At 36.7% G+C, this 144179-nt stretch overlaps 1 protein-coding gene across 4 annotated transcripts; it reads left to right on the top strand.

Annotated features, from left to right (window-relative positions):
• Positions 1–58994: 58994 nt before the first annotated feature.
• CEP120 (centrosomal protein 120) lies at positions 58995–136614 on the top strand. Of its 4 annotated transcripts, XM_036847803.1 has the most exons (21): positions 58995–59122; positions 59372–59449; positions 63140–63296; positions 64958–65072; positions 67986–68127; positions 78083–78231; positions 85873–86070; positions 87729–87956; positions 88929–89145; positions 90609–90786; positions 93894–94043; positions 94803–94985; positions 96804–96900; positions 97005–97157; positions 97712–97801; positions 101328–101420; positions 102499–102660; positions 106122–106244; positions 113477–113575; positions 130769–130914; positions 134745–136614. In XM_036847803.1, exons 2-21 carry the CDS (start codon positions 59401–59403, stop codon positions 134977–134979), a joined length of 2964 nt encoding a protein of 987 aa, XP_036703698.1. In that variant the 5' UTR covers positions 58995–59122; positions 59372–59400; the 3' UTR covers positions 134980–136614. The 4 variants fall into 4 exon arrangements, with proteins under 4 accessions (XP_036703698.1, XP_036703699.1, XP_036703701.1 ...); XM_036847804.1 differs by having other exon boundaries at positions 59016–59449; XM_036847806.1 differs by lacking the exons at positions 58995–59122; positions 59372–59449; positions 64958–65072; positions 67986–68127 and having other exon boundaries at positions 63218–63296.
• Positions 136615–144179: the final 7565 nt, after the last annotated feature.

Genomic DNA, 144179 nt, shown 5'->3' with positions numbered 1-144179 from the left:
GTGCAAATTCGATTTATTGGTTCTTTTTAAGTATCAAAGCAGCAATCTTAGATCTAGTTTCTTTGCAGGTGTAAATCTTAAATGCTATTTTTACATCAAAGTTATGTTAAGAAAGGTTGGCAAGGCTGAACTCTGCCTTTACACCTTTCATGAAACAAACATTTATTGAGCACCTACTAAGAGTCAGTCATGGTACTGAGTACAGGGAGACAAAACATAAGAAAAGTAAGGAAGATTGCTACATTTAAGGAGCTCTGTCTAGTGCGAAGGGAGACATTTAAACACATAATAACCATCTAACATAAAAAATTCTATAGCTGAGACATGTATTTCAGGAAAGGCTGACCCACAAAGAAGATGACTTAGTAGGCTGGAATAAACACTGGTGTTAAGACAGGAGGGATATTTAAATGGGCTGGATGTTTAAGTGGTCAGGTTAGGGATGAATAATTTCCTGTTTTGATACCTTTAGTTCCTTATGTAACCTTGTAACTTAGGGGTGTTGGTAATGAATCCTCAAAAAGTGTGGACCTCTGTGTAGCCTTGTTTCCCATGGTCATAGAGCCCTAGGTCTCTGTTGGGCTCTGCTCTAAGGCCCATCTTGTATTCAATTGAAAAGGATTTAAGAATCTCTGATTCAACTGTCGGTGAGCATCCTACCTCAGGACAAAGTGGACTTAAGCAGGTTGGTTACAGCTATGGGGAGCAGGCATAACAGGGGGGCCAGAGTGCTAGATAATCACTGAGAGCATTTGGATAAAGGACGTACATTTCTATCTATGGAGTGCTAACTATGTTTTCATCTAATTTAAACCTATAAGGTTTAAATTAAGGCTCAGAACCTAAGATCACACAGGCAATATTAGAGCTGAAGTTCTAACACAGTTTCCCTGACTTCAGAGTGAAATGGACCCATTCTAACCAGTTGAGCAGAGTTCCCTTAAGAGAGAACGACATTGCATCCTGTTTCTTAAACTGGGTGGTGGGTACATTGGCAACTATTTGGTATTTCTTTAAACCTTACATATATTATCATTAGGATTTGGGATCTATTCAATATTTACTAAAATAAACTTAAAAGGTAGAATTAAAAGGGAACACTGGATGAGCCAGAACTGCATAAAGAGGTGTTTCTAAATTGAAGAGAAGAGAGAAATTTTGGCAGACAGTCAGCTGGCATCATTAGGATCCCACCAGGAATATCAGAAGTGTTCTGATGGAAGAAGCATGGTGCTGGGAAATCCAGAAGCAATCAGACAGAGAGCCTCAAGGGAGTTTGATAGTAGGGGACCGGCACCCAATGGAAGTGAAGGAAAGCACCCCACCCTATGGTGGGAATGAGGAACTAGCAAGAAGCAAAGCACGGTCCTAGACCAACTCAGATCCGGGAAATAAGACAAGGTCCTAGTCCCTAGAACTGGAATCTCAGAAACAAGGAGACTGGACCTCAAGAACAAGGCAGAGCCTATTCTAGAGCCAAACTAAGAGCTCCACAATGCACAGACCTCTCAAAGCTGAACTGGAGTTTTACAATTCTTTCTCAGAGATAAGCCCATAATGGAAAGGGTGAAGATAGTGTCAAGAGTGTAGGGCTATGAAGAAGAGGGTATTGGGACAATGATTATGACAAGTCCTAAAATGTTAGGGTGAGAAAAATACTGCCTGTAAGGTTTATCTGTTGGTTTTTCCTGCCTTTCTTCTGGTAATAGCTTCCTAGTTTGCTTTTGAGATCCCTCCTCATCCTCCAAGAATAAAGGCATAGCAGTATGTCCATCAAAGAGTCTTGCCCACCCTAGGCTCAGGACCCTAGCTAGGTAAATTGTCCTCTCTCTATCCCAGAATTTGAATCTCAAAACAAGAAATGAAGAGATTGAAAATAACTGATGCTATTTCATTTGTCAGCCTGGACTTCAATGGACACTTAGATCACCAAAGCTGTTCTGGTTCTGGTCCTTTCTGAAGTCTGTGTCTTCAGTATTTCCTGCATCTTGGAAATACCAGTATCCCTCTAGTGAATTACTTTTTTCATTTCAATAACTAAGGTCATTTCTGTTGCCTACAACCAAAGTATCATTAAGTGATTCAGTGTGGAATGTGACAGCAAGATTCCGGGCTCTTTTCTGAATCAACCTTCCCGAAGGTAAAGTCAGGATCAATGTCCCTGAGTCTGCAGTTTGGAGAGCCCCAAAGAGCTGTCCTCTATCTGCAGAGTCAGGTTTCTCCAGGAGCCTACCAAGCCACGCAGACTCCTCCATCTTAACTTCCTCCCACCCCATTTTCTGTCAGCTAGTGAATACATTTTCCTAAGCCCCCAAATGCTTAAACCTTGACCTAGTTCTCTGTGATTTCCCTAAAATGTAAAACATTTCTAAGTTATTAGGTTTGCTAAATGTTTTCTGTCATGCTCAAAGTTTGAAAGAAATGTTTGATCTAAAATAAATACATCATCATACAAATGATAATATTTTTCAGTGTACTGAAACTGAGTCAAAATTATTTTGGACAGGTCAATGTCTTTCCCTTAAACTATATCAGGCTAAACATGACCATTTTATTATAAATGTGACCAAGAAAATGACACTTTTCTAATTAAAAACCCTAAGAAGAAAAAAAATCATCTTTTTTATGTCCATGATGAAAGATTAAAAAAGAAAACACACCATTTAAGAATTTACAAACTTGTATAGATATGATACTTTCTTTTCTAAGTCTTTGTTTCAATCCCAACATTTTCATTATAAAAACTCATAAAGCCGTAAATGGGGAAGATAGAACAATGAGGCTTAAATAAGAAGAGGTAACTGAAGTTATTCATAATCATTTTCACTGGCAATCAATATCGTATTGATTTTCTATTCTTGCAACTCTTGCAGTAATGTCCTTGGCTTGAAACTCAACCTAAGCTAGGGAGTAGTAACAAATAAAGCAGTTCCAACCTAAGGAAATGGAAAGAGAAAACAAGACAGCAAAAGCCTAGATACACTTCAGAGATGAAAGTAACTGTTGGCTGACGGTTAATTCTGCTGGTTAGAAGATGGTGCCAAGGTGCCCCAGGCTGAGAGCGGGCCTGGTGTGGACTTCCAGGTTTCACTCTGTTCCACAGCTAGAGGCTACACCAGTATCATAACCAGTCAGAATCTTCAGTCAGAGGAGAAGTGGCTGAGAGTCTCCAAGTCTGGATGGATTCACATCCCCACAGCTACAAAATCTATTCAAAGTGTATGCCCTACTGACTGCCAGTCAATAGCATTATCTGAGTACACGAGGAGAAGCAGAATCTCATTTAAATTTAAAAGGAATTGATCAAATTGGAGAAAATTTTAAATTATCGTGCATTAAAGCACAAACCATTAACGAAGCCCTGGGGAAATTCATTCCAGAAGTGGAGCACAATAATTTCTTACAAAATTGAACATGTTGAGGCCGATGTTGAGTAATCTGCAGATAAAGATCAAAGCCCAAAGTTTTAACTGGGAAAACTGGATTCAAAATAAAGGAACATCAAATCACAGAGTTTTACTTGATAAGTATAATTCCAGTAGTCTTGAGGATTCGATAAAAATGACTTTCAAAGAACAAATCTATGCTTTCCTGATCTTACAGTATTGTTTTTTCATCATCATTAATCAAATCTAAGAGTCACACACACACAAAACAAACAAACCTGGTACAAGATGAACTGTGCCTGCCTCTAAATCACAAGAGTAGTTGTAAGACACCTTCTTCTAAATATTTTTTTTCTTCAGCTTCTTTTCTAAATTATATTTTTGGGGAATATTTACTATCTAACAAAACTTACATCCAAAAGAAGGTAACAATTATTCGGCATCAAAGGTAGAAAGACAGGTCATATGAATAACTGTCAAAAGACTTTTCAAAATAGTAATATGAAGGATCATTTAATTTTCAGGATTGCAATATTTGGGACATGAGTCACGTTTATTTTCACAAAGCAAAACTTCTTGTAGCCACATAGGAAATGTATACCTCGTTGCAAATTGTAGAGAGTCCCACAGTGGGAAAGGCGTGAAATCCAACTTGGCATGTAAGGGGTGTAATCTGTGTCTAAAAGGAGAGAGTCAACAGCACCACAGCCAAACTGAAATCTGCAGTGTCCGTGTGGGTGGTTCTCTTTATCCCAGCATGCTCACACTCTTGTCAAGCGCCTCTTCTCAGGATCTTCCAGACTGGTGGCCGAGTGATTTCCTGAACTACGCCTACACTGATTTCCTTCTGCTGAAGCTTGGAATAAGCATGGAGCAGCTCTTCTCCCTTCAGCTCACCACTCTTGCGAGCAGGAAGAAAAAAAACAGAAAAAAAAATCCTAAACTTTGTAAGCATACACATTTTCATGAATTCCTATACCTATCCTTTTCTATCACTGAGTGATATATAATTATTCAGGTGTTTTTCCAAGCTGGCGTTCTATAAACTTATAGAATGGAACTGGGAACTCCTATATGGTTCACCCAATCCAACTCTTGATTTATTGATGAGACAAAATTCTGTCCTAGTGCCAGAGGATTCATCCTAATTCCCCTCTCCAAATCATGAAAATGATCACTTTTTGCCACAGTTGCCATTCCATTGGGATTGTTCTTTATTCTCTTGTTCCACACACTGGAATCACTCATTTATTCTGGGTGATGAAAGACGTGTATTAGCTCTGCAAAATACACAAATACGCTGCCTTGACTAAAACACCCATTTAAAGGACTGAGTAGTATGTGCTCATTAATGTAGAAAGCAAATGCTTAGTGTAAATTTTTTTGAATAGGCTATATAGCCCATTAGAACACATGATTAATTAGATGTCCAAAATATAACTGGAGGAGAGCTGTTATGCTGTCTTTGTGGTGATCTGATGTTGGTATCAGATTCTACTGAGCATACATCAGATCTTCCAGATGCTCCAGAACATGCCATCCTAGGAAGCAAACAGTTACCTAGTGGGAATCCAGATGGCCCAACACTCTCTGTTAGGTATCGATTGATACTAAGAACGCTGACTGATAAGAAATTGGTAAGATGAGTGAGTATAGGGAAACTTTGAGAACAGCCCCTGATGGAAATGCAAAGAATCTGGGATTGGTTATCTGGTATGCTTGGACTTAAAGACAATAAAATTAAGTTAATATTAAGGCATGCTACTCTGTCAGCCTATTCATTCAGATTTAATCAAATTATCATCTAGAATGAAATATCTATTGAAGAAAGGACTTTGAGCAACCTCACGGCTAATGCCATAAGACAATCTAAAGAGCATGACTAGAGTGATTATATGTCCAGTTTCTCCTGGATATTTGATGTCTATTGTCCCAGCACAGTTTTCTTTTCTTTTTTTAAAATTTATTTTGTTGAAGTACAGTTAATTTACAACATTGTATTAATTTCTGCTGTACAGCAAAGTGATTCAGTTGTACATACATACACATTCTTTTCCATTATGATTTATCTCAGGATATTAAATATAGTTCCCTGCGCTATACAGTAGGACCTTGCTGTTTATACACTCTATATATAATTGTTTGCATCTGCTAATCCCAAACGCCCTATCCATCCCTCCTTCACCACCCATCCCCCTTGGCAACCACAAGTCTGTTCTCTATGTCTGTGAGTCTGTTTTGTAGATAAGTTCATTTGTGTCATATTTTAGATTCCACATATAAGTGATGTCACATGGTATTTGTCTTTCTCTTTCTGACTTATTTCACTTAGTATGATAATCTCTCGGTCCATCCATGTTGCTGCAATGGCATTATTTTGTTCTTTTTTATGGCTGAGTTATATTCCATTGTATATATGTACCACATCTTCTTTATCCATTCATCCATTCATCATGGACATTTAGGTTGTTTCCATGTCTTGGCTATTAGTCCTAGAATAATTTTCATTAGCATACCATCCCCTTTCACTCTCCAAACTGTCCTGGTGTGGATGATAAACCCTATGTTCACCCTAAGATGAAAAGATCAAGGAAAGCTGGATGGAGTAGTTGCTTTGGTTGGTTCCAGACAGTTGAAGTTTATAAATGATAACAGACTTCTATAGCAGTGCTTTAAAAAAAACAAGCAAATAAACATACAAAACCTGTTATCCTTGAAGTTACTGAGCTAAAATGGCAAAAAAAAAAAAAAAAAAGAAACCTCACAATTTGACCCAAATTGTTGTTGAATACTGTCAATAAAATCCACAACATTTCCCAGTCTCGTGTATGAAAATTAGAGCAGTTATTGAAAAAGAGTTGATCTGTAAGAATAGGAATAGGGATATTTGGAAGGAATAGAATGTCTCAAAGGGTAGTCTCTTCTCCCTTTGGGGATAGGGCTATAACTGCCTTGCTTGAAGACCCTGTAATAATCTTACCTGAGGAAGTTATCAAACAAAGGAAATCCGAGTCCATGTGTCTGACCTCCACTGACCCCAACTGCCTCCAGGCCTATAATTAGAGTCCCTAGAGAAGAGCCACCAGAGGTCCTGTTTGATTTTTAGAACAACAACAAGACCTCTCTAGACTTGGAGAGGCCTGCCCTCAGCTATCACAACAGAGTCACAGCTTTTCACCTAATTCTCAGACCTGAGTCCCTACACAGACATCCCTAGATCTTTGAGATGATGCAGGATGCATTTAAGAAAGGACCTTGTAATACTTCGTAAATATATTCTGTGATTTTCCTTCCTAGCTTTCCACAAAGGAAATTATTCACTTACCAGTGTAACTCTGCCCTGGGAAAAGGGAACTACCCAGACCTTTCAGGGATATTTGGACATTGGCCCTGAGCTAACACTAATTCCAAGAAATGGCGTTGACTCTCAATGTGGTTCACTATTTGGAATGAAGACCAAGAGAGTTCAGGTAATGAATATAGTTGTGAAAAAATCCATATCGTGGAGGCCCAGTGCGTTCCTGAATCTATGTGTTGGTCATTTTTCTGGTTTTTAAATGCAGTATCAGTATAGATAACCTCAGCAAATGGCCAAATCCCCACACTGGATTCCTGGTCCCTGAAGTATCAGTTTGTATCTGTTTTTCTGGAATAATTATTAGTAATACTCCTTTTCGCTATCAAAAGATGATCAATTATATGGTCACTCTAGCTATCATAGTAGGGAGGATCAGAGAAAACTCTTAGAACTCCCCATCCCTGTCAGAATGTAAATCAAAAGCCATACCATATCCTTGGGGGGAGGCTGGGAGAGGTGGGAGCGGAGATAAAAAGTTAAATGCTACCTTCAAAGACTTAAAAGATTCAGAAGTAGCTTGTTTGGCCTATGCAGAAATCACCTAGGACACCAAAATATTTCATAAACATTCTCATCCAGTTGATTATCATAAAGCTAATCTGTTTTTCAAATCATAGTGGCCAGTCCAGACTTAGTTTCTTTACTGGAGCAAATAAAAGCAGGTTTTGGTTTGCATCTATTGATGTGGCAAATGTTTTTTCAATAAACAGAGAATCTCAGAAATTTATTTTCACTTGGCAGGAGCAGTAGTATACTTATCTTGTCTCAGGATTGCAACAGCTCTTGAACTCTGTGTCACAGTTTGGACCATAGCGTACCTGATTGTCTCACCATTTTGTAGGGCCTCATGCTAGTCTAATACAGTATTGCTTCATGCTGAAAATACCCAGAATAGATGGTAGTGGTGACTTTAGATGGGCCTCCCACTTGTTTGAAGCACATAGGAATATCCTTGTCAATATGAAGGACAAGTTAATACGCTTTGCATCTGATACCTCTACAGAGAGAGGCATAACACTTGATAGGCCTCACTGGATTTTGGAAGCAACTTAGAGAAGAGGTGTGCTTCTTTGATTCAAAGCTCCAAGCTTTGAGAGGGACTTGGGACCTGTGAATGCTAGAGAGTCCAAGCTTCACTGCAGGCAGCTCTACTACTTGGCATTTATGACCTAGTGAATCCCACAGGGCTCAAAATTTCTGTAGCAGATTAGAATTCTCTCTAAACTCTATGAAAACTTTAATGTACAATCACAGCATAGGCCTGTAGGGTGTTTGAGCATGAGCACATTCTCTTGGCCAAGTAATAATTCTCCTAGCTAGCTTTGACTAGCTATTGGGTCCTAGTAGAGATTGAACACCTGTCTTTAGGACTCCATTCACAAACTTACCCTCATAAATAAGATATTTGCAATAAAACTGGACATTCCCTGAGACACTCTGTTCTTTCTTGATGAGCACGTAAACAAAGTGGTCACACTGAGACAAATAGAACCTATGCATGGACTTGCCCTCACCAAGGCTGGCCTGACTATTGCCACCACTGAAAGTCCAACTTGACATTTGTAGTAACTAGACATGAGCCTCCAATGCGGTCCCCAACTCTAGGCAGACCAGACAGGCAGTTGGTGTCAGGCAGAGTACATTTCTTCATGAAGGGGCAGCTTTTGTCTTCATTGGAATGGATATTTATTTTGGATTTGAATTTGCCTTTCCTGACAAATATACATCTGCAAGCAGCACAATCTATGGATTTAATGAATGCTTTATTCATTAGCAACTTCTCTTTCAAATGTTACTTTTAATAAGTCTACTTTTTAGTGAAATAAGGCAATAGCCTGATGCCCGTGGGATCGCAGGTCTCATATGTGCCATCACTTGAAAGTAGTTTGCCTTATAGAGTAGCCTATTGAATTTGTCGATTAAATATTCAGTTTTGTAGCTTAGGGAACTTGTCTGGGGTGCTATTCTGTAGATGCAGCATGTACTCTGAACCAAAGACAAATATTTGGTGCTTTTCCACTACAACAATAATATATGGATCCAAGAACCAGTGGGTGGCATTGGGAGTGGCACCTCTCACTATTAAACCTAATGACCTACTTGTCCTTCCTTGTTGGGGCTCTGCTGATTTAGCATTCTTAGTACTCAAAGATTTCTTTCACCAGATTAACAATTATGGTTTCAGTGAACTGGAAGCAACAACCTTGATCTAGCCATTTGGGGGTCCTCATGCCACTGGAAAACAAGCTAAGAGAGGAGTATAGTCATGTCTGTGACATAAAAGATATGCTGTTTACATTACGGGATCTTGTATATAAGTTATGTCAATTTGGGGGGCTTAAGGTATTAAAGTGTCTTGTTCTAATAAAATCAGTAAATTGTAACAATTTTCTGATAGATGTCAGTGAAGTGTCTTGAAGAAGGAGTGTCTTTTCCTAATTTCCACAAAGGCACCACATAGCCTATAGAAGTCCCAGGTTACAGTGATGTGTAGGCAAATTGAATCTATCAAAAACAAATGTAGTTGCTACCATGCAGGAGGGTAAAGAGGTGTTTAGATGCACACAGGAGATAGCTGGGATGCTTTCTAGTCATGCAAATCTTTTGTTGTATTGGACTTTTCCTTCTGTGTACACCCTTATAATCTCTCCAAAGCATTCTAAAACTTGAATCTCTTCACAAGTCTGGAGAAATAAGTTTAAAGTGGATGGCACAGGAGGAAAATTGCCTTCCTCCTTTAAGATAAACCCCTCAGATAAATCGCCATAAATGATTTTCAGATGTCCCCACATTTCTCAAGAAAAATTTCTGATGAACAGAGTCTTGGTCACATGCCTGAGTGTAAGCCTCCAGGAGCATGAAGATGGAATATTTGACTACCGTGGCTTCTGTAACAGGTGATATTGCAAACTGGGGATTCTGCACAAATAAAAAGGAGACTGAGATGCTAGAACGCCTCCCCCACTGCCACAAAAAGGCAATAAAAAAGTCAACTATCTTATATCACTGCAATTACTATGTGGTATATTTATAAAAATAAGTCAATCTACAAGTAAAATAAACAGGAAGATCTTTTTAAAAAATCTATGATTCTACGAATGCAATTGTTTGAAACAATTCTTTGAAAGCCTTGTTTCAAGACAACACAATTCCAATATTGCAAAAGAATTTTGACAACCCCTTACAATTTAGTGAAATGGTATTTAACTTTTGGGGACAGAATATCCTATGATGCTGACAAATGACAGTGACAGTTTGTCACATTTCCTTGAGATACTGGAAGTGACTAATGATATAATTTCTTGGATGCAGCCTCCTGAAATCTCCTGTTTACTTGTCTAGGCTCCATTGGAAGGATCAGGAAGGGTACACTGCAAGGTGTTGCCTGCAGAAGCCTGAAAGGAGGTAAAGGCCAAGCAGGTCAAGGTGAAGTGTTTCCCCAAGCAGCCAGCAGCAGCAGCATCAAGGAGGTGAGTATAAATCATGATGGAGGAGGGATGCCAACAACAAAGAAAAAGTTATGAATGAGGTCAGACGTTGAGAAAGCAGGAATAAATCTGAAAGTGGAAGGGTCAGGGGAAAAGCTTTCTGCGTAGAGTTCCCACAAGATGCCAAAGTACCAGCTGTGTGGTATGTGAACAGCCCAGAAAATGTTGAGGCCATGCAGGACCAGGCACCAGTCAGAAATCGTCTGGGTCAGAGGAAGGAGGCTGCGTCACAGGTAGCTGCTTAGCATGTGAAAGCCTCTTGATTTCTGCCCAGGAGTCACTGATTATCAAACCTAGTCATCCTTATAATCAGGCAGGCTTTCGCCTGCATCTATGCCCATAGCATAGTTGCTGGCAGGCAGAGCTCTGCAACTGGGGGATGCCTCCCATTTCTCTTTCTGGGTCACTGGGCTACCTTTGCCTGTGAAAAAGAAAGGTGATCCCCTCTGTCTCATCGAGTTACGAGAGGATTCTCTGCACCTCTTCCACTTTTATTTGGAGCAAGAACTGGGCTGCTTACATGCAAAGGGGTTCCTCAAAAACCAAGCAATTTGTCGTCCTCTTCCATGTTTGAGAGATTAGAAATTGCTCTATGACACATGATGGACTACCGTCGGCTTTACATGGTTGCAATATCTTCAAAAATCTCAAGAAAAAGAAGGGTAATAGTTCTTGTGAGCAATGCTGTTTACAGTGTATCAGTGCAAAATTCCAACAAATCAGAAGAGAAGAAAAAGGAACCAAACCTTAGATCTGTTAAGCAAATATATAATAACTTGAAACAATTGAGTGTTATTGTTTGGAAGCTTCTAAACAAAAGAATTTAAACAAAATGCAGAAATAGATTTATATAAATGCTATCATACCTTAAAGCCAAGTTATTTTCTATAAAGTGATTGCTGAATTCTCAAACAGCTTGTATTCTTCTAGACCTTTGAGTCTCAACCATTTAATATTTGATAAATTTGAAAATATTATGTTTGATTCCATATTTCCATGGTCTGATTTTTATCTTTTGCTGACATATTCTTGTTAAATAGTTACATGGAGTTGAAGGTAACAAGTAGGCCAAAATAAAAATAAAGGAATCATTTACTGAAATTTCATTACATACAAAATGAAAGACATCACCTACTTCCAAACGTAATATAAATTGCAAAGGACAAAAATATTTTTTTCAACATAACCATAACTGATATCTTATATAATCAGTCAGTCCATGCCTTCTATCAATGAAAATAAAGATGCAAAAATTCTTGCCCTCTTATATTATGGAACTTATATTATGGACATCTCTGACATCTTCCTTCCCCATATGCTTAATATTTACAAGCTATCAAATCTTGTCAATCTAATTTCTTCATGATTTCTCAAATTTATTGTTTTCTTTCAGATCCCTTAACCACTGTGCTAATTTAGACTTTCATTACTGCTTTTAATGCTTATTTACTTGTAACCAGTTAATCCATGCACATTTATTATTTTTAAATATAATTAAATACTAAATACTTAAAAATATTCAAACAGTGAAAAATGTCTCTCTCCCACACCTGTTTGTCCTCCCTTCCTTTTCTCAGAGGCAACCACTCTTACCAATTTTTTGTATCTGGACAGATATTCAATGCCTATGTAAGTGTTTATTAGTATTTTATACAAATGATAACATACTATACACTGCATTCGGTATCTTGCTTTTTAACATTAATATATTTGGAGGATCTTTCTATATCAACACATATTAGCCTCATTTTTTAAAATAGCTGCGTGATTAATGGATGTATCACCACTCAGAATTTGATTAAATAGTTCCCTACTGTATTAGTCAGGATAGACCAGGTTATGTTACAGAAACAAATAAACCCACAAATCTCAGTGGTTTATTTCTTACTTACAAAATGTCTGGGCAGCTGTCCAGGGCAAATGCCTTCCATATGGCTACTCAGTGATCATTAGTTAACAGTTCCACCATCCTAAAGCTGTACCATCTGGAACAAGTGGCCTCCTTAGTTGAAGCAGCAGAAGAAGAGAGAGCTTTTGCCCAGAAGTAAACCTACATTGCTTCAGCCTGAAAGAGACACACATTCAACTTGCAACCATTCATCAGAACTAGTCCTGTGGCCTCTCCTAACTGCAAGGATAGTAGGGAAGTAAAAATTGTCCCACGTGCCTGAAGGATAGGAGAGCTGGCCTTGTAATTAATTAGAAATCCTTCAAAAAACCTTATTTGAAAGCCATATTATTAGTCTGAACCCCCTTAGGGAAGTCCTCCACATACCTTTGCATATTTAATAAGCATATGTTAGCTAGCTAGAATTTATAGAGTACTCATATCCACGGACAGCAGAGTCGATGAATAGCATTTTACAAGCATAAAACAGCTTAGTCAAGAAGCACCATCACAAAGGTGGATCTGAGTTATCATTACCATTTTTAGAAAAAGCAAAGATAGAAGATAAATGGCAAATATTTGAGGAATTATTTTAGTGCTAGTTTGGTTTGTAAAGGAGTTAGTTATAAAGCCTTTCAGAGGCTGGCAGCAACAAGAAATGTGAGTAAGTACACCCATGTTTATAGCAGCATCATTCACAGTAGCAAAAAGGTGGAAGCAACCCAAGTGCTATCAGCAGGTGAATGGACAAACAAGATGTGGTCTATACATACAATGGGATATTATTCAGCCTTATAAAGGAAGGAAATTCTGACACATCCCACAACATGGATGAACCTTGAGGACATTATGCTAAGTGAAATAAGTCAGTCACAAAAAGACGACTACTGTATGATTCCACTTATATGAAGTATCTGGAATAATCAAATTCACAGAGACAGAAAGTAGAATGGTGGTTGCCAGGGGCTGGAGGTGGGGGAGGTGGAGGGAACAGGGAGTTAGTGTTTAATGAGTACAGAGTTTCAGTTTTGCAAGATGAAAAGAGTTCTGGAGATGGATGGTTGCACAGTAATGTCGTATACGTAATGCCACTGAATTGTACACGTCAAAGTGATGAAGACGGTCAGTTTTATGTTATACAACATAAAAAAGGAAGACAAATAACTAAAAATCTTTAGGAAATGACTACAAAAGTCTGTGAGAAAATTCTGAATTGCTCTGATTCCTTTAAGGCACTTAAGGAGCAGTTGAGGTACTTCCCTGGTGATCCAGTGGTTAAGACTCCACGCTCCCAATTCAGGGGGTTGGGTTAGATCACTGGTCAGAACTAGATCCCACATGCCACAACTAAAAAAGATCCCACATGCTGCAACTAAGACCCGGCGTGGCCAAATTAATTAATTAATTAATTAATTTTAAAAAAGAAGCAATTGACATGAGAGGAGGGCACTAGTGAGCTAGGAAGGGAAAGGTTGTAGTCAGAGAACAAGAAATATGAGTTAATGATTTGGAACGTAAAACAATTTCAGGTGGTGGTGACAAGATCTAGGATATGGCCATGGGAGCAGTGGGCTGAGGTGGAGCAAAGGAAAAGTTAGTAGAAAATGTGCATGTGAAAGGGCGAGGAGGCCAGAATGTTAGGTGGGACATCCGTATGGATGTTGACATCACCCATGGGGATGGCAGAGTCTGGGATAAAGAGGAAAACTGTGAGCAAGGGGTCAAATTCTATGAATGAGTAAAAGAGTTAGGAGATTTCATCGTGTTTGATCAGCATCCCTAGACTGTATTTCATCTCGAACTCTCCAGCGTAGACCAGATAAGCTCATAGAAGATGGCTTGTGTAAATGAGAATGACAGCCAGCTGAGAAGAGAAATGTAGCTATCCCATGGACTTTTGGAGTCTGCAAGAGCAGCACATTCCCTCCCTGTAGGAAATCTGTGTGGGAAAGCACATTACAGTCAGAAGCTATTTAGTGAACATGGAATCAGAGAGAGTGGCGGTGGTTGAGAGGGGAGCAAGGACAATTGTAATATTTAAATGCCTAGTGGCATGACCCTGTAATGACCTGATTTATCGGCCTCTAAACTAGGGTCACCTACCACAGGGACAAGGTAGAGGGGTTGTAGACTAGAGCATCCGCCCTCCACTGGAGACACTGAGTTGGTATTGTGAAGTTTTCTCTCTGGCGTCTCCTGTTTTTCTAAGCAGTCATACTGACTACCCAACTTTCATTGTTTTTTCTTTATAAAAACAATGGCAATGATTAATATGTAACCAATAATCATACGATTAAGGAGACATTCTGCCTCCATAAGATGTGTTGGCATTTGCCATGGACTGAATGTTTGTGTGTCTCCCCCCCCGCCCCCGCCCCCAAATTTATATGTTGTAGTTCTAGTCTCCATTGTAATGGTGTTTGGAGGTGGGGCCTTTGGGAGGTAACTAGGTCTAGATGAGATCATGAGGGTGGAGCTCCCATGATGTGATTAATGCCCTTAACATAAAGAGGGAGACACAAGATCTCCCTCTGTCTGCATGCATGTACCAAGGAAAGGCCATGGGAGGACATAACCAAAAAGAGGGCCCTCACCAAGAACCTAACCATACTAGCACCCTGATTTCAGATTTCTGGCCTCCAGAACTGTGAGAAATAAGCGTTTGTCATTTAAGCCACACGTCTATGGTATTTGTTATAACAGCCGAAACTGACGGAGACAGCATTTTCTGATATCATTCATTGGTGTCACTTTTAGCAGTGATGAATTTGCCTTCCTTTATAGCAACTATTATTTTTTTACTACTATTATTGTTATTATTTATATTATTATTTTGTCACATTCAGCTTCTCAAAATTTCTGATGCACAGACTGTCCTGTTGGCCATGTAACTATATATTTAATTATTCTTTCATTAATTCATTCATTTCAGAGAAGCTTCTAAGTGAAAGGCATTTTCATAGGTGCATTATGCATTAAGATCTCAAGAATCCTAAACTAAGCTGTGTTCATCATGGAGAGACTGAAATTTCTAAAAGAATGATCCCTAATCTGGACCAAGGACCTAATGGAAATGGGTTCTTAGTCTCAACTCTGGAGAAGGCTGTCACTAACTGGATTTTACTAGGGCATCCAACCAGTTTTGAAAGACCATTTTTATTTGCTGCATCTTACTTTTTGTTGGGTAATTAGAGAGGTGCGTTAATGCTTTAAAGTCTCTAGAGAACCTTTTAGCATAGTATCACATTAAGAAAAAAAAAGTCTGTGGTGTCATAAGCATGAAATGGCTTTTCATTTACTTATTCCAGCTCCAAATTTTCTATTTATTTTCCCTTTTATCGTGGATAGGCCATTAAACACGCTGATGGATTGGAATGTTGATAAGTATGTATTATCCCAAATTATGTGTATTTAGATTTTTAAGCTAAAACCCATTTTCTTTATAACAATCTTTATCAATTATCAAATAATTAAAAAACACCAGAGAATATAAGCAAGCAAAAGTAAACTTGACAACAACCATAATCCCAAATTTTTCCAAAATAATTTGTTTGCCTGTGGTTGTGTCTCTTTTAAGTCTTCTATTATGTATAAGTAAATAGTTTTTCATAAACGTGATCATATATACCAAATATATTCAATAACTCGTTATATTTTGCCGTATTGTGAACATCTTTCCATGTTGATGCATATAGATTGGTATCTCTGGGCTTGTTTTTTTAAAAAAAATCTCCATGGTATTTCCTTGTACAGATATAGCATATTTTAATTCTTACTCAAAAAATGGACACACGGCTTGTTTCCAAATTGTTCACCTTTATAAATAACTCTGCCATGAACATCCTCATACCTATACTTTTTGCAGTTCTTTCCTTGGAATAAATTTCTAGAAATGGAATTTATCCCAAGGAAATAATTTCACTACTTATTGCCAGACTGTACAAAGTTTGTTCTGATTCACTCTCTGACTACAAAAATACGAGAGGGCTGATTTTCCCACACCCTCCTCGTTATGAGGCCTTGTTATTCTCCTTTCTTTCTGCCAACTTGCAGACAAAAACGGATAATAATTTGAACCTATGCTTGAACGTGTGTAGATTTGCCATTTGGGGAAATTTTAAGAGAAAATAAGCCACAAAATGGAGACTGAGTTTGGTAGCTTCTGGATGTTGGCCAATTTCTCCCTTCTTTCATTTTCAAAAATAATACCACCAACTCACACACATCTAGGTTTCCTTTAGTTTTAATTGTCTATACAGTATTGGCCTAATCACAAAGTGAAACAGACTCTTTTCTTCAAATGCCTCTTGCATCTAACTCGCCATCACTATAGTTCAGGACATCTTTATTCTACCCATTTTTCAAGGCTCAGTGTATATACCACATCCTCCCTAATTCCCCCACCCAATCTCTCTCACACTAAACTAGATAACTTATTATATTGTGACATATTGTGAAGTGTTCTTCCCAGTATAAGGAGGGATCTTTTCAAGCGTGCGTATACCTAATTATAGTATAAGCTCCCCGCAGAAGTCCAGTTTTTTAGGTTCCTGTGAATCTTTGCAAATGCAACACCTTCACTCTTGCCCTCTCTGTAATATCTGTACTCAAATGTGTCACAAATGAAAGCAAACCCCCCTATGATTTCACATCCTTCTGCAGTAACCACCTCTTCCTTTGTAACCAAATTAGAAAGATAAATATGCTCTTGCTAATCCATTTCCTTGTTCTCACACTCACTCCTCAGTACAATTCAATCCGGCTTCTGCTCTACCTACTTCAACTGCCCCCCACCCAATTTTGAACAATATTTTTTCAATGTCAGATTTAGGGTTTTTTTAAAAAAAAATAAAACAAAGCAGAAACAAATCAATCATACTCCCCTGCTTAAATGTCCCTCTGTTGTTAGAAAAATGCTGAAATCCTTAGCCTTCAATCTCATCGCATACTTGTTTCTCTGAGCTCCTGACTCATCCACCATTTCTCACTTCCTTGGACATGATGTGCTCTTATCCATGTTCTTGGCTGAAACTCCTTCTATATATATACACCTTTGCCTGAACAACTCCTACTTGGCTTTAAGTCTTACTTTAAATATAGGTCAGGTCCCCCTGTCCTATGATCTTGTAGCATCCTGTTTTCATGATAGCGCTTATCACAAATATAATTAATTTTTAGTATAGTTCTTTAATGGATCTCTTCTCCACCAAACGATGAGCTCCACGAGGTAAGAGACTGTATCTGTCATATGCTTCTTTGTATTCCCAGCACCCAGCACAGTGCCTGGCACACAGCAGATACTCAGTAAATATTTGTTAAGATGGAAGAAGGAAAGAGTGGATGAAGGTGTAGGTAAGCTTGTAGGTCTTAAAATGACAAATTGAGGAAACTCTCGCTTGTGGTTATCCTCTTCTCAGTAAAGTAAGACATGAGAAAATCTGGGCATGACTAAGAATTTGAAGGTGGAAGAGAGAGTATCAGAGTTTTGAGGATAATTAGAAACGTTTTGTAATAATTATGGTGAAGAATTGGAGACCTGGCTAAGTAACATAAATATATGTTTTGGCACTGTGAGGATTAAGGCTAATAGTCATGAATATATGGCCATATTAACCTGCCTAGTGTAGAATTTTCTCCAGCAGCGTGTTGGAACCTGAGTGAGCTTGGCGATGAGGTAGGATGGAAGAACAACTGGGCCAAGGAGTTTAGGATATTGGGAAGAAAATATTGAAGTGTTGGATTATAGTAGCTAAAGTGTGTAAGAAAGAAAGTTGAAGTGTTGATTGTCAGGAGAAAGATAAAGGGTCAAAGAACTGGAGATCTACCGTGGCTTTTGAAAAACTGTATTGAGAAAATAGTTCAAGAAGAAACTGGAAAAAGAGAAGCTTTGTCAGAGCATAGAATACTTGAATTAGTCATTCTGACAGTGGAATATTTTCAGTTGATTATAAGTTCCATGGAGCGGCCATGGGGGTGTGTGGCCGAAATGGGATGGCAGAGGTCTTGGAAGATGTGTGAGGCAGGTGTTGAACCACCAGGATATTGAATCACCCAGAATGAAAGCCTAGCTTGGGGTGGAGAGGATGAGTGAGCAAGGTGCCAAAAATTTCAGAGAATGGGAGGGGAAATAACCAGGAGGTAGGAAATATGGTTCTGGAAGTTGCAGTAGTTGAAACTATGAAAGTATGTAAGATTGCCCAAAGGAGAGCTCAGAGCACAAGAAAATGAAAGGTCACCAATATTTACAGAACAAGGAAAGAACACCAGGTACATTAAAAGGATGGGAAATCATGACCAGATAGGGAAGAGGGAAATCACTGTAAAGTATTGAAAATAAAGAAAGTGACAGCAATTGGAGTGTGCCTAGAACAGAGCCTTGCGTATATTAAAACTGAAAAAAAAGGAGGTCAGTGAATAAGAGCGTTTAAAAGAGATGATTATAATTGGGGATCAACACTTTCTTCCTGCTTATTGGTAGTTGTAGTGTAAATATAAGGCATCAAGTCCAATATTTAAATTTTACCCTTCTTTCAGATCTTCTGAGAAATACTCAGTTATTAGGCATTGGAAGAGAGGTCTTTTTTTTCACATTAAAGCACCTGTCATCCTTATAATTATGCATTGGTTTTAAAATTTCTTAGAAGACTCCATCTCCTCTGTATAGGCTACTGATTTGTTCTGTCCTAGTCTCTGTTCCCCCTTTTTTAAAGCTTAGGTTATTCTCATGGGAGCATTGCAATTCAACTGCTTTCCCATTGAGAAATAGTCTCAAATTTAAAAGATAGGGTACTATAAATTTGGAAAATCCACTACAGCATTATCAATATTTAGACAGATGTCTTTTGCTGGATATCTACACTTCACTCTATTGATTTTTTTTGCTGTGTGAGTGTGATCTGGCTTGGAATATGTACTATGTTGTGAAATATTTACTTGAAGATTTATGAAATACATGCATTTTTTCAAACTAGAAGCGGAGCAAGGTGTCAATCATTTATTACCTGAGATAATATTTCAAATTGTGTATAATAAGGATTTTTATTTGAAAACACATGCTATATGCACTGTATAGTACTATTTTTTGGAAGCAAAAACTATATCTATAAAATGCATAGAAAACAGTTATCTTTCCATTGCCAATATTTGTTGAATGCCTGCTATGAGTCACATACTGCACTAGGATCTCTGGTTATGACATTGCCTAAGGAAGGCAGAGACAGTGCTGCTTCCAGAAGATTGCAGTCTTTAGGAAAAAGCAAACATTAAACTAATATTATAATTATGAGGACTAATATAAAGGGGAAAGTACCTGGTGCTATGGGCATGTGTAATATGGGACTGGAAAGACAGCCCAAAATGTTAGTAGATGTTATTTCTGAAAATCAAAAAGATTGCAAGGGATTTTATGTTTTTTCCCTTGTTCTTTTTTATTTTCCATTCTTTCTGTTTAGAATAAAACATTTATTACTAGAAAAGACATAATGTTCATTGGGTGAAAACGTCAAGCAAGGCAATTTTGGCTCTGCATCTTCTCTTGCAATTGTAATCAACAACTTCAGAAATTTAAAGCTTATTTTAAAACACACTAAAATGTAAACTAAGACACATTACATGTTCTTTTCCTGGATTACTCAGCTAGAGTTGACTTTTATCCAATCCTGGACATCCTAATAGCATTTGGATTAAAGAATAGATTTGTGGTAAATCTAGCAAAATAAGCACTAATTAAGAAACCCAAAGATGCAAGGCCAAGTTTCATGCTCTGCTTACATAGAATCATGAATACTTTGTGCCTCAGTTCCTCCAAAGGAAGAAAGCAGAGACTGAGACTGACCACCAGAGCGTGTGAGTAGGTTGGGAATCTTATTTAAAGGCTCTGCAATCTATGATCACATTTCTTGCCATCAAACGACACAACTAAAGGGTAGTTGGTAGAAAATTCAGTATCAAGTGGTCTCTGGTGATAATTGGAGAGAAATAACTTTCACAACTATGTACTATAACGTTTTTATCTGGATTCCGAAATAACTTACCTAACGTTCTCAGACAAAAAAAATAAAATTTAAATGAGAACAGAGCAGATACCTAGAGTGGGTAATGACAACTTTGTGCATGCAGGGCAGGCACTCTAAGAAGAGACTAATGACAATTAACAGTTAAAAATACAGACTAGGTTAGAACATCTATAAACACATGTATTACCTTTCAAAAGGGATTAGCAATTACATGCACTCAATGCTAAAAATACACTGGCTATAATATAATATTTGGGATCTTGTAAGCTCTTTGAGTTCATCATTATAGACATCATTTACTGTAGATATTTGGAAGTGCCAGAGGATAGAATGCTGGGTAGACATGCTTTTGTGATACACTATAAATGTATGGTACAAACTATAAATCAGGGTGACTCCTCATTTTTCAAATAAGAGTAGATTATCTCTTTAGCTTGGTAACTGTTATTTTATGTGAACTAGTTGGTTTTAAAAACTAAAAAGGGAATATTTAAAGATACATGCATATATGATGTTACATTTTGAGCTTCCTTTAAGCCAAACTTCAAACTTTAAATATGCTGAATTAAGGCACTACTATAAATAGAGCATAATAGAATTGTATTTATTTGATCTTTAGAAGGATATCAGTGATCAGTGAAGGCTGGGCAAAACGGCAAGTGTTTAAGTGGAAAACAGTGTGACAGGGACTATGGCAGGGTGATGGCGTTGGCAATTAGCTAATGTCAATGACGCACTTAAGAAACACTGTGCAAGAAGGCTAATAAATCACAGCCAATCATCATTAGTAATCCATGACAGAAGGGAAAAGAGAAAGAAAGGAGGAGAGAAAGGTAGGAGAGAGGGCTCAGTAACAAGTAAAGCATACTGTCCTATAATTAGAATAATTTATATTGCCGCAGGACCCAGGAAAGTCTTTCTAGTAAATAGTTCAACAAATAATTAGGAGGGTTGATAACCGTTTTGTCAGAATATGAGTTTTTCACTTATTTCATTTCATTTTAACTCTGTGTGTATGTATGTGTGTGCCCTTTAAGGGCACATGGCACTATACCAGGTAGGCATAGTGGTATTGAGTTTCAACTTCCTATCTGTTCTGAAGGATATAATAATTCCACACGAAAAAAGAGCTAATATATTGCTATCTAGTGTCTGCTGGAAATTCTTAGCTAGACAATTTCCCTATGGCGATGTGTGATAATAACCATGACTTTCAGGTCACCTGTATATGAAGAACTGAAAACTCTTCTAATATCCATTTGATGTTTCCAGTCAATGTTATTGTCTTATCAGTGATGCCGGAGTTCATCGTGAAAAGTGCACCATCATAATCTTTAAGCACTGACTAGGCTATTAAAGTGCAATTACAATATGGTGTGTTAAGTGGAATGATAGGGAAAGTAGACGGTGGTATTTTCAAGGTGGTGATTTTGGAAGACAAGGAAAGTTTCCCGAAGGAAGTGACCTATATTATGAGACCTAAAGAACTCAGACAGGCAAAGATAGAGGAGGAGTGAGATGGAGAACGTGATTCAAACAGAGGGATTATCACGTGCAAATCTGAAAAGAGAGGGAGCACGGCAATCTGGAAAACGGAAAGCAATTTCTTCTATACTGAGTGTAGATTTTGAGGTATTTTTGAGGTATGAAGTGGTGATAGGTAAGCCTGGAGAGATAAGCAGAGATCTAATTAATCATAGAGGTCTAAGGCCAATGGACAGGCAGGAGAGTTTAAGCAGGGGAATGGCATGATCAAGTCTGGAGCAATTGCAGTGATCCAGCACAGGATGACGACGAGCTTGAGAAGTAGCTGTAGTTGTGTCAGATGATGGGTAAATGGAGTTGTTGAAGGGGATGGAAAGTTGGTGGAGGCAGAATTGACAATATTTAGCGTTGATTTTTCTCAAATTACAAATTCCTAGAGGAATTTCTGATTATTGTTTGATCCCACATTAGGTAGCACAGAGTAAATACTCAATAAATATCTGCAGAATAAATGAATGAATGAAACAAATTCAACCAAATTTATTTTCCTTTTCAACCTAACTTGGGAGAGGAGTTTTCACCTCTGTTTCTTATATCGAATTTTTTTCTCCCACATATTTGTCTCTGCTTATTACGTTTTATTTGACTCCTTCAGGTCTGGAAAACAGGCTTTTCCCACCACTTTTAACGTTGGTGCTGCCTGGAGTGTTTGTTTTCATCAAACTGTCCTAACTGTGAAAGAGAAGTTATTTTCTCAAATTTTTATTATGACAATTTGCAAAAATATAGAAAAGTTGAAAGAATATTGCAATAAATAACCAAATACCCACCACCTTGTTAATTATTTGCACTATTTCCTGTATTTATACATGTGTATATCATTTTCAAGTTACAGACATCACACCTCACCCTGAAGTATTTCAGCTGCAACTTCTAAGAATAAGGATAGTTTCATGTAAAACTATGATAGCATTATTGCCCCTAAGAAAATTAATATTAATTCTCTAATATAGTCATTTTCAAATTTCTCCAATTATCCAAAAATGTCTTTTATATATATTTTTTCAAATCAGGATCCAATCAGGTTTCACAGATGTCATTGATTGTTAGGTCTCTGAAAATGAGAGCTTTTTCAGTGAAGAATAAAAGTGATAGAATTATTTAACCTGGAACAAAAGTGCTGAGGATGACTTAATATTCAAAAGAAAGTACTGGGCAACCAGGTTTGTTTCCTAATTGGAAATGCTTTCTTTTTCTTTGGCCAGTGAGTTCAGTTGGCAGTGCATTGTATTTATGAGTCCTAGGTCAAGGGTTCAGTCTCTATGTGGGTCTCCTCCCACTCCATGGGGAATAATCTGTGTCCATGTGATCATACATTGTACTCCATGCTCCAGGTAATCACCTGGTAAAAGATTGGACTTTGTCACCAGCAGGAACTGAATGAGTGTATATAAATGGTTAGGTGAAAGTCTATTATTCCTTTAGAGGGAAAAAAAAACCCTCAATAAATAATAAATTATTCATTTGGTGGGACATCTTCATATACAAAATAGTCTTTGATTTAAGGTGCTTACATCATGGCGTGATTTGCACGGTGCTTCCAGTTGAGTTTGTGTCTGGGGACAAATGATAAGCTGAGAGAAATGCCGAACAAAGTTGGGCATTTGTCTCTTCCACTGCACCTGCCAAATCATCAAAGCATTGATAATATTAAGAGCAAGTAAGTGAGCCTACTTTTAAGGGCTAAGTTTTTGTCCTCCTTTAATTTCCCTTTCCCTCCCCTCCCACTTCTCTCTCTTTAATGGAAATGCCAATAGGAATTTAACAGTGGTGGACAGCCTAGTGGCACCTTAATGAAGTTTGCAGGTCTGGTCCAGCATCTCTCTTCTAACTGCACAAGGTTGAAAAATGATTATAATCTGCATCCTTTGCCTATATTCCGATGCAGTATGGTATTCTAGAGTGATGACTGTCTCTTCTAAAACTGTGAAACTTCCAGCTGTTTGTTAGCTCTGTCGTTCTGAAGAGGCTAAGCGAATGTTGGTTTATGTGCTCTAGTCTGTAGCAATAGAAAGGCTACTTGAATCTTTCAGTACTCCCTGTGAGCTGGATTAGAAAGGAGAGATGACCAAAACAGAAACATTTGCATTCTCTGAATGACTGGGGTAGTTCCTTTATGGGCTTTATCCTTTCTTTTAAAATTTATAAATAATATATACTTTACTACATTATAAAATCTAGTTTTGCGTTAAAACAAGCATCCTGATTTTTCTATGCATATTACTTTTTAAACATAAATGTTTGTAAGGTGATATTAGTGACAATGATGATAGCGCAGTCATAGTGGTTTTGAAAAGTTTGTACATGAACAGTGGTCCTTTGCAGTTGTACATATCAATATTTCAGGCTTCCACTGCTACCTCTAGAGCCTGGTCTTCATGGTACGCAGCAGTGTCTACTCTTAATATCTTTCCTTAGCCTTTGCTTCATGGAAGCTGCCTAGTCTTCAATTGCTCCATAGCAGACTAATCCAACCTCTTGTCTTATAGTACAGTTGAATGGCACCAAAAGGCTGCTATAATGCATATTTTAGACAATCTCTATGTAAGGCATTCTTTCAATATTCCAAGGTCACTGGAGTCAAATAAAACTGTACATTCTTGAAATACAGAGGTAAATAGGGTTCCAGAACCAAGTTATTAGAAATGCTTCCAGACACTGGCATTTTCTATTAAAGTTGCTTCAGAAATAAAACTCACAAAACTGGAAACACCGCCAGATGGGAAATCACCTGGAGGTTAGATATACTTCAAGATACATTAGCAACTGCAATCACAAATTGTATGGCAGTATGTTCACAGTAGAAAGGATTAATGGTGGAACTAGGGATTCCTAATCACGAGTGTGTGGCAGATTAGTGGGAAATGAGGAGTGGGGCTTACAGGTAGCCTTTAGATTCTTGTGTACAACCTGTAACCAACTGTACTTCTGCTAAGCTTATAGAAACAGTGGGTATATATACTTGTGCATATAAACATTATCCATCAGGAAAACCCTGCAGAAAGATGTAGTTTGCCACTCTCCATTACCATGAAAAACTTCATGTTTTCCCCAGAGCTTAATGCACATTAATTTCCTTCTCTATCTGCCATTCTGAACCTCAAAGAAAATGCCTTGTAGGTAACATTAAATCAGTTGATTACCTCAACTGATATAACATTGAACTGAGAACATTGTTAATAGTTGATATTATGGAGAAATTTCGTACTCCTGATGGAAAGTTGTTTAAGGAAGTAGACAGATGTGGCACTATCTTACCAGCAGCAAATAGTTCAGGCTCTTATGGTACTCACATAGGGGCATGCTGAAAATCACAAAAGCATATGGAAAGCTTTACTTTGCTTAGAAAATATATTTACTGGAAATAGTACAGGAATGTACAATTGCCCAAAAGGGAGCACTGAAAAGAGTCTCTCTCCACTGGTTGCTCAAAGAAGGTGTCAGGATTTCACTAGCATCTTTGCATAACCAAGTACGGAGAATCAGAGTCCTGGGTTGAAGCTGGGGTAAGATTCGAGCCCACCCAAGCATGTCTGAGGAGCTGCTGGGCAGGACTTTCCTGAGCCAATTTTCAGGAGAATTACTCATGGAAGAGTAGAAAGGGAGTAGCAAGGACAAGGGGTTTTTGTCCTCAGATATCACTGTTACCCCACCCAGGGCTTCAAGTGTGGAGCTTATGGGAAAATGGAAGGCAGAAGGTCATGAGGGACAGAAGTCAATTTCCTGAGGCACACAAAGGGTAAAACCAGACATCAGGAGATAGGAGGAGATATATTCCTTTCCCTTCCAGGTGGAACAGACTTTGGCTTTGGTGCAGTGGGAATCTGAAAGCAACTAGAGATGGCATCTTTGGTATGGTAGGACATTAGCCTTGTTACAGGCCAGAAGCAGGGGAGTCAAAAGATGCCCTTGGGTGGCTTAGGCCAAGACAGAAGGATATGAGTTTTTTGTGAACTCACAAGAACCATAATTGGAAAATTCTAGAAGTAAATTGATGAAACTTTAAATAGAGGCTGAATTCCTGCAATAATAGGCAAAGGAATGAACCAGTGTTCTCCCATGAATATTAGCTCATGTGTAATAATGACCATAAATAACATTTCTTTTCAGCAGCCTACATGTCCAAAATCATCAATCTATTACTACCCCCATTTTTTTTAACATGAAAAAACTGAGGCACAAAGAAATTAAGTAATTTGCCTAAGATCACACGGTTAATTAATGGTAGAGCCCCAAATAAGACCCACCTAGGCAGTCTGACTCCAGAGCCCACTCTTTAACCCTGTATTACACTGTCTTGTCATAGGTCATCCCACGGGTCTAACAACAATCAGCTTACATATGTGATGTTCTATTTTATTTTAGGAACATCATCTAGCCCTTGTAAATCTAAGTAAAAATTAGAGACTGCTTATATTACTATAAATGAGTTAATATTGAAAGATTTCTAAGTATAGTTTGATTTGAAAGATAAATGGCTCTTTAACTTAGGGGTGGCTAATCAGTACATAAAAAAGCTGGAATTGTTTATTTCTTAATTTGAGCCCTCTAGCTAAATACTCATGAATAACTATCAAATAAGTGAAGCAAAATTAAAAATATAGAGAGGTCAGTTGAGGTAACTTGATGTATGGAATGGACATGAAAGGAGAAAAAACAAGTTCCATGTTGATACCTTTGGCCACACTTTTTACCTTAATCACTTGAATTTCCTATGTGAGAGGTTCTGGTAGACGACAAGAAAGGAAAGAGCTTCAAAAACCTCCAGAAATGTCAATTTATAGCACAGGAACTCAGTACTCTGTAATGACCTATATGAGAAAAGAATCTAAAAAAGAGTGGATATATGTATATGTATAACTGATTCACTTTGCTGTACACCTGAAACTAACACAACATTGTAAATCAACTATACTCATAAAAATTAAAAAAAAAAAACATCAGAAACATGCAAACACTATTTCATAGCAGTAAGCTAGTTAAGGAATGATGGTGAGAAAGTAGAATAATACCAAACTCTGGGAAATAGGAAGGGCAGCCTTCCTCTCATTTAGTTATTCTACCTTCGGAAAGTAGATGCGTTACAACTTGACGATGGTATCTGCATCTGATGAGAGAAATTTCTGCCTGATCATTAAAAGTGCTAGATATGTTTTTTGGATGTAGTATTTTATTTTCTTTAAGTTCTCATTTTGAGAATTTAGACTAGGGGTTAAGACTTTTTTTATTCAGTCTTATCTGGGCCACTTCTGTGTGTATGTGTGTGGTAAGAACACTTAACATGAGATCCATTCTCTTAACAAATTTTGAGGTGCACAATACCACATTGTAAACCGTAAGGACTATGTTGTACAGCCGATCTCTAGAATTTATTTATCTAGTATAAATGAAACTTTATACCCATTGAATAATGGCTCCTCATTTCCCCAACCCTCCAGCCTCTAGCAACCACTATTACAGTTTCTGCTTCCATGAGTTTGACTCCTTTAGATAACTCATGTAAGTGGAATCAGGCAGTATTTGTCCTTCTGTGACTGCCTTATATTTCACTTAATGTCCTCCAGGTTCGTCCACATTGTCACAAATGGCAGGATTCCCTCCTTTTTTCTAAAGGCGAAATCATATTCCATTGTATGTATATATCACATTTTCTTTATCCATTTATCTGTCAAGAAAACGTATGCTACCGGCATAAAAACCATACATATAGACCAACAGAACAGACGAGAGAGCCCAGAAATAAACCTACATATATATGGTCAACTGATCCTTGACAAGGGTTCCAAGAACACACAATGGGCTGCATTCTGTTTAAATTTTATTCTAGGCTTAAGAAACAGACGCAAAAGTGAATTTACTTTTCTTTCTGGCTTCCCATGATAGACAAAAAGGAAGGGATTCAGGGCCCCATAACATTGCCCAGGTCTAAAAGCTGCCTTAAGCTTGAGCGCCAGCTCACAGGACCTTAGACAAGGGCGGAGATCAGAAGGGGGATAAATCCCAATGACTCGAGTGTATTGATCGGTTACCATATGTGAGGTGCCAAACTTCTGAGTCTTGGTGTCTCACCTATAAAATGACAATAGCATTATATATTCTACTTACTATATTGTATTATTATTATATATTCTACTTACAGAGTTTTTTGATAATTAAATAAGATGATGTGTATGTGAATTCTTAGAAAACTATGAAGATCTTGTTTTTAGTAAGCAGTTATTGAAATGTATGATTTTATATTTACTTGCCATCATTTTTCATTAATAGTCTTGATTATCTTAATATAATAGGGTTCTATATTAGTAGCAAAATCAGGGATTTTACAATGTATTGTAGAAAGTAAAGGTCTTACAACACAACACTCTGTACTCTTATTCAAGCCAAATGACTTTTGCTTTATATACTTTTTATTCTTTCCTATTCTTTTCTTTTCAGTGACTTGAGTTCAGGGAGTATTGGATTTATCTTTATTGTGAAGTTCATGTCACTCAATAAAATATGTGATGCAGATGAATGAAGATGCAACCAATCAGTGATTCATTAATAGTCACCAAGGTGAACATGTGAAGGAAATATGATAGAATTTTCATCAAGTGAAAAGTGTAGATTCTTAAGTAAGTTTTGAGAAGACGAAGTTTTGGATTATTTGTTAAATTACTAAATTAAATGTCCTCAACTCTGGCTTAATGTATTTAGGGATACAAAAATTCTTTCAGGCTACCAGGGTGCCTTTTAGTTAAACTAAAACTCTCATTTGCTAATGGTACCCTAATGACCTTTAAGCATTAATGAAAACTGCCTGATTTATGCCTGAGGCTAACTCACTCATCAAGTGAAGCCCTGCCCAGAGAACAGAGCATAAAGAGAAACAGGGTTAGGCGGCTGCAGGGGCAAGTGAGCACCTGCCCAGTGCCCCAGGAGGCAGGATATTGAAAAACACGTCCCAGGGGGAAGAGATGTGGGCCCCAATCCTGACTCTGCCACCAGCTGGCTGTGTGAGCTTGGCAGATCAAGGCCTGTTCCTTCATCTTGAAATGATCAGTGGCTCTCAACTAAGAAAAGCATACAGGTAGCATAGATGGCACACCTGAATCTTCTGAACATATTCTAAGATGTTATCATAATGGTAGAAAGTACAAAACTTTTCAGAGAAAATTTTGTATTTTGGGCTTTGGTTTTTGCTTTTGTTTTTCCTGTTACGGTGGGACCATAGAGCTTGTAGATTTATCCCACATAGAGTGTGGAGGACCAATGGAACCAGATAATTCCTGATGCATCTTCCAAACCACAGGTCTGTGATTCTAGTCAGTTGCTGGATGAGTGTGTGGAAGGAAACAAAGCTGGCCAAGAGGCAGAGTTGGTTCTGTTATCAAGCCAAAGCCTGCCCCTCCAAATAATGAGCTTTTGAAGAGGCCAAAACTGTTTTTGTTCTTTCAGTGAGCAGCCTGCTTATAATAAAGGGAAAGCAGACTCCAAGTTAAGAGTGTTCCACTGCCTACAAATCTAATATCTACATCAAATGAATCTGCCATAGACAATTATCATTGCAAAATTAGAAATGATTGTCCCTTAGAGTTTAACCATTTATGACAGGGAACATCTTCAAGGTTACCCACTGTATTATAAAGACAACCACTCTCTTATTCTGTGTAAAATGCTAAGTGCTTTTTTAAAAAATCAAACGAGATAAAATGATCATTTTCTAAATCTCATTGAGAAAAAGAGAACAAGACAGTATGTTCCAATTAGCATAAACAGACAATAGAGATTTTCTTTTCTACTGCAGTCTCAGATCTCTGATAGGAGACATTATGTCTGGCACAAATTATCAAGGAAGGGTTAGAAGTATTTTGTAGCATGACATAAACAAAAGCTCTGAAAGCAGAAGGGAGAAGAAAACTGTAACCACCATAGTAATAATGAAACAACGTAACAGTTTGGTAACCTTTCAAAATACCCAAGATTGGGGAGTGACTCTAAACTAGTGAGTTGTTTTGCAGGATAAAATCAGAATCTGAACATTTTCTAACAATTCTAAAGGTGAAAAGAACAGAAACCATATAATCATTATGAAAACTTACAGTGATGGAAATAATTGGAAATATCAAGGGGGAAAAGAGTCAGTATTTGAAAGGACATGGCATTTTATGTATATATATATATATATATATATATATATATATATGCCATTTTTATTCTTTATTATAACAAATTTGCCTTTATCTCAAAGTAGACTAGGCTGGCTAATAACTTTTATCTCTAATTTATATGAAGAAGATTATGGAAGGACAAGATTTCTAGAAGTAAACCATTAGCCTATTCATTAATGTTTTCAGAACTGAGAAGTTTTGCAATATATACTAGTTGGGAGACAATTCTTTGGAGTCTTTCATATTTCTGCACATATTGTAAGTGAGGCACCGATTGCCCTTTGTTCTGGACAATCTCAAGGATGTTTATAAAATGAACACACTTGCAAAATGGAGAAAGTGTTGCCCTTTGGAGCAAAGGGCAGGTTTACTTACAGCCTTGAAAGATAGGGACACTATCAGCCTCCAGAGCAATGGACAGGCATGCTTAATATTTTGTATAGCAAAGATAACATCGCCCTCCAGAGCAAAGCACAGGCATAATCACTGCCCGTTATAAAAGATTCTGGCTCTCTAGGCTCAGGGTTCCTTTACTTTAACACACCAACTCTGGGTTACTGCCGTCCTCTGGCCCTCTTCGTGTTGTCCTGTGGAGATAGGGGTCAGGGAACCAGCACAAAAATGCTGGCACTTTAGCTACTGCTATTGTTGTACTTCATCTCTCATCTGGGGATCTTGTGTTTTCTGCCAGCATCCATGATACTGCTGGCAGGCTAACTTGTGAGCTAGCAGGTAGGGTAAAAAAATCTCAGAACCTTCACAGTTCTTGACAATACTTACATTGGTAATTACTTTGGAAACATAGTGGTCTCTTCTCTGGAGTTTTGGTAAGTAGTGAAAAAACTTCATGTATTTAAAATTATTTTTCAGGATGTGTACTATAGAGATATGGATGTGTGTACAGAATCTGACTGACCAATTCATAAGCCCTTAAGGGTACCAGTACTTGCTGATCCAGAAATTCTATATTGTCTGGGTCCTTAGAGTTGATACAGCTCAGAGGACTAACAAAACTTATATGAGACTGAGATATAGTCCATAGTGGTGGTTTGTTTATTTATATTAAAAAAAAAACATTTCAAAGCAGATCAGAAGTTTGTCAGAAAAGAAAGGTAAATGCATCTCTCTCCCATATGCAAGTCAGTTGTAATAATCTAAGGGTTAATTAAGTGTTCTCAATGGTTAGTGTCATCAAGTCTGATACATGCATGGCCACTTTAGGTTGTTGAATATTCATACCAGTTAGTCACATTGTTCTCTCTTCTGGATAGTGCCAAATAACTACAAATTTTACCTTGAAGGATTTCCCTTTCCAGAGTCTATATAGACTACTCCATCTCTGTGAATAGCTTTTTTCTTTCTACAGATTACAATTCAACCAATTAGATTTCACCTCTGTGTCACAATCACTTTTTAGTAATTTAATCTCATTGAAGGTATGACCTTTGTACCTTGGCCAGACTTCATGGTTTCCACATCTTCTCTGTCACACATTTACAGATAAAAAAAGGACTAGTTTTGTGAGTTGTGTTTACATGGAAAAGATAAGATGTTCTGGTGGCACTTATATGAGGAAACAATGATGCTTACTAAGCAGCCTGTGTTATATTGAAATCTCTCTTACTTTTGTTCTTCATACCAGCAAGAGAGAGAGAAACACATGAGTTCCAAAGGTACAATGTCTACTTGGGAACTACATGACAAACCATAAACAATTAAATTGATATTCTTCAAAATTGAAAATTACATAGGATACGCGATTATATTAACAAAAAGAGTTTTGTGGCTATTAGAGTTTAATTCATAAAAGTAGATGTGTGAGCTTTATAGATTTTCATTGACATGATCATGCTTCTAAGGATAAAAATGACCATGCGTTAGGGATTGGTCTTTGTATTAGTTCAGATCCTCTCAGAAGCAGATGCCACAGTAGGATTAGACATGCAAGAAATGTACAGGGGAAATGCTTATGAAGGACAAAGGAGAGGAAGTAGGAGTAGGCGGGGAGAGCCATCAGACGACAGTGTAGGTCTAACACCTGTGAAAGGTGAGGGGAAAGCAGAGAGGTTTGGAAAGAAGTCTCAGACTGTAGGGACCTAAGCAAGCTTTGCATTCCAAAAGGAGTCCTTGAGCAAAATTTGCCTTGTAGATGTGCCCTTCTGCTGGCAGCAGTAGGCCTGCACTAGCAAGTTCTCTGTGCTTAGTCACTGGCTGGGAGCAGCCCAGGGGAAGTGTGTCCTCAGCCCAAACCCTGAGGTGAATCCAGAGGGCTGGGCTGTCCATCAACTATGTACCCTGTAGCAGGAGATCTGAGTGGTGCATTTTCATAGCTATTGGGGTTTTCAAGTGATTTCAAAAACATAAAGGCATAATTATGAAAATACTATATACTCTGTTCAAACTACACAGTTATCAAGACATAGTGGTGTCATACTTCAGATCTTCCAAATCATCTTTCTCATACTTGGAAATTGTTGAAATGAATACAATAAATGGCAGCTAAGACATTTTTAAAGGAATTTAGTACTAAGATTTTTGAAAATATGGTTTGAGACCAGAATGTTCTAATGTATCATGTGATAATTAATATAATAGCTTGTATGTATGCACCCAATGTAATCCTTTTATGATTGAAGAATTGAAGGACATCTGGTTGCTTCCAAGTTTGGGTGATTATGAAAAAAGCTACTATAAATATTCATGTGACACTTTTTAACTCATTTGGGCAAATACCATTCAGTTTAAGTTTTTAACTCATTTGGATAAATACCAAGGAGTGTGGTTGCTGAGTCATACAGTAAGAGTATGTTTAGTTTTGTATGAAACTACCAAACTGTCTTTCAAAGTGGCTGTACCACATTAATGACTTCTTTATAGGAGAGATTATTGTGTGGCCTCTTTAAAAAGCAAAATAATACCTTTGTGAAATCTTACCAACTTCCCTATTAGGGATGCGAATCTGATTTTCTCTTCAGGTAGTAGAAGGAAATAATACAGCAGGGAGGACAGGTAGAGGTGTTCTCTGCTCAAGACACCCCCAAACCTTTCTAGCACAAAACAAAGATTTAATCATAAGTGGGAATTTCTGAAAAGAACTTAGTGTTTATGTCTGTTTTCGTCTTAACCTCAGCTATTAATTAACACCCTACTGGCAAGTAAACTTTGAGACTCTGACCTGAGGCAAATCTTGTATTTCCAAAACTTTGTGAACAGTATTGTTGGTAGTTTCTAAATATATATTCACAGAAAAGAACAGCAGAAGGTAATGCTGCATTGTAGGAAAGGTATTAATTTTCTTCTCCTAGCTTTTCAGTCAGTGAGGATGGATTTTAAATCCTTTTCCATCCTCTTAAAAATAATCTCTACAAAGAGAAACAGATGGAGGTGGAGTCAAGATGGCGGTGTGTGAAGACACGGAGTTAGCGTCTCCCCACAACTAGGGCGCTTGCTGGCCCCTGGTGGGGGACTCTGACACCCAAGGAGATGGGAGGAACCCCAAAGTGAACTGGCAGCTTGCGGGATCTTGGTTCACAAGCCTGAGGTTGGGCTGAAGCTCCTGCGGTGGGAGCTCTGAGTTCAAACCACTGGACTAACAGAGAACCTCAGACCCCAGGGAATATCCATCAGAGTGAGGTCTCACGGAGTTCCTCATCTTAGCACCAAGACGCAGCTCTACCAATAGCCTACAAACCCCAGTGTTGGAAGCCTCAGGCCAAACAACCAGTAAGACAGGAACACAATCCTACTCATTAAAAAAAAAAAAATGAGATGGCAAAAAAATATGTCACAGATGAAGGAACAAGGTAAAAACTTACAAGACCAAATAAATGAAGAGGAAGTAGGCAATCTACCTGAACAAGAATTCAGAGTAATGATAGTAAAGATGATCCAGAATCTCAGAAATAGAATGGAGGCACGGACTGGGAAAATACAAGAAATATTTAACAAAGATCTAGAAGAACTAAAGAACAAACAAACAGAGATAACAACACAATAACTGAAATGGAAAATACACTAGAAGGAATCAATAACAGAATAACTGAGGCAGAAGAACGAATAAGTGAGCTAGAAGACAGAATGGTGGAAATAACTGCCGAGGAGTGGAATAACGAAAAAAGAATGAAAAGAATTGAAGACAATCTCAGAGACCTCTGGGACAACACTGAACACACCAACATTCGAATCATAGGGGTTCCAGAAGAAGAAGAGAAAAAGAAAGGGTCTGAGAAAATATTTGAAGAGACTATGGTTGAAAACTTCCCTGACATGGGAAAGGAAATATTCACCCAAGTCCAGGAAGCACAGAGAGTCCCATACGGGGTAAACCCTAGGAAAAACACACCAAGACACATATTAATCAAACTAACAAAAATTAAATTTAAAGAAAACATATTAAAAGCAGCAAGGGAAAAACAAAAAGTAACATACAAAGGAATCCCCATAAGGTTATCAGCTGATTTTTCAACAGAAACTCTGCAGGTCAGAAGGGAGTGGCAGGATATACTTAAAGTGACGAAAGAGAAAAACCTACAACCAAGATTACTCTACCCAGCAAGAATCTCATTCAGATTCAATGAAGTCAAAAGCTTTTCAGACAAGCAAAAGCTAACAGAATTCAGCACCACCAAACCAGCTTTACAACAAATGCTAAAGAAACTTCTCTAAGTGGGAAACACAAGAGAAGAAAAAGACCCACAAAAACAAACCCAAAACAATTAAGAAAATGGTAATAGGAACATACATATCGATAATAACCTTGAATGTAAATGGGTTAAATGCCCCAACTGAAAGACACAGACTGACTGAATGGATACAAAAACAAGACTCATATATATGCTGTCTACAAGAGACCCACTTCAGACCTAGGGACACATACAGACTGAAAGTGAAGGGATGGAAAAAGATATTCCATGCAAATGGAAATCAAAAGAAAGCTGGAATGGCAATACTCATATCAGATAAAATAGACTTTAAAATAAAGACTGTTACAAGAGATAAGGAGGGACACTACATAATGATCAAAAGATCAATCCAAGAAGAAGATATAACAATTATAAATGTTTATGCACCCAACATAGGAGCAACTCAATACATAAGGCAAATGCTAACAACTGTGAAAGGAGAAATTGACAGCAACACAATAATAGTAGGGGACTTTGACATCCCACTTACACCAATGGACGGATCATCCAAACAGAAAATAAATACGGAAACACAACCTTTAAATGACACCATAGACCAGATAGACCTAATTGATATTTATAGAACATTCCACCCAAAAGTGGCAGACTACACTTTCTTCTCAAGTGCACATGGAACATCCTCCAGGATAGATCACATCTTGGGTCACAAATCAAGCCTCGGAAAATTTAAGAAAATTGAAATTGTAGCAAGCATCTTTTCCGACAACAACGCTGTAAGATTGGAAATCAATTACAGGAAAAAACTGTAAGAAACACAAATACATGGAGGCTAAACAGTGCGCTACTAAATAACCAAGAGATCACTGACGAAATCAAAGAAGAAATCAAAAAGTACATAGAAACAAATGACAATGAAAACATGACGACCCAAAACCTATGGGATGCAGCAAAAGCAGTTCTAAGAGTGAAGTTTATAGCAATACAATCCTACCTCAAGAAACAAGAAAAATCTCAAATAAAAAATCTAACTGTATACTTAAAACAACTAGAGAAAGAAGAACAAAGAAAACCCAAAGTCTGTAGAAGGAAAGAAATCATAAATAAATAAATGAGCAGAAATAAATGAAATAAAACAAAGAAAACAGTAGCAAAGATGAATAAAACTAAAAGCTGCTTCTTTGAGAAGATAAACAAAATGGATAAACCCTTAGCCAGACTCATCAAGAAAAAGAGAGAAGACTCAACTCTATAAAATTAGAAATGAAAAAGGGGAAATCACAACTGACACTGCAGAAATACAAAGGATTATAAGAGACTACTACAAGCAACTATATGCCAATAAAATGGACAACCATGAAGAAATGGACAAATTCTTGGAAAGGTACAATTTTCCAAGACTGAACCAGGAAGAATTAGAAAATATAAACAGACCTATCACAAGTAATGAAATTGAAAACATAATTAAAAGTCTTCCAACAAACAAAAGTCCAGGACCAGATGGCTTCACAGGTGAATTCTATCAAACATTTAGAGAAGAGCTAACCCCGATGCTTGTCAAACTCCTCCAAAAAATTGCAGAGGGAGAAAAACTCTCAAATTCATTCTATGAAGGCACCATAACCCTGATACAAAAACCAGAAAAAGATATCACAAAAAAAGAAAATTATAGACCAACATCACTGATGAACATAGATGCAAAAATCCTCAACAAAATACTAGCAAACAGAATCCAACAGCATGTGAAAAGGATCATACACCATGATCAAGTGGGATTTATCCCAAGGATGAAAGAATTCTTCAATATACGCAAATCAATCAATGTGATACACCACATTAACAAATTAAGGAATAAAAACCATATGATCATCTCAATAGAGGCAGGAAACGTTTTTGACAAAATTCAACACCCATTTATGATAAAAACTCTCCAGAAAATGGGCATAGAGAGAACCTACTTCAACATAATAAAGGTCATATATGACAAACCCACAGCAAGCATCATACTCAATGGTGAAAAACTGAAAGCATATCCACTAAGATCAGGAACAAGACAAGGATGTCCACTCTCACCACTCTTATTCAACATAGTTTTGGAAGTCCTAGCCACAGCAATCAGAGAAGAAAAAAAAAATAAATGGAGTACAGATTGGAAAGGAAGAAGTAAAACTGTCACTGTTTGCCGATGACATGATACTATACATAGAGAATCCTAAAGATGCCACCAGAAAACTACTAGAACTAATCAATGAATTTGGTAAGGTTGCAGGATACAAAATTAATGCACAGAAATCTCTGGCATTCCTATACACCAACAACGAAAAATCAAAAAGAGAAATTAAGGAAACACTCCCATTTACAATGGCAACAAAAAGAATAAAATACCTAGGAATAAACCTGCCTAAGGAGACGAAAGACTCAGAAAACTATAAAACACTGATGAAAGAAATCAAAGATGACATAAGCAGATGGAGAAATATACCATGTTCTTGGATTGGAAGAATGAGTATTGTGAAAATGACGATACTATACAAAACAATCTACAGATTCAGTGCAATCTCTATCAAACTACCAATGGAATTCTTCACAGAATTAGAACAAAAAATTTTTCAATTCGTATGAAACACAAAAGACCCTGAATAGCCAAAGCAATCCTTTTTTTTTTTTTTATTCACACACACACACACTGTATTTTATTTTTACAAGACATAAATAGACTGACACCAAGCATTGTACATGGATGACCACAACAAAAGCAACAATGATTGCAATTACCAAACATGAAACACACTCATACTATGTCATAATATTGACATTCAGTCCAGTAATCCTCCACTGTAACAGCTCCTTTACTTTGCAGTGAAAATTGATTTGTATATTCTTTGCCTCTGAGTCCTTGTGGGATTTTTTTTTTTTTAAATTCAGACAGAAAGTCACAAAAATTATACTCATCCTCATCAGTTCACTCAGTCCCATGTAATTAATTTTTTTTTTCATCTTGATCTTTTGTTAGCACTTTTATGAGTTCATCAGTTTTTCATTAGAGTTCTGAAAATGCTTATTCATTCAGTTCAGCAGTACAGTCAGTTACCAGAAACCTGTACTTGTCAGAGGCTTTTCCATGAATTTCTTGAAGATGAAACCCTTTTATAGGAACATATTTGCAAAATCATCAGAGTACACCGCCAAAGCAATCTTGAGAAAGAAAAATGGAGTTGGAGGAATCAGGCTCTCTGACTTCAAACTATAGTACAAAGCTACCGTAATCAAGACAGTATGGTACAAAAACAGAAATGTAGATCAATGGTACAAGGTAGAATACCCAGAGATAAACCCATGCACATATGGGCACCTAAATTATGACAAAGGAGGCAAGAACATACAATGGCGAAAAGACAGCCTCTTCAATAAGTGGTGCTGGGAAAACTGGACAACTATATGTAAAAGAATGAAATTAGAACACTCCCTAACACCATACACAAAAATAAACTCCAAATGGATTAAAGACCTAAATATAAGACCAGACACTATAAATCTCTTAGAGGAAAACATAGGAAAAACACTCTTTGACATAAACCACAGCAAGATCTTTTTTGACCCACTTCCTAGAGTAATGGAAATTTAAAAAAAAATAAACTAATGGGACTTAATTAAACTTAAAAGCTTTTGCACAGCAAAGGAAACCATAAACAAGACAAAAACACAACCCTCAGAATGGGAGAAAATATTTGTAAATGAAACAATAGACAAAGGATTAATCTCCAAAATATACAAACAGCTCATGGAGCTCAATATCAAAAAAACAAACAACCCAGTTAAAAAACGGGCAGAAGACCTAAATAGACATTTCACTGTATGTCAAGGAAGACATACAGTTGGCCAAAAGGCACATGAAAAGATGCTCAACATCACGAATTATTAGAAAAATAAAAATCAAAACTACAGTGAGGTATCACCTCACGCCAGTCAGAATGGCCATTATCAAAAAATCTAGAAACAATAAATGCTGGAAAGGGTGTGGTGAAAAGGGAACCCTCCTGCACTGTTGGTGGAAATGTAAATTGATACAGCCACTATGGAGAACAGTATGGAGGTTCCTTAAAAAACTAGAAATAGAACTACCATGTGACCCAGCAATCCCACTACTGGGCATATACCCTGAGAAAACCATAATTCAAAAAGAGACATGTACCACAATGTTCATTGCAGCACTATTTACAATAGCCAGGGCATGGAAGCAACCTAAATGTCCATTGACAGATGAATGGATAAAGAAGATGTGGCACACATATACAATGGAATATTACTCGGCCATAAAAAGAAACGAAATTGAGTTATTTGTAGTGAGGTGGATGGATCTAGAGTCTGTCACACAGAGTGAAGGAAGTCAGAAAGAGAAAAACAAATACCGTATGCTAACACATATCTACGGAATCTAAAAAAAAAAAAAAATGGTACTGATGAACCTAGTTGCAGAGCAGGAATAAAGATGTAGACATAGAGAATGGACTTGAGGACACGGGGTAGGAGGGGGAAGCTGGGACGAAGTGAGAGTAGCATCAACATATATACACTACCGAATGTAAAACAGTTGGCTGGTGGGAAGCAGCAGCATAGCACAGGGAGATGCTCGGTGCTTTGCGATGACCTAGAACGGTGGGATAGGGAGGCTGGGAGGGAAGCTTAAGAGGGAGGGGATATGGGGACATGTGTACGCATATGGCTGATTCTGCTTGATGTGCAACAGAAACTAACACAGTATTGTGAAGCGATTATACTCCAATAAAGATCTATTGAAAAAAAAAAAAAGAGAAACAGATGGTCTACCCCACCCAGCACATCTGTTTTACTGGTTACTCTTAGACAAAGCTTCCAACACAAAAGACTCATGCCGATTTACTAAAAATACTGCATAATTATAATATGCATGTTCTTCTACAAAGTGTAAAGGAACTGAGGTGTTTTCTAGTTTTATTTTAAAGTAACATTGTCATCAATAAAAGAAGATTTTACTCCAAAACTGAGGAGAGAGCAACTGCTTTTTCTTCAAACTATAAAAGTAAAGCATGTTGAGTCTAATAATTTTAAGAATGTGGAAAAATATTAAGAATGTGAGGGCTTCCCTGGTGGCGCAGTGGTTGGGAGTCTGCCTGCTAATGCAGGGGACACGGGTTCGAGCCCTGGTCTGGGAAGATCCCACATGCCAAGGAGCAACTGGGCCCGTGAGCCACAACTACTGAGCCTGCGCATCTGGAGCTTGTGCTCCGCAACAAGAGAGGCCGCGATAGTGAGAGGCCCGCGCACCGCGATGAAGAGTGGCCCCCGCTTGCCGCAACTACAGAAAGCCCTTGCACAGAAACGAAGACCCAACACAGCCAAAAATAAATAAATAAATAAATAAATAATAAAAATAAAGGAATTCCTTTAAAAAAAAAAAAAAAGAATGTGAGAAAAACCACCCCAGATTTCAACACCTAGAAATAATCACTATTAATATTTTGGGTAACGTACTTCCAGGTGTCTTTCAACATATAGGCTTATAAAGTAAGGATAATATTATATAAGTTGTTCAGTAATCTGTTTTTTAAAATCTGTGTTATGTTCTATACTTCTTTCCATGGTAAATACAGATGTAATTAATCATCATCATTTTTTATGGTTGCATAGTATTCCATCGAATGTTTATATTATAATTTATTTTAGAAATCTCTTATTGATTAACAATTAGCTTATTCTGATTTCTTAGTTTTATATGCAAATGTTATATACCTATAAAATATTTTTTTAGGATTTATTTTATTATCTTCTTCAGATAAATTACCAGCAGTGTAATTATCAAGTTAAACTTGTATAGCGTATTGAGGTTGCCATATTTTGCCACACTGCCCTCCAGAAGATTTGTACCAGCCTAACCCTTACCAACATGAAAGAGTTGGCATTTTCTCAACAACTCACCAACCGTGGGCATTTGATAGGTTAAAAAAGTACTTATAGGTGAAAAATTATATTTCAATGATATGCCTACTTACATTTATTTAAATTTGAAGTGAAGCATATTTTCATTTGCCTGTTGACCATTTGTTTTAATTTTGTCCTTTGCCCATATTTCTGTTAGATAATGTTTTTCTAATTGAATGAAGATCTCACTCTATATTAAACTAAGCAAAACGAGTTTATTGAATTTTTAAAGGAGCTGCTTTTCTTACATTTCAGTTTGGAAGCCTCAAATTTTATATTTTATCCCTAACTGTACAGGCAAATTACTAAAATTCTGCTTTAAAAAATGCATATTGCTAGGACAAAATGATTCAAAAGGCTTTCTTTTCTACTCTCAAAAGAGAGTTCAGATGACAGTTGTAAAAAAATAATTTCTAATAGTCACTTTCTGACAAATTCAGTTATTCACTAGCGGTGAAAATCAAGGCAAACCAAAGAACACAAAACTAATTTATGTATGTATATACACTACTTTCAGTGTATGGTCCCTGTGAATTCTTTTTTGCACTCTAAAATGATAGCATGTAATGGCTACTCTCTGTATCACTTACAGAAAATAACTGGAACTCAAGAAGTAAATTAGCACGAGAGCATGCTCCCTTTGTGAAAATCACAGAGCCACCTGTGTCCCCAGTTATGCTTAATTAGGTACTCCATGTCACCCCCCGGGAGAGCAATCCACCCTAAATTAATGCTTCTACATTGTTTCCTGAGGAACATGGTAAATGCAGACATCTACTCAACTAAGTCTCCAGGTTCCACATTATTCCAGAGGCCCTAAAAAATGTGATGTACAGGCAGATGAAAGCTTTTCTTATTCTCTCTGAGCCTAGAAAATAAGTAGGTGCCATCCTCTGAGGTCTCTAGAGAAGAGTCAAAAAATAGAGAGCAGAAGTATATCATATGTGGGTTTGTTGCCACTGGATGGATTTTTTGGTTAGTTTTTCAACCTATCAAGGATGTACTACAATATATGCAGATTTCCTGTCTGTATAGAAATATTGAGTAGAGATTTAGGCTTATATTCTCGTTATCAAGAAACAGATCTACAACAAAATTTCTTAGCCTTTATTAACTGTAAAGGAACACACCTCATGGAGACAGGAAGCATCTTATTTAATCCGGCTCTGTTTTTCATCCCTTTCCAGTAGAAAAGCTGAGCTCTTTACTCAGTGCGTATGCATAGGATCATCCTGCTCTTGAAAAGCATAGGATCATTCATCCTGGTCAAGCCACAAGTAATACAAAATGAAAAATGAAACTGTGAATTTCTTCTTTCTTTAATTGTCTTTTAGAGAAAGGATGGGTGGAGGAGGTGTCAAACGTTTGAATAAAATCAGAAAAAAGAAGTGATTTTTTGTGTTTGTGTAAAAGCCTGTCTTATTCATATGTTCACTATTGGTTTTATGAGAATATCTTATTTCCCAGTTAGATTGCAAACTCCTCTTGGGCAGCGACTTTATCTCATAATTTTCTTGTATTCTCTCACAGCATATACAATGAGTATTTGCTTATAGATTGCTTTACAAGGCTTTGGGGAAATGAGCTAAACATGTCTACAGTTATGTGACAGAATTTATTCATAATAAAATAGTATCTTGAAGAAGATATTATAAACTCTATTAAAGAATTCTGCAAGACAGGGTGTATCTCAAAATAATTTAAAAAGACATATTTAATAGTTTTCGCAGACTATAGTGAATCTCCACTGAAAAGAGGCCGTTATACATTCTTTGTGTATGTGTGTGTCTGCATGCATTCCCTACCATGGTGTAAAATCAATTTTAATCCCAGACATGATAAATAATTAAGGATAGAAACACAGCCTTATATAAGTTTGATTCCTAGGTAAAAATACATTATTGAAAACCTTTATTTTTCCTGCAAAAATAGCAATCAAATAGAAAACTGACCATCAGCTATTTGTTCTTCTATAAAAGGCTGCCATTAGATATATCTCTAAAGCCAAACTGGAATTTCAAGTTTCATTAGCCTCTCTCTTTAACTACAACCCTTTATATTCAGAGGACCCAAGAGCGTTTATGTTCCTGAAATACACACCCACACACCTACACTCGCTTCTAGATAACAGGTGATTAAATGACATTTTACTGCATGCGTTTTTCAAACAGAATTGTTTCATTTAGATGCTTATATAAATCAGTCATAATCTGAAGTTTTCATAATTATTTGCATTAATGTCAGGATCCTATATGGACAATTAATAATGGGTAAAGATGTGGAATGCTCTGTTAAATACATAATAATTTTTAAAATATTTTAATACATTTTTATTCTGTAATAACTATTTTCAATAAATGTCTTCATTAGCCTACATAATGAATTATGAGTCAATTTTGCATAAAATATGTCGACTAGATTTTAACACCAACATTCTAAAATAAAAATAATAGACTATGATTCTTATAACTAGTACAGTATAATATGAGCATTTCCAAACATAAGTTTTGGTGGTCAGGATTTTTTTTTTTAATGGGAATCTACAGGACACACAGAAAAAAAAAAGAGGTAGTAATAATCAATGATTTGTATGATCTGCTTTTGCCCAAACAGTCCATTCTCTGTCAATTAAACAAACAGATTCCGTGTTTCTGTTATCTTAGAATAATTATAATGATATTAGTTTTTACTAGGCACTTATGTGCCAGGTGCTATGCTAGCTCATTGAATCCTTAGAATAACACTACAAAGTAGGTATTACTATAACTACCCTACAGGTGAAGAAACCGAAGCTTAGGAAGGTTAAATAACTTGCCCAAGGTCACAGAGCTGGTGAATGGGACACCTGAGATTCAAATCTAGTTGCTCTAGCTTCATAGCCTCTGCCCTTAGCTCTTATTTATTACTTCAGAAAATACTTCTTGGGCATATACTATGTGTCAGGCACTCTACCATATACTGAGGATAAAGTAGTCAACTAGAAAATTCCTGATCTCAATGGAGTTTAGCAGGAGAGACAAACAACAAAAAATTTAAAAGACAAATGACTAAAATAATTACATTTGTGTGAAGTGCTGTAGCACAGGCATATATCTCCTGGGAATGAGGCATTGCTGAGTTAGATGGTTCTCTCTAACATAACTGGGACATCTAGTTTACGCAGTAGCAACTCTTTGATATTCTGCTGTCCTGCGCTGTCTCCATTCTCAAGGAGGTTGAAGTAACAGAGTACAGAAGAGTCTTTAATGTGTATTACGCACAAGTCTATCAGTGGCACTATCTCTCCAACCATAAGGGAAATTAGAGGAATATATGCCTGGATGGATGATCCACATTTTATATCAGAAGTTTGCTGCCAGCCTCAAGAGTCACGCCACCCCTCAAAGTGGCCAGAGTGGGTCTCAGATCCACCTGGTAGACTGGGTCAGACTTTTTAAGTTGTACACCAGGACGGATGGCTATCACTGGATGGAGACAACCCAATTACTATCCCATTTATGGCTTATTTTATGATTTTATGGAGGCCTCATTTTGGAATAAGTTCCAGTTGCATCTTGTGGCACTTCTAAGAACACTGTCAGTCAGACTCATGTCTCCGTTTTTACCTGAGACTCTTTCCTCACTTGCAGTACACACCTCATGACATACCAATACACAGGATTGCTTTTAATCACTTGACTTGAACGGGTCCCTTATATATGTATTACTGGAAGTCTCCTTATACATAAGTTTCATTAGTAGCCTTAAAAATACCCATTACCACTCAAGGAAGCAAATCCAAATGGTTTCCACATGGGCTCTAGACCTTAGTACCTTTGTGATATTTCAGGAAACAAGTCAAAGCAGTTGTACACAATTCATCTCTTGAATTTTGTACCACTAGGAAGGTGTATTAACTTGCTAAGGCAGTCCTAGCAAAGTAGCACAGACTGGGTATGACAGAAGTTTATTTCCTTACAGTTCTGGTGGCTAGAAATCCAAGATCAAGGTGTCAGTACAGTTCGTTTCTTCTGAGGCCTCTTTCCTGGCTTGTTGCTGGCTGTCATGCCTCTGTGTCTTCACATGGTTTTCTGTGTGTGCGTGTGTATGTGTCCCAATTTTCTCTTCTTATAAAGACACCAGTTATGTTGGATTAGGGCCCACCCCTAATGACCTCATGTTGACTTAATTACCTCTTTAAAGGCCCTGTCTCCAAATATAGTCACATTCTGAGGTACTGGGAGTTAGGACTTCAACATGTGAACCTGGAGGGAGAGGGGGGCACAAGAGAGCCCATAACAGGAGAGTTTACAAGAAATGAGAGTGAACCCAGTCCAGTCTACCATTCACTTACTGAGTACAGGGGTTTATGGTAACTCCTCAACTCCTAATAGCTCCTAAGTATGGCCTAAGAGCGACACTGGGATCCTCTCCCTACCCTTTTACAGAGGGCAGCTTCCCCTAGCGCAGTGCTTGCTAGAGAGGCGTGTACACTGCTGGACAGGAAGCTAGGTGGTATAAATAACATTGAATCACTTTGTGAAAGTGATTTCATTCCCTTGCAGTTCTTCTGAAGAAGTCCATGGGCAGTCTGGGTTTGTTGGTCATGTTTTTAACACTTGTTGATTCCTCCCTATCCACTCCCCGCCTTCTTTTCCGTCCACAAACAGAAATCAGGCCTCAGGCTCAAGAGCCTTTGGCAAGCACCAGCATTCTAGCCCTAACTAAATACTGTTTTTGTTGGGTATTTGTTTTCAGTGAATTCATGAGGTCACCCACCATTGCATTTGTGGCAAGTGATTCTGTTTTCCATTTAAAATCGTGATATGTGTTTTATTTAACATAAAGTATTTAAGTTAAAAAAAAGTGAGTCAGTTCAAAGAAAAACATTAATGATAGCACAGGTGGTAGGCAGATATGAAAAAACCATGAAGGTGGTCTACAAGAGAACTGAAGTCTTAGAAATGCGACTCTAACATGTAAGATAAGCAGAGATATTGGTCTCACCGACTCTTGAGTTGTTCACTAAGGGACACTCCTTAGAAAAATGGTACTTCTAGCTCCACCCTGAGCCTCCACTGCCAGTATTGTGGTCAACTCTTGCTGCCAGGGGCCTGGTCCACTTTACAAAGTGACATGACTTCTCCACCAGAACCCAAGAGGAGACAAGGTGGGACAGAGCTACCTACCTCTTTTTGTCTCCTAGAAACTCCTCCATATCTAGCATCTAATTAATCTCTACCCACAGGACCGAGGTCCACTCTCTGGATCCTTTCCCTTTTACTTTAGTTCCAAACTTGACGTAAAGCCATCATCTCAATTAACAAGCAGCTAATAACGGAAGTTTAGTGCAGACACATGTAGACAAAGTATTTTTGACTTGGATCTGAAAACTTCCAGGAAATTCCAGTACATATCTGATTCATAATTCTTTCCCATGCTTGTTTCCTCTGTCACACTTTTGTTTTACAATTTGGAGTTTCATTCCTAGCTTTCCATCTGGATTTCTGGTTTAATACTAACTTTAAGACTCAGGTAGTTCATATAGGAGGCTAGCCTTATGTTTGTGTTGGACATTCTAGCTTTGTAAACATTTGTAAAATGTTTTATTTGCAAGAGTAAACTATCTGCCCACTAGAAACTGCTTAAATGATCTATCGTGTAACTATATGATGGTTTTAGAAGAATTATTAATACATGGGGGAAGTGTTCATGGTATGATAAACAAAGAAAGCAGGTTACAAAAACAGCATTTCTGGTAAAGTACTACTTTTTAAAAGCATTATATGTACATATTACAATTTATTCATCTATAATTGGAAGACTATGCCATAATGTTATCAATGGTTCTTTAGCTAGCGGGATTATGAGGATTTAAAATTTTGTTCTTTATGTTTCTGTATGTTCTTAGTTTTTTTTTTTTTGGACTATACTTTTTTTTTTGCAATTTTTAAAATTGAGGAATAGTTGATGTACAATATTATGCAAGTTTTAGGCGTATAACATAGTGATTCACAATTTTTATAGGTTATACTCCATTTATAGTTATTATAAAATATCAGCTATGTTCCCCATGTTATACAATATATCCCTGTAGCTTATTTATTTTATACGTAGTAGTTTGTACCTCTTAATACCCTACCCCTCTCTTGCCCCTCCCTTCTTCCCTCTCCCCACTAGTAACCGCTAGTTTGTTCTCTGAATCTGTGAGTCTGTTTCTTTTTTTTTATATTCACTGGTTTTATTTTTTGGATTCCACATCTAAGTAACATCATACAGTATTTGTCTTTCTCTGTCTGACTTATTTCACTTAGCTTAATACCCTCCAAGTCCATCCTTGTTGTAGCAAATAGCAAAATTTCATTCTTTTTTATGGCTGAGTAGTATTCCATAGTGTGTGTGTGTGTGTGTGTGTGTGTGTGTGTATCTATACCTATATCTATATATTTATATAGAGATGTAGGTATATATCTCATATTCTTTATCGATTCATCTGTTGATGGACAGTTGGCAACTGTAAATAATGCTGCTATAAACATTGGGGTACACGTATCTTTTCAAATTTGTGTTTTCAATTTTTTCAGATATATACCCAGGAGTGGGATTGCTGGGTCATATGGTAGTTCTATTTTTAGTTTTTTGAGAAACCTCCATACTGTTTTCCACAGTGGCTGCACCAATTTCCATCCCTACCAACAGTCTTTGAAGTTTATATGTTCTCAATTTTCTGTATTGAATTTTTATTTTGTTTAAAATTTGAAAAAGAAATCATTAAATTTTAAATTAGCTCACGTAAAAAAAATTCCCCTATTCAAATGTTTCCAAGATGAAGTCTATACAATGTAAAAAGGTGACCACTGCTGGTCAGGGCTTTTTGAGAAATTATTTTTGCCTTTTTTTTGAGAAAGGGATGGCAATGCTACAGTTACTCCTGAACCATCCTCTGCCAAAGAGACACAGTCTTAGGTGAGATACAGGGTCAACAAAACAAAACAAGTTAGGCTGCTTTCCTTACCACTAGGTTAGGTGAAATCTGGTTTATTGCCTTTTTTTTTTGAAGAGATTTTTTTAAAAAACCCAGTAATAGCCTTTATCACAGGATTTGTGAAACCAAAACAGCAAGTGAAAAGAGGCTGACATCAGGATGAAATATGAATAACCAGCTACATTATTTTATTCCTTTACAACCATTTATTTTGGCCCCTCACATTAAAAAGATTTTTCTACAGCCATGGTTCTCAATAATTTTAATGTCTTCATCCATCAGGTCCAACAAGGCTCCCAACAGTAACTAATTTTCAATGGGACAAGGAAGAGAGCCTCATACAGGTGCAAATCAGAATAGGGAGGGGAATTTAACTTCAATAAAAATTGTTTTAGATGCTTCTAATATCCCCCTACTTGGATGATTACTGCTTTATATTGTTTTGTTGCCTTTAACTGAATATTTAGTTCAACAACACAGGCAATTACCTATTTAAAAAAAAAGCTTTATTCTGCTAAACATTGTTAGTGCTACTCCATTCTCCATTCTCCCTTCCTAACTGCATCCTATCTTGCTGTCCTGTTTCTGCGAACCATGTGCTTCAGCGAAAGGTGACTTCATCTCCAGCCTCCGGGCTAGGCCTGGCTTGTTGAAAGCTAATCTCAAACTCTTGCAGCAGGGTCTGGTTTAGGAATAGGGTATAGACAAGTCAGCTGTGGCATTCCCCTGGCCATAGGATTGTTCAGAAATGAGCCCGAGGGACAGTGTGAGCCTGTGAGATTCCAGCTGCTTAAAAAGGAATGTCCTTACTGTTAGGAGAAAGGCCCCCCAAAAAGATGCTATCTCTCTGGAAATCATTCTGTGTTGTTACAGTCTCTCCCCAGTGAGGGATACTGACCTGAGGATGAAGTAACTCAAAATGAAGAGCACAAGTGATGGAATTGTAGGGATTGCACGAACCCTGAAACTCTCCCTACTTCTAAAGTACCAAGTACGAACATTTCCTTATGCTATAAACCAGTTGGGGTCAAGTTTTCCACTTCTTGAAGCTGAAAGCATATTGATACTTATACAACATATGGAATATTGAAGAATTCCTCAACATATTGTTCTATAATTTTAGTGTGACCTGTTTCACTTCATAGGCTGGAATAATAGGGAAAGAGAAGCTGCTTGAGTCTCTGTAATTATCGATTTAAGTTAATCACTTTAAATAGCATCTGAAATATTAATTCTAAAAGTTTCCATTAAATACAGCATAATAATATGGCTGGTTATAAGAGACGAGGGCTTTTAGCAATCACAAAATGCCAAAGATCTTAAAGCAAATCTCAGTAATAGGATTTGTGCTTAAACTATGTTTTACCTGTAATGTCCTTGAGATCTAATCTTAAAACATCAATGCTGATAAGAGGTGATTAAGATACATCTCTTCCTGAATAATGTATGTACCACATCATCAAATTGAAGAATTACATTGAAGAGGGAGTTCAATAACTATTTATAGTATTGCAAAAGTAATCCTTATGTTTTTAAAAAGTGGTCCCTTTTCAGCTCATTCATTCATTCCTTTAACTTTATTGAAATATTTAAAAATAACATCAAAAATACAAAAATAGAATCAAGTAACCTTTAGAAATGAACTTAACTTTTTCCTTCTTTGCTGAAATTTCATGTTTTGTTCCATAGCTCGGATGTCTAGGAAATCAGTAACTTTAAGGGTATGAGGAGAGGGGGAGGTGATAAAAACAGATGCAAGGTAATCCACATGATTGTTTTCTAGCAGAAAGGTAACTGCATTGAAAGTATATGCTTTTGAAGATGACTTAGGTGCCAAAATAATTGTGGAAAACTTGTGCTATATTTTGATAGAAAATCTTCTGCCCTTCAGAGATGCTTATTTGGGGGTTTCTATGTTCTCTCCATTAAACTCAGCAGTATTTATTCTGCAGACTACACATCCATAGGCTCTTTGGCATCCATCCTCCATTATTTACCTATACTTAATCTGTTGGATTCATAATTCCTACATATTATAATAGCATGTGGCCACAGAGGAAATAAAGTATTCAAGCTAGATAAATACTGATCATCTAGATTTAAATTGATTTCTATTTTGCTGATATAAGAAAGTAGAAAAAAGATAGAGATTCATCAAAAGAGAAAGTTCTCAAATTAAGGGAAATGTATTAAATTAACTCTCTTCTTTTTTTGTGTTTGGTGGTTCATGTATGAGATTTTAGAATGGAAAGCAGTATCTGATAAGGTACAAACAACTAATATAAGCAGGTTCGTAGGTTCTGTTTCCAAAAACCTGTAACATTTTAATCCAATGAGATTTTGTTTTGGGGGGAGGACTTGTAAACAAAATGTCCCAATGAGTGAAATTTTGACCAAAGTAAATAACATATCTGGATGTTATTATCTTTGAATATAACCATGGTTGATTTGAGGGGAGGGAGAGAAAAAAATGTATGGAATAATTGCCTCATTACTAGGTATCAGATTAAATTGTTTGATTTAAATGGATATGAAGGTAATGAATACAAGGAACTGCTATGAAGTTCCACCTTTTCTTATCAAAATGATAACATTAGGCACCCATACTCATGAGAACCAGGCTGGGTAGGGAGAAAGCTAATTGATCTAGGCAGAAACCCTTCAGGGGAAAGGACAAGAAGAAAAGAAACCTGGCCACCTGTGTAAGATGAGCACTCCCTGAGCTCTACTCTGAGAAGTGGTAAGTTAACTATTTGGATGGGCTGATAATTGGGTCCATTGCAATGCATTTGTTATACCATTTAATACTTTTTAAATGGAAGCAAATTCAAGCCCTGGAATCTCTTCTCCGTTTTCCTAAAACTTAGAAGCTTACTTTAATTCAAAAAAAAAAAAAATCACCAGTGAACTTGACTGAACATAGATATATGATAAATTTATTCAATTCCTCTGATTAAGTTCAGAGGTAAATTTTCCAAGATAGACGGCAATGTGAATTTGGGTATTTGAAATTTGAAGAAACTCCTGGGAATCTTAGGGTTCTATTTTGGCCAAGGTAAGAAACAGGAGAAAGTCCTTGAAAACTTCTGATTGCTACATTAAAAAAATTGAAGTATAAAAGTTTGACAAAAGTAAGCTACTAGCTAAATATAACAAAATAATATTATAGCATTTTATTTGGAAGAAAGGAATATTCCAAGAAAATGTTTAACATTTCGATAAATTTACTTTATAATAGAGGATATTAGTCAAATAGGTCGTGTCACATTAGGTTTAGAGTCCATCTACTGGCTAAAATCCGTTGTAGTTTTGTCCATTCATTCAACAAATATTTATTAAATGCCTACTGTGTGCCAAGCACTATTCTAGACCCTGGGGATAGAAAGTGGAACAAACAAGATCCTGTCTCATGGAACTTAATTAATAGATTGTACTTCATTGGCATGTGTTCTACTAATATAATGACTTGTTAATTTAAACAAGGATTTGGGATGTGCTGTATCAAAACAGTGTTAACATTCCCGACAAGAAAATAATAGCAAACAAGTAGTAAAATATCTTTTTAACTTCTCCCTGCTGAATAGACATCATTTTGGCATGTACATATTCCTTGATAGAGATGACAGAAACCAGTTTGTTAATAAACACTGCTGGATGGTGGACAAAACTATAATATTCCATATCTTGATACAATGCAAATGTTGTTTAACTAAGAATTATTAGAACTGGTTGATAAACACATACTTTTTAAAATGTATTTCGAAAATACGTCTCATTGTGTGTATAACTATTGGTTTAAATTCTGCGGAAGTCTAGATTTTAAAATAGTTCTTTTTTCTTATTTTAAGTATCCTTCTCACTCCCTAATGGAGTAATCCTCTTTCCTTGTCAGGCTTCTTGAGAACACTAATGAAACATAGAATTTAATATTATATCTTTTTTCCCTTTTCTTCTATTTTTCCTCTTTCTCCTCTTAACACGTGTAGAATAATCACTTTTTCAAGGGTAACTCACTCACTCTCATCCCTGACGTCCTTGCAAAATCATCTCTTTATTGTCATCTTAGCCTTTGAGCCTTTCCCAAAGCACCACTGTAGGTCTTTCTTCTCTCCTGTAGTCCAGTAAATCATTTCATATTGTTAAAAAGTTGCTGAAACTAAATGGATTACACAGTGTTTTTAATGTATCAGAGAATGGTTGGTACAATCTGATCAAGAAAATTTCACAGCTACATTTCTTGAGCTGCACCGAATTATGTATTCACCTCTGTCCTCTGCACATGTACGAATTACATCTCTATTACTCTCTATCACTGATGCAGATATAATTCTATGATTGTTGTAAATTTTGCTTGTTTACTTAATAAGAGTCTATTGAGCCTCTACTACAAATTTACTCAGCACTCTTCCAGGCACTAGCAATAGGACAATGAACAAAATAGACAAGTTTTCTAACTTACTAGAATTTACATTAACTGATATTTGGAAGATGGTATATTTCTGGTTACCATTAGGATAAGCCACTCAACGTTAATGTTGCAGTTTTTAGCCAAAAAAAATTTTTTTTTAAATCACTGCTTTTTACTTTGTAGTCAGCTCTCATCTGGGACATTAATTATTTTTATGATAAAAAACAATTCACAATTGTGAAAATTAACAAAGTGCATTAATATTCCGTTATCACACTCAACTATCCTAAGAGTACCTCTCAGCTGAAAATGTCCAACCATTTAAATCTGGCGTAACTAGAATATCAAAGTCAACCTTCCTAAGAACTTCATTCACTGCATTGAAATAAAAACGATTTCAACATATAATTAGGATGACTTTAATCTTCTCTAACCCCATGGAGTGTCATGTGGAAGGATATTACTTCCCCTTGGACATTGTATTTCCTCCTTTCACTATTGCAAACAGCTTTAAAGATGAATCTAGCTCTAGAATGTAAGTGAGGGGCTTTTCAAAGGGTCCACTAAATTACCCACTAACTGGAGAGGAGGGTTAACATGGACGGAGTCTGGGTGGGGTGAAAGCCGACCGTGTAGTCCAAAACAAATTTCTTTGAAGTGTTATGTTCTATCTTTAAAAATCATGCAAAATGTTTATTGTATCCATATAGTTTCATGCTTGTTTTAATATAAAAAACATGTTTTCATTTCTCACCACTGATTAACATTGTTGCCCCACAATGTGATATAGAAATCTCTACTCCAGAGTTCTGGCACAGTTCCATGTTCTCAGGTCATATGTGTACCCCAGTTTGAGAATCACTAGGGTAGCTTAACAGAAGCACTCAGAGGACCTGACCTCTGATTGTTATCAAATTGTTCAAGTTATCCAACTTCAGATTTTCCTGTTGAAAAGTAGTAAAAACCCTGCTTTATTCTCCATAATGTTGCTGGAAAGATCAGAAGAGTCAGTAGAATATTATTATTATTATTATCATCATCATCATCATCATCAAATGACTGGTTTGTTCAACAATCGGAACTTAGGTCAGGGTACAAATATGAAATGGTTCCATTTTTCTCCAGTTACTGCTTTCAACTATGCAGCACTGAGTTTCCTTCTCCCATCCCTTTATGACAGCTTAGTCAGACCCCACAGCTTTCTGATCACTTTCAGCTATTAAAATATCAGTTCAGTCCAATTTATTTCCAATTGAAAATTTTACCTCACATCTGTTTGAAATCTCATCTCCTCCCGCCCTCCCTGTTTCAGTGAAGTTTCCATTTAAGTAATTTAGTTTGGGAAAGGAATGGGATCAACTGTTCTATTCCCTTTCCTCTCTTTCTTCCTCTCTTTTCTTTCTCCAAAGAATTGGGATCAAAGATGCAGAAAGACTGCAAGTATCCCTAACTCAGCAGATACAGGTGTGGTCCTCCCTTGTCTGTTGCTCTTTCTTGGTTCAAGATCCATCCATCCCTGATGCCCTCTGAGTGGCTCCCGGCTCAATGCTGAGTTTCTCCTGGGACACATGTGTGAGTTCTTGTTATGCTCACTAGAACCTGCTTGGAAAAGTACACATCTATGCAAATAAAAAGTATTATGTTGGCAGCAGGAACACATGCAAAAATTCCGGAAGTATAGTATTGTGATTTATGCAAAATCGCATGGGATAACAGTTTTGTTGTACCACTCATGAAATGGTGTGATGCAGCTTGCTAGCTGCTGACTAGGGGAGCTGCTTGTGCTACGGCTTAGGGATGTGGGCGAGAAGTTAAGGGAGGCTTCTGTCTTCTCTGAATCCAGGCCACATGTTTAGAGCCTTTCTCTTAATTTAAGGGGGGGGGCCGTAATTATTTTTATGCAACTTGCTGTGGTTGGTTCACTCTAACACAGTGAGGTAGGGAATAGTGTTATATGCTTCAGGTGTACTTGTAACATCAGCATTAAATAGAACTCTTGTGTCAGGGATATCTTTTAGCACAGAAGACTCTGTTACCATTTAGTGGGGTCAGACTTCTATGGGCCGAACACTCACCCAGAAGCCTGGGGAATTTCTCCACCAGACAGCTGAGTAGGCTGGCACCAGCTCTTCCACCAGTATTGGTTTCAGTTTTTCAAAAGGGAGCTTTTTAGAGAAAAACAAACAAACAAAAACAAACCAAAAAAACACATCAGACATTACATAATAGGTGAAGCAAAGTCCCACAATGTCACATAATGTTTCTCAATGTCAGTGTTACTGTGGCGGGTCTTTAATCCCAGCGCTTACCATCTGTTCTATCCTCTACCACTTAAACGGACCCCTGAAAGTCTGCTGCCCCTAGTATGTGGGCAATCTACTGCTGGCATAGTCTTTGCAAAGCAAAACTGAGCAGCATTTTCTATTGGCCTGCAGCCCTTTCCACAGTTCCAGGAGTGTCTCCAGCTCTTCTGTCTCGAGTAGGGGGCATTCTCCCACCCTCTACTCTATACCTTGCCTTAGAGAGAGCCACTGTGACAACATACCATGACAGGGTGGCTCAAAGCTCATCTCAGCCTAAAGTAACCCCATGAAGCTTACTCCACATAGGAGAGAATGCCAGAAATGTTGCTTTTCTTTAGACTCTTAACTTCAATCTGAAGCTCCTTCCAACAGCAGAAATTCCATTTCAGTCATCATTGGAGCTCCCCTCATCCACGCACAAAATGTTGTGCAAAGGTGCTAAGGTTCTTACACCGAGTAAATATTGAGGAGGCCTTGAAAATTTTTGCCCTTGCTGGTCACTGCTCAGCTGTCTCTCATCCAAGCCCTTGAAGTCTAGTGAATTTGCTGATTCTATGTGAAATTAGGGGCATAAGAACCTGTGCCAAGGATGATAAATTGGGGCCTAACTCCTCACTACCCTCCCCATTTCCGTCCCCTCCTGAGGGGTTTGCCAAGAAGCGGAATGTGGGTCCCCACCACGTTCCCCTTCACTCCTCTCCTTCCCAGCCGAAGGCAACCTCTTCTCCTTTCCTTACCACTCTCTTTCCGCTGCCTGTCAGGGACAGCTATTAGAACCACCTTCATGAATTTAGGTTGGGAGTGGGGGATGAAGTGTGGTGTTGGTAACTAACCTGTGGCTGGCAGAAGTTTTGGCTTGGCTCCTGCAGTGGGTTGGTTTTTTTTTTTTTTTTTTTTCTTTAAACTGAAATTAGTTACCAGCATTTAAAAATTGAATCGGTTCACGTAAATATCTAAAATGCTAGCTTCTTATGGAAATTTGGAAAACCTGACTTTTACTGCATGACAATAGCCAGCTGGGGCAGAGAAGGGCTGTCCTTGCTTCTGCTCAGGCCAGGCCCAGCCCACTGCACTAGTTAACAGCACCTGCCTGACATGAGGAGTATCTGACTTTGGAAGGTTCTGCTGTGGTCTTTCACAAAAGGCAAGGAGAGGGGCTGTATGGGGGGATATTACCCCTAGAACATAAATATAGGCATAGGTGGGGGGATATAGAGGATCTGGTTATTTCTGAAGAACCAGAAAAGGAACAAATCACAAAATAATAGCAGAATAAATTATCCCTCCACATTCACAATAAAAATAGCTACCATATTCAGAGATTTCATCACATCCTAGGCCCTTAAAAGAGGCAATGCCATTTAATGCTCACAAAAACCATGTGAGGTGAGGACGACTAACCCTGTTTAACTGATGGGAAAACAGGTTCAGGGCAAAGTAATTTTGGCTAATCCACAAGGTTGATAGGTTGAGAAACTTGGAATGCAGGTATGTATGACTCTTTACTATGGGGCTCCATTGTCTCCACTGCCATAGATGTTAGTGGTCCTTCTTTAAGGGATTAAAGGTACAGAAATTAATGACCAAGTTTAATGAGATCAGACCCTAGATTGGAAGTCACCTTGACACTAAGTGAGTACTAGTTACTAAGTCTATTCCTGCTCCCTTTTCTAGAAGGAGGCTATTTTCTAAGCACCTCTTGAAGGTCAGGGTGGCACCATGCTTTTACAAATAGCAGTTATTCAATAGATATGTTAGTTTTGTTTTGTTTTTTTAAATTTATTTAATTTATTTATTTATGGCTGTGTTGGGTCCTCGTTTCTGTGTGAGGGCTTCCTCTAGTTGTGGCAAGCGGGGGCCACTCTTCATCACGGCGCGCGGGCCTCTCACCACCGTGGCCTTACTTGTTGCAGAGCACAGGCTCCAGACGCGCAGGCTCAGTAACTGTGGCTCACGGGCCCAGCTGCTCTGCAGCATGTGGGATCTTCCCAGACCAGGGCTCGAACCCGTGTCCCCTGCATTGGCAGGCAGACTCTCAACCACTGCGCCACCAGGGAAGCCCTAGATATGTTAGTTTTATTAGTCCTTGGAGGTTGCCTTAAATTTTACTAAGTGTGAACGTGTGAGTATGTGGGGAGGGGACAAGAAGAGGCAAGGGGCTGAGGAAGGGGAACACAGCTCATGATCCCTCCTGTGGTGGCCTCAGAACTGTTGATAAGAAATATAGAGACATACTACTAGGAAAGTGGTTTGCCGGGATGTAAAATAGCTACAGAAAAAGAAAGGCTTGAAATGAGTCAAAAATGCTTTGTTTGGTTCTGGGAAATCCCTAGAAATAGAAAGCTACCTAATATGATAAGCTTTTAGGTTGACAAACATGATTTCAGAATCAAGCATTTAATCAAACTTGTTAGTTTGAATTTGCATGTTTACAGTGTAATGAATCTCACATTATGTAATAGACACAAATTTTATATCTTATTAGCACTTATGTATTTTGAAACAGTATTGATACTTTGTAAACTTATAACAAAATTTTCTCTCATGAATTTAAGCTAAAATACGATGATTTATGCAAGAACTGAAGTTATTACTGCTAAATATCACATATGAGAGGAAATTAGATTGTAGAATAACAGATACGGAGGCTCTAGATGCTGATAGAATTATAATTCCATTTCTAGGTGGGATAAATGAGAAATTTCATGTCATTAGTTTTGTAGTTGTAAAGACAAAAAAACCATGCCAACTAAGTTGATGACTTTTCATTAGCTGTGATGAGGTGATTTTAGAAGTAATAGTGTTGTTTTGGGGGAAAAATCCAGAGAACGAGAACCATGTGAAAATTTTACCACGTGAAAAAGTTTCTTAGTTTATGTCGATGATTTGTCAGATTTTTTTCTGAGCTGAGATTATTCTCTGGCATTCAGTGATGGTTTACAATCCAGGTTTTCAGCCCTGGTAGATATCCTAAAGCAAAACAATGAGGTATATTGATGGCAGTTCCTAGTTCTTTTACAGCTACTATTTAAGGTCTGAGATTGTTCATATAAAAAGGTAACAACTAAATGGCATTTACTACATTTAAGTCCTAAACTAAGGCATCATCTATGCTACCACTGTATAGCTGAAACTGAGGCTAAAACAGATAAAGTGACTTGCTTAAGGTAACCCAGCACGTAAATTGGCAGACGTAGGTCCCAAACTCTGATCTCTTTCCATTGGAGACCCTTAGTCTCATGCTTTGACCTCCCTTTTTCTAGAGTTTAAGGCTAAGTAGTGTTTTACACCACTGATAACCTTGTATTTTGCTTGTTGTTGTTCATCTGTTTGCTAATATTCTTTGAGTATTGTCAATGTGGACATATTTATTAGATTGCTCAACAGAGGATATGTTAAATAACAACACTGGTATTGCATCAACAAAATTTTGACAGTGGTAAACTCTATAAAATTACGTGGCCAGTTTCCTCAATGAAGAGTTTCAAAGAAAAAAAAAAAAAAGTGGAGGCGAGTACCTATAGATTAAAAGTGGCAAGAGATAGATCAACCAAATACACTGTGTTTTGGAACTTGTCTGGGTCCTGATTTGAGCAAACCAACTGAAAAAAATTATGAGACAATCAGGGAAATTTGAACAGTGTATATTTAATTGTATTAAGGAATTATTGTTAACTTTTAAGGTGTAATAATGCAATTGTGGTTAAGTATCTAATATTTTAAGATATTTAAAAAAAATCTTTATCTTTTAGAGGTACATATTGAATGAGATGAATTGATTTGACCTTAGGGATTTCCTTCAAATCCCTGCTCCTCTGCAACAGATGAAGATGATTGGTCTTTAGTTGACAATTTCTGAAGCTGCGTTCTGAGTACCTGCTGGTTCATTATATTATTCTACCTACTTTTGAGTGTTTGACATTTTCCGCAAGGGAATGTATTGTTCAATGATGAACCCAAAGTAGATCACTACTTTGATTTTATTTTGCATAATGCTTTATATCAGGGAGGGCTCTGAGGGGCCTGAAAGGGTCTCAGAAGTAGTCTGGTCTCCACATCTTCCTTTTCTTTGGGGCACAAAGCGGAGGTTGGGGTTGAGGGGGGTGAAGGAGTGGAAATTGTTCTCTCTTCCTCCTCCCTCCCACCTATCCCGCCCAAGATCCAGTTTCAAACTAGGTGCCCTCCGAAAGATTTCTAATGTTTCCTAAAATAAAGCCTGAAGTTTGTGGGGAGAAGCGGTAGAAAGGGGAAAATGTCGGTTTACAGCTTTTAGCTGCCTTGTTTATTCTGGTCTTGATTTTGCTCATTACTTTGTTGTCAGGAGGTAGAAGAACGTATACCTTTAATTCCCCGGCCCACGTGACAATGTTTTTGTTTTAGGGTAATTTTTACTGGACAGGAAATTCTCAGAGAGCTTACGTCACCGCCAACAGTTTACAGCAATTACCGTATTGACGCTACTTGTTTACAAAGCATGGAAACTTGAGCAGCCGCGCGAGGGCAATTTTAGCTGATTTTAGAGTTCAAACTTAAATCATTATTTTTCTGTTACTTAACTTTTAAGCAGTGTTGACAATGGGGGCTTGAACAGAGCTAGTTTTTTTTTTTTTTTTTTTGTAATCTCTATTGACATATTTCCCAGGCTATGTCTAGGGCGTGGAGCAGAGAACAAATCCACTTTCGTTTCTGGGGAACTTCAGGAAGCGTTTACTGCAGTGGTGCGCCTGCGCAGTTGGTCTCCACCATATTGCTCGCTTTCCTCCGTCCGGCTAGCAGGGGGCGCTGTGAGGTAATGGCTAGTCTTCTCCTCAGGGCTCTGGAACTTTGCGTAAAAGGGTAGGAGGCGAAGCGGGCTGAGGGGCGTTCTATCCTCGACTGCCCTGGTTTCTATGACCCTTTGTCCTCCAGCCTCGCCCGGGCTGTGGGCCTGCGGGCCTGGTTGCTAGGTGGAAGCGGGGCGCGGCGTCGGCCGCGGCGGCCACCCGGGCGTTTAAAAAGCTACTACGCAGGCGGCAAAAGGTCCTCAGGCGGCGGACTCACGTCTCCCTGGAAGCAGGCTGGGCCGGGTGGCCGAGCGGCTTTTGAGTCGGGGCCGGGTTGCGGGTGGACTGGCGGCCCGGGGCCGGGGAGCCGGGCGCGCTGCAGGCGGACCGCAGAGCGTGGTCCGGGTGTCCCGGGCCGCAGGCGGGTGGCGGGAACCTCGGCGGGAGTCCAGCCGGGGGTCGCGGGCTGCCAGCCACTCACCCGGGCTCCTCTTCCTCCCAGCAGACCCCGCCTGCGGGCCGCCGACCGCGACCATGGTCTCCAAGTCCGACCAACTGCTCATCGTCGTGTCCATCCTAGAAGGTGAGTGGCCCGGGACTTGGCGTTTGCGACTGCTGCTTCCTAAATTTTAACAGAGTAGTATGGGACCGGGGCTTTGTTAACCTGAAAAGCCCTGTCATCTTTGCTTGTGCCGTCCCCAGAGACTTCTTCAAAGTTGTACACAGTGAGGTCTGTTGGGCAGTTGATTTAAAAATCCCTCAAGGGAGTATGAGAGCTATTAGGGATAGGTGATATTTAGCGTGACTAGCCGTAGACCCAGAGAATGTTGGAAAAACGATTTCCATCAGAGGCAGCACGTTGATGTCTTATATTATGAGCCGAAAATGTGCCTGGAAAGCACGTTCTGTTCAGCAACCTCCTGGTAGTACCATTGGTGAGAACTTTGCTTTGACTCAAATACACGTTTCCTGCATTTTCAGAAGTGTTGCGGTGGCTATTCCCTTTACAGCTCTTGACGGGGGACGTAGAGGACTACAGTTGTCGAGAGGGTCTATTACACATGCCTCGAAGTTTGGTTTGTTGAATGAGTGACATTTATTTATTTGGAGACTCACTGAGTGTCAGGCACTGTGCTGGGAATGGAAGAGTAAAATAGTCCTGGTTCTAAAAGCTAAGGGAATAGCATGGAGAACAGTAAATAATTTAAATAATTCATCATGATGTGGAAGAGAGAAGGACCACCTCTGTCTGGGGAAGCTGGGAAGGGTTTCCCAGAGGAAGTGACATTTATTTGGGTCCTAAAGGATGATTAGAAATTTGTCAGGCGAAAAAAAAAGGAAGGAAGGGCTTTCCAGGCAAAGGGAAGAGCCAGTGGCATGTTTAAGGTATAGAAAAACAAGGCATGTTCTTTGATTGCTTGAATTCAGTGTGGTTGGAGAGCAGGTTGCAGGAAGGTGGAGGGTATAGGAGTTGATTGGTAAATTGAGGATAGGTTTTGAATAACAGGACGCGAAGAAGTCATCTTGAGTGGTGAGAGGAATGGCTGGGGACCCCTGCCCTGCCATGGGAGGTATCTTGTGGAGGCCTGGCACCATTTGGGTGGTGAGAGGAAAGAAAACATTACAAACCCAAATTTTGAGTTGTGGAAGAGAAGGCTGACCAGAAGCTTTAGTGTTGGGGCAGATTTAACTGTTAGGTTACTGACTGTTTAAAGACATAGGACTGAAATTCCATTGTAATTTGGTGAACATAAGCTTTTGGACTTGGAACTGTGCCCATGCTATGAGGTAACAGAAATGTAAAGCGCTCTCTCCCTTCAAGGTTGTAGGGTTCTGTCTCCTTGGGGAGATCAAATTAATGTGTAGGACATATGTTGGGATATAATATAAATGAAATAAAAATAAATGATACGGGCTGTAAACGCAGGTTTTGGAGGTGGGAGAGGATGATGGCTGAAATGCCTTGAGTGGTAGGTAAGCTTTAGATAAGCGAGGATAGAAGAAAGTCATTCCGGAAGATGAGACAACCCAGGCCACTGTGGGATTGAGCATGGTGGGTGGAACAGTGAAGAGGTCAGCAAGGTGACCAGACCCAAGGAAGGTGAATATTCAGGAATATTGTGGTAAGAAATAAGCTTGTACAGATAGAGTGAATAGGCCTTGGAGGATCTTGAAAGCCAAGGAATTTAGATTTAATGTTCTAAAAAATAGGGAGCCAGCATATATTCCTAAGTAAGAAAAAGTTTTTTTGTAAATGTAGTTTAGTAGCAGCATGCAGGGAAGAGAACCTGGAGTCAGGAAGGTCGGTTAGGTGTTGCTACAAACATATCTAAAACTGGCCCACGGTCCTCCAAACTGTTCCTCCTCTTGTGTTTGTATTTTCATTCATTGTAACCATGCTGTTGCCTCAAGCCAGGACCCTGGGAGTCACCATCTGCCTGCATTCCCTCTCCATCCCCAACTTATAAATGGTCACTGAGTGTTGATTTTATTTTTCAAAGAATAGTAGGTGCTTCATATAAACTTTTAAATGAACGAGTTTCCATTGTGGGTGCCTTGCTTTGGGGCCGTCATTATCCACCTAATCTACTGTAGTAATCTTCTCAGTAGTCTGTTTCATGAATGTTTTCTTTTCAGAAAACACTTAGTGTCCACCTTACTGTCTGGGGATAACCCTTCTGAAATGCCAATCTAGTTTTCTTAAAATCCTTCGGTGTGCTGAGGGGTAAGGTCTATATTTAAGAGTGGCGTACATGGCCCTTTGTGGTAGACATGTTGCCTACCTTTTCAGCCTCATCTCCCCTACTGCCATATTTTCATGTGTTCCCAGTCCTTCAGCTACATTGAGCTGCTTGCAATTTCTTGACTACATTTCTAGAAATGCCCTTTATTCAAAATAAAATGATTGGGTTTCTACTATGAGCAAACTTTGGGCTATTTACTGGATTCCAAGGACGAAAATGACAGGGTCTCTGTTCTCAAGGTATTCATTGTCTTTGGGACGAGGCAGGCACCTGTTTGTTCTATTGCTTATCCTCTGTTTTCAAGCTTATTGGAGGTTGTAGTTAGGATAGTCTGAAAATACAGGGTTTTTTGACATATGAAATTCATTTGGGAAACTTAGTGATCTTTCAGAGCAGCTGAAAATGAGGTCCAGCGAGAGGCCTTCAATTAGTGCTAATTGGGAGAGCCATGCCGTATGTGGTAAGACTCTTAATAGGGAGTTTCAAATGAGAACATCAGGTAGAAACTCACAGGTTTGCAATCAAGCTCTTTCTGGCCAGCTTAATTCCTTACTAAGTGGCTTGTAGCAGGGTGAGTAGCAGCAGGGATATATTTACTTAACAGTGGTTAAAACTCCCCTAACTGAAATCCTCCTCACCGAAATCCCCCTCACCAGACCTGTAAACATGTTGGCTGTAAGATTCTTAGTGCTTCTTTCTTAGTTTTTTAGCTTTCTGTTTTCAGTGTTCTAAGTTTGTCGCTTTCCACTAGACCCTCAATTACTCAAGAACAAGTACTCTGTTTTACTCTTTTTGCATCCCATTTTCTGGTGTTAATACTCGACTTTGAATATGCCTTCAACAAATAGTAAAGGAATGAGGTCAGGCAGTACAAATGAACAGTAATGTGTAGATAGAATATTTTAATATTTCTTGATAATATACAACATTGTACTTGAAAATAACATGAATGAATAAATGTGTTTATTTTCCTTTGGCTAATTTGTAAGGTATTCTTAACTGTGTTAGCAGGAAAATTAAGATGCAGGTAAATTTGTTTTTGCTAATTTATTTCTCAACTCTCCAGATGATTTAACTGTTCTATATTAAGCACTGGTATCGTAATATCTAAAATTGGTGTAATCACATTTTTAACTCTTTAATTCTAAATGTTATTAAGATCATTGCTGCTCACAGTGTGAACCAAGGACAACACCATGGACATCTCCTGGGATCTTGTTAGAAATACAGACTCTCTGGCCCACCCCAGACCTACTGAACCAGAATCTACATTTTAACAGGGTTCCTGGGTAATTCGTTGCACATTAGTGTTAGAGAAGCACTAATTTATTAATTATAGCTTTCAATTTGATAAATGTTTTTTATGAATCATGAATTTGAGTGTATCTGTGAGTATGTGCTAGTGAGGTAGTTTATGGACTATACAAGTCAACCACTGTTAACATATGTCAGTTTTTAAAACACATGCTGAATGATCATATTTGACTCTTGTACACTTGTGGTTAACCTGTACAGTCTTTTTTTTCTAGGTCGCCATTTCCCCAGACGTCCAAAGCATATGCTTGTGGTAGAAGCAAAGTTTGATGGAGAACAGTTGGCTACTGATCCTGTGGACCATACTGACCAGCCAGAATTTGCTACTGAGTTAGCCTGGGAAATTGACAGGAAAGCCCTTCATCAGCACAGGTGACTGTTATTTTCAATTTGTTTGGCTCTTTTTCAGTCTGTTATAAATAAATACGTATATATCTCTAAGTAGATAACAGTAATATTTGTTGAGTGGTTTTTTAATGTGTCAGGAAATTTGTAAGTACTTTGCAACAGTAATTCATTTAAACATCAGACTAACCCTATGAAGTAGGTATTATTTCCCCCGTATTACAGGTGAGAAAACTGAGGCCTAAGAGGTTAAGTAACTTGCCTTAAGTCAGTCAGCTGGACAGTGGTAGAGCCCAGCAGCCAGTTCAACTCCAGAGCTAAGCTTTTAACCACTACACTTAGCTTAGCTTGCTTTTTTTCTTTCTTTTTTTGCTAATGTCTGAGAGAATAAATATTCTAGAAGTGCCATCATGATGCCTACCCACTATTAAATGTGGGTTGGAATTCACTGTAATTTTTATTAATAAATTTATTGTATATTTTACCTGGCTTGCCAAGGATATATAGATATATATATATAGTAATTATATAAGGTATTCTTTCTAATTTTACACTTGATTTTAGACCTTTAAATACTTTATTGGTATATAAAACATATTTAAAGTTATAGCTTCTTATTATTTCATGAACTATGATGACCAGAGCAGGCAAGAACACTAATACTTTTATTTTAAAAATAATTGAAAATATGTTTCCTCTGGGGAACATAGAATCTCTTTAATATTTGTTCTTTCTTAGTACTAAATGAAATAAAAGTACCAAGTTAAAAAAATGAAAACAAGGAGAAATTTAATTTCTTCTATTGTTAGATTAGTCCATGGACTTATTTGAAAGGGTATCAAATTCCTAGAGGATATTAGAATTTTGTATTTCATCTCAGTGACTTCTGGAATATCTGCTCAGACAGAGACTTGATATATTAGTGCCTGTCTTGGTGGTTGTGTATCTAATTGTGTTAGTGCAAAATGGTACCACTCTGTATTTGGTAGACTGAGAAAATAACACAGATAAATTAAATATAGAAATGATGATTTTTGTGCCAAGTGCAGATTTCATAGTCGTTCCATTAGATGACAGTGATGGCAAAATCCAATCAGCTTACTATATGAGTGAGCCAGTATAGGGGTTCCAGACTCAAAAGAAGCCATGTTATACCAGTGAAGGTCATGCTTATATGACCTTATCATGTAGCACATTGAATTGTTGTTAACTTAATTTTAATAATTTGTGATATTATGGCATTTAATTCTTAAGTTTATTTCATTTTTTTAGCAACAAAAAGAGCTATAAGCACATACGCGTGTGTATTTGAAGCTTTATGTGTGTGTGACAGTCTAAGAAAGACAATTTAAAATCAATCTTGAGAATTCATGGTAATTTTTGACTTTAAAAGAGTTCTGTATGTTACAGAAGCTTGAGAAACATTGATCTAGATGTTAGCGTCTTCGATGAGAGAGACTAAAATTTTTGACATGTTTTGTATATGACTTTAGTTGGTGTATAGATAAGTAGACATAATTAATAGTTCATGCCAGTTGAAGAGTTTTTCAGAAAGTATAGACTAGATATAGGTTATTCAACAAAATTATAATTGTCTTGATAGTAGTAGGCTGCTTTTTCAAAGCTAATAGAAAGTTCAGTATTAAGCAAAAGCGATTTTATTTATCACATAAATTGTTACGTTGCAGGCTACAGCGTACTCCTATCAAACTCCATTGTTTTGCCTTGGATCCTTTATCTTCATCCAGGGAAACTATAGGTTACATTGTTCTAGACCTAAGAACTGCTCAAGAAACAAAGCAGGTACTGACCTTTTGATGTTTTGTTACTGATTATGTAAACAGTTGGTTATATTCAATAAATAACAGATTGATGGGAAGGACATGGAATATTGGACCTAATAGATCATGGGCTTGAGCCAATATGGTAGTTCTTAGTTCTTAATGATAAATTTGATTTAGAAAATCCTGACCTTTTGGTCATTCTTTTGGCCTAGAACCATCTTTCTCAAAGAAACTTCTCTCTGAGTTCAAGTCTGTGTTCAAGTTGCTATTACCTTTAACACGTTCAGCTCCTGCACTTCACCTTCAAAGGTGTGCCTCTTTTAGAGTTCCTTGCTTCAGTGGATGGTCACCACCCTCCTACCAGTTAGGCGAGCTAGAAATATAGAAGTCTTCCTTGACACGTCCCTTTCCTGGCCTCCTTGGCCACCCTTTGCAGCTGGCTTTGCCTCCTGATCTATCTGCTATTCTGCATTTTCACACTGCCATCTCAACTTAAGCCACTCTCTGTCCTTCTTACCTTGGCTGTCTTAATAGTAGCCTTCTAACTGGTTTCCCTGCTTCCCGCTCCTTGCATTCCTTATGTAGTAGTTAGAGGAAGGGAATTTCTTGAAAAACACTTGTTATGTAAATAGAACTCCCACCACAGGAAGGAAGAACAACTCAGGGTCTTGATTCCTGTGCTTTTTGTTATTGAAAATGCTTCTTATGTCTTTTAAAATATCTTACAACCTTTTTTGTATGTTATTGACTTCAGAAATTCTAACTTTCAGTTTTTCCTAATGACTTCTTTTGGTCCAACTTTCTTAAGAAAATAAAGTAAAAAAAAAATTCTTCTCTTTTATTTTAAAGTCCTCAATTGATTTGAATCTTAAATTAGGATTCTGTGAAGAAAAATTTACCTGTTACTAACATTTTTGGTATTGATAGCAATGATAGAGGCGTACCTTGTTTTATTGCAGTTCACTTTACTGTGCTTCACAGATACTTTTTTTTTTTTTTTTTTTTTAAACCAATTGAAGGTTTGTGGCAACCCTATGTCAAGCAGATCTGTTGGGGCTGTTTTCCAGCAGCATTTGCTCACATTTTGGTAATTCTTGTAATGTTTCAAACATTTTCATTATTATATTTGTTACAGTGATCTGTGGTCAGTGATCTCTGATGTTACTATTGTAAAAAGATTATGACTCACTGAAGGCTCAGATGATGGTTCGCATTTTTAGCAATAAAGTACCTTTTAAATAAGGTATGTACATTGTTTTTTTAGGCATAATGCTACTGCGCACTTAATAGACTACAGGATAGTGTAAACATAACTTTTGTATGCACCGGGAAACCAAAAAATTCATGTGACTCACTTTATTGCAATAGTCACTTTATTGTGGTGGTCTGGAACTGAACTTACAATATCTCCAAGGGTATGTGTGTATTTGCAGATGAGCCAGTCAGCCTGGCCCAAATTTGGAATTATTCAAAAGAAACTGAACTGCTTTAAAAGAGGACTTGTTTCTCCTCCATCCTTAGGTACTCATCACCTCTCTGCCCCCAAGTCCTGAAAAAGGTTTTCCTTCTTTAAGCTTAGACCCTGAATACTTCTGCAGTTGCTTTGGTTTAAGAGAAGGTAAATCCTCTTAGGAGGAGGATATCTGAGCTGAGATCATGCCTCTAAATGCTTTTGGTGTTCCTTTTCCCCTTGTCTAGTCCTTGAGGGCAGTTTGTCATCGTATTGGTGAACAAAGTTAAGGAGAAATTTTTTTAAATTATGTTAGTTTTGGGAAAACCAAATATTGTCTTGTTTAATGTCTTCTGTTTGCCAGCAGAAGAAATATTTGAAGTTGGATAGTAGAATATTTGAATTTCAAGATAAATTATTCTCTATAAATAAACACAAACAGAAGAGCCTTGATTTCTTTTTCTGAGTTAATAACAAAAATATATCATAAATCCTGTGAACAGCTAAAAATCTTTTTTTCCAGGCTTATACTTAAAATTAGAAAATATCTGTCATAAGAAATACAGCAACAGACTGAGTTTTTGCCTTTAAAAAAACTTGGTTGTGGATTTTTTAAAAATACCTGTGGGCTAGTTCACTCTGTTTTAGTTACAAACATAATTTGAATATAAAGCTGCAGTTTTTGGTTTTGATCACTATAAGCACCAGTTCCTATGCCTTTATATATTACAGTGGTCAGAGTAAAGAATGCTGTTTACAGGTATTGAAATGGTGCCTCTTCACTAATGATACACGTGGTCTTGGGCCATGAGATTTTGATTTCGGTATGAGAATTCTTGAGGTTACCTTGCGGTTTGGGGGAGGAGGTGGCTATTCAGGTAATTGAGGATACCTCATTCTGTGAGAAACCCTTTATATTTCAGTATCAGTCAAATGCATGGTTCATAACCCAGAACTCTACCATTAGACCTTACTTAAGTATTTTGTTAGTATTTTTATTAACACTAAGCTTTTCTTTTTCTGATTTGATATAAACAGAACAAAGCAGAAATGTGGCAGGCAGAAAAGGTATAACAGAAAAAGTGAAAAATTAGGGGTTAGGAAATGGAAAATTGATAGTCTTTGTTGTTGTTATAAGGGATGAAGTGAGATTGGGGATATGAGTGAAGATAGAAAGAAATACACGTACTGGGTTTCCTCCTCTTTAATATATTATTACCTGTTGAAGCATAGGAGTAGAAACAAGGAAGGCAATCTAAACTTACACTTAATTTTTTCACGAGGAAATTCAGTTAGTTTCCTAAGCAGGATTAATTTCTTTTGAGGAAAATGTGGGGAAAGAAAATACTTTAAAAGAGGAGAAAGTACTGAGAAACTACAGGAAATATATTTAGAACCTTATAAAACATTTCCCACTACTGTATATTTCCTATTAACAATTAAGGAGTTTTGCTTTTGTTTTGTTTTGTTGTTACTCTCTAGGCACCAAAATGGTACCAGTTGCTGAGTAATAAATACACCAAGTTCAAGTCTGAGATACAGATAAGCATTGCTTTGGAAACAGATACAAAGGCACCAGTGGATAGTTTTAAAGCAAAGGGAGCCCCTCCTCGAGATGGAAGAGGTTTGTGCATCATCTCTAAGGTTATTCTCTGAGAAGTTATATCTGTGCACTAGAACTTGAGGAAGGGAGGGGAGGAGGTATTATAGGAAGATAAATGCAGGAGTGTAAACTGATCTTACTCTAGAGCAGCAGACAAATGTTGGGACATTGTTACACATGAACACTTGTTGCTCTTACCTCTTGTTTACAAAAATTAGAAATAGGGAAAGATTGTCTTTTCTTTATTTGATATATATAACAGAACAAAGTAGAATTTTATATTGTTTATAAAAATTGCTATTTAGGAAAATTTTCTTCCTAGGATGAGTGCAGGATAGCCAAAAATGCTTATGCTGGTCTCTATTAACTCAGCTGTAGCTTAAGAAAAGCTTCATTTTTTTTTCCCCTTTTTTTTTTTTTTTTTTTATTTATTTATTTATTTTTGGCTGTGTTGGGTCTTCGTTTCTGTGTGAGGGCTTTCTCTAGTTGCGGCAAGCGGGGGCCACTCTTCATCGCGGTGCGCGGGCCTCTCACTATCGCGGCCTCTCTTGTTGCGGAGCACAGGCTCCAGACGCGCAGGCTCAGTAATTGCAGCTCACGGGCCAGCTGCTCCGTGGCATGTGGGATCTTCCCAGACCAGGGCTCGAACCCGTGTCCCCTGCATTGGCAGGCAGATTCTCAACCACTGCGCCACCAGGGAAGCCCACCCCCTTTATTTTTTAATTAATAAACCTTTTTTTTAGAGCATTTTTAGGCTCACAGCAAAATTGAGTGGGAAGTACTAAGTATTCCCAGATATCCACACACACACACAGCCCTCCCCACCACTATCAACATCTCCCACCAGAGCGGTACATTTGTTGAAATCGATGAACCCACATTGACACATCATTATCACCCAGTATCCATAATTAATATTAGGGTTTGTCCTTGGTATTGTACATTGTATAGGTTTTGACAAATGTGTAATGACACATATCCTTGATTGGAGTATCCTACAGAATAGTTTCACTGCCCTGAAGATCCTCTGTGCTCTGCTTGTTGATCCCTCCCGCCCCTCTAACCCTTGGCAACTACTGATCTTTTTACTATCTCCATAGTTTTGTTTTTTTCAGAATCTTGTATTGTTGGAATCATGTAGCATGGAACCTTTTCAGATTGGCTTCTTTCACTTAGTAATATGCATTTAAGTTTCTTCCATGTCTTTTTGTGGCTTGATAGGTCATTTCTTTTTAGAGCTGAATAATAATCCATTGTTTGGATGTACCACTGTTTATTTAAACACTCAGCTACTGAAGGATATCTTGGTTGCTTCCAAGTTGGGGCAGTTAGGAATAAAGCTGTTACAGACATCTCTGCAGGCTTTTGAGCAGACCTAAGTTTTCAATTCATTTGGGTAAATACCAAGGAGTGTGATTACTGGAGCCTATGGTAAAAGCATGCCTAGTTTTATAAGAAACTGCCAAACTGTAAGAGTATATGGTAAGAATATATTTAGTTTTGTAAGAAACCAACAAACTGTCTTCCAAAGTGACTGTACCATTTTGCATTCCCACCAGCAATGAATAAGAGTTCGTGTTGCTCCATGTCCTTGTCAGCATTTGGTGTTGTCACTGTTTTGGATTTTGTTCATTCTAATAGATGTGTAGTGGTGTCTCATTGTTTTAATTTGTGATTCTCTAGTAATAAATGATGTTAACATCTTTTCATGTGCTTACTTGCCATCAATATATCGTCTTAAGTGAGGTGTCTGTTCAGGTCTTTTGCCCATTTTTTAATTGGTTATGTGTTTTGTTTTGTTGCATTTTAAGAGTTCTTTTTATATTTTGGATAACAGTCCTTTACCAAATGTCTCTTTTGCAAATACTTTTTCCAGTCTGTGACTTGTCTTCTTGTTCTTTTGACATTGTCTTTAGTAGAGCAGAAGTTTTAAAATTTTAATGAAATCCACCTCATCAGTTCTTTCATGCATTGTACCTACAGTGTTACATCTAAAAGGTCATTATCATACCCAAGGTCATCCAGGTTTTTCCTATATTGTCTTTTTAGGATTTAATAAAGTTTTCTACTTTACACTTTGGTCTATGATCCATTTTGAGTTCATTTTTGTGAAGGTTTTAAGGTCTGTGTCTATATTCATTTTTTTACATGTGGATGTCCAATTGTTCCAGCACCACTTTTTGAAAGAGTATCTTTGCTCCATTGTATCACCTTTGCTACTTTGTCAAAGATCAGTTGACTGTATTTATGTTGGTCTATTTCTAGTCTCTCTATTCTATTTCATTGATCTTTGTGTCTGTTTCACCAGTACTACACTGTCTTGATTACTGTAGCTTTATAGTAAGTCTTGAGGTTGAGTAGTATCAGTCTTCCGACTCTGTTGTTCGTCAATGTTGAGTTGCCTGTTCTGGGTCTTTTGCTTCTCCATGTAAACTTTGGAATCATTTTGTCCATGTCCACAAAATAATTTGCTGGGATTTTGATTGGGATTGCATTGATTGTATAGATCAAGTCGGGAAGGACTGACATCCTGACAATATTGAATTGTCCTATTAGCATAGACTATCTCTCCATTTATTTAGTTCTTCTTTGATTATATTTATCACAGTTTTATAGTTTACCTCATATAGATCTTCTGCATGCTTTGTTAGATTTATTCCTAAGTATTTAATTGTTTTGGGTGCTAATGTAAATGGTATTTTATTTTATTTTTTGATGGTACATTTTTAAGAAGTTTTTATTTTATATTGGAGTATATTTGATTTACAGTGTTGTGTAACTTTCAGGTGTAGAGCAAAGTGATTCAGTTATACATATACGTATATCTATTCTTTTTCAAATTCTTTTCCCATTTAGGTTTTACAGAATATTGAGTAGAGTTCCCTGTGCTATACAGTAGGTCCTTGTTGGTTATCTATTTTAAATATAGTAGCGTGTATATGTCAGTCCCAAACTCCCAATTTATCCCTCCTCCCCACCTTTCCCCCTTGGTAACCATGAGTCTGTTCTCTAAGTTTGTAAGTCTCTGTTTTGTAAATAAGTTTATTTGTATCATTTTTTTAGTTTCCGCATATGGTATCATGATATTAGTCTTTCTCTGTCTGACTTACTTCACTTAGTATGATAATCTCCATCCATATTGCTGCAAATGGCATTATTTCATTCTTTTTAATGACTGAGTAGTATTCCATTGTATATATGTACCACATCTTTTTTATCCATTCATCTGTGGATGGACATTTAGATTGCTTCCATGTCCTGGTTATTGTAAATAGTGCTGCAGTGAACGTTGGGGTACATGTGTCTTTTCAAGTTACGGTTTTCTCCAGATATATGCCCAGGAGTGGGATTGCTGGATCATATGGTTGCTCTAGTTTTACTCCACTGGTTTATTTTTGGTTTTATTTCCGTTACTCTAGGAGACGGATTGAAAAAGATATTCCTGCAATTTATGTCAAAGAGTGTTTTTCCTATGATTTCCTCTAACAGATTTATAGTATCCGGTCTTACATTTAGGTCTTTAATCCATTTTGAGTTATTTTTGTGTATGGTGTTAGAGAATGTTCTAATTTCAGTCTTTTATATGTAGCTGTCCAGTTTTCCCAGCACCACTTGTTGAAGAGACTGTCTTTTCTCCATTATATATTCTTGTCTCTTTTGTCGAAGATTAATTGACCATAGATGCATGGGTTTATTTCTGGGCTTTCTATCCTGTTCCATTGATCTATATTTCTGTTTTTGCGCCAGTACCATACTGTTTTGATTACTGTAGCTTTGTACTGTAGTCTGAAGTTGGGGAGCCTGATTCCTCCAGCTCTGTTTTTCTTTCTCAGGATTGCTTTGGCTCTTCGGGATCTTTTGTGTCTCCATACAAATTTAAAAATTTTTTGTTCTAGATCTGCAAAAAATGCCATTGGTAATTTGATAGGTATTGCATTAAATCTGTAGATTGCCTTGGGTAGTATAGTCATTTTGACAATATTGATTCTTCCAATTCAAGAATATGGTATATCTTTCCATCTGTTTGTGACATCTTTGATTTGTTTCATCAATGTCTTATAGTTTTCAGAGTACAGATCTTTGTCTTCTTAGGTAGGTTTATTCCTAGGTATTTTATTCTTTTTGATGTGATGGTAAATTGGATTGTTTCCTTAATTTCTCTTTCTGATCTTTCATTGTTACTGTATAGAAATGCAAGAGATTTCTGTATATTAATTTTGTATCCTGCAACTTTACCTAATTCATTGTTGAGCTCTAGTAGTTTTCTGGTAGCATCTTTAGGATGTTCTATGTATAGTATCATGTCATCTGCAAACAGTGACAGTTTTACTTCTTCTCTTCCAATTTGGATTCCTTTTATTTCTTTTTCTTCTCTGATTGCCGTGGCTAGGACTTCCAAAACTATGTTGAATAAAAGTGGTGAGGCGGAATGATTTCAGCTGTTCACGATTGTGAATGGTGTTAGCTGTGGGTTTGTCATATATGGCCCTTATTATGTTGAGGTAACTTCTTTCTGTGCCCACTTTCTGGAGAGTTTTTAATCATAAATGGGTATTGAATTTTGTGAAAAGCTTTTTCTGCATCTCTTGAGATGATCATATGGTTTTTATTCTTTAGTTTGTTAATGTGGTGTATCACACTGATTGATTTGCAGATATTGAAGAATCCTTGCATCCCTGGGGTAAATCCCACTTGATCGTGGTGTATGATCCTTTTAATATATTGTTGGATTTGGTTTGCTAGTTTTTTGTTGAGAATTTTTGCATCTGTGTTCATCAGTGATATTGGCCTGTGTTCCTCCGTGGGTTTATCCTGCCTGGGACTCTCTGCACTTCCTGGATTTGAGTGTTTCCTTTCCCATGTTAGGGAAGTTTTCAGCTATGATCTCTTCAGATATTTTCTTGGGCCCTTTCTCTCTCTCTTCTCCTTCTGAGACCCCATGTAATGAGAATGTTGTTGCCTTTAATGTTGTCCCACGGGTCTCTTAGAATGTCCTCATATCTTTCCATTTTTTTTTCCTTTATTCTGTTCTGCAGCAATATATCCACCATCTGTCTTCCAACTCACTTATCCATTCTTCTGCCTCATTTATTTTGCTATTGATTCCTTCTAGTGTATTTTTTGTTTCAGTTCTTGTATCGTTCATCTCTGTTTGCTTGTTCAGTCTCTGCCTTCATTCTTTTTTGAGATCTTGGATCATCTTTACTATCATTACTCTGAAATCTTCTTCATGTAGATTGCATATCTCCACTTCACTTAGTAGTTCTTCTGGGGTTTTATCTTGTTCCTTCGTCTGGGACATACCCCTCTGGCATCTCATTTTGTCTAACTTTCTGTGATTGCGGTTTCTGTTGCACAGACTGCAGGGTTGTAGTTCTTGCTTCTGCTTTCTGCCCACTGGTGGATGAGGCCCAACTAAGAGGCTTGTGCAGGCTTCCTGGTGGGAGTGACTGTTTCCTGCCCACTAGTGGGTGGACCTGGGTCTTGACCCTCTGGTGGGCAGGGCTGTGTCAAGGGATTTGTTTAGCGGGAAGCTGTGGGCTCAGAAAGACTCAGCCTGTCTGCTGATGGGTGGGGCTGTGTTCCTGCCCTGTTGGTTGTTTGGCCTCAGGTGTCCCAGCATTGGAGCCTACAGGCTGTTGGGTGGGGCCAGATCTTGGGGAGAAAATTGCAGCCTCCAGGACGGCTCACGCCAATGAGTACTCCCCAGAAGTACTGCCACCAATGTCTCTGTCCCTGCAGTGAGCCACAGGTGCCCCCTGCCTTTCCCGGAGACCCTCCGATACCAGCAGGTAGGTCTGGCCCAGGTGCCTATGAGATCACTGCTTTTTCACCTGGGTCCTGGTGTTCATGAGACTGTGTGTGCACCCTCCAAGAGTGGAGTTTCTGTTTTTTCCGGTCCTGTGGATTTCCTGCGATCAAACCCCACAGGCCTTCAAAGCCAGTTTGCTCTGGGGGCTCCTCCTTCCCACGCCAGACCTCCAGGCCAGGGAGCCTGACATGGGGCTCAGAACTTTCACTCCTGTGGGAGAACCTCTGTGATATAATTATTTTCCAGTTCTTGGGTCGCCCACCCAGTGGGAATGGGATTTGATTTTACTGAATTTGCGCCCCTCCTACCCTGTCTTTGTGGCTTCTCTGTCTTTGGATGTAGGATATCGTTCTTGGTAGGTTCCAGCATTGTTTTTGTTGATGGTTGTTCATCAGTTAGCTGTGATTTTGGTGTTTTCTTGGGAAGAGGTGAGCTTACATCCCCTACTCTGCCATCTTGTCTCCGTAGTGGTTAATTTTCTGTAAATGGTATTTTAAATTTCAAATGCCACTGTTTATTATTGGTCTGTAGTGAAGTGATTGGCTTTTGCATATTAACCTTGTCTCCTGCAGCCTTGTTATAATTGCTTATTATTAGTTCCAGTAGTAGGTTTTTTTTGGTTTGTTTTTGTTTTCGGTCTTTCCATAGATGGTCATTCTACAGTTACTTGCAAACAAAGACAGTTTTGTGTCTTTCTTCCCAATCTGCATGACTTTGTTTCTTTTCTTGTGTTCCTGCATTAGCTAGGACTTACAGTGTGCTATTGAAAAGCAGTGGTGAAAGGGGACATCCTTGCCGTACTCCTGATCTTAGTGGGAAAGCTTCTCACCATTAAGTATGATGTTAGCTGTAGATTTTTTGTAGATGTTCTTTATCAGGTGAGGAGGTTACTCTCTATTTCTAGTTTGCAGAGTGTTTTATCATGAATGAGTGTTGGATTTTGTCAAATGCTTTTTCTGCATGTATTGATACAATCATGTGGTTTTTCTTCTTTAGCCTGTTGACGTGATGGATTACATTAATGGCTTTTTGAATGTTGAACCAGTCTTGTGTACCTTGAATAAATCCATTTGGTTTTGGTGTATAGTTCTTTTTACACATTGTGTTGATTTTATTGGCTAATACTTTGTTGAGGATTTTTACATCTGTGTTTATGAGATATTGGTCTGTTGTTTTCTTCTCTTGTGATGTCTTTGCTTGGATTTCATATTAGGATAATGCTAGTCTCATATAATGAGTTAGGAAGCATTCCCTCTGCTTCTGTCTTGTGGGAAAAAAAATTGTAGAGCATTGGTAATAATTTCTTCCTTGAATGTTAGGTAGAATTCACCAGTGAATCCATCTGGATCTGGTGCTTTCTGTTCTCTGAAGTTATTGATTCAATTTCATTAAGTGATATAGGCCTATTCAGATTGTTTTCTTCTTGTGTGTGTTTTAGCAGATTGTGTTTTTGAAAGGAATTGTCCATTTCATCTAGGTTATCAAACTTGTGGGCATAAGAGTTGTTCATAGCATTCCTTTATTAAACTTTTAATGTCCATGGGAATCTGTAGTGATGTCCCCTTTTTCATTTCTGTTAATAGTAATTTGTGTCTTCTTTATTTTCTTAGGCTGGATAGATGCTTATTGATTTTATTGATCTTTTCAAAGAACCAGCTTTTGATTTTGTTAAATTTTTTCTCCATTGATTTCCTGTTTTCAATTTCATTGATTTTTGCTCTAGTTTTTATTATTTCTCTTCTTCTGCTTACTTTGGATTTAATTTGCTCCTCTTTTTCTATTTTCCAAGATGGAAGCATAGATTATGGAGTTTTGTGGTTTTTTTGCCTTTTAGTGTGCCTTGTAATTTTTTATTGAAAGATGGACATGATATACTGGGTAAAGGAAAATAGACTTTTAGTAATATAGTGGTAAGGGGGAGGGGAAGCATTCTATAGTCTTGTGATTAGGTTTCAGTCTTGGTGAGGCTGTGTCCCCTGTACTGTTTGGGCTTGTCTGATACTAGATTTTGGTTATGCATCTTTGGCAGGCCTATTAAGATGCTCTGTTCTCATTGCATCTTATCAGGTGGTGCACTATTTTCATTTAGTCTCATTACTGATTATGTTCACTTGATTACTTGATTATGGTGGTGTGTGTCTGTGTTCTCAACTATAAACTTACTTTTGTTTTCTTTTGTAATTAATAAATATTTTGTGGGGAAGAATTAGAAAATTAGAAAAATATTTATTCTTCATTATACCTTCAATTTATTCACTTATTTGTATTGTCTAAGTATGGACTTGACCATTTTCTCTTTATTTAGTGGGTTATAATCTTTAACCATCATTGTTTGTCCCAGATTTGAGCATTGAGAACCCCTTCAAGCTTCTTCTGTTTCCTTTTTACTATCTCGATAATCCTTTGAGCTTTTTTTTAAAAAGTTTATTTATTTATTTATTTATTTGGCTGTGTTGTTTGTTAGTTGCAGCACGTGGGATCTTCATTGTGGCATGCAGGATTTTTTGTTGTGGCACGCAGGCTCTTCGTTGCGGCTCGCGTGCTTCTCTCTAGTTGTGGTGCGGGCTCTAGAGTGCGCAGGCTCAGTAACTGTGGTGTACAGGTTTAGTTGCCCTGCCGCATGTGGGATCTTAGTTCCCTGATCAGAGATCCAACCCGCGTTCCCTGCATTGGAAGGCGGATTCTTAACCACTGGACCACCAGGGAAGTCCCTTTGAGCTTTTTTTTTGTTTTTCCTGATACAAGAAGATGGTCCAGGTTCATCTTATACTTTTCCTATCTCAGCCCTGGATTCAGCCGTTACTTTAAGGAGCCCTGCTTCTTTTTAGAAAAGAATGATGTTTACAAGTCAAGATCCAGCTGCTAGGTGTGCTGTTGGGGTGTTGTTCCCATGTATGTATACATACACACATATATATGCAGACACATGGATATATATACACAAACACACGTACATATACATACATACTTTATATATTGATTTGCCCATATATATACTGAACAACATATATTCACATTGACACGTTCAATCCTTTTAATCCTACACCACAAGATTTATCCTAGTGTTCTCCCTTTCTGATAATGCGAGACCTGTCATAGTTAGTATTTTGACCTCTTAAGCTCTGCTGACCTTACTATTTAATGGCTACCTTTATTAAAGTACTTAATTGTCAGGTACTGTGCTAAGTGCTTTTGTTATCTAATTTGATCTTCTCAACAACACTGTAAAAGCTTTGCAGAAGGAAAAATGGAGACTAAAGGAGATCTTATAATTTCCCCATACAACTACTGAATGACAGAACTAGGGTTGGAACTTTGGTCTATGTGAATGTAGTGTCTATACTCTTAACCATTAAACTATTTTTAGCCAGTGCTACTGTAAGCACATTTCTTTTGGCTTAACTCCTGAAGGAGTCGAGGATTGCTGGTTTACAGGGTATGCATATATAAAATTTTGATAAGCCCTGATATATTACCCTCCAAAAGGTTGTACTAGTCTGTACCTACCAACATGGAGAGTGCCAACCTGCTGGCAATCTCCCTGACACTGAATATTGTCTATTATTTTAGTTTTGTGTAGTTTTGTTTTTTTCCTTAATCAGTTTTGAAAAACCCTTGTCCCTCTCCAGTCTCTTCATAACGAAGCCTATTTGATTATATCTGTTCTCTTCTCAAAATTGTTTTATTGTTTTCTCTTATTCTTAGAAAACTATCCAAATGTTTCAGCATGGCGTTCGAGGAGGCTCTTTATGATATGGCCTCTCCCCATTTTCTGTACCTGAGTCCTCACTCTATGATCCAGCATGCCACATCTATTTCAGTTCTCTAACCACATGCTTTCTCTTGCTTCTGAGTCTTTGTATATATTGTTTCTTCTGCCTAGAACACCGTTTTCCACTCCCTCATTCTCTGTCTAGTCACCTTGCTCTTTTTAGCCAAGTTTTGCTTATTTTTCAGTTCACAGTTTAGATTCACTTCCTTCAGGCAACCTGTGATACCTTTTCTACGTGGTTCATTAAATTGAAATCAAAGGAAACCTTGCTGAGATATTAACTGTATCTGTGAAAACTGCCAAGTAAATTAAAAAGCATAACCACCTTTCAAAATCTTATAATGGTTTATGGCAAACTACAATGTAGTTTAATTGTGTTTTTTTCCATAAAGTACCCGCCAGCCTGTCTGGACTTGACGCAAAGGACATTGTGGCGGTGCTGAATGAGGAGGGAGGCTATCATCAGATCGGACCAGCAGAGTATTGTACTGACTTCTTCGTGATGTCCGTGACCATAGCATTCGCCACCCAGTTGGAGCAGGTGAGATGAGTGATTCATGAAGAACTTGAAAACATTTTATTTTTAAAATCTGTCTTTTAGGTATTAAAAAGCCTTGCAAGTGGACTTACAAAAATAATTTAGAAAAATGTTTTCTTTCATATCAGAAAGCATTTTTGTTTTAGGAAAAGAATAAATTGGGATGATCTTGGTAGTAAGAGAATAAATTAAATCTCTTAGAATTTAGAAGAAAGACCATAAATAAGCATTGTTTCACATTGTATTGTGTGACATTGTAAAGACTGTTATGAAATGATTTTTTTCTAAGTGTTAAATACTTTACTTTTTGGAGAAATATACAATGTTGGGAACATTGTCTCAGTCAGACCTTAATAGTTGTCAGGTCTGGGATTAGATTTTACCTTATTTACACACTAACAAATTAGCCTAAATGCTGCCAGAAGACAGAAGATTCTTGGGTCAGAGAGAAAGGAGCATATTACTCTCAGCACAGCAAGCAACATGAATATCAGCATATTTCTTTCAGTTCCCCCTATCCCAAGTCCCATGGAGGTGACATAGAGGGTCCCAGGTGGTTGCTCCACACTCACTGGGAGTGTGTCACAGCTGAGGAACACAGAACTTAGGGAATGTACGACTTCTACTGTAAGTAGTCTAGGTCTTTGTCTGGGAAGACACGTTACTTTATCAACGTTATGAGCTGCATAAACAGCACTGGGAGATGGCCTGGGTAAGAGTGGTCAGGGCCTTGCGTTCTTGTTACACTCAGCAAGAATGTGCAGGGATGCTCAGGGCCTGTGGCCGGTTGCTTCCTCCCAACAATGGCTCAACACAAAAGTAGCTGTTATTTCATTGTCCTTTTCAGGATCGAGTCCAGTTTTTTTGACATTATGTTGATCTACAGCAACTGAAATAAATTACTACTTTAAAATATAGAGAATATGGCTTATGACTTTAAAATTTTTATCAGACTATTCACTTTCTTAGAGGTATACATTTCCCAGATAATCTGCATTCATAAGTGAAATATGAGTTAGTGACCACACTAAATCTTAGTAAGATCTATCAGGTAAAAGATTTTTCTCAGGAAATGTGTTTAGCTCTGTCACGCTGAATTCATGCCCACTACAAAAAGTACTTTTTATATATACGTATTCTTTGAGCTTTACTCTTTCTCTCCCAATTTGGTACTGTCATTTTCTCACTGACACTATATATATGTGATTTTGTCTCTTTCCGTCAATTTCCTTTTTTTCCTCTCTTCATAAAGCTCTGCTTGTGGATTGCCCTGGCTTAATATGCCATGCTGGTGGGGGGGGGGAGTTAGATGTCCACTGTCTGTTCATTAACCACATCAGAACACACATTAGATAGTGAGTCTACTGTGTTTTTACTGTGCTATTGAATACCTGCAAAGTATTTAAAATTGCTACTTTATTTTTAAAAATATTTTTTCAACTCCCTAGGAAGGCATAATTTTACTTGTGTTATATTTTGTGAAATAGGCACGTGTTCACTACTTTGCTAATGTTGTATTTAATCCTAGCACAACTTTAGGGGATTATTATTTTCACTTTTGAGATGAGGAAACCAAGTTTTGAGAGTTTTTTAGCTAGTAAATATCCTAGGAATTTCTGGCCATATGGTCACTCTCCACATTCTCTTGTTCCCATATTTTGCTCTCTTGCCTCTGAAGGGGTTTTGGAGTAAGATCAATTTGAGTTGGAATCTAATTCTCACTACTTACTGGCTTCTTTAACTTAGGCAACCTACTTAACCTTTCTCAGGCTTGAATTTTCTCAGTTGTATGGTGGCAGTAGTACCAGCCTTGTGGGTGTGCATGAGGAATGAGATAAAACTAATGTGCTTAACATGTAGTTTGTATGTGTGAACCTATATTTATATAGTGAAAGCTTGTGGGTAATTGACCTACTGAATCCACAAGTAAAACTAATACAGTTCTTGGTAATACAAAGTAACTTTTTAGGAAAAGTCACTCAGTTTAGTTAAAAATAAAAAAACAGATTGATGTCTGGCAAGCTATTTGCTATCTCCGATAAAAATTAAGCCAAGTAGGTTCCTCAAAAGATTAAACAGAATTACCATAGAACCCAGCAGTTTCACTACTGGGTATATATCAAAAGAATTGAAAACAAGGTATTCAAATAAAAACTTGTACGTAAATGTTCATAGCTCTATTTACAATATCCCAGAATATCACAGAAATAACCCAGATGTCCATCTATGGATGAATAGATTAACAAAATAAATAAATGAATACACACACACACACACACACACACACACACTCTCTCTGGAGTATTATTTAACTATAAAAGAAATAAAGTACTGATACATGCTACAACAAGGATGAATGTTGTAAACATGCTGAGTGAGATAAGCCAGACACAAAAGGTCACATACTGTTTGAGTCCATTTATATAAAATATCCAGATAGGCAGACCCATAGAGACAAAACGCAGATTTGTGGTCACCAGGGGAGGGAGAAGTTATGGGGGAGCGGCATGGGAGTGGCTGCTCAGTGGTTCTGGTGTTTCTGTTTGGGGTGATGGAAAAGTTCTGGAACTAGGTAGTGGTGATGGTTGCACAACATTGTGAATGTACTTACTGAACTGTACAGTTTTTAATGGTTAAAATGATAAATTTTCTGTTATGTGTATTTTACAATAATTTTTTAAAACACAAAAAATTAAGCCCAATAATTTATTCATCCCTTGATACTGCTTAGTATTACTTGTTTGCTTTTTTCACTCTTTATGGATAAGCCAAGGATTTTAAAAAATAGCAGTTTAGTTTTTTTCTTCTCAAGCTAGTCAAAGGTAGTGTGAGAAAGCATCTAGCGATAAACAAACATACCTTTCGGATGCAAATAAGTGACTTAGAACACTGATACTGTAAAGTAGTAGAATGCAGGAATGAAATTAGAGTAAGAATACTGGATTGTGATAATCTTGCTTCCTTTTTAAATATTGAAATTAGGGCAAAAAACCTGTTTCTAAATCCAAGAATGATAAAGGATTTTTAAAAGCATCTCTTCTCTTAGTGGGAATTACTTAGAATTAAATGTGCTATGAAATATAAAAGGGCTATCTTTTTTTCTTAAAATTTTTATTGCTTTCTGACTATGGAAGAAAGTAAAAGAAAATGAAAGTCTCTTTTAATTAAACTCCTCAGAAATAATCACCCATAAGGGCAGTATATTCTTTTCCTCAGGTATTTTCCCATTCACATAATAGCTGACTATGTGCTAGGCAGACTTGTAGAAGTGAACATGTATTATCTCTTTTAATCCTTCCAAGAACCCTAAGAGAAATGGAGGTTCAGAGTGATTAAGTACTTGTCTAAAGTCTCATAGCAAGCCATTGGTGGAACCAAAGTTGAGGGTCGGGGCTTACTCCAGAATTTGTGCTCTCAACAACTAAAAGTGTATAAGTGCTGGCTCTCAATAAATATAAATCTACATGATTAAAATCCACATGATTAAAATCTAATCAAACAAATACATTTTAAAGTATAGGATTAAAGTAATAACTTGCTTTGTTTTTAAAATATATTTAATATAAAATAAATAACTTTATTGACTATTTACTGTTTGCCCAGTACTGGGTTGTTTTAATGTAAGTGGTCAGTACTTTTATTTTCACAAACTTACAGACTTACAAACTGTCCTGTCAGTATTTTTGACCTAAAAATATTTTAGATAACTTTCATGTCACTATATCATTATTTAGGAGCCATATTGTATGATAACTATAATATATTTAAGCCATCTCCTGTTGCAGAACATGTCAATTACTTACAGTTTGTTACTTTTAACAATGTGCTAGCAAACATTAAAGGTCTGTTAGAAGGTATTTTGCATTTTATGGGAAAAGCATCCCATGTCTTCATGTCATGTGGCCAGGAAACTACCAGCTTTGAGAAGTAACACTCCTAGTATGGAAGACATCCTTTTTTTTTTTTTTTTTTAAATTTTGTATTAGACTATAGTTGATTTACAATGTCGTGTTAGTATCAGGTGTACAGCAAAATGATTCAGTTATACATACATATATATATATTCTACTTAATTTACTACAGAATATTGAGCAAAGTTCCCTGTGCTATACAGCAGGTCCTTGTTGGTTATCTGTTTTAAATATAGTACTGTGTATATGTCAATCCCAAACTCCCAATTTATCCCTCCCGCCCACCTTTCCCCTTTGCTAACCATAAGTTTATTTTCCATGTCTGCAAATCTGTTTCTGTTTTGTAAATAAGTTCATTTGTATCATTTTTCCCCCCACCCGCATATAAGTGATATCATATGATATTTGTATTTCTCTGTCTGACTTACTTCACTTAGTACGATAATCTCTAGGTCCATCCATTTTGCTGCAAATGGCATTGTTTCATTTTTTTTTAATGGCTGAGTAATATTCCATTGTATATGTGTACCACATCTTCTTTATCCATTCCTCTGTCGATGGACATTTAGGTTGTTTCCATGCCTTGGCTATTGTAAACAGCACTGCAGTGAACATTGTGGTGCATGTATCCTTTCAAACCATGGTGTTCTCAGGGTATATGCCCAGGAGTGGCACTGCTGGATTGTATGGTTGCTCTATTTTTAGTTTTTTAAGGAAACTCCCTACTGTTCCCCTCTGAGCATATTTGTGTGTGGATGATTTACTACCTTTACTTTATGTTTGCCTTTACTGGTGAGCCTTCCCATTTGTAATTTTCTTGTTTCTAGTTGTGTCCTTTTCTTTTCTACCTAGAGAAGTTCCTTTAGGATTTGTTGTAAAGCTGGTTTGGTGGTGCTGAATTCTCTTAGCTTTTGCATGTCTGTAAAGCTTTTGATTTCTCTATCAAATCTGAACAAGAGCCTTGCTGGGTAGAGTATTCTTCGTTGCAGGTTTTGCCCTTTCATCACTTGAAATATATTGTGCTACTCCCTTCTGGCGTGCAGAGTTTCTGCTGAAAAATCAGCTGATAACCTTATGGGGATTCCCTTGTATGTTATTTGTTGCTTTTCTTTGTTGCTTTTAATATTTTCTCTTTGTCTTTAATTATTGTCAGTTTGATTAACGTGTCTCTGCATGTTCCTCCTTGGATTTGTCCTGCCTGGGACTCTGCACATCCTGGACTTCGGTGACTGTTTCTTTTCCCATGTTAGGGAAATTTTCAGTTATTATCTCTTCAAATATTTTCTCATGTCCTTTCTTTCTTTTTCTGGGACCCCTATACAGTGAGTCCCCTACATACAAATGAGTTCTGTTCTGAGAGTGCGTTTGTAAGTCCTATTTGTTTGTAAGTCCAACGAAGTTAGCCTAGGTACCCAACTAACACAATCAGCTGTATAGTACTGTACTGTAATAGGTTTATAATACTTTTCACACAAATAATACATAAAAAACAGAAAAGAAAACATTTTTAATCTTACAGTATAGTACCTTGAAATGTATGGTAGTACAGTACAACAGGTGGCATACAGGGGCTGGCATCAAGTGAACAGGCAAGAAGAGTTACTGACTGGAGGAGGGAGAGGAGGTGGGAGATGGTAGAGCTGAAGGATCATCAGCAATAGGAGACGGAGGGTAAGCTGCAGTTTCACTCATGCCTGACATTGATGGCACAGGTTCTGGTTCCTTGGTGGAACCAGATGCATGTTCGCATCTTTGAAAGTTCGCAACTTGAAAGTTCGTATGTAAGGGACTTACTGCATTGCGAATGTTGGTGCTCTTAATGTTGTCCCAGAGGCCTCTGAGAGTGTCCTCACTTCTTTTCATTCTTTTTTGTTTATTCTGCTCCGTGGTTGTGATTTTCACCATTCTTTCTTCCAGGTCACTTATCTGTTCTTCTGCCTTGTTTATTCTGCTATTGATTCCTACTAGTGTATTTTTCTTTTCAGTTATTTTATTGTTCATCTCTGTTAGTTCTTCAGATCTTCTAGCTCTCTGTTAAACATTTTTTGTATCTTCTCAATCTGTGGCTCCATTCTTTTTCCAAGACCTTGGATCATCTTTCCTGTCGTTACTCTGAATTCTTTTTCGTGTAGATTACCTATCTCCACTTCACTTACTTGTTCTTTTGGGGTTTTATCTTGTTCCTTTGTCTGGGACATATTCCTCTGTCATGTCATTTTGTCTGTCTTTCTGTGATTGCAGTTTCCATTCTGCAGACTGCAGGGTTGTAATTCTTTTGGCTTCTGCTCTCTGCCCCCTGGTGGATGAGGCTGGTCTTAGTGGCTTGTGCAGGCTTCCTGGTGGGAAGGACTGGTTCCTACCCACTGGTGGGTGGACTCGGGTCTTGTCCCTCTGGTGGGCAGGGCCATGTCAAGGGGTGTGTTTACCGGGAAGTTGTGGGCTCAGGAAGGCTTTAAGCAGCCTGTCTGCTGATGGGTGGGGCTGTGTTGGTTGCTTGGCCTGAGGCATCCCAGTACTGGAGGCTACAGGCTGTTGGATGGGGCCAGGTCTTGGTGAGAAAATGGTGGCCTCTGGGAGGGCTCATGCCAATGGGTACTCCCCAGAAATACAACCACCAGTGTCTTTATCTCAGTAGTGAGCTACAGCCAACCCCTGCCTCTACAAGACCCTCCAATACCAGCAATTAGGTCTGGCCCAGGTTCTTATGAGGTCACTGCTCTTTCCCCTGGTTCCTGGTACACACAAGACCTAGTGTGCACTCTCCAAGAGAGGAGTTTCTGTTTCCCCTGGTCCTGTGGATTTCCTGCCATCAAATCCCTCTGGCCTTCAATGCCAGATGCCTTGCGAGCTCTGCCCCCCGATTCCAGACCCCCAGGCTGGGGATTGTGATATGGGGCTCAAAACTTTCACTCCAGTGGGAGAACCTCTGAGATATAATTATTTTGCAGTTTGTGGGTTGCCCACCCAGCAAGCATGGGATTTGATTTTATCGTGATTGTTCCCCTCCTACCATCTCCTTGTGGCTTCTTGTTTGTCTTTGGATGTAGGATATCTTTTTTGGTAGGTTCCATCTTTTTTTTTGTCGATGGTTGTTCAGCAGTTAGTTGTGATTTTGGGTGTTTTCTTGAGAAGAGGTGAGCTCATGTCCTACTCCGCCATCTTGTTCCACCCCCAGTAAACATTTCATTTGCGAAGGGCTCCATCTTCCCCCTGCAGCAGCTCCTTACAGTGGGCGGAAGACAGCCTTTTGTAATTTAATTTATAGGTCTCCAAGTTTTGTAAGAGTAGCTACAAAGCTTTTTTTTTTTTCCCATCAAAAGAAGTTATAGTAAATAGCTTGGATTAAGGTTTTTTAAAAACCTTCTCTCATTTACGGAGAGGATGGTGGAGTAAGGATATGTGGAAATGAGGAAAGCTCAGTGTAAAATATTTGACCACTTTCTTCTAAAAGAACTTTTATGGAGTTTTCATCGACTAGTTGAATGAAACATAAGCTTTAAAACTACATTAATGTATAAAAATATTTTAGTCTCTTTGTGCTTGTGTAAGATAAACCTTTAAAAATTAAACTAGTGATTTGGTAGTAATTTGGCAGAGATTTAGAAATTTTGAGTTATTAATTTAAGGCTTGAAATAAATCATTTTAGCAAATATTTTTGGAGTTTCTCAGACATCTTTAAGGATGTTTAGTGGTTTATAAAGTAATAATCCTTTTTTTTTCTTAAATATTTAGTTAATTCCATGTACCATGAAACTTCCAGAAAGACGGCCTGAGTTTTTCTTTTACTATTCTTTACTGGGAAATGATGTTACAAATGAACCCTTCAATGATTTGATCAACCCAGACTTTGAGCCAGAGAGAGCATCTGTTCGAATACGTAGCAGTATAGAAATTCTTCGTGTTTACCTGGCTCTTCAGTCTAAACTACAGGTAGGTACGGCAGAAAATTGTTTCTTATGAGATGATTTTTTAAGCATTAAAGAGGTACCCAAACTCTGTCTTATTTCTGAAGTGGATATCATATTTCTGCCACATCTTTTAATTTTTTAGGAATTATCCTGACTTGTACAGTCACAGCATGACAGTTATTTCAGAATTTTAGGAGATATACCGCCTTAACTTTGTTACTGTGGAAAGAAGTAGATCAGTTATCGGTCACTTATAATAAAAAGTTGTACCTGGAGCTTAAAGCTGCGGGCACCAGGCAGGTTTTATTATTGTTAGTGGAGATTAGCTGTCACCACACAGATCACACTCTAGATTTCAGAATTTATACACCTTATTGCTAGTAAAATCAAAGAGATAAAACAACTTTCTAAAACCTGTTCTTGAATTTGGTAGTTTTGTAAACCAATTTTAAATTGGACTTTATTTAAAAGTGAACCTTATCTAGTCCAAAATTACTTTTCTGTTTGTTATGATTAATTTTAATCAGACTGAAATGGGTGGTGAAGTAGGGTGGGGTAGTCATTTTTTTATAGTAAAGTGATCATTCATTAGACTTTGCTTGCGTTTTGAGTGGATAGTGAAAAGAGGCATTAAGAAATTTTAGTGGAACTAAATTTTAGAGGTGGTTCTGCTAAATCCAAGGTATTTAGAAAGTTGAAGCTTATATAAAATGATGAAATGCAGGAAAAAAGCACTTTGAATTTTATCTTATAAAATTCCTTACCAAAACTATTGACTTATTTATTAGTTTGATTCTCATGGACATTTAAGTCATAAAAATCCTTTCTCTCCAGCCCATTAAAAATATCACACCTAATAACATTAGGACTGTTATAGGTCATTGCTGATAGTAGAATTAAAAGTATTTTTATGTAATGACTGCATATTGTTCATATGAATACTAGGTTTGCTGTGGCTTCAATGTAGTAAGGGAAAAGAATAGTTATGTGACACATATCTGGAGCAGCCTTTCTTTTTTTCTTTTTTTTGGTAGTTGCAAAAGGTGGTAATGTTGAAGTTTTGATTAGCTAGCAGTGATTAACGGTACATTCCACCACCCCAGAGGTATTCTCTTTTACCTTTCACTATTAAGCGCTCTGTTTTATATATAAAGTTTGAAAAACAAGAAAAAAGAGAAAGAAACATTCATGGTGTTTTATGGGTGAATAAAACAGAATTATTTAAGGTTCTTTAATTTCCAAATAGGGCTGGACCCACTCACTTATTTTTTAAGAACTGTGTTTAATGTTATAATGGAAATAGAAAAGATGCTTGATGTATTTGTTTTCCGTTTAAATTCATATATTCATGATATAATTTGCATATGTAAGATAGCATAGTAAAATATTAAAGTAACCATAGCTCACCAAAGAGACAGAAAAGAGAATGTGATAACATAGGAGTGTACAGTAGTGAAAGGAAAAATGAAAAGAATTAATAACTTTATTATTGAGTTCTGGGTAAATTTTGTGCTTTAGCAACAGTTTTAACAATCATGTGTGAGTATCTTAGTCACTGCAGGTCAATAAGATAATCTGCATCTGCTTTCCTTCTATGGATCATTTTATAACTTTAAGTTTGTGTGTTTAGAATAAAGGAGAAAATATAAAGCCTGATTTTGATTTTCCCTGTCATATTAGATCCACCTCTGCTGTGGAGACCAGTCACTTGGAAGTACAGAAATACCCTTAACCGGACTACTGAAAAAGGGTAGTACAGAAATCAACCATCGCCCAGTCACAGTTGAAGGTGCTTTTACTCTTGACCCTCCAAACCGAGCCAAACAAAAGCTTGCACCTGTTCCTGTGGATTTGGCCCCCACTGTGGGAGTGTCTGTGGCTCTGCAGAGAGAAGGCATAGATGCCCAGGCAAGTAGTGACCCTCCTTCCCCTCCTCCAGCTTCTTCGATGTAGTTCATGATTAGTCACAAAAGTTGAGCTTCAGAAGCATTACCCCACATAAGAAAGTATTTATTACTCTTAGGTAGTGGCCTTCATTATATGATAACCTCCTCTCCAAAAAGACCCTTCTGAGCAGTGCTGTGGCTTCTGCCGCATTTCATAGGTGACACTGTCCAGAGCCCTTCAGTCCAGTCTTTTCATGTAGTGAAAACCATTCCCCACACCCCCAGCTCGTAGTCAGTGACTGTGGCAGAAGAGGGACTATGGTAGAAGAGAATATTTTTAGACCCAGTTTCTGGTAATCTGCGTTAATGGATCCTTTTTGGTTGACTCAGCCTTAGCTAAGATAAGGTTTTTGGCTCAGTGTTTTATAGTCCTCATACTGTCTCTAGGCAATAGAGACATTTATTTGAATATATATGTTTTTTGATTATATATAGCCCCAGAATCAACTTTAGTGTCATGTTCTTTTAAAGAACTGATTTTTATGTAGGCTGTGAACTGAAGTGAGAGTTTAAAAAGACATATATGCATGTATTTTTAGAGGATAGTGGAGCAAAGGAAGAAAATCATACTAGACTTCTGGGTTTTTGGTTTTTTGTTTGTTTTTTAGTAATACAGACCTCCTTTGTATTGCTTTGGTAGGAATAACCATTCCCAAGGACACCTATGCCTGACTTCTTTTATTGAATATCCCTTCTTATGCATTAGGATGCATTTTAATGTGGAGCTCTGGATATCATATTTCCTTCCTGTTCATCTTCCTTTTTCTGGTCCTAGATGCTATAAGAAAATTTGCAAATTATGAAGAGAAATAGACTAGGAATATCCAAACTGGGAAAGGAAGCTAATATTTTTTTTAAAACAACATCACGATTTTTGCTTAATTATGAAGGAAAGTTCTTTGCAAATTATACTTTATTTAAAAATTGTTTTTAGTCTTTAATTGAATTAAAGACCCAGAATGAACATGAGCCACACCATTCAAAGAAGACAGTTTTCACCCCCACAAAGGAGAAGACACACACTGGGCCCAAGTCTCCACGCGTGTCCCCTGTTCCACCTCACAGTCAGTCACCTCCAACAAGAGACGACGCAACAGAAAGTGAAGTGGAAAGCTTACAGTATGATAAGGACACAAAACCCAATCCAAAGGGTAAGGTATTCTTTTCACAGATCTGTCTTTTAGGTATAGATTTTTCAGCCATCTAATAAATGATTGTGTGAGTTTTCATGGGTGCTAAGTAAAAATTGTGAGTTTTTTAAAGAGCCAATGTAAAAAAAAAAGAATCAGATGAAAGTAATTGAAATTTACTTAACTTCATAGTAGAATTTGCTAAAAGGTAAGAGAATTTTTCATTTATTTTCATACTAGAAACAGTAGCTTCTTCAAAAGAAATTAAAGAATATAGTTCTTTCTAATAGATTGTTAGCAAACTTTTCAGTATCTCAATTTCACTGGAATTTTAGAGAAAAGAGATACCAACTGCCTCTTACAGTAAACTTAAAATAATCATTTTTGATCCTAAAGTCGAGACAGTCTGAGAATGCATATTTATCTGGTCTTATAAAAATTTTCCATCTGTTACGTAAGAATCTACAGTTAAATTTAGTAGTACAAGTTGTAAGAGCAGTGGTGGATTAGGAGTTAGAAGTTTGGGTGCAAGTTATAGGTCTGTCACTGAGAAGCTATAGGACTTGGGCCATTCATTAAACATCTCTGGTGTATAATAGGATTGGACTAGATAACTCTGTCTTTTCAAGTTTTAGTTTTTTTGTTTGTTTTTAATTTTTGTTGGAATATAGTTGATTTACAAAGTTATGTTAGTTTCAGGTGTACAGCAAAGTAAATCAGTTATACATATACATATATCCACTCTTTTTTAGATTCTTTTCCCATACAGGCCATTACAGAGTATTGAGTAGAGTTCCCTGTGCTATACAGTAGGTCCTTATTAGTTATCTATTTTATATATAGTAGTGTGTCTATGTCAATCCCAATCTCCCAGTTTATCCCTTCCCCTCCCCTTTCCCCCTTGGTGACCGTAAGTTTGTTTTCTACATCTGTGACTCTGTTTCTGTTTTGTAAATAAGTTCATTTGTACCATTTTTTTAGATTCCACATATAAGCAATATCATATGATATTTGTCTTTCTCTGTCAAGTTTTAGTTTTTTGTTAGACATAGTCTAACAAACTACTTTTTAAACCCTAACCAAACTACTTTTTAAAAAGTGATGTAATTATATCTGCAGTAAGTCTCAAATACAACCCTTCAAATACTAAGCTATATTCACCTGTCTCTTAGAAATATTAGTGCCTTCCAGGCTGCTATCATACATTACTGCATCGGTACTGTATGCTTTTATGTTTTGCAATATATGTTGAGAGTGAGAGTAAGCTCTTTTTTTTACACAGTTCTATAATGGGAATTAAAGCCTACATAATATTGGACAAGTCACTTTAAGAAGTTTATGCCTCAATTCATATGTTTATAAAATCAGATAGTCAAGTCTTTGCTTGAAGGTAAATTAGATGATATCTTTAAATTATCTGAATAACTTAAGAGAAATTGTTAGCAAATGGAATTTTTTTTTTTAAATTTTTATGTTCATTTTAGCTGTCAGTTCTTCTGAACCTGCTTTACTGGCCCAGCCAGTGACTACATCCATTGCTTCAGGAACAGCTTCAGGACAGAAAATTGCTGTTCCTGCAACGTCACATCATTTTTGCTTTTCAATAGACTTAAGGAGTATCCGTGATTTGGAAGTTGGTTTTCCAGTCAACTGTATATTAAGGTATGATTTGATTTTGTTTCAATATATTTTCTGAGGAGAAATGCCTTTCCTCTGGGGTTTGCAGAGGAGAAATGTCACCAAAGAAGTTATGACATTTGTTAAATCAGTGGACTAAAAGGGTGTAAGGCTATTATGTCCTAATGGCTTTGAACTTAATCAAAGGTGGCATTGGTAGTATGAGAGGTAACAGTCTTGCTAATAATTGTAGGTATTGATGATAATTTGTTAATGTTCCTTTTTAAAATATAGTGACTCTTGAACTTAAAATGTATCGTTTCCAGAAAAGGTGCCATAGATCAAAATAATGGGAGTATAGTATCTGATTTTTCTATAAAACTGTGTTATAATGGGAGGTTATAGTCTTAATATCTACCTTTTATACCTATGACTCTAAAAACCATACCTAATGAACTGGAAGTGGAATGTGTCCACACTGTTCAATTTAGAGAATTGAAATATATATTTCAGTCAGTTAAATGGCTTTTACATAATGGCTTTTTTTTTTTTTTTTTTTTTTTTATTTATTTTTGGCTGCGTTGGGTCTTCGTTGCTGAGCTTGGGCTTTCTCTAGTTGTGCCGAGCAGGGGCTACTCTTTGTTGCGGTGCATGGACTTCTCATTGTGGTGGCTTCTCTTGTTGTGGAGCACAGGCTCTAGGTGTGCGGGCTTCAGTAGTTGTGGCATGTGGGGTCCGGTAGTTGTGGCTCGCGGGCTCTCGCACAGGCTCAGTAGTTGTGGCACACGGGCTTAGTTGCTCTGCGGCATGTGGCATCTTCCCGGACCAGGGATTGAACCCGTGTCCCATGCATTGGCAGGCGGGAAGTCCAGGACCAGGGAAGTCCCCATAATGGCTTGTTTTTAATAATATTACATTTCCATAGACTTTGTGGCTAATATATATATTAAATATAATATAATTATGTGTTTTAGTTTGGAGTCTTTAGGTCCTCATAAATTACCTTGGAACAAGCATTAGCATTTGTAATAAAATTTTTGGTCTTTATGTGATTAAAATGAGAAAATCAGAAAATCTTCCATCATCTTGGATTGCCATTCCCAGGAATGTCAGCAACTTCTCATTGGTTCCTGCTGTTATTTGAGGCATGTCTGCCTTTCAAATGCATAAATCAACTCCTACTTGTATCTAATTTTTCAGTTGTTTGATTCCTTATCAAGTTGTTTCCAAAGTCCTCTGAGCTTTGGTGTGAATAATGGACAGAACCAAAGGGACCCAGCACTGAGTTCACACGGCGAAGTCATAGAATGGAAGTCTGTCGTCACAGCTTAAGTTCTGCATTTTACCTCATGTTAGAGGCTGAGAATCATGACTAAAATGTTGTTTTTTTAAAAATTGAAAGCCAGGAAAAAGTTTTCTGCTATAGACATAGCTTTTCTCACAGGGTTTATATAACAGAGAAGCATCCCTTTTTCTCTCCTGCTGCTACTGGAGAAACTGATCTTAGGACACTTAGAGATGATGTTGGCCAGAAGCACAGGGATGATCTGAGATTGGATGCTGTGAGGGAGGAGCCTTGAACAAGCCCAGTTAGAAAGCACATATTAGCTTTTGTGTTTCCTGCTTGCCATAGGGCCACTTGTTTAATCATTAAGTGCCTACATTATGCCAACAGTTTGTCTGGTATTAGGGCATGGGGCATATAAACAAAGATCTCAATCTAGTGAAGAAGACAGAGTCAGTACATGAGGGAGGCTACTAATTCACTTGACAAAGAAAAGGGAAAGAATATACTACCCCGAGGAAAGAGGTATGATCCACTTAATACTCTATAGAAATCACTTGAGGACTACTGCTTCTGTCTTTGATTTATTTTAAGGCTTTTTTTTTTTTTTAATGCTGGGCATTTTATGTTTGATAGATTTTATGTTATCATGCTCTGCGTTGATATGAAATTGTAGTGTACAGTTGTCTAATGGAATTTGTGAGATAACTGATATTAGAAAAAGTTTAATGTGTTTGCTTTTTTTTTTCTTTTAAATCACTACATCTCTAGTAGGGGGTTAAATTTCTAGGGGATGAGCTCTCTGAGATGACCTAAATTCAGTTTATGTAATTGTGTAGGAATTGAGTGTATGAGCAGGATTCTTCTTGTAGGAAAAGCAATTTCTACTAGTAGAGTTTAAAGTCTAGTTTTATTAATGAATAACAAATTATAAAATGAAATTTAAGTGAGCATTACAATATCTCTGTATTTGGCTTTACGTACAAAATAAGTTCAGCAATAGTCAGACATTCTTCTATTTAATCTGGTGTGACTTTTATGATGAAAGAAAGAAATAGTGTTGTGTCACTCTTTGATTCATCTGTAGTATATTTGAGTTGCTTTCATGCTTGATTCTCAGTTCAGAGACAAAATACTATGAATGCATCCTTTTGGAGTTGACTGAGGGTTTTTTTAGCCCATAAAAAATCAGGACATTAGTATATAAAGAAAAAAAGGTTTAGAAATTAAATTTAGCAAGCATTTCTTGACAGTTTACTATATGACGGAAACTGTTCTGGGAGCGCAAAGATGAAAAAGATAAGACCCGTGCCCTCAGGAACTCTTTTTTTTTTTTCCCCCCCACATTTAAGTTTTAGTATTTATTTTTTTATAAAAATATTTTTGACATATAACATTGTATGAATGTAATGTGTACAACATGTTAATTTGCTACATTTATATACCTCAGGGAGCTCTTAACAGATGGCAGCTCTTTGTTTAGTGGAGTCATTTTCACTTCTGAATCTTTGTCTTATTTGAAGTGTATCAAAGTGACTGTCTCTTTCTTATTTGGTGTATTGCCTTCAAAATACCAGTGTGTACTCCTCCTTCCCCAGACGATCATTGGAAGATTACTTATAAAGGAACTTTGGAAACCAGTGCTGTGCAAATAATGCATTTTCTCTATAATTTCTGTGATTTTTATATCAACACTGAAAATATTTGTATAATTTTAAAGTTGGTGATAGGAGTAAAACCATAATGTATTTGTACCATTTATCTATGAAAAAATTTTTATTTAATATTCATATTACACTTTTTTTTTTTTTAACAGACTATAAATCCCATTTGTAAACTATAGGATTTTGTTTTTCTTAAATTCTAGGTACTCATATCCTTTCTTCGGAAGCGCAGCTCCTATTATGACTAATCCTCCTATAGAAGTTCGGAAAAACATGGAAGTTTTTCTTCCCCAATCTTACTGTGCATTTGATTTTGCAACTATGCCTCATCAGCTGCAGGATACCTTCCTAAGGTAATGTATACATGGTGTGTATGATATTATTTTCTCAAATCAACTCTTGAAAATTTGTATCATATTAACAAGAGGAATTTCTATATTTTTACATCCATAGCTGCTTATGCATTTGCGAATCTAGAAACAAATTTAAAATCTGTGACACTTGTGGTTCCACTATTAAGTTTTATGTGGTTACGAAGGCTCTTTTCAGATTTTCATATCTTCTTTGCCTGAGTTGGGATATTAGAACTTTCTTAAAACAATATATGAATAATGAAGGAACTTTGAAAAGTAATTTTGCTTTTTCCTAATATAATGTGACGATAAATAAACTGTTTAGTTTTTATTATTGATTCACTTAATGACTGTAATGCATTATTTGCTTTTTCTGTTTTTTCATCTATATAAAATGGAAATGTTGATCCAGCTATCTGGAATGGATTTGTGACGAAAAATGAGATCTGTGAAGTGTCTTTGTACTTTCTCAGAGTATCACAATTTGAAAAGAATTTTAAAAGAAAGAATGAAGAGTAACTAAACGTTATGTAACCATTTGTGGGAATAGTAGTGTTCGGAAGGGTTTTCTTTATTGCACAGGAAGAGGTGTAAAAAAATGTAATAGTATTTTCTATTTGTTACCTGTGGAATTGAGCCTTTACATTCCAGGTAGCAAAAACATCTTTGGCTACATTAAAGGAATTCAAAAATTTTAGTCCAGAAAAGCCTTAGTTCAGAGTTGATAGGTATGAACATATGTTTCTCTTTTCCTTTTAGGATTCCATTGCTGGTTGAATTATGGCACAAGGATAAAATGAGTAAAGATTTACTTCTGGGAATTGCCAGAATCCAACTTTCTAACATCTTGTCTTCAGAAAAAACTCGCTTTTTAGGTTCTAATGGTGAACAGTGTTGGCGACAAACTTTCAGTGAAAGCGTGCCTATTACAGCAGCACAAGGGTAATGCATTTCCTAGAGCTGGTCTTATTAGCTTTACTTTTTATTCTGTTTAGCTAGCTACAACCTTATCCTTTCATGTCATTTCTTTTTTCTGAGATCTTTTTTCTTTGACCTATGGGGGTTATATCCTAGTTTGCTCTTTAGCTTTCTGATACCTACTATATCCTCACAGAGTGAATCTGTGCTACCGTAATACTGTAATACTTAGAGTGTTGAGTAAGTATTTCTCTCTCCTCTCTTTAGACTGATAATTTTAAGTTCAGGATCAGTTTGTTTTTTGTTTTTTTAGCTTAGTAACTCAGGGTCAAATTTATAATGTATTTTTACATTATTTTGAATTTTTCTACTTGAAAAATATTTAAACTTTTGCCTCAAATATAGTTGGAGAATGTTGCAAATGTTCGACACTTTAAAAAAAGAATATTCTTTTTTTGCCCTGAAATCCACTGCCACGGTGAAAAACTTGAGTTCACATATTTTACACAAAATCATTCAACAAATATGTTATCTTTTTATATTTAACAATAGAAATTTAAATTGACTTTAACCTTACATATCACATGCCTTTATTTTTAAAGGAATGTAGAAGAAAATCAGGCCCAGTAAAAAGCTGAGATGTAGAAGTATTATTGGAATTTCTTCCCTTACTTTTCCTCATCCATGCCACTTCCAGAGAGTGAAGGGTTTAGTAAACCTTTATTCACTTGGAGATCTGGGAACAGGTTTTTAGAGAATCAGTTACTCTGGTTAACTGAAAATTCTTTTAAAAATCAGCATTCTTTTCTCTTATTGTAAGTAGAATATAATGAAAATAATTATTACTTGTTGGAAGTTATTTTAATGCTGATTGCTTTGAATAACTTTTATTGCCCTGCTCTGTAGACAGACGTTTTAAGAGATTTACCTAAGTGAAAACTTCAGAGATCATAGCGCTTCATTTTATTTTATTCATTTCTTCTGAAATCTGAGATTCGAAGAAGAAAATGTAAAAGTTGATTAAGAGTTCTAATCGTGTGGGATCCATTCATTAAAGTTTTGTTTGATTTAAACAAAGCCACATTTTTTTGTTGCCAGAATTTTATTTTCCTCTAACATTTTGTCCTTTTATTTAATGGTAAATGCTGCATTCAGGTTCTGTGATACAGAAAGGTATTCGTTATAATAAAAAATAACATAATTATCCCACTTCTAGGATTTAATCCTGAAGCAGTGCTCATATCCAGTAAAAGATTTATGAACAAGGGTGTTCATTCCAGGAAAAGTAGAAAAAGAGTCCAGAATAATCTATATATAATTGAGTAGGGGAATTGTTAAGTTTTTAAAATTTTACTACATAAATTCATCAGTGTGTTTTACAGGCATTGAAAATTATATTTTTTAATTAATGTTTGTCATTACACAGGAGGAAAATGCAGGAGGATAAATGGGGAAAAAAAGGGCAAAACTGTATGATTTTAATGTGCATGAGTACATGTGTATCTACATATCTAAAAAAGAGGAAGGAAATGAAATTTTAGCAGTGATTATCTGTGGGCAGTGAGATTTAAAATTTCTCTTTTATATTGTTCAGTTTTTTCAAATCTGTAACTGTTATAGGTCATTTTGTAGTGAATGTAGGTATGTACTTAATACTGTTTGTGATCAAATAATATCACATATATAGAAGGTCTTGAAGTCTGCAGAAGCTGCTTCACTTTGAGCAGCAAGTGTCAGGTGCAAGACATGCTGTCTACTCAGTGCTCTAGCACTGGGGAAGTAAAAGGAAATAATATGAAAGTGTTTCCATGAGTTTTAAAATATTTCTGATTTCATTTGTAGGTCAAATAACAGGATAGTAGATCTTTCTTACACAGTGACTTTAGAAGATTACGGACTAGTGAAAATGCGTGAGATTTTTGTGTCTGATTCATCTCAGGTATATGTCATTGAATCTTATGAAATTATTCTTTAAAACAGACCTAATGTGTATATATGCGTGAGTGTGTTTGTTTCAGTATGCTTCTTTCATTCATATCTTAGGGTTTATCTGCTGTACAACAAAAGCCATCTTCTGTTCCTCCAGCACCTTGTCCTTCAGAAATCCAGGCAGAGCCTCGTGAAACCTTAGAATACAAAGCAGCACTTGAGCTAGAAATGTGGAAAGAGATGCAGGAAGACATTTTTGAAAATCAGGTTACTTTTTAAATGTTACTTAAAAAGTTTTTTTGTCTATTTAGTATATTTTCCCTTCTCCATAGTAGGCTTTTCTCTCTTTTCCATGGGTACTCTGTCTAGTCCCTTTGAATTCAAGAATGCCTTACTCTTTAAAAAAACAAAGAATAAAAAAATACTCAAAATATGACAGCTTCACAGAAGCCACCCAGAAAGGATTCTCCTAAACTTTCTCCATGATTTGTGGGCAAAATTAGCACTGAAGGTTAGAATTCAGAGGTTAAGGACTTGAAGGTTTCTTTTAATTTCAAGATCTCATTTAGCATACCCTCCTGGAAGCCAGAATCATCAGTTGTTAAACAAGAGAGGTAGAAAACAGCTATTAACTTCATACTGTCCTGAATTATATGGGTATTACTCACCTCAGGCATCCTCTGTTTTGTTTTAAATAAAATGGAATGTTTGAAAGAAATATATCAGTGATCAGTATTAATTATTTAACTGAAAACAGCTGGTTTATTTATTTGAAATATTTAGGGTTTCTCTTTTTTACTTTATTTTTCTTCCTTTGGCAGCTAAAGCAGAAAGAACTGGCTCATATGCAAGCTCTTGCAGAGGAATGGAAGAAAAGGGACCGAGAGAGGGAATCACTAGTAAAGAAAAAGGTAATGACTTTTATAAAAATTGAAGGAGGAAAGAAAGAATATTAATAATAGTATCTTCTATATACATTAAAGAAAGTCTCTGGAAGGAATAACTAATTATAGTGGTTATATATTGGCCTGGATAAAGTGAATGAATGGGTCAGGGATAGGAAGAAGGGTTTTCACTGTAAGTTGTTTTGTACTCCTTAGATTTTGAACCCTGCAAATGTGTTACCTGTTCAAAAAGTGAATAAATATAGAAAGTGAATACTTTAGAGAAAAAGCCTATCTCTGTATTTAAAAAGAAAATAGAACATTTATTACATTATAGAACACAAATATTACATTAAACACAAATAGAACACAAATATTACATTATAATCTATTAGTTAATAAAAAGGACCAAAAACTCTTAAGCTGTTTTAAAAGATTGAATCATGAAATGTTATAAATCACATCTTTTAAAATGATAACGTGAGACCATCTGATCTTATTCCAGAAAGCCAAAATTTAATATTTATCTATTTATACTCAAGTTATTGAGTAAAACAACCCTGAAAATTAGACTTGTCTCAAATATTCCAAATTCAAGTCTGTAAAAATACTCTCATATTAGTGGTTAATGAAATGTCTATAAATGGGAGAAGACAGTGGCAGGATAGTTTGCTATACTAGATCAAGAGACAGGACAGGGTATGGACTAGAAAATTCTTTGAAGTTTTTTCAGGTCTCTGACTTTCGGCCATTTATATTTAATAATTGACGTGCTTGGGTTTAAGTCTACTGTCTTGCTCTTGGTTTTCAATTTGTCCCATACATTCTTTGTTTTCTCTCTTTTCCTGCTTTCTTTTGCATTCATTGAATTTTTCTTTTTTTTTTTTATGATTCCATTTTATTTCTACAGTTGCCTTATTAGCAATATCTATTTTTTTTTTTAGTGATTGCTGTAGGGCTTACAGTATGCATCTTTAACTTATCACAGTAAACCTTCAGATGATACAGCACATTTAGCTTTTAAGACAAGTTAATCTTTGAGCCATTTTTTAATGTGACTGATGGGTTTTTCGGTGTTGATGCTTATATGTAAAAGCAAAATATATGATGAAAATAACAAAGTATGGAAGTGAGGAAATGGACAAACGCTGTTGTAAAGTTTTCATACTATTTTACTAGTTTAAGCAATCACAATCTCTTTCCTAGATAACTACGTTTACTTCTTTATTTTTATTTTATTTATTTATTTTTATTATTATTTTCAGCCGCACTGTGCGGCATGTGGGATCTTCCCCACCAGGGATCGAACCTGTGCCCCCTGCATTGGGACTGCGGAGTCTCTGCATTTACTTCTTAACTTGGTATCCTGTCCTCCATTACTGACCCCTGTAGCTTGCGATATCAGCCAAGAGTAGAGGAAGTCAGATTATGGACTCCTCCTCCTTAAAACACATCATACTCCTCATCACATTTAGAATAAAACTCAAAGTTCTTACCAGGACCTACAAGGCTTTTTGTGATGTGTCCCCTCGCTTCCTCTGCGACCTCATCTTCTGTCAGCCTTCTGTTCACACAGTCTGTTCTAACCATCTTGGCCTCTGTGTATTTCCTCAAACATGCTAAGCCACCTCTCTCCTCAGGATCTGTAGACTGCTTTTCTTTCAGAGATACTTTCTGGTTTCTGCTCAGAGTAATGTGAGTGAGGCCTTCTCTGACCACTGTATCCAAAGTACTGCTCTCTTCCCCTGCCCCCAGGCACTAACTGTCTCCTCATTCTGCTTTATTTTCTTCATAGCATTTACCTACTATTACATTAAATATCCATTTCTTTGTTTATAGTTTGTCTTCCCTCAGAGTATAGATTCCACATGACTTTGTTTTGCCCAGCATCTGCTATGTATACAATAAATATTTGTTTAAATTAAAAGGATAATGAATGATTTCAGGTTTTATACAGTTTTGAGTTTGAGATGTATGGGGACTATTGGCATGTTCAGCAGGTATTTGGATTTACAGGTCTGCAACTCTGGAGGGGGGTTTGACTTTGCAATATAAATTTGGGAGTTCTTCGTATCTGTGATGGTACGTAGATAAGATGTTTGGGTTGCCAGAGGACGAACATATGGTTTGAATACTTCCTCCCCATCCTGTTTACCTGTCTTTCTATAAGGCTTTTTTACATGTGGCACTCAGAATTTGACACATTTATATTAGTGATTTGGTTAAGAATTTAAAGATGAACCAAAAATCAGTGGTAGAGTTAACAGAATTAATAAATAAACGATCTTGCTTGGTTGGTATATTGGGCTAAATCATCAAAATAAAGTTTAATAAAGACAAATGTCAAATTCTGTAGTCAGAGTGAAACATTCACTTGGACAATGGGTATAGTTACTCCAAGTTTAAGAACAAAGACCTTGGGGATTTTCTTTGACGTAACGAACAGCATGACTAGCATCCTCAGATAGCAAATGCAATTTTAGATGGAGTTAAAACTAGGAGACATTTGCTGACCTGTCTTTGGCAGTGCACATTCTTTAGTCTCTGAACGAGTGAGATCACATCTGGGTACCATATTTTTGAAAGGACTTAGTTTAGAATGTAGACTCCAGATTAAATCCAAGATATTAGAGGATGTGGAAACAATAACATGTGAATAATAGTTGACGCTTGTGTTTATCTTGGAGAAAAAAAGACTAGGAGGATGTATGATGGCTATCACTGGAGTCAAATATGTGAAGATACTTTTTTTTTTCTTCCCAAGGGATAGAAACAGGATTAAAGGGTGGGCTTCTAAGGAGCATCAAACCCAGGCTTGTAAAGAGAAAATCAGGTTGGAGCCTGGGACCTGGAGACTCGTTGGTGAGGAGGATAGAAAACTTGGTTCAGAAAGTCCTAGTAAATAGGATCAGTCTGAACTAAAAGATAGAAAACCATGAGAGAGGATCCTATACAGGCCAAGCAGGTAGACCTCTTATCCTTAATGGGACTCACATCCTTAAAGACAGAGCAGAGCAGGACTTTAGGCTTGTACAAATTGGGGTACTAGGCTAAGGTCCCAAGCAGGAACTGTAGCTTCAGAAGCAATTAAGAACTCAGTTATTTAAACTGTAATAAAGGACTAGATCTCAACAATAGGAGGACTGACTTGAAACTGATTGGTGACAACTGGCCTATCACCAATATTAGTTCCAGAGAAAGAGCATAAGTGACTAAGAGGGCTTCAGAAGACTACTGGAATATTGAGCAAGGCAGATTTTTAAGGAGCTAGGTTTTTACTAAAACACAAGATTTTACTGGCAGTCTAACTTACCACCCGGTGGGAGAAGGGCTTCCTCAGGAGACTGAATATTACTAGAGATACCCAAGCAGAAGCTAGATTGGCTTCCTTCCTTAGAGTATAGTGGAAAGAATTTCTGCTTTGAATTGGTATATGTAATTCATGATTTTCCTAGTCTCAGATCCTCTGTTTCAGTAAAATCATAATATATGCATTTTTGAATTTGTGTTTTGAATTTGGGGAAAAGATAAGGTAACTTTTATTATATTTTAGGTTGCTGAATATACTGTTCTCGAAGGAAAACTTCAAAAAACCCTAGTTGACTTGGAGAAGCGAGAGCAGCAGCTGGCCATTGCAGAATCAGAGGTACTGTATTCATCTATCATGTCTTTATTTCACAGAATCCATATATTAAATTCATACTATTCCTTTGTTTTTCCTTTGTACTGTATAAAGCATATTTCATGGAAATAGTCTTTCAGACATTATGGAGAAAACTGCTATTCAACTAGGTGAAGCATGTAGGTGAAACATGTTTTATATGTTAGAAGGTGAGGAATTAGGTAGAAAACTGTTTGTTATTTGAAACGGTTAACTATTATTCAGTCAGCTTTGGCTGACTTCTGCAATAGTGGAGATTTTTGGTTACCTTTGCAATTATGTGGAAGGAATGGATAGTTGGACTACCTAGAGAAAAGAGAAAATGTAGCGTAGGCTCAGGGACCTAGAATCATGATTTTGTATTTCACTAAGAAGGGAATATACCTCTTTCTTGCCTATTAAAGATTAGATCCCAAGAAAGGATAAACTTACATTAGTACCATGCCTAGTTAGCATTTTTGTTAGGTCTTATTAAATTGTACCCTAAATACTTTTTTAAATTACTATAAAGTTCACCTCAAATTATTAGAATTTCTTCCTTGTGAAATTTATATGCCCCTTCCTTACCCAAATGTTTCTTAAAATTTTCTCAGCATATCACCCTAGCCTTATCTTTACACATTTTCGGCAATTTCTAAATTGATTTAGATTGTTAAACCTGAACATAATATGTATTTGTTCCTAATACTAAGGCTTTGTTATCTTTTATGTGATTAGGTAAAAAATAAGAAGTTTCTAAAGACGTAAAGAAACTTGGGCATATTTGCTTACATAATAAAATGGGTTTATTCAAATAGGGGTTTTAAGCATTTAGGGCCTTTTCAATTGAATTTATGCATCATATATGGATTTGGGGATATACTTTGTATTTTAGGAGTAAATGATGATTGAAAATTTATACTTTCAATACACTTAAACATTAACTGTCTAATACATGAAAATGATATAAAAATCACTTCATAAAATATTCTGAACATTTGACCATATATAAGGATAATAGAATATTGAATAGTATAATGCAGCTAGTAATAGGTCAGCCTCTTAAAGATGTACCTGTTCTAAGCTTCAGAGAGAAAGAAGGGAACTGAAATCAGAACGTGAACGGAACCTGCAAGAACTCCAGGACTCTATCCGTAGGGCCAAAGAAGATTGTGTTCACCAAATAGAGCTAGAAAGGTTGAAGATGAAGCAACTAGAAGAGGATAAACACCGACTTCAGCAACAGGTTGGATGAAAATACCTGTCATCTCTTTAAACTTAGAGTTTATTTGCATTCTAGAAATAATAGAAATCGTTCACTAAGGAGTTATAAAAATTCCCGGTAATTTGGATTATTAATCACATTTACTACACTGAGATTCAAATGTAAGTTGGATCTTCTTTTCCTGAAAGCTGAGGACTATATTGGAATAATCTTACTTCCCTTACAATTATTTGTATGAGATTGTGCTATATTTTAGTTAACTCTCATCTTAAAATTTTTTTCCAATAAATCTCCTTTGAGCAAATGTAGATATTCTTCATATATCACTGGACCAAGTTCAGTTAAGAACCAAATTTCATGAGAGAGTTGTCTGTGCTCCTTTCCATTTTCTCACCTCTCAACCCATCTGCCTCAGCTTTCCATCCCCATTGCCCCAGCCAGCCAGTTGTCAGAGAAGCCACCAGTGGCTCAGTCACTAAGTTCAGTGGGTGTTTTTCATTTCTCATCTTACTCAAACTTACTGACAGCATCAACACTATTGTTCTTGTTTTTATATATTCTCTTCTCTCAACTTCTATAACACCACTCTTCCTGTTTTTCTCTACTTTTCTGGCCATGCCTCAGGTCCGTTGCAGGTTTATTTTCCTTTATCTAGCCATTAAATGTTGGACTTCCTCCAAGCTTCAGACTTACACTGTGCTAAACAATCTTATTCATGCCTGTGGTTTCAGAGACAATCTGTATCTCTGAGACTTGTGCATTTATATCTCAAACCTTTCCTTTGCACTCTCAACCCATTTATCTCATTGCCTTTTAGACATCTCTACTTGGGTGTCTTAAAGGCATTTAAAACCCAACATGATCCTCCTATCCATACTTGACCTTGCTGTAAGTATTCTTTATGTCAGTAATGGACCCCTGTAACCTGTTCTTCCTGTCGCAGCCTGAGTGATATTTTTGAAATTTGGAATCATGACACCCTCCTCTAAAACTGTTCAGGGTTGTCTTAATGCTCATAGAATAAAGATCAGAATTATTACCTTGCCCTACCAGCCTTTGCATAGTTTGGACCCAGCTCACCTCTCTCACCTCATCTCCCACTCTTTCACCTTTTCTGTGTGCTCTCCAGCCACACTCGTCCTCTTCAGGTCCTCAGGCATACCATGCATGCTTCACCCTTAGGATCTTTGTGTGTGCTGCTTTTTCTTGGCCTAGTGAACTATACTAATCCCTCAGTTTCCAGCTGAGGCATCACTTTCCCAGAGAAATCTTCCCTGACCCCTGCTGTCCAAGTCTAGGTCAAGTTTTTGTTATATGTTTTCTTGGGGTATTATTCTCTTATTCTATTTCTTTATGATATGTTATAGCAGTTTGTTTTTATTTTCATTAGTGTGATAATTTGATCAGTGTCAGATTATTAGTTCCATAAAACTGTTTTGGTTTCTGTCTGTATGCCTGGAGCCCAGCCAGTCTTCAGCACATAATAGGGGCTTAATAAATATTTGCTGGAAAAAGGAAGGCTCAAGCTGTTAAAAATGAAGCTTATCTGTCTTGAAACATTTCAGTGTAGATTAGATATGTATGATGAATGCCTCTGAAGTCTTTAGTAAATCCTGGCGTGAAGAATAGTTTCCATAGCAGTTCAGGGTCAGTTAAGATCATATTATTTAGGTGGTTATAAATATAAATTTGATTGTTGTTGTGGTGGTCTCATGTAAATTTATGAAAGATAAAGTTGTAAAAGTGGGCAATTGTGATGGGATTCGCCAGTAATGCTTCTCTTCTACCACTTATCAGGGAGATTCAGCCATCTAGAACAAAGGCTTCTAACATGTATTAGAATTACCGGGGGAGCTCATGAAAAAATCCACATCTCTACCCTGTCCCAGACCGGTGTAATTAGCTTACAACGTCGTGGGAAGAACCTTGGCGGGAAGAACTGGTATTTTGGAAAAATTCCCCGGGGCACTTCTAAAACATAAGCTAAGACATGGGGAAAAACTGTGGTGGGTAGCAGAAGTTTCTGGGATGCCCAAATTGCTAAGTCCATGACTGTAAACATTTCCCCTTTTATATATAAGAAACCTTTTTAGGCCCTTACTCTGAACCAGGTTACATGTACTATACACACAATTCTAACTGGACAGGTGGAAGGGACAGATAGATATACCATCAGTGCAAGGTGATGAAGATTCAGTATAAATATTCAAATATGTAAAGGCAGTTATCAGAACTGAAAAAAATCAATGTAGTTTATAGACCACTTAGCAAAGGAAAAAGAACCCAGTATGCCTAGTAGCTTGATTAGTCATTCTTAATAGTAGATTGATAATGTCCTGGTCAAAAAAATGCCAAATATTAAGTTTATTAGTTTTTGTTTAAGACAAAAATGTGAGAGAGATTCTTTAGAGAGGTTTCTATTCAACTTTAAACATAAAATTTACATGTTCAAAGAGGTAAACTTCAGTCATACAGAAAATTTCCATGTATGGAATACTCATTACCTAAAGATGCTAGATAATTATCAATAATTCTAATTAGGATTTATTAGCATAAAACAAGAATTTATTATTGGTAATTTAAGTTCCATTTTTGCCACCAGTTTTCTCAGTATTTCGCATTTAGTTAAGTCTTAGTCTTAAAGAGATAATTGGGTTATCTAAAGATGGCTAGTCATATTGGTGTATGTTTTCAGAAAGCATCTTTAAACAGTGCTTATTTGCATTTGATTAGAAAAATCCCACATTTTAAAAGAATACCTTTATATCTTTTTTTCTTTTTCTTGGTAGTTTTGAAACTGTTCTAAGGGAAATTACAGTGTTTAGTCAAGGCGGTCTCTCTCACTTTTTTTTTTTTTTTTTTTTTTTAATTTAAGGAACTATTCATTAGAGCATCATTCTAGGGGATGAAAAGATCTGAATTCTCTTCATGTGTCTCCTAGTGACTAGCTCTTTGGCACTGCCTCAGTAATTTAGCTCTTTGATCCTCAATTTTCTTACCTATAAATATGAAGGGACTGGACCAAATAATCTGTAAGTTGTAATAGTATTGGAATTACGAAATTACAGTGTCAAATTATAGGAACAATAATACTGCCTTAAAATTAAACTTTCATCAATAATCAGGTATATCTATAATGCTCAATCTTACATGTTGCATTTTTAAAAATTATTTTCAGTATTTTTATAGACTGACTTTTCCATTTGCCATCCAAAATTTAACAAAAATGTTCTCAAGGTACTGGTTTTATAAGAAATTTCATACTCCTAAAAAGTTTTTATATATTGTTAATCAGTTGATTTACTGAATTTTTGAGATTACTAGAGATCTTAATTTTCTTCATTATACTTTATACATTTTCTAAATTTTCTAATATAAACATGCCTTAAAGTAAGAAAAAAATGACACTATTGAATTGAATTCTGTAATACTAAACTTTGCGCACTGCTGTTTTAAAGTGGCTGTAATTTTTTTTAATACAGTTCAATGATGCTGAAAATAAGTATAAGATTTTGGAAAAAGAGTTCCATCATTTCAAGGATCAGCAAAGCAGCAAACCAGAAATTCGGCTACAGTCTGAAATAAATCTTCTCACTTTGGAAAAGGTACCCATGTCAATTTATGGCAATTTAACTAGCCTTAATGATAAATTTATAAAATAAAAAATATGTGCATATACAATGTAATAACATTTAACTGTAGTATTCTGATATCAAATAAGAACATATCAGAGAATTGGAGGCACATGACATTGTCAATACTTGAATTTCATGGCTTTTATCAGTTAGAGCCTATACTAGAGTCCTTGGTTACAGACAACAGAACTGAGTAACTCTTGGACTAAAGGAATTCACAAACCTGTCAGGAAAGCTAAAAAACCTGGGGGAAGCAAGTCATGGGCCCATCCTGTCATGAAACAGTCTACTCGGGATGCTACTGTTGGTTCCATGACTGCCATGTCCCTGGATTCTGTCTCCCCTGATTCTAGTGTTAGGCTGTTGAACTCTCAGTTTTGCAGTAGCCATTGTGAATACCCTCTCTCCGTAATACTGCCCTTTAGATTCACTGTCTCAGGTAGGAGCACGCATTTAAATCACAGGTCTGTACTCTACTCTTAGTTTGGAAGAAGGGATAGCCATCCTATTTTGCTTTCTGTGGTTGGAAGCCAGGTCCTGACTCTCATTTATATTGGGATTCCCCACAGACAGAATGTTCAAGTTCTAGGCATTAAAAAATGTGTAATACCCAACAGACAATCTAAGTTTGACAATATGAGCTCTTGCATTTTAGAGTTTGATAAATTTTAGGCATTATTAAAAATATATAGCATACTTAAGAAAATAACAGAGTTAATAATAAACAGGAAAATAAGCTTTAGAAGCTTAAGGATTTAATTGTCGTGGCAGCCATTGCCTGTCTGTTCCAACTCAGCATTGTATTGAAGGCTTTCTTGCCCTTTCTCTTCTGTAGATTCAGCCACTAGGGGACACTAACAGAAGATTGGTAGATAGGAGTTGGGAAGATGCCAGAGTAGTTCTTTCTTCTCTCTCTTTTTGCCTCTCTACTTCCCTTATTTTCTGTGGCAGTAGTTACATCTTTTTATGGTTCCATCTCCCACCAGGCATCCCTTCTCCAGCTTCCTTTAGGCAGTCTCCACTGTGGTTCTAGCCCACTGGACACCCCCAGTTTGTGGGTTGCTTGTATTAAGAACTACTATTTCCTGGTACCTTTTTGTAGTCCCTCCTGCCTAGGAGAGGTGGGGGCTTCTTGCTGCTGCTGATCACTGGGTTGCCTCACCATATCCTCTTTGGCCTTTCTGCTCTTCCTTTATCTGTTGAACCAGTTTCCTGTATTAAATTACTTCTGATTTCTAGATTCCTGGCAGGATGCTGATTGATAGAGTTGGTTTTTCATTATCCAGCAAAGATGTATGCTGTTTATGATACCATGCTAAATGCCATTATGAATGATTCGAAAGCGTTCAGGATACCGTCAAGTAAATAACAAGTTACAGAAGGAGACAAGGAACATACCCAAATAATTATAGCAAAAGGCAAATGAGCAGGTATCGTCTAACTTTCTCTTACTAAATGCCATGAGTCCAAAGGGAAAACAAAGTCAACTTCTGAAATCAACACACTAAGTATAAAGAAGGAATGAGATTGTATATGGAGCCTAAGAATAGGTGAAACTTTAAATAGGTAGATATGTGGGTGAGGTTATTCCAAAAAGAAGCACTGAACAAAAGTATAAAAAAGATTAAAAAGTCTATTGCATATTTGGATAGCTGCTTGACTAGAACCTAGAGTCTAATCATTATAGTAGTATGGTTTACCCTTGAACAACATGAGTTTGAACTGTGAGGGTCCACTTATACACAGATTTTTTTCAGAAAATACCTTCTACGGTACCACATGACCCGTGGTTGGTTGATTCCTCAGATGCAGTACCACATATTCAGAGGGCCAACTGTAAAGTTGTAGGCATTTTTTTGACAGCATGGAGGATTAGCATGCATACCCTTGCATTGTGCAAATGTCAGCTGTAGTTTTTAAATAAATGTAGGCCTGATAAGAGAATGCTGGAAATAAAGGTAATTTTCAGCCATATGAGGGAAGACCTTAGATGTTTACTTAAAGAATTCATATTTCATCTGGTAAGAAAAGTCAGAGGTTACTCTCAAATTTATAAGATTGGCTTAATGGATGTTAATATTAATAGAAATGAAGATTTTTGATGAACTTTTTTAGAGAGATGGAAGTTGTACAGAATTCAGATTTTAGACATACTACATTTGAGATGCTAATGCAGTAATCTTAGTAAGGAGTTAACTAAGTGGTTAAAAAATGAGAAAATACAGTAGGAAGAGAAAAGGGCTAGACAAACAGATTTGAGAGTCATTTGAATAAAGTGACAGCTTACAAGTATATGCAATTGCTTAAGGAGTGTTTAGGAAAGCTAATTGATGATAAAACTTAGGGGGATGTTCAGCTTTGAGAACAATCAAGAGTTGGGGAAGGAGGCTAATGAGATTTAGAGAAGTAATAAAAACAGTCTAGTGCTGTGCCCAAAAGGAAAGGGGGAGTTTAAAGAATGAGGAAGTGAAAGTAATCTCTCATGATGGGCAAGTCAAGAGTGGTTGAGGAAAGACCATGTGTTTGGCAGTTAAGAGGTCACTGATTTTTACGAAGCCAAATTGCAGAAGGTTATAGAAAGTTTGACTTTGAAAAGAAAACAAGAAAAGGGCTTCCCTCGTGGTGCAGTGGTTAAGAATCCACCTGCCAATGCAGGGGACATGGGTTCGAGCCCTGGTCTGGGAAGATCCCACATGCTGAGGAGCAGCTAAGCCTGTGAGCCACAGCTACTGAGCCTGTGTGCTGCAACTACTGAAGCCTGCACACCTAGAGCCCGTGCTCTGCAACAAGAGAAGCCACCGCAGTGAGAAGCCCGCGCACCGCAACAAAGAGTAGCCCCCGCTCACCGCAACTAGAGAAAGCCCACACACAGCAAAGACGACAAAATGCAACCAAAAATTTAAAAAAATAATAAAAAAAATAAATTTCAAAAAACCCCAGAAGACAAGAAAAAATGTAGCCCAAGGGCCTAAAGCTCTTGAGAAAAGCTTATTTAGAGGTAGGAAAATCAGAGAATATTTTTAGATTAAGGACAAGAAATTAACAACAAGGAGAAATTGAAGCTTTAAGAGAGGAGGGGATGGTTGGAGCATAGATATAAAATTTGGCCCTTGATATGACTATTCAAGAGGCAGAAGGGTGCATATAAAATATTTGGAGACCAGAATAAGAGTGGTTAAAAAATATTGAGTTGAAAAGGGTATTAACTGCTTTCTTCTAGCGTTTCTGAATTCATTAAATGTTTCTGCAGCTTGTCAAATGCTATGCTGTTTTTGGTTCCTCTTCTTACCCCGATATCTATTTAATTGCAAAGTCTTGTTGATTCTGCTTCTTACATATCTGGACAATCTCTTCATTCTCCATTTTTGGCCTTCTCATTTCTCTACCAGTGACCTTGAATTTGAATCAAACTGGACATTTCCCACCCCTTTTGATTAAACCAAATATTAAAGTATTTGTTTTTATATTATGAATTATGTGGCCTGCCAGAGGTATTTGAAGCATTCAGACAATATCTCATCAATTCTCACAAGTTCTCTTAAGTAGGTGTCAAGAGTATTTCCATTTTATCTTGGGGAAATTCAGGGCCAAATATCTCAAAATTGGAACAGAGTGCTTATCATATTCATCTTTTCTGAATATATACGAGATAGTGTATCACCATAGAAATAATTGTAAGTGATTTTTAAAAATTTCTTCTTCCAATTACACTTCTACCAAAAGGATAAAAATCACCAAACATATTACAAATATAAACAGCACCATGAACTTGTTGAGGAAAAAAAAAAGTGTAATGGAAGCACCTTTATATCAGACCTAATGAATTCATCCACTGTTTTTAAATGCCTAGCAAAACAAGGCTTCTCAGCTCTTTGAACCTTCTTCGTAAGTTTTTTTGGAGCCAGAAGAGGGCAGAATCTTATTTCTTAAGTAACAAAGAGATAAAAGCATAAAAAGGAAGACTTAAGTGAAAAAGTACCTGATTTAGTCTACAACTTCTGGTTATGTCTGATTGAGAGCTTTTTTCTTTTCTGTTTACTCATCTCTTCAATATATCACAAATATTTCCATTTTCACTGAAATCGTCTAAAAATAAGTTAACATTAAGATACAGTTTTACCAAATGCAATTCTTAAATCCCTTAAGAAGTGAATGATAGTTTGATGTGCTTTTAGCTAGGAAATGACTTTTAGATGGCTTAAAAACAATTGGAACTTTTAAAAAATAAAATAGGGAAAGCATTATAATTTAGTAATGCATACAGAAGATTAAGACAGAAACTAAATTTGTGTATTTAAGAACATTTGGTGAGTATCTACTGTGTCTTAGGACAAAGGGAAAAATGAGAGAAAAGAAAAGAGTAAAAGTATGTTATCCTTTTGGGACCTCACTTTTTTTTTTTTTGATGTGGACCATTTTTAAAGTCTTTATTGAATTTGTTACAATATTGCTTTTGTTTTATGTTTTGGTTTTTGGGCTGCGAGGCATGTGGGATCTTAGCTCCCCGACCAGGGATCGAACCCACACCCCGTGCATTGGAAGGCATAGTCTTAACCACTAGACCGCCAGGGAAGTCCCTGGGACCTCACTTCTAAAAGAGTTTGTAATATAATTGGGGAGATGACTCAGAGAACCTTAAATGACCATATATAATCGAATACCAGGGAATGTGATAGGAACTCTTTGCAATTCAGAAAGAAGTCATTTGGTGTTCAGAATATAGTAGTTTTAAGACAGCTCCATGGAGAGGTAGAATTTGAGCTGAATCTGAAGTTTTAAATAAGCAATGAAGAAAAAGAATCGACAGGCTCAGGAAGTAACTTGGACAAGGTGTATATGTAGGGGAGACAAACCCGGTGGTTGGAGTAGAGGGTTTCCTGTTGAGGAATACCAAGAAAGTAGTAGAACAAGTAGGATGGAAATTATATCTCGGAGTGCTTTAACACCTAGGCAGAGGAGTTTAGGCTCAGTCCTGTAGGCAAGTAGTAGCTGTTGTAGATTTTTTAGTAGAGAGTAAATTGATGTAATAGTGATTTGCAGGATTTGTAGATAGAATACGTTTGAGGCTGAGCAGACAAGAGATGAGATAAGCCTGAGCTTATGAAATGGTAGAAAGAACATAAAAGAATAAAACTGGAAAACATTTCAAGGGAGAAATCTATAGTTTTTTGTGACACATTGGAACTGGGGAATAGGAGCTTAGAGGAAAAGACAATGCCATGCCTCCAGTAGAGAATTAGAGTTGTGGGTATATCAAGGATAGAAACAGGGACATTGAGAATCAGTGAAAGTCTGTGCTTGATCTTCAGTAGCCTCTGAATTGACTCTAGGTCCTGAGCCAAGTTTTAATTTGAGTCTATAACTTGGCTTATGATTTAAATCAAAAAAGCCTTCCTGAAGTCTCATATCTACCCACAAAAAGGGCTCTTAACTCGAGGTCTTTGAATGCCCTGAAATTGTGTCAAAATTTTGCTTGTGTACCTTTTTTTGGGAATTGGGTCCATATATTTCTTTAGAATCACAGAGGCATCTGTATCCTTAAAAAAAGTTAGGAATCACTGATTTGGTAGTTTGGGATGAATTAGAAAAATGATGTGTAACGTCTCAGATTTGTTAGCTACAGTTTTTTTTTGTTTGTTAAGAATAAAGACATTATATGTTTTGATTATATATGCATTTTAAATTAGTGTGAACTACTGTGTGAATATCAATGCAAATGTGAGTTATTTTGATAATCATGGCAAAACTGATAAAATCTCCCCAGCTTTTTCTGATGGAGTCAGTTCAGTGGGTATAAGTGATCTCTCTAGGTTGTCCTAACCCTCATTCTGAGGCTCGTCCAGGATATTGTACCTTCTCCAAGACCCAGGGACATGATCACTTTTATAATTGAATACTGTTCTTTTATCACACAGTTATAAACAGATTTTTGCTTTTCCTCTGACATATGTCCTCTTGTTAAAATTACCAACTAATATGTATAAGTCTTTAGGGCATAAGTGGAAGAGATCATCTTTGATAATCTCAGAGTATTATTCAACTTAAGATGTATGAGTATAGTTGTGAAATGTCAACACATTTAAATCCAAGCACTAGGGATTTGTAAAGCAGAAAAGACCTTGACTCCATGAAGTCATATATTACTGCAGAGAACATTCTGGTCTTTTGTGAAGGGATTTTGGCAATGTGCTTTTCCTTTCATTTTATTTCCTTCTGAGCTTTCTGAAGTTTGAATTTTTGGATAGTGTCTTCGATTTTATTTTTCTGCAAAACATTAGGAGTTATGTATATGGGAAAAATTAGACTTGATATAAAAAAATTAGGCCAGTTTAGATTAACAGTATTTTACTGTAATTCATCCATATTATTACCTTATCACTTAAATAGTAAAACTGTTGGCTACATGAATTTGTTTGGTACTTGGTTTGAAACTTTGAGAGTACATTCCAAAACCTAGCCAAGTTGGCTTCAGTTCATACACAACAGATTGCCTGCTGCAAGTATAAATAACCGTATTTTAAAAATCAAATCTATTTCGTGTTTGTTTTTCTTTATATATTTGAGGAAAAATAGAAAATAAAAGTTAGATGAGTGTTTTTTGGAGCATTATTTTTCTTACTCTTGGGTTTATTTTAACATTCTTAAAATATTTTTGACTTTGTACACTTAGTAAACTGCCTCCTGATAAAACAGTTCACTGTTTTCAGCATTCTATGATTTTTGCCAAACTAGAGTTATAAAAGTATCTCTACAAGCTCTCTTCAATGTAAGACAAAATTCCACATAATGATAGGCCTCCAAAAGGAATAATTTGGTTTCAAGGTTGAGAGTGTCAGCTAAATGGAATGCTAACAACTGCTTTTTGTTATATAAAAAAAAAAAAAAAAAATGTATTTTTTCACTCTATGATCTTTATGTAATATATATGTTTTAAATACATTTATAGTAACTGTCTGGAGGTTAAGACTGATTCAGTTCCTTTTAGTATAGGCTGTTAGGCAGTAAAAATACAACTATATTTTAAACAAGAAAATGTTCATGTGCCATAATATTTACAGTAAATTATATAACAGTTCTAGATGATGTCGTACGTTACACTATATAAACTCTTTTCTTAAGCCAGAGTCTTTGTATATATTATCTTTCAGTGATTGTACACAGTGGTATAGTGTTTCACTTGATATGATTTTAATCACTGTTAGGTTGAACTTGAAAGAAAGTTGGAATCCGCAACTAAGTCTAAGCTGCATTACAAGCAGCAGTGGGGACGAGCTTTGAAAGAACTTGCCAGACTTAAACAGGTATGTAGTTTATAGCTGATGATGGATTATTCTTTTTATGTCTTTCTCCCTTGATTTTTTATAAGTTTGCATATTTGGCAATATCTGTTAGGTTCAGATGTCTGTATTTAATGTCCAGTTCTGTATTTGAGATTAGGCCCCACCCCCCTTTTTTTAATGTGTTACATATAAGATCCTCCTTTATAAAAACTAAAACTTCTAGGTCCTTTTTCTTTTCCTTTTTTTTTTTTTTTAAAGCCAACTATCCTCTTCCCCACAGCAAGTTGGGAATAATTTCTACTTTCACTTTAAAAACTCTCCATTCTTTTTCTCCTTTTACTTTCACTTATAAAACTACCATCCTTTTCTCCTTAGTATTAATTTCCTTCTATTAGGAGTGCCTTTGGGGGGAGAATTTTAAGAACATATTTTAAAAGTCATTCCTAGGAAGACACAGTAATTTATTCATTAAAAAAAAGGGAATCACAGGGGATTTTTGCATAATTTTACAAGAATTTAAAAGTGAGAGTAGTTTCCTAAATTCTTTACATTACTTTTGTTTTTTCCTTCCTGGTACCAGGTAACAAATGCTGTTAGCTTCCTGAGGAATTAACCTTAATTTTGGCTATAATGTCTTCAAATTATTAAGATCAAATAAAATATGAGCAAGATTTTTATTTTGAATCTCATCTATTTGACCTAAACTTTTAAGGATCATTAGTGGTTAGTTTATTCTAAGTTTTGCTTTTCTGAAATGTGTCCATTATATGCTGAATGAAATTTGGTACGTAGGGTCTCTCAGATTTGTATTTTTTTTTAACGTGTCTCCCAAACCATCAAATGTCATTAAACATCTTTGAGGTATTGTAGTAAATGCTTACCACCTTCATAGAAGAGTATGTACTAGACTGCCTGAGAATAAATAGTGTGGTTTGCCTTAACATAGCTTTTAGATGAATTGGGATTGTAAGCATAAGTATAAAATAATATTACACACACTGAATATGTTTTATAGATGCTCGCAAGACTAAGGATAGATGAATGAATAATCATGTATAGTACTGAGGGCCTCCTGTGTTCAAGGCACTGTCCTAGATTTATAGATATAAGTAAAACATAGGTCTTTGCCTCAGGGAGCTTGCAGTTTAGTAATAGGGAAGAAAACTATAAATATAACCTTTACTGCCAAATAGTAAGAGCCCTGAAAAGACCTGTACAGAGTACTCAGGAGGGGAAGTACATCTATTTAATAGAACTTAGGAAAGGTGTCATAGAAGATGAGATATTTGAGATGGATCTCTGGAGAATTGGTTGTGATTTAGGAAAGCTGTGGGGAAAATGTTGTATATACAATGAATAGAGTGATTATAGCAAGGAGGCACAAAGTCAGAAAGCATAGACTCTCCATGGAGAACAGAGGAGGTCCCATTTTAGAGGTCATTTCAGGAAATAAGGACTAGGTAGCAGTGGGAACATGACAAGGAGATTATTTTAAAAGACATGGTTTTGGTAGATTCTATGCAGTACACTATACCTAATCAGAATGCAGAGTGGAAAGTCAAAGATGATGTCAAGGGTTCAAGCCTTAGTGTCTGGAAAGAGAGTTTTCCAGGATTGGAATGATGGTTACTAAGACAAGAAGCTGATTGAGGCATGGGAAGGAGATAGGACTTGCAGATTTGAACATTTTAATTTTTACAGAAAGAAATTCAGCAAGCAGTTAGAAATATGGACTGATGTTGGGAGGATGATTGAGCTTAATAACATGAAGGAATCCTTTTGCAGAGGTGATAATTGAAGATGTGGCAGATAGAACTTAGAATTCTTATGTTTAAGGAGGAAGGAAAGTGATAAGTGCTTGGTATTATGCTAAGCCCCTCATACGTTTTCATTTGATCCTAACCAAGATCCCTATATAGCAGGTAATACTTCATTTTATAGATGAAAGAAACAGACTTAGAGATGTTAAGTAAGTTGCACACGATCACACAGGTACTAAGTGATAGAGCAAGGATTAGACTCATTTGACTGGAGTGCAGTCTCAGGCTCTTCCTGCTTTATAATGTTATGGTTTAATTCCATAGAAGCCACATAATGAAAGAATTTCAAATAGAACAAAGTGAGCTGTGGAAGACATTAGGGATTTCTGACAGAGTGAGTATTGAAGCAGAAGAAGTCATGATTTGGCCTATCATAAGCAAGGAAAATGACATCACTGACAGATAGACTAGCTCTGGTAATGAGAATTAAAGTGACTTTGAAAGAGAATAAGCTAATATAAAGTCATGATGGCAAGATATTTAAGTTACATTTAGTACCACAGGGAGGAGTCCCTGTGGAATTGGGAGCAAGGAAATAATGTGGTGAGAGTGGCTATTAAAAATAACAGGATACAAATTCTACCAGAGGCAGCATACATAGCAGTTTAGAACATGGCCTTGGAGTCAAGAGAGCTGTATTGAATCTTGGCTATACTTCTTAACTACCTTTGTGACTTGGGGAATATAATTTCTCTGATTAGTCTCCTCATTTGGAAAATGAAAAATCTTTCCTCACACGTTGTTCTGAGAGTTAAATGAGTGGTCTGTAAAGCATTTAACACAGTGTTTTGTACATAGTATATGCTCAATAAATGGTAACTGTTGTTAAGAGGATATGAGCCATAAAGCTATTGTGTAGTATTCTTGGTTTCAGTCATTGGGGACCTAATCAGATGGTAGCTTTGGAATATCGATGAATAGAACAAATATTAGAAGGATTTACGACTGAGTAGCTGAAAAATGACAGGCACCAACCAAAAATAGAAAATTTTTAAGTCTACAAGATAGGAGAATGTTGTTATATAATAGTAGCAGTGGGGAAGTGAGGTTCAATATAGTTTGAGTAATAACAGTACTTTGTATTTGGATGGTAGATTTAATATAGATGTTCTGTAGAAACTGACATAAGGGGAAAAACTTATGTTCGGGCTAATTGTGCAGATATGCAATACTGTCAGTCAGTAGGTGAACTTCCTAAAGTTAGGTGTAAAGAGATGAGAGTGCATTGAGTCTGAAGAAACATCTATAGTTGTTTTATCTGTTCATTTTTCATTCATCAAGTATTTATCGAGAGCCTACTATGCACCTTGCACAGTGGTAGATGCTCTAGATACAGCAGTTCTCTCCCCACAGGAAGCTTAAAGTTCAGCTGGGAGGGCTGATACTTAACAAGAACATGGCAGGGTGGTAAGAAATGCAAATGAAGTTAGCAGAAATAATAGAAAATAAGTATGAGAAAAACAAGAGGACAGTGGGTTATCATTGTATTTTGTCATTCAAAGCTGAGGGAGAAATGGTTCAAAAACAGTGTTTCAAATATCAGTATTAGAAAAAGGAATCCAAACTGGAAAAGAAGTAAAACTGTCACTGTTTGCAGATGACATGATACTATACATAGAAAATCCTAAAGATGCTACCAGAAAACTACTAGAGCTCATCAATGAATTCGGTAACACTGCAGGATACAAAATTAGTGCACAGAAATCTCTTGCATTTCTATACACCAACAACAAAAGATCAGAAAGAGAAATTAAGGAAACAATCCCGTTTACCATCACATTAAAAGGAATAAAATAACTAGGAATAAATCTAGGAATAAACCTACCTAAAGACCTGTACTCTGAAAAGTATAAGACGTTGATGAAAGAAATTGAAGATGACACAAACAGTTGGAAAGATATACCATGTTCTTGAATTGAAAGAATCAATACTGTGAAAATGACTATATTGCCCAAGGCGATCTACAGATTCAGTGCAATCCCTATCAAATTGGTAATGGCATTTTTCACAGAACTAGAATAAAACTTTTAAAAATTTCTGTGGAAACACAAAAGACCCCAAATAGCCAAAGCAATCTTGAGAAAGAAAAATGGAGCTGGAGAAATCATGCTCCCTGACTTCAGACTATACTACAAAGCTACAATCATCAAAACAGTATGGTATGGGCTTCTCTGGTGGCACAGTCGTTAAGAGTCTGCCTGCCAATGCGGGGGACACAGGTTCGAGCCCTGGTCCGGGAAGATCCCACATGACGTGGAGCAACTGAGCCCGTGCACCAAAACTACTGAGCCTGAGCTCTAGAGCCCATGAGCCACAACTGCTGAGCCCGCGTGCCTGGAGCCCATGCTCTGCAACAAGAGGAGCCACCGCAATAAAAAGCCCGCACACTGCAACAAAGACCCAGTGCAGCCAAAAATAAATTAATTAATTTTAAAAAAAACAACACAGTATGGTATTGGCACAAAGACAGAAATATAGATCAAAGGAACAGGATAGAAAGCCCAGAGATAAACCCACGCACCCACGGTCACCTAATCTATGACAAAGGAGGCAAGAATATACAGTGCAGAAAAGACAGTCTCTTCAATAAGTGGTGCTGGGAAAACTGGACAGCTACATGTAAAAGAATGAAATTAGAACATTCCCTAACACCATACACAAAAATAAACTCAAAATGGATTAAACACCTAAATGTAAGGCCAGGTACTGTAAAACTCTTAGAGGAAAACATAGGCAGAACACTCTTTGACATAAATCACAGCACTATCTTTTTGGATCCACCTCCTAGAGTAATGAAAATGAAAACAAAAATAAACAAATGGGACCTAATCAAACTTAAAAGCTTTTGCACAGCAAAGGAAGCCATAAACAAAATGAAAAGACAACCCACAGAATGGGAGAAAATATTTGCAAACAAAGCAACCGACAAGGGATTAATCTCCAGAATTTACAAACAGCTCATGCAGCTCAATATGAAACAAACAACCCAATCAAAAACTGGGCAGAAGATCTAAATAGTTCTCCAATGAAGACATACAGATAGCCAAAAAGTACATGAAAAGAGGCTCAGCATTACTAGTTATTAGAGAAATGCAAATCAAATCTACAGTGAGATACCACCTCATACCGGTCAGAACGGCCATCATCAAAAAGTCTACAAATAGTAAATGCTGGAGAGGGTGTGGAGAAATGGGAACCCTACACTGTTGGTGGGAATGTAAATTGGCACAGCCATTATGGAAAACAGTATGGAGATTCCTTAAGAAACTAAAAATGGAGCTACCATATGATCCAGCAGTCCCACTCCTGGGCATATATCTGGAGAAAACCATAATTCAAAAAGATATATGCACCCCAGTGTTCATTGCAGCACTATTTACAATAGCCAGGACATGGAAGCAACCTAAATGTCCATTGACAGAGGAAAGGATAAAGAAGATGTGGTACATATGTGCAATGGAATATTACTCAGCCATAAAAAAGAATGAAATAATGCCATTTGCAGCAACATGGATGGACCTAAAGATTATCATACTATGTGAAGTAAGTCAGAGAGAGACAAATACCATATGATATCACTTATATGTGGAATCTTAAAAAAAGGATACAAATGAACTTATTTACAAAACAGAAACAGATGCACAGACATAGAAAACAAACTTATGATTACCAAAAGGGAAATGTTGGGGGGAGGGATAAATTAGGAGTTTGGGGTTGACTTATACACACTACTATATATAAAATAGATGATCAACAAGAATATAAGCACAAGATTGTATAGCACAGGGAACTCTACTCAATATTATGTAACAACCTAAATGGGAAAAGAATTTGAAAAAGAATGGACATATGTATATGTATAACTGAATCACTTAGTTGTACACCTGAAACTAACACAACATTGTAAATTAACTATACTCCAATATAAAATAAACATTTTTTAAAAATAATAAATATCAGTATTAGATATGAAATCATTTCAAGTTTTAAAATGGAGAGTAGATTGGGAGGAAGTGGAAGACAGTGCCTACCACTGAAGAAATTTATGCAACTTACGAAGGATAAGATACTAATGCAATGGTAATTAATTACAAGGCATTACCAAAATTAGTAATGAAAAGATGGAAGCCTGTGAACTGTTGATCGGGCATTTCTTCTGGAGAAATGAGTGATTAATTATCAGAGCATAATTTCATTATAATTGTTATGTTTCTTTTTAAGAAATAGCCATGCAAAAATTTATTACTTTGAGTAAATTGATTTTTAAGTTATGTTCATATATGTATGTTGACAGACGACGTTGTTTTCACTGTTTGAGGTGGTTTTTCAAATGTAAGAAAATAATCTTCTGAACAAAAACCCCCCAGTTCATGGACTGAGACTCTTAAAAAAAGGTTCAGTTTAAAAGGCTCCCACCCAAGCACCCCTCCTTCCTAACATATGCATTCTCATACACTTTTGCTATCTTCTGGATTTTTCCTTCAATTCATTGTTTTCTATTTACCCTTTATTCCTAAGTGTTTTCTACCTTCTTGCCTAAAAAGCATTGGCAAAGTAATTTTAACTATTTGTGCCTAATAACAGAGGATATCGCAGAAGTTCAGATGCCTCTTTGAAGTTACTGTAAGTGAATTAAGAAGAAAAGAAAACATAGTGTTAAATTCCTGGTTCAACTCCAGACTTCTACTTCATGAAAGAAAATAGTCTCATTCTTTGAGTGCAGTAATCTTCATTGCAGACCACTTCTATTCCTTATCCCATAGACTTTCTGCTTTAGAAACAACACTGTAAACATATTTCAAGGTCACTAGGAATCACTGATGTTCTACAGACCACATTTGAGATGCAACACTTTAAGAAGAAATTTAATAGACCTTGCGATTACCATAGTGAATTGTGTTCTGCCACTGTTTTTGGAAAATTAAAATTAATACCTTCATCAAATAGGCACAATTTATATGTGTGAAAGTTACTTCAGTTTTTTTTTCTAAAGCTTTTTATTAAAAACACATTGTATTTGAATATAAAATTGGAATCCTCTATCTGCTTTTGTTCAGAGGATTGTTTGTGCAACTCCTTGTTTAAATTGGATTAGTACCATGTTAATTTTACATTGCCTCTGGTGAATAGCCACGGGGCTATAATCTCTGCCAGTAATTTGTCACAGCAAAATCCTCTGGAGGGCCATACAAAACATTTGTGTAGTATGGATTAGACGGCGAAAGCCATATCTTAGGTTGTTAATAAATGTTAATGACAAAACCCAGCTGGTAAAGCTTGGAAATAAGACCTAATGCTCCGTGCCTATTGCCAAAAGAATGTTTAAACAGAGATTTCCATTACTCAAAGGTGACCCAGTATAGTCAATTTGTGAATTTAAAAAATCATAATCTTCCAATTATTTGGAAAAAAATCTTTTCTTCTGATTCACAAGCATAAAAGCCGGTGTTTCCATGTTGTAAACTTTTTTGTTCTTGGGTAAGTGGGTAGGCGACAGCTGTAAAATATAAATAAGTGTAACATAAAATGGGTGGGTCCTAACTTAGAAGACAAGGAAACGATATCCATACAGTCTGGATTTGCTATCTTTGGTATGATGTATAACACTGACTTTAAAGAGTTCTGGTTGTTAGACATTTAAGGGGTAATTTAGTTTCTTTTTTTCCCATCTCCAAGTTAAGATTGTTACTTTACTGTGTTCTAAGTACCATATTTATTTTAAAACATTTCTTGACACATTAGAATATAGTTAAGGAGGAATAATAACAGCTACTACTTTTTAAAAATAGATGAATCATTGTTAAAAGGTATGAATTTGTTGTTCTGGGAAATTTAACATTTTTATCATGTCTGATACATTAAAACTAGGTATGTTTGTTCACAGGACAGGAAACAGAACTAAGATTTTGGGTACGATGTGAGTCCCTTACCATATTTGTGCACAGTAGATCTGTTTAAAACTAAGCTGATATATTTAGTTAAAACAACACAGACTTCATTGGCTGACATCAGCACTATCTTGTCCAGCCTCCTGCTTATCCACTCAGAGTAATTAATTTGATTAATTTACAAGTAATTTAGCCAAGGATGGGATGTAAATCTTTGTTTAAGAAAACAGTTGGAGGTCCAAGTCTTGGTTAAAAACTGTGTCTTGAAACCATCCAGGCCCTCCTACTGACTTGTCAGCTCTGGGTTATTTTCAGAAAACTTGACTTGAGTTCCTTAGTTTAGCTGTAAGTTTTTTCCCACAGACTTACATGGTATGTGTGAGTGGGAGAGTAAGTAGTGGCCACGTTTTAGCCGCTGTTTAGTCTAGTGTATGCATGTTTACATCTCCTCTCTGGATTTATAGGCAGCCAAGGCAAAATAAAGATTATACTCACTTGATTGAGGAGCCTTTAACCCAGAGCACCTGGCAGCAGAGAGGATTTCTTCCTCTAACCTCTAATTTTTGTGTGTGCATGTGTGATTATTATTAATGATGTATACTTGATTAAAAATTCAAGGCATTTAAAGGCTTATGTTTTAGAATTAAAATGTTTCAAGTTTTATAAAGTTACAGTTTTACAAAATAACCTAAAATTAAATAATTGACCATCTTTTTCCTGTTTGCAATTATATTTGCTTAGTGTAAAAGAAATCCAAATTTTGCAGCATCCTAGCATAGAAAAATAATAGTCACTGGTAACCTTATCACCTCCTCAGCCAGAGATAACAATTTGGTGTATTCTTGTCTGGATTTCTTTTCCTTTCTTTATTTTTTAATAATTACTCTTTAAATGAAATATATCATACATTCCAAAGAGGGGGAAAAAAGAAGATTCTTATGCACGTCAACCCCCACCTTCTAGTGTAAGAAACAGCATTATCAGTGCTCCTTGTGCCTTTTCTAACCTGCATCCTCTCTGCAGGTAACTACTTAGCTGAATTTGGTACTTATTATTCCTTTGCTTTTCTTTATAAGCTTATAAGGTATTAAAAATATCGGTAAACAACAGTTTACTTTTGTATGTTTTTAAACTTTATATACATGGAAATATTCTCTTTGAATCATTCTTCTGTGACTACCTTGTGTGATTCAAAATTTAGCTATTTTGATGCAGTAGCTAAAGTTTATTTTATTGCTTTATAAAATAAACATATGAATACTCTAAGTTTTCTCATAATAAGACAACAGTGAAAAATTTTATACATGTAAGAGTTTCTCTAGTGTTTATATCTAAAAGTAGAACTTCTGGTCATAGAGTTCACTCATTTCTTCTGCTTCACTAAATGTTGTGAAATTACTTTCCAAAGTGGTTGTACAAATCTGCAGTTCCCAAGAATGATGTGTAATTGTTATTCTTAACACCATGTCTAACACTTGGCTGTTATCAGATGTATTAACTTTTTCCAGTTTGGTGGGTCTGAAATCATATCACTCTGTGGCTTAAATTTTCATTTCCCTGATTATTGACTTTGAGCATCTTTTCATTTGTTTATTAGACTTGCATGTGGAATGTCTTATTGTCTTTTGATCAACAGAAATAAATCAACAGATTCTGGAATCACCAGACACAAAGTTAGAGATAACTACTAGAAAATAGGTGATATGATGGAGAAATGTATTAGAGAAGTAGAGCCTTTTCAATCATATAGACATTCTGGAACTGAAAAGTATCACAAATGAATTGTAAGATTCAGTAGATGAATTAACAGCAGAACCAAGGATATGTGAACTGAAGATAAGCCAATAAAAAGTATCCAAACTGGAACAGAAAAAAGGATGGAAAATACAACAAAGAACATAAGTGACATACAGGATAGGGTATATGAGACTGACTACTTTTTGTGTAACCACAGACCCCTGTCTTAGTCTGTTTGGGCTGCTGTAACCAAATAGCACAGACTAGATGGCTTATGTGAGAAACAAATTTCTGTTGTTTATTTCTGAAGGCTGGAAGTCTGAGATCAAAGTGTACACATGGTCAAGTCCTGTGTCTGGAGAGGGCCCACTTCCCAGTTCATAAATGGCCATCTTTCCACTGTCTTCACATAATAGAAGAGCTAGAGAACTCTACTGGGTCTCTTTTATAAATAATTTAAAATAGTCAAACTACTAGAGCTCGTTAATGAATTTGGTAAAGTTGCAGGATACAAAATTAATACACAGAAATCTCTTGCATTCCTATACACTAACAACGAAAGATGAGAAGAGAAATTAAGGAAACAATCCCATTTACCATCGCATCAAAAAGAATAAAATACACAGGAATAAACCTACCTAAGGAGGCAAAAGACCTGTACTCAGAAAACTAAGATACAGATGAAAGAAATCAAAGATGACACAAAGAGATGGAAAGATATACCACGTTCTTGGATTGGAAGAATCAGTATTGTCAAAATGACTATACTACCCAAGGCAATCTACAGATTCAGTGCAACCCCTATCAAATTACCAATAGCATTTTTCACTGAATTAGAACAAAAAAATTTACAATTTCTGTGGAAACACAAAAGACCCCAAATAGCCAAAGCAATCTTGAGAAAGAAAAATGGAGCTGGGGGAATCAGATTCCCTGACTTCAGACTACACTACAAAGCTACAGTCATCAAAACGGTATGGTACTGGCACAAAAACAGAAATATAGATCAGTGGAACAGGATAGAAAGTCCAGAGATAAACCCATGCACCCATGGTCACCTAATCTATAACAAAGGAGGCAAGAATATACAATAGAGAAAAGACAGCATCTTCAGTAAGTGGTGCTGGGAAAACTGGGCAGCTGCATGTAAAAGAAAGAAATTAGAACATTCTCTAGCACCATACACAAAAATAAACTCAAAATGGATTAAACTCCTAAATGTAAGACCAGACACTATAAAACTCTTAGAGGAAAACTTAGGCAGAAACTCTCTGACATAAATTGCAGCAATATCTTTTTGGATCCACCACCTAGAGTAATGAAAATGAAAACAAAAATAAACAAATGGGACCTAATCAAACTTAAAAGCTTTTGCACAGCAAAGGAAACCATAAGTAAAAGGAAAAGACAACCCACAGAATGGGAGAAAATATTTGCAAACAAAGCTACTGACAAGGGATTAATCTCCAAGATATACAAACAGCTCATGCAGCTCAATATGAAAAAAACAAACAACCCAATCAAAAAATGGGCAGAAGATCTGAATAGACAGTTCTCCAAGGAAGACATACACATGGCCAAAAAGTACATGAAAAGAGGCTCAACATCACTAGTTATTATTAGAGAAATGCAAGTCAAAACTACAATGAGGTATCACCTCACACTGGTCAGAATGGCCATCATAAAAAGGTCTACAAACAGTAAATGCTGGAGAGGGTGTAGAGAAAAGGGAACCCTCCTACACTGTTGGTTGCAATGTAAATTGGTACAACCACTATGGAAAACAGTATGGAGGTTACTTAAAAAACAGCTACCATGTGATCCAGCAATCCCACTCTTGGGCATATATCTGGAGAAAACCATAATTCGAAAAGATACATGCACCAAGTGTTCATTGCAGCACTATTTACAATAGCCAGGACATGGAAGCAACCTAAATGTCCATTGACAGAGGAAAGGATAAAGAAGATGTGGTACATATGTACAATGGAATATTACTCAGCCATAAAAAGGAATGAAATAATGCCATTTGCAGCAACATGAATGGACCTAGAGATTGTCATACTGAGTGAAGTAAGTCAGAGAAAGAAAAAGATCATATGATATCACTTCTATGTGGAATCTAAGAAAATGGTACAAATGAACTTATTTACAAAACAAATAGAATCACAGATATAGAAAACAAACTTATGGTTACCAGGGGGAAAGGGGGAAGGAGGGGTAAGTTAGAAGTTTGGGATTGACAATCTACACACTACTATATATAAAATAGTTAACAAATAAGAACCTACTGTATAGCACAGGGAAGTCTACTCAATACTCTGTAATGACCTATATAGGAGAAGAATCTAAAAAAGAGTGGATATATGTATATGTATAACTGATTCACTTTGCTGTAGAGCAGAAACTAACACAACATTGTAAACCAACTGTACTCCAATAAAAATTAATTTTAAAAAAAAAGCCCCAAAGCAAAGAAAATATTTAAAGCCATGGATGAAGAGGGAAACGTTTCCTTCACAGGAGCAACAATGAGATTGACAGATGAACTTTCAACAGTAGTAAAGGAATTCAAAAAACAGTGGAATAACATCCTTAAAGTACTCAAAGGAAGTAATGGCCCACCTAAATTCAGTATCCAGTGAAAATGTACTTCATTATTGAAAGCGACGTAAGACTTTCAGACTAACAAAAATTGGGAGAAAATAATAATCACAGTATTTGTTGGGTTTAAAGTATATAGAGAATTAAAATTCATGGCAAATAACAGTATGAAAGATATGAAGGGATAAATAGAGTTAAAATGTTTAAAGTATGTTGCATTGTCTGTGAAGTTGTAAAGGTCTTAATTTCTATGTAAAAGAAGAGTAAAAATAAGCTGATAGAAGGGAAAAATAGAATGACATAAAATATTAATCTAAAAAAGGACAAAAGGAGAGAAGCAGAACATAAAATAGATGGAAGAAGTAGAAAATAGTAATATGTAAAGATTTAAACCCATATATATCACCCATTTCTTTAAATATAAATGGACTGAATACCATTATTAAAGACATATTCAACTAAAAACTGAATTAAAAAAACAACAGTATGTGACTTAAATATAAGGACGCTTTATAAGAGTACAAAATGGTTAAATTTAAAAAGAGGGGAAATTGTATGTTACATTAATATTAACCCACAGAGCTTAGACTCTAGGGCAAGAGGCATTACTGTAGATTAAGAGAGTTTTCATAATCATAAAAGGGTCAGTCACCTAGAAGTTGACAACAATTCTACATTGAGTGTTCCTGGTAACAGCCACAAATTTATATAAAGCAAAAATTAATAGAACTAAAAGGAGAAATGGACAAATGCATAATAATGGTAGATTTTACCATAACTCTCCTGGGAACTGATAGAGCAAACCAACAATGGATAATAAGATTTAGAAGATTTAGATGACCTAACCATTGTTATATGTAGAATACTTCATCAAAAAAGTCCCAGGATACACATCATTTTCTAGTGCACTGGAACATTTAGCTAAGTTGCTCATATGCTGAATCGAACAGCAATTCTAAACAAATTTCAGAGGATTGTAATTCAGAATATGTTCTCTGAGCACAATGAGATTAAGCTAGAAATTAGTAATAAAAAGATAATAAGTATCCCCCATGATTGAAATAGTACACTTCTTATAACCCATGGCTAAATTGGAGACCACAAATGAAATTAGAAAATGTTTTGAACTAAATAATTAAAATAAAACATATCAAGACATGAGCTTTAATGAAAATTGTGCTTAAGGAGATTTATAGCCTCAGGTTCACTTGAAAAATATCAATAAGAAAAGCATGAAATCTGTTCTCTAAATATCCCTTTCAAACAGTCAATAAGCAAATAGGAAATTAGGAGGAAGGAAATAATCAAAATGAGTAAAAATTGATGAATTATGGGGAAAATGTACAGCAAAATCAACAAAGTTGGCAAAGAGTGTTCAAGGACCAAAACAATAGGCAGTAACTCCCAATATCAAGGTTTAAAAAAAATGGGACAGGGCTACAGATCCACAGACATTTAAGGAGATAAGAGAATGGTATGAAATTTTTATGTGAATATGAGACACAGAACTCACAAAACCAATACAAAAAGAAACAGATAATAGAAGTAGTCATATAGCTATTAGAGAAATTTAATATGTAATGAAAAACCTTCACCAAAAGAAGGCTCCAGACCTAAATGGCTTCACGTTTCAATTTTAGTAAACATTTTAGAAAGAACTAACACTAATCTTACACAAACTGTTTCAGAAACTAGGAAGAGAGAATACCTCTCACTTTTTAAAAAAATGAGACCAGCGTTATCTTGATCCTAAAATCTGACAAGGACATTATAAGAAAATTCATTGGCCAATCTCATGAACATAGATATAAAACTTGTAAGCATCACAACTAAGTTTATTTATTAAACAAAGGGGAAGTTGACTATTTACCCCCTTAAAAAATAAAGGAGGACTTCCCTGGTGGCGCAGTGGTTAAGAATCCACCTGCCAATGCAGGGAACACGGGTTCGAGCTGTGGTCCGGGAAGATCCCACATGCCGTGGAGCAACTAAGCCCGTGTGCCACAACTGCTGAGCCCATGTGCCGCAACTACTGAAGCCCGTGCGCCTAGAGCCCGAGCTACGAAACTCGGAGAAGCTACTGCAATGAGAAGCCCACTCACCACAACTAGAGAAAGCCCGCACGCAGCAACAAAGACCCAACAACAAAGACCCAACGCAGCCAAAAATAAATAAATTTATAAAAGAAAAAAAAATAAAGGAGAAGAAATCAAATGCTCCTATCAAAAATGCAGAAAAAGTCAGTACCCATTCCCAGTAACAATTCTTAGCAAACTAAGAATGTAGGGGAAATTTCTTAATCTAATAAAACCTACCAAAAAATATTTCTTAAAGGTTTTCCTCTGAGATCAGGAATGAGAGAAAAATGCCCTCTATTATCATTTTTTAATATTGTACTAGAGGTTCTATCCAGTGTAACAGGCCAAGAGAGAAAGGGTCCATCATCTGGAAAGGAAAAAATAAAACTGTTGTCATTTGCAGATGACAGTTGTTATGTACATAGAAAACCAGAAAGTATCTACAGATGACCTATTAGAATTAATAAGTGAGTTTAGCAAGTTTGCTGGAAACAAAATGAGTATGTAAATATCACTTTTAATTCTCTATACCAGAGACAGAGAACAGAAATTTTAAAACTCTGTCATTTTCAGTAGCATTTAAAAACTTGAAACTCCTAGGTGCACATTCAAAGAAAGATGCTACTCAGTATATAGAGAAGTATAAAATATTGTTAAACAAAATTAAAGAAGACCTGAATAATTGGAGAGGTAAACTATGTTCACTGTTTGAAGAATTAATATTGTAAAGATAATGGTTTTGGCAAATTGATTTGTAGATTCAGCATAATCATAAGCAGTTCCAGCAGGCCTTTTTTTTTCAACCCTAGAAACTGATATTTATATGAAAATACAGACGTCAAGAATAACTAAAAGAATTTTGAAGACAGAAGACATACTATCAAATATCCAGTTATTGTTACAAAAGTTACAGTAATTAAGACAGTGAAGTTTAATGCAAGGATAGAGAATCCAGAAACAACTCATACATAAAAGGACAGAGGTGATGTATAACAGGTGACACTGCCAAGCAGTGGGGGAAAAAGTTATTTTCCAGTAAATGTTGCTAAGTCAATTGGAGCTCTATATGCGAAGAAGAAGAAACTTGATCTCACCATACACAAAACCAATTGCATATGAATTTTTGATAAATGAAGCTTCAAGAGGGTGATGTAAAGTAGTGTCTTCAAAACAGGCACGCAGGGACTTCCCTGGTGGCACAGTGGATAAGAAGACCCCAGGCTACCAATGCAGGGGGCCCGGGTTCGATCCCTGGTCAGGGAACTAGATCCCACATGCATGCCACAACCAAGACCCCATGCAACCAAACAAATAAAAATTAAAAACAAAAAACAAAAAACTGAGGCAGACAAAAAGACAGACAGATAAATTTGGACCATATTAGAATTAAGTAAAAAACACCATTAAAGTAAAAGGCAAGACAAAGACTAGTGGAAAATATTTACAATTTAAATAATTGACAAAGGATTTATCCAGTATATGTAAAGAACCACACACGTATCAATAAGGAAGGATGGACTGCTAAGTAGAGCAAAGGGCCAAATGGTTGAACAGGAACTTTACAGAATAAGAATGCCATTAAAAATATTAAAACATGTTCAACCTCATTAGTATTTGAAAAAATGCAAAATAAAATCATGAGATACCACTACATAAGTTATCAGAATGGTTTAAATGAGAAAAAAGAAAAAACTGACATTACGCAGTTTTGGCAAGAGTATAGAGCACTGGAATGCTTACATGGGAGTGTAAATTAGTACTACTACTTTAAAAACAGACCATATTTACTAATATTGAAATTCTTATACCCAATGACCCAGCAGTTTGAATCACAGGTATATACTCAGTAGAAATGCATACAAAAGTCCATGAATGTACAATAATGTTCACATCAGCTTTATAATACAAAACTGGAAACTAACGCAAATGTCCCTCGGCAGTGGAATGAAAAGACTGTATATTCATCCAATAGAATGCTATGTAGTACTGTGAATCATCAACTACACATAATACGAACGGATCTGAAAAAACGTTTAGCGAAAGAAGCCAGACATAAACTTACACTGTACAGTTCCACGTACACAAAGTTCAAAGCAGTGAAAACTTATTCATGGTGTTAGAAATTAGTCCTATCTTTGGTGAAGGATGAGTGGTCAGTGACTTGGGCGGGAACACAGAGGGGCTTCTGGGGTTATGATAATCTCCTGTTTCTTGTTCTGGATGGTGGTTATGTGAGTAGTTCACTTTGTAAAATTTGACCAGAGTGCACCATTATGATTCGGTAGTTTTGTTATTATTCAGTAAATGCTTCTTTTTTAAAAAAGATGATGTTACCTATTGATCCAAGCTTTCCCATTTAGGGGGTCTGTCCTAAAAAAAGAAAAGCACTTGTGGTCCCTAAGGAAATATATAAGAAAGATTCATGAGCTAACTATGTTAGATGACAGGGTGTCTTACTGCAGCATTCCAAAATGTCTGTTATTGAGAGAGTGGTTGACTAAATCATGGAATATCCATTGTGTGGAATGTCACACATTTATATAAAAGAAATTTTATCATGTGCATAGATTTCTATGTGAGCCTGGAGAAAAGAGTGGAAAGGCATATTATTTCTTGAGGTAGGAGTGGAGTTACTAGTACAGGGACAGTTACTGAATCTTTCTTGTTACCTCTTTGTATAACTTGTATTTTGTGTAATTAATTTGTATAATTTACCATTCCTTTCTATAATTGTAATTTCTTAGATAATTTTGTATAATTAACCATTTCTTAAATACTACTCTTACCATTGGTCCTGGGGCAACTCATTGTGTTGACAGCAGACTCTTTCTTCCCTCTAACTACTATTAGATCTTACGATATTTAGCTAACCTCAATCACTGATTGGGCCATGAGTGGTTATGGCTTATAACAAGAAGGGAAATCACAGAAGAGTTTGTAAAGAGAACCTGGGCTTTCTAGATAATAGAAAGAATCTGTGGTGTGTGGCTCTATCATGGGTGCTGTCAAGGAGGATTATAATCAGAAGTCAAAGTCATATAAATATATTTATTCCTAACATTAGAGATCTGGCTTGTTTCTTTCAAGCGGGAGCAAGAAAGTCAAATGGCTCGTCTTAAAAAACAGCAAGAAGAGTTGGAACAGATGAGACTACGTTACTTGGCTGCTGAGGAAAAAGATACAGTAAACACCGAGAGACAAGAATTGTTGGATATAAGAAATGAACTGAACAGGTATAATAACTAAAAATTACTTTTTTTTCCATAGAAAAGTTCAAATAGGACAACTTTTTATTTAGTCATTGGTCTAGGGAAAGTACAACATCAGGTCTTTCAAGAATAAGGTACATCATATATAAAATGTAGCTGAGTTATACGATAGAAAATCTTTGCCAAAGACCATTACTCTTAACATTTTTTTTGCCATGAACGTAGCCGTATTTAGCTTTTTTGTTTCCACTCATAGCATTAGTCCTTTAAATTTTATTCCTGTGTGTCTATTTTAGGATTATTGCTATTTCAAGGTAATTGATTACACTGAATTTTTAATTATATAAAGTATAAGAAATTTCAAATATTGTTATATTATTAATGTAAGTAATACAGAATATAGCTCTTAATTATTGCCCTGTGTGTCAGCAGCTATTTTAAATGCCTTATATGCCTATCTCCACTTTTTTTAATCCTCGAAGCAACTTTTTGAGGAAGATATTATCCCCATTTCGAGATGAAGAAACCGAGGATTAAAGAGATTTAAGTACCCTTTCCAAGGTCACACAGCTAGTAAATCAGGGAGCCAGAGTTCATATCTGATTCCAGAGGTTGTATTTTTAACTACTCTGCAACAATGGGCTTCTCTATAGTGTCATGTTCATCTTAGTTACAATTTCAAGTATGTCATGTTAGGAAAGTAATCATTAGGAAGCAGTATTAGAACAAATTACTGTCTTTTTGAGGGGAGTGTACAGGAAGACTTTTGTTTAGCAAGAGACTAGTATTTTTGTTGCAGCGAAGCATACTGTCTTAGCTCAGGCTGGCATAACAAAATACCATAGATTGGGTGGCTTAAACAACAGAAATTTATTTTCTCACAGTTCTGGAAGCTAAAAGTTCAAGATCAAAGTGCCAGCATGGTTAGTTTCTGGTGAGGACTCTCTTCCTGGCTTGTTAGACAGCTGCCTTACCGCTGTGTCCTCACAAGCTCTACTGTGTCTCTTCTAATAAGTGCATAAATCTCATCATGACACCCCCCACTCATGATCTCATCTAAACCTAATCATCTCCCAAAGGGTCCATCTCCAAATACCATCACATTGTGGGCTGGGGCTTTAAAATATGAATTTGGGGAGGACACAATGTATACATAGGACATACATTTGACAGAATATCCCATGATATATCCCTATATAAATGGGGAAAATTCAGTCACTATATTAGGTGGGTTTGGAGCTGAATTACACCACTGCATTTAGAGTATTAATGTATAAATATCAGTTGGAAAAGGTCAAGGTCTATAATGCATGCTACAGGGCTCAATTCACACTGTTATTCTCTTTTTCAGCAAATATTTATTTGGTATCTACTATGTCATAGGTTTGGAAGATGTTACAAATTAATTTTAACATGTCCTTTGCCTTGCAAAATTTTGCTATTATGTATAGCAATTTGTTTTAGTTTAGCAAATACATATTAAGCACCTACTGTTTGCTGAGCACTGTTTTGGTGGTTTAAACGAAGATAGCTATTTGCCGATAGGTCATATAAAATTAAAACTTATTATTAATGTCTTAATAAATTAAGATTTAGGGAGAACTGAAACCAACAAGATTAAATACATTAGAAACAAAAGCAGAGTTCTCTGTATAAATTATAAGAAAAATCTCTTAAGTGATGGGCAAGACATAATAAAACAGTTGATGTGAGGAAGCCTAGGGGGGTTTAAGTGACTACTACTAACAATGTGACTTGGCTGCCAAAGAGCCAGTGCAGTTAGGGACATTCATAGAAGGAGTGTTCAGTACACACTGTGGTAAAACCACCTCTGGGTTGTTCTTACCAGTGTGCAACAGACTTTAAGGGAAATCAGCTACCTAGAGAGCTGCCAAAGGAATGTGACCAAAAAGTGGTTAGGAGAGTGAGGGATATTAATTTGTAGAGAAATCTTGGGCAAAGTATTAGAAAGCTCTCTTCAGATATCTGGAGGGCTACCATGTTAAAAATAATTCAGTAGGATTTCCTCTTGAACAGAATCATAGCCAGTTATTGGAAAGTATAAAGGTGCATACTGAGTTCAATATAAGAAGGAACTTTCTAACCTAGCAATTCTAAAAGCAGTAGGTTCCTAGTGACACGAAGCTGGGTGAGTGGAGTCCATACATAGTGTTTGTCAGGGAAGTAAAGTTTCCTTTGATAGCTTTATGGACTTCTTCAGCCACAGGGTTCTAAAATCCTGTTGTGGTCATGAATGTTGATTGCATCTTAGTAAAGACTTGATAGGGATAATCTCTCAGTTGTGTAAAAATTTCATTTGTCCTTCATGCATAAACAGATGAACAGGGAAATGGTTGAACTTCCTGGTACATAGTTTGGCACTGTGTGTCATTAATCTCCCAAGAGGACCTCTTCCTCCAAGAGAGCTGTAAGAGTTAGAGTAGGGGAAACAGCTATTCAGAAATCTTCTCTTACTCATCCCCATGTGTTGCTCAGTTTTACTAGTGTCCCATTAATCACTTGATTTCCACCCACCCCAGTCCCAAAGCACAGGGCCCTCACTATTTAGGGTTTTTTTCTTAGAACAGATAGAGGTATTTGGTGTCCTTTTTGGACTGTATACCTCAGTTTCTTGTTCTTTTGTGAGGGATCTTAGGAGTCAGTTCAGGCTTCAGAGAGGTATATGAACAAACAACACTGTACACTCCCAGTGCTCCTGCACCCTTTCCGGGGCCCAGCGCTCCTTGTCTGTCAGGGCAGGGCACTCTCCTCCCAGGCTCTTCCTCCCTCTCCCCCCTCGCCATGTGTAATTGGAGAAGCGGATTTGGTTCTCATTGGCTTACTTACTATGAAGACCATCTAGAAGCAGGGGCTTAGACTCAATTGCTTTTTTATCTTATTTATAAAGACAAAGGTTAGGAGTAGTTGCAAATTAAATATTTTCGTAGCCAGTTACGTAGAGTATAAAGTTATGTCTTAGTTGTAGATTCCAAATTAAAACCTACTCTGTGTCCAAACTTAGTATACTTACTAAGTGATAGTAATGCCAAGTATACTCCCCATTTTCAAGGCAAAGTGATTGATGATATTCCATTGTAAAGACCCAAATCCCAGGCTGGCACCTGCTCCCCTTTCTTCATCTCTTAGATAAGATCATCATGAATATAACTTGAAGCTATCCATACAAACTCAAAATGTGCATGCCCTTTGAACCAGGCATTCACATCTATAGAATATCACTTTCTATGAATACTTAGTAACATAAGCTCCATAATAACGGGAACTTTTCTTCTTGATTCAACTGCAGTATCCCCCAAACCTAGCACTGTTTAGTAAGAGTAAATATTTGTGGGATGAATTTAGAAGAAAATTTTATGTTCAAAAAACATAACAAAGGTTTAATAACAACCTAAAGATCAATAATAATGTATAGGAAGATATTCATTATATTAATAAGTGATACATATAATGTACAGAATTGCATATATAGTTTTCTAAAAAGTTAGCAATACTGTGTTTTAAATACATGCATTTTTTAATTGAGAATACAGAAAATTATTACTCAGATTGGTTATCTCTGGTTAAGATTGTGATGATTTTCTTTTCTACACATTCCCCAAATTTCTACAGTTTTCATGTATTTTATAATTAGAAAAACAAGTATTGTTTTTAAAACTGTCTTTTATAAGTGTGCTAACTCTGGCCAACCAAGTGGTTTTTGTTTTCTTCCTGAAAATATTACTAAAAAAATGTATTTTACCACTAAATCATTTTGTTTTTAAGTGGTGTTGTTAACCAAAAACCAAAAGAGTGTTTGTTGCTTGCTAGAGTGGCATGTGTTCTTGACTTCTCAGGTTAAGGCAACAAGAACAAAAACAGTACCAGGATTCCAGAGAGATTGCAAGTGGAAAAATGGATGGCCCACATGGCAGTGCATTGGAAGAAGGTTTGGATGATTATTTGACTCGCCTCATAGAAGAAAGGGATACTTTGATGAGGACGGGTGTGTATAATCATGAGGATCGAATAATAAGTGAACTTGACCGACAGATCGGAGAGATTTTGGCAAAAAACAATGCCAGTAATTAATAACATTTGGAAAATCTTTACAGAGACTCCAGGTCTAAATTTTAATTTCATAGTAAAGCCCTCAAAAGAAGGGAAAATGGATGTTTTACAATGCAATTTTCAGTTTTTTATAAGCAAAATTTTGTATGTTATTGTATAGTATTTATTCGATTTTATTTACTTTATGCTACCTCTCCCACTCTGGTTTATTTGTAATTGCATTTTATATTCTCATTTTTAATGACTTTTCAGTGTTTCTCATAATTTATAATTTCATGGGTAACTTTCAAAACAGCTTTTCACTAAATTTGTTCTCAGAGAAATGACTGTAGTAATTTCCAGTTACATAATTTTTTATGTTGAGCCAAAAGAGTATATGTTGCACTTTAAAAATGCTGTCCTGTTCATTTGAATAGAGGTATCTTAAAAGTTGAGACCACTTGCAAATGCAACTAGTTTTATTTAATTCATTTTAGATGAGCTGTCTTTTTTAACTTGTAACATTTGCAGGTGACAAGTATCGCAAACAGAAAGCAGGATCAGTGCAGAGAAGCCATATGTGATCTATTGAGTGACAAATTAGTCATTTATTTAAATAAAGTTAATATAGATTAAACTTGTTTCAACAGCTATTGAATTTTCAAATTTTTAGTATACTCTTAACTTTTAAGAATATGAAGTAATAGCTTAGTAAGTTTCCTCTGTCAGTCTCCTGCTCAAGATTGCATTGTTTTCTTTTGTTAAAAATAGAGATTTCATTTTCCAGTAATAGTAATACTAGTTGTTAATGTAAACCCTCTGTAATAAAACATGGAAACAGACGCATAAACGCTTTAGCTAAGAAAGTAGAGTGAAAACCTACTATTTTTGACTCCCCCTGAGTTTAATCAGTCTTTTACAAAAGAACATGAGATTAAGTCATCGGATTTATGTAGTGCCATGTCAGTATAAATTTTTAAGAATTCCTTTACATCGTATTCTTCAGAGCCAACATTTGCCCTCAAAGCAACACTTTCCACTTCCTTTTACAGGGTACTAAAAAGGTTTGATTAGCAAATTCACAGATTAGGTGAGCTTTGAAATTTATGTAGTTTAAAATTTCTTATTCCCAAATATAATAAATTTTAAGTATATACTTTAGGAAATATATACTGTTTACTGATAACTTCCACAAAAGCAGAATAGGCTATTTGGTGACACTAAATTTTCTGTTGTTTTCAAGGTGGTATATTTCTTGTTTGGGAAATTAAAGTCCCTACATGTTTTATATGTTTTTTCCTCCCCCCTTGTTAACAAGTATTAATCTGAAAACAACCCAACAGTAAATAGAGAAATTACTGAGAGAATAATGAATATGTGAATTATAGCAAGAATGTGAAGTATTAATTATGGCTAGACATTTTCTCTCATTGATTTTTGTGCCACATGAATGGAACAGAAGTATTCTTTTTCTTTGGGAAGGTCTCGGGTAGATATTGTGACTGTGCCTTCAGTTGCACTGTGTGCTGCATGTGACTGTTTTCAAACGCTAGAGGGGGCCTTAGATTTAAAGAAACAAAAAGGACGTTTCTAAAATGGATGTGTCGTTTGCCTTCTCTAAAGTAATCTTTTGGCTATGTATTTTATCAAATAAAGATGATACTTGTATGCATCTTTCTTTGAGTTTCTGAGCAGCCTGTTACTTTTTTGTTAAACGGACTGGGCAAGTGCTTGGCACTTCCTGTATCAAGTTACTTTGTATTTTTGGTTTTTAAGTGCTTACATTGCAGATACATACTTTTATATGTTCTAAAATTGATGGGGAGAGTCTGAAATGTTAACACCTCTTTGTGGTCCTGTAGCAACAGACATTTCATTTGTAAGTGGCATTTACTGTATTTATACTGATTGCTCTTACTAAATTATCATCGGTGCCTGGGAGTTGAGTTATGACCATAGTAGAGAGATGAGTGAATGAGCAAGTGAGTAGGTGAGTGAATAAGAAGTTTCCTCAGGACTATATGTAACAGCAGACCTTTCATTAGGTATTTTCATGTGAAACAAAGTTTACCTTTAAAATGTTTGTGATTCCTTTTCATGGAGAAAGCCTAGTTTCCATGTGTAAGGCTAGCACATACTGCACGGGAGGTGTATTACTACGTCTTCCAGGTGTGTGTGGTGCCATGTCTGTATAAATTGGAAGAGTTCCTTTACAGGTATGTCCCAGTGATTTCTATATAGACTTGGGATCCTGTTGCTTCCAGCAGATGTGGAAGTTTTGAGTATGATTTAAGGATGTATTAAGGCACTGCATGAACAACTTGAGATTACAACAGGCAAGTCTGATCAGATGACTTTCTCATCCACTTACTGCTCTGTCCAGATACGTCCCAGCCCGATTCTGAGTCCTCAGATCGCCCCAGTACATATTGCTTGTCCTCCACCACCTGAGAATGGACTGACTGACCTGGTTCTTACAGTCTGTAAAAAGGGTCCCCTGGTAGCTATGGATGGACTTCGAAAATTTGGCCTCTCACTACCATTGTGTCTGGCTTGACTGAATACCTGACTTGACTTTTTTATTGATATAATTCACATACCATAGGATTCACCATTTTAAAGTATGCACTTCCATGATTTTTAGTATATTCACACGGTTGTGCAGCCATCACTGCTATCTAATACTGAAGTGTTTTCACCATCCCCCAAAGAAGCACCACACTCATTAGCAATCATTCCCCCTTTACCCCTCTCCCCAGCTCTTGACAGCCACTTACCTACTTTCTGTCTCTGTGGATTTGCCTATTCTGGACATTTCATATAAATGAAATTCCAAATTTGATATTAAAATTGGAAAATTTAAGTATTTTTCTATGCCCAGTTTCTATGGTATATAGCATTTTATCAGATGTTAAATTAAATGAAACAGAGATGCAGAAGGCCCAAATAAGGGCATAATATTTATCGATCAGTTAGTATAGCTCAGCTGTTCTGTTATCCATTACCTGGTAAAGCAGTGACCTAAAATAGTGAATGGTAGATAATGTTCTGCCGTAACACCTCTGAGCAGTCCTCTTATGCTGGAAATGGATTATTGATACAGGTCATGTGTCGTGCCACTGGTATCCTATCAAAATTGCACACTTTCCCACATGATTTCTAGAGTGGGGATAAGGAGAAGCATGGTTACCTAGAATAGAAGGTCCATGAGGGCAGAGGTTAGGTCTGTCTTACTTTCTGCCATTTGCCAGGAATAAAATAGTGGCTTCCCCAGGTAGGTACTCAATAGTTGCTGCATTCATGAAGAAATACATGAAGAAAAAATTGTGTATTGTCTGCCAGTCAAAATAGACATAAAAATTAATGACTGAGGTACTGGGAGAATGCGCTTTCCTGGCCTCACTGACCCGGCTCTGTTGAAACTGAGGGATTTGTTTGTTGGATTGTTTGGCTTTTTAAAAGTATGCTTCAATTGCAGTGAGACAGAAGGTAGAATAGAGGTTACCTGGGGGAGGGGGTGCAGGAATTGGGGAGTTATTGCTGAATAGGTACAGAGTTTCTGTTTAGGATGATGATGGTGGAAATGGTTGCATTGTGAATATATGTAATGCCACTGAATTGTACACTTAAAATTGTTAAAATTTTGTGTTATGTATATTTTACTACAATTTAAAAAAAAAGTTTGCTTCAAAATCTGCCTACCCAGTGTTTAAATACTAAAAGGGTTTTGCACATGAGCCTCCTGGCAAGCCATTTTTAAAGATACTATCTTTTCATTCCTTGATTGTAGGAGTGGATCAGATACTTCATTATATGTTTGTAGTGCCTTTGTTGGCAAATTCTGAAATCAGTGAAAATTAATGGCTACTTTTTCATCCCAACCTCTAAAGGTAAAATTGGAGCATCCTTGAAACTTGGAATTGTAATGCCTTCATGTATTATAAAATTAAGGTCTTATTATCCTTTTAAAAAGGAATAATGACAAAATCAACACAAAACAAAACAGTACTGGTTATTTAATTTAGCAGATAGTCCAGAACATGGACATAAACTTGAGTGACACAAATTTTTCACAGTGGATTACTAGTTCCCTAAATTAGGCTTAATATCTTTTTGATTGAGGTAGTCTTATTGTTGGTTGGTGGTCTTATTAATTGATGAAATGGTTTGTGTGGGAGTGCTGAATAAAGTCTGGGTGGATAATTTTTAACATGGTATGACTTGAAAATTCAAATCCGTCTTTGATATTTGTGTTTTGGCAACTGGGACAAAGGCCTTGGAACCCAGACTTTCCAGCATGCACTTCTTCTGCCACCTGCCCTAGAACACAATCTATGTATCTTCCTATCCGATGGGCCCTCAGCTTCTGTGACTTGGCAGACAAAGACATAACTCCTCCATCTTGGTGTAAATGTGGAAGTACAGACGGAAGTGTTTAAGCACCTAAAGTTTTCACTGAAACCAAGAGAACTAGAGTGCTCACTGATTTTGTTATATAACCTCTATTTGGCATCAAATTAGAACCCACTATTGTTAGGAATGTAACTGTAGAAAGGCTGCTATATACTTAAATCTCATTTTATTTGCTTCTCTGGGGGTTGTCTTCATGTTTTCATTAGAAATGTTTTTACAGATGTAGGCTCTTCAGATATAAAGTTGCTGAAATAGAGACTCAGAAGTTTAGCTTTCAAATTGAAGGGGGGTGGAAATCTGTTTAGAAAGATTAATTTATAGATAAATAATTTACTGACTCTGATACGTTAATGTACAATAATCCCTAGAGGCTTTTAAAGATGTAGTCATTATATTCTTAGGGTTTCTAAGAATGTTAAACCTGTCATTCATAATAGGAGAGAACTAAAATAGGGTCCATTTATAATTTCTTCTTGGAAACATTTCATCCACAAATTCACAGACAAATATTTTTTCTTTTCCAAATAGCTTATCTAATAGTTGGACAGCACAACCCTTTTCTTGATTAACATGTTAACTAGTCAAAAGCATGCAGATACATTGGATGAGTGAATTTTCCTCAATATTTTAGATTAAAACATGGCCAGAGCAAATGAAATATTATTGCAAAATCCTACTTTGACATTACTGTAAATTTTAGTGAATGCCAACCCAATAGTGAGAGAGTCTATGCCTAGTAGATTTGCTCAGTTTTTTAGCAAATTCTCATATTAATGAATAGATGGAGCAAGATTAAAAGCATTAAAGAACTTTCATTTCTATGACTTCTTTCTGTAATCTGAAAAACTGAGAAAGATTTGGTTACTAAAATTTCCATCTGTTTTCTTGAGAGAAATTCTGAATTTCAAGCAAGGCTATTGTTGCATTACTTGAATTCAGTTCAGATTGTGTGCAAAGATGCCCTGAAAATGGGATGTCAGATCAAGAACTTGAGATATTAATATTCAGCACATATCTTGAGTCATCCTGTTTAGATTGGATGAGATAGTATAGCAGACTGGTGTACTGCCCGGTTGTTGCCTCAAGGAAGGAACTTTCAATTCCTGATTTAGCTTCATTGTTGGCAGATGAGATTAATGGTCTCTTGAAGGTTTCTGGCAGAAGTTTATTTAGGTAACCAACTGAAATTTGTAAAATTTGCACAAAGAGAATAAAGGTACCAAATAGGAAAGTTTTATAAATAGTCTTCAGAAGTGATTTAGCCCACAGACTTTTTTCACCAATAAAAACTGTAATAGCCAGCCCACATTTGGCCTACCACCTCTTTCCCTGTTATCAATCCACACTTCTTTCTCTCTTATCTCCCTATGAATGTGTAAGTGTTTACCAGGAACAAATGACACCCAAAATTTGTCTGTAAAAGATTCTTTATAAACCCCCCAAAAAAGAAAAGGAAGGAAGAAAGAAGGAGAAAGAAAAAAGGGGGAAAGAAAGAGTGGAAAGAAGAGCTCACACCTCAATTTTCCTCTGGTATACCCTTTCTTTTTCTTCCTAAGGTCTATAAAATTGTCAGGTGGGTTCACTGGTTCGATTACTCTTTACCCCTTATATTATCACTAGAACCTCAGTGTCACTGTCCAGATTTATCTGAATATGTCTATGAATCCAGCAGTGTACGTACACATGAGAAGTAATTGTCAATCTAGTATATTCTGGCATGAATCTAAACTTAACATTTGGAGCACATGTGCAGTATTCATTTCAATGCTCCCTTCAGCGTGTGTACGTATTTAGCAATTGCTAGGGGCATGCTGTTCTACCAAGTGAAAGAGAATAATCTGCCTGTTCCACAGAGATCAAACAAATTATAGATTTATATAGATTTATTATATATAATATATATATACACACATACACACTATATGTAAGTGCTTTATGCAGTATACAGTTCTACATACAGTTGATTATTGAACAATGCATGTGTTAGCAGTGCCAACCCTGGCAGTCAAAAATCCACCTGTAACTTTAGGACGGCCCTCCTACCTGCAGTTCTGCATCTGAAGATTCAACCACAGATCACATAGTTCTATAGTATATATTTGTGTAAGTGGACCCATACAGTTCAAACCCATGTTGTTCAAGGGTCAACTGTAGTTATATATAAAGTATTACTATTGTTCTTCCTAGTATGTTATCTAGGAAAGAGATTATACCCTTCATGGTTATCAGTAAAAACTACAGGTGACAGTGCGCCTCCAATCCTTTCATGTAGTCAACAGCAAAGAATGACCAAAATAGCATTTCTGCATTTTCCTTTTCCTCATCCTTTATCTACACTCACTGTTCTGTTTCTGATAGATTCTGTTACTATAAAGTAGAGTAAGCAAAAAATTTCCAGTCACAGCTTTATTTGTAGAAACTTTGCTGATGCATGTTATTTTATATAAAGACTTTTTCTCAGATTTTGTAAGAGTATTTGGATACTAAATTTGATATTAAAAGTGGTATCAAACTTGTTTGAACCAGAGGAACAATTTTTGTCATAAACCACATCAGAGTAGTTGCTAGTCACACTAAAACTTCAGAGGTAGGTATAGGGGGAGAATGAGAAAAACAACAACAACAACAACAACAACAACAACAAAACAGTATGTTTATAAGCCTGTGCTCCCAAAACTTAGCTAGCAAAGGGGGGTGTGTATGTAGGCAAACTCAATTGGAATCTAAGATGGCCTTAAAATCCATAGGGTCCAAAGCATTTCCATAGAATGTGTTAATAGCCAATTCTGGGTACAAGTGATAATAGCGGTCAAGTGAGAAAAAGCATTTGTCAAAATCCAACATCCATTCCTGATAAACACTCCCAGCAAACTAAGAATATAAGGGAACTTCTTCAACCTGATAAAGGACATCTACAGGACCCTATAGCTAACATACTTAATAGTAAAAGAGTGAGTGCTTTCCCAAAAGATCAAGAACAAAACAGTATCTGCTCTCACTATCTCTGTTCAAGACTGTATGGAAGGTTCATAGCCAGTGAAATAAGGCAGAAAAGAACAAGATAATGGAGTAGGAGATACCAGCCTTCATTCCTCAAGAAAATATAACAAGTATGCAGCTATTCATGAATGAAAACAGCCCTGGGAGGACTCAAGAGTCCAATTAAGAGCCTATAGCAACATAGTGGAACCAAACTGGAGAATAACTGCACAAAAAGGATCTCCAGGGAGATCAGCATAGCTGAGGTGTCCAGAGACAGCTAGGAATCAAAAAATAAAAAAGGTGAAGGCTATCAGTATCAGCCACATGGCAAAGGCCACCACATTCCCCATGGCATGCTCTGTGGAGAATCCCAACAGACTTTGCCACTGAGGAGCTCAACAGCCCCCATGACAGTATGGACTACTCCACTGTGTTTGTTCGTATGAATACCAATGGCCCGCTCCACGGAGAATACAAGCAGATTTCACTACTGAGGTAAGAAACAACCATTGTCATCATGGACCTCTCAGAGAGGAGATACTGCAACCCCCCAAGAAAGAGTCTGTGGTGTCCTGGGACCAAGGATGCCACTCCTCCCACCAAGCCCCATACTTACCCCAGATCCCAGAGCCACAGCTGCTCTGCATGTCCCAAAACTTCAGACCCTGACTGTGCATGTGCTCTTTGTGTGCCTGTTCTGTGTGTACCCACATCTTGGGCACTGGAGTCAACACCACTGAGGGCTAGGCAGTGCCCCAGATTCTGGAGTTGCTGTCTCTACAAATGCACCCACTCTCCAGCTCCCAGCTCCTTGGCTGCTCAGCTTTCACCAACATCTCAGATACCAGAGCAACCACCACTGTGGGCAGCCAGTGCCCCAATCCCTGGAGCCACTGTTGCTCTGTGGACATCCACTCCAGAGCCCAACTTCATAGCTGTTCCATGGTGCCTATGCATCAGACACCAATGCCAACTCTACCACAACGGCACTCATGAGCTGGACATGGATCCAAAAAGGATATCCTTTGCCATGACAACCCCAGCAGGAGAAGAAAGATCAGGAGTTCCCTAGAAGACTTTACCACCAAAGACCCCATCAGACCCCACCACTGCTTCAGACAGTCATGGCCTGGCCAATGAAGACCCCAGCAATCTTTGTGAACAGTGACCTCAGCTGATGGAGCTGCATGGAGCAGCACCACCAGGACTTACCTGGAGCCAGAACTACCACACCCCACTCAGCCACTGCCCTTGTACCACATGCTGATGATCTTTTCCCACCAAAACCTGTCCATAAATTCTGGAAGAGGTGACTGTTCCATCAAATGCAGAAACATCAACACAAGCCTACAATAAAGGTGAAAAATCAAGGAAACATGACACAACCAAAGAAACACAATAATTTTCCAGTAATCAACTCCAAAGAAATAAAAACTATGAATTGACAGAGAATTCAAGATAATTGGTTTAAGGAAGACTAGTGAGCTATAAGAGAATACATATAGACAATTAAATTAGGAAAACAATACATAAACCAAATGAGAAGCTCAACAGAGAGAGAGAGAAATCATTAAAAAAAAAACAACCCAAAAACATATTCTGGAGCTGAAGATTATAATGGAATGAAAAAAATGCAAGAAGAACATCAACAGCAGACTTTAATGATACAGAAGAAAGAATCTGTGAACTTGAGAACAGGTCATTTGATATTATCCAGTCAGAGGAGAATAAAGAAAAAAGAATGAAAAACAGTGAAGAAATCCTATGTGAATTATGGGATACCGTTAAGTGAAACAATATATGTACTATGAGAGTACCAAAAGAGAGAAAGGGGGCAGAAAGCTTAT

Source organism: Balaenoptera musculus, chromosome 3 (genome assembly GCF_009873245.2).
Source record: "Balaenoptera musculus isolate JJ_BM4_2016_0621 chromosome 3, mBalMus1.pri.v3, whole genome shotgun sequence".
Lineage (NCBI taxonomy): Eukaryota > Metazoa > Chordata > Mammalia > Artiodactyla > Balaenopteridae > Balaenoptera > Balaenoptera musculus.
The sequence above is the reverse complement of the archived record's forward strand: the minus strand, read 5'-3'. Positions and strand labels throughout refer to the sequence as shown.

Coding starts and splice junctions, on each gene's coding strand:
- CEP120 (XM_036847803.1), top strand. CDS start 59,401: ATGGTCTCCAAGTCCGACCAACTGCTCATCGTCGTGTCCATCCTAGAA. Junction 87,957..88,928: donor GAGAAGGCATAGATGCCCAG/GCAAGTAGTGAC, acceptor AATTGTTTTTAG/TCTTTAATTGAATTAAAGAC. Junction 130,915..134,744: donor ATAAGAAATGAACTGAACAG/GTATAATAACTA, acceptor TTGACTTCTCAG/GTTAAGGCAACAAGAACAAA.